This window comes from Pteronotus mesoamericanus, unplaced genomic scaffold, assembly GCF_021234165.1.
Source record: "Pteronotus mesoamericanus isolate MK-2021 breed Mesoamerican mustached bat unplaced genomic scaffold, CSHL_Meso_final contig_221, whole genome shotgun sequence".
NCBI lineage: Eukaryota > Metazoa > Chordata > Mammalia > Chiroptera > Mormoopidae > Pteronotus > Pteronotus mesoamericanus.
In genome coordinates this window covers 9,132,336-9,250,296 of record NW_026555092.1, presented here as the reverse complement: position 1 = coordinate 9,250,296, position 117,961 = coordinate 9,132,336, and the positions used below count along the sequence as shown (strand labels likewise).

Sequence of the window (117,961 nt, the reverse complement as noted above, 5' to 3'; positions counted from 1 at the left end):
GTCTGAACTTCACTAATTTGCTCTGTGACTGGGCCTTTTCTCTCCTAGAGCCGCAATTTCCGTATTCAAAGAGAAGCTTTTAATAACAATAGCAGTTCTCTGAGCGCTGAAGGTGTGCTTTTCCGTTATCTACTAGCTTAACACTCATAATTACTCATTAAGATAAGTACTATTTGTTATTCCCACTTTACTGCTGAGGATGGTGAAGCAACTGTTAAGATAACTTCTCCAAGGTCACATCCCTAGAGTGGTTAGAGCAGTAAGTCCAGAACTCCTGGACAGCCCTGCCTCCCACCCAGAAGGAATAACCTTCACGTCTGAGGAGTCAACGTAAAAACTTGTTAAAAGTAGATTGTATGTTTCCCCCTCTCCATTACCAGGGCGAGTGCCTCTTAGGAAGGGGCTGAGGGGACCCTGCACGTTTAGCCTCAGCAGATTCCTGACCCTTTTCTCTGGTCCACCCTTCACAAAGAATCTCTGTTGCACTGGGGATAAAGGTGAAAAAAGCCAAGTTTTTCTCCAAAAGTGAGATAACAATTCTTTATCCAGTTGCCTATAGATAAATAATAGAATAAAAACCAACAATCCACACACCTGGGATTTAATGCATACATGCTTAACCTCAATTTCCAGCCAATCCTCCCCATCCCCTCTGCAGTAGTTTTGCTCTAACTGTACTTTTGTTGTGCAAATCAGCATCATGTGAGGGCTCTTAAGATGTAAAGTATTATTCCTTGACAACAGTGATTGCAGGGGTGGGTGGGTGGAGGTGGAAGGGGCTTTGGGAGATAAATAGTAATGGGAAAAATACAATTAAATTTTTTTAATAAAAAGTTAAAATGCAACAAAAATAACTTTCTCAATAAAATGAAAGAAAAAAAAAGATTTTAAGTATTTTTTTCCCAGTTACGGACTCCCGGGCAGTGGTCTTTCCCTTTCTTAGGCTGCACAAGTTCAGGTTTACCAGGTAACACTGAGAGGTAACATAGTATAATATAATGGTGAAACTCAAGCCCAGAAGTTTTGGAATCCAGGTCTCTGGAAACCAAGGCCTGATTATTTCCAGAAAAGCATGCTGGAAATATGTTGAGTAATATATAAATCAGGACGATGGATTTCCATAGGAAGGTGTTCTAGGCAGTGAAGAACATTAATAAGCAAGAACCAAGTGAGAGATGGAGTAGTGTAACAAGAAGGATCAACAGTGGCCTACAGGGGCCATCAGGGTAGTGAGTGGCGTAAGCAGGCAAGGAATAAAATTGGCTAAACATGAGTTAAAAAGTTACTTTCTCATTTGCTATCAAAGAAAAGAGCAACAATATTAAAATCTGCCATGAGGGACACCATTGGGAATGGTGGTAATTGTGGTCTAATAGAGCTCTTGCAGATTTTCAAGCAGAAACTCAGGCCTGGTAGCGCCAGGTATTTTTCAAGATAGATACCTTTATTTTATTTTATATTTGATTTTAGAGAGAGGGAGGAAAGGAAAAAGAGGAACATCAATTTGTTGTTCCACTTTTTTATGCATCCACTTGTTTCTAGTATGTGTCCTGATCAGGGATCGAAACTGCAACTTTGACCATGCTCTAATGAGCTCCCCGGCCAGAGCTCTATCTTTATTTTTTAAAATATTGGCAACATATTAAAACTTAACCACACTATTAGGCAACCAAAATTCTCCTTTTGGGTTGAATCAATTTTTTGGCTGCTTGTCCTTAATCCCTGCTTTAAGAATTGATCTAAACCAATAGCAAGTACAGTCAAACCTTGATTCTCAAACATCTTAATTCTTGAACAGTTTGGTTCTTGACCAAGTTGTTCACGGGAAAAACGTCTCGGTTGTCTAGAATGCAGATCAGTGGTTGCTCGGGGTTGAATGAGAAGGATTCCTAAGAGACATGCATACACTTCTAGAGGTGACAGATATGGTTCACTATCTTGACTGAGGTGATGGTTTCACAGGTACATATGTCAAAACCTATCAAATCATACATTTTAAAAATATGTGCCATTTACTGTATGTCAATTATATTTCAATAAAGCTGATTTTTAAAAACATCTTTATAGTAGGAGTAGGCTGTTGCAATTCTTAATTCCATTGTTAGGCCACAAGTCTAAGTACCCTTTCCTCATTCACTTTAAAAAAATCCAGTCTAGGATCGTCCCAAAGAAGACAATTTAGAACTTTGCAACAGGTTTTTATTTTTGCTTTATATCTATTACAGTGTTTGAAACCTAAAGAAATACATTTTCTCTTCAAATTTGGATGTGTATATAAATATCATTTGTCTGGACTCAGCACACTCAATGCCACGGTTTCTTGGCCTCTGTCTGCTCTGAAATCAAGCTTTGTCTGTCTACCCAGGGGTCCTGAGAATATAGAAAATAGCCAGAGTTTGTTTATAGTTCTTTGAAAACTAAAAGCAAATGGATCCAGAAAGAAAAACCAGTGAGAAAAAAAGTTCAATTCACCTTCCTAGGGTCTGTAGCTGGGAACCCAAGCTGCTTTTGAGGGATATCCAGTTTGTCTTGGGTGGTTGGGACCTCATAACCCTTTCACTTCTTTAGTGGTTCAGTCAAAGGCAGTTCCCACAGAAATTGGCTAAAAGAGCCAATATCCAACTACAGGACCTGAGGGTTCTCACAGAGGTGGCCTCTTTAAGGCCATCCTCTGAGCCTGAGGTTCCCAGCCAGTCTCAGGATCCGAGCTTTGATTTCCTTCAGGGTATGGCAAGATTTTCTGTCTTCAAACCCAGGGGCTGAAAATCTGACCTACACAGGGGAAGCAGGGCTAGCATTTAGCAGAGGGGTGCAGGTATGTTCTAACGTGACCTCAGCAGTCAGGATGGCCCAGAAATAGCGAGGTAGGCCCAAACCATATACTACACAAACCTTTCTCCCACGGTGTTCGGGCCCAAAATTTAATGTTGCCTCTTCTCTCATATTCAGTTTTGGTTCTGCAAAGAGCCCAGACCTGAGGCAAAATGCCCTCAGAGGAAAAATAACAGCTTTAATTCAGGCTTGGTTGGTGCTAACCACAAATTCTTCCCTTGCTATGGTCTTAATCTGGGGCTGGGGCTGGGGGCTAGGGGCTAGACAATAGGATGACTGAATCATTTATGAAGGCCTTGGCCAAAGAGCAGCTAGCCTACAACAGGGATCCTCACAGGGCCAAATTCTCAGCTTGTTGGTCTAACAAAAGAACTCAAAAGACAAGACAGAAAAAATACTGGACAAGATTGGTTTAGAATCCTAAAACGACTATGAAAAAAACCTACTCTGAGCAATTTTTGCAGTCTCACGCTTGCTCACTCCTAGGATAGTCCTATCTGGAAGACAATGCTACTGGTTATGAGCATTTTCCTGTAGTTCAGTGTGCTCTCCCCCAGCCAGCCAGGAAGGCAGGTGGTCATACACACTCCTGAGGCCCCCAGCCAGCCTAGTTTCCCTACAGGTCCCCACAGTGCCTGTAGGGACCTGCAGAATCTGGCTGTTTTCAACTGAGAATCTAGAATCTAAGCCCATAAGATGAATCTGCAGAATACCCAAGATGATGGACATCGAACTGCGTGAGTCTCAGAAGGAAGAGATGTGGCCTGAACATAAGAGCTGAGGCATTCAAAGAGGAGGGTATATAGAATGAGGAGGGAAGTATTGCCCAGCATTCATCTTCCTTTCTAGTTTGCTAGAAACAGGAGTAACTATAGGATGTAGGGAAAAGGTGGGCAGGCGCAAGAAAATGGAAATCCATTTCACTCTGTAAACTGTTTTTCCTTTTAAGCTGGTTTGGCTTGAGAGAAATGGGAAGTCTGTGCCTAAGAGCCTTCCTTTGTCTTCCTTGACTCAGTACAGTAGCAGCTATAATCTGTGCAGTTCAGCTCCAAAAAATGTGGGCTCTTGGAAAGTAGCTTCCAGGGCAAAGAGATAAGAAGGAATAGATCTAAGGGTTGCAGGTAAGGGGGAACAAGGCTCTCTGAAAGCTGAAGTCATCGACACCTGTTCCTTGGGTCATTTGTACCCAATGACCCAAATAACCAGGCTGGCCAGCTGAGGGTGGGACCCACATGGTCCTATCAGAAGGTGCAGCCAATGCCAAGGCCAGGTAGTCCCTGGGGATCACTCAGAACTGAAGGCAAGCTTCTAAGACGAGAGATCCTGTTAGTACTAGAAGATGAATTAGAGAAGGAAAACCCAGAGGGGCTGGCAATAAATAGCTGGTATTATTCAAAACAGTATTTGAATACTTTAGCTACAAAAAAGACTCCTTGTCCCCTTAATCCACACCTCCACCGCCACCAGAGATCTTAAAATGGACATATCTGCCATGTGCCAGCACATGAAGATTCCAAAACCATGTCTTACCAGGCTGTTCCCTACAACAGGCTGGCAGCCCTACATCCCTGCCACATCGACTCAAGAGATCTACCAGAAAACCTTGGACCTCACCTAGCCTGGGTCTGGGCGTCCGGTGGGAGCTGCCCATAAAGAGTGGCTGTCAAGCCGGGGTTAAAGAAATACTATTTTGCTTCCCAAGATGGCAAAAGGAGAGGAGGAGACTCAAAAGATGATGTCATTCCCTCTATGAGCTGGAAGAACTTCACCTGTGATGGAAATGGGTTGAAGGAAGATTATAGGAAAACATAGTCTGAGGAAGACACTAATAAAGGAAAGCTCCTAGAGGCCACTCTTATCTGGTAAGAAATCTGTCCTCATATTGTGCCCTGGGAGACTTCAGTCTTTGAAGTCCTTAAAGAAAACTGACTTTAAGCAGCAGCTTGAGGATCAAAAGTCTTCCATCTGGTACAAGGCCCAGATCTGAAGGGAAACTAGATTTTGGAGGAATAGTAGGGAAAAGCAGGATATGTATGTCTTATAGTAAGAATTTGGCCCCAATGTCAGGGACTTAACTATTGCTTGAGATGTACGAAGTAGATCCTACTAAAGTGCTTTCCCCTTTGAACAAGGGTGGGGGTGGGGGTGAGGGTGGAATTTTTCTTTGAACTGTAGAATAATTTTGTAATGGAGTCTGCAGGCCAAGTGAAAAAGGTCCTGCCTCTTGCCTACCTGGGAGACTGGGGGTTGACAGTCATCATTCCCAAGATGAAGAGTAGCATCTGACCCACTGAGGTGGTACAGCACTGGTGTGACTTTTCAGTGAAAAGCTTTAGCCACAAACCACCTTTCTCAGAAAATGGCTGTGGAGTTGGATGTCACACTAGAAGGAGGGTGAATGCAAGACCAATGGCTGACAGTGAGCACCTGAACTTTAGATCTGTAAGCAGAGAGGCATGGATTTCACCTGAGCCAGAGGAGATGTGAAGGAATGGGAACAAGAATGGCACTGTTTCTGGGGGAGGGAAAAAACAGCTTGGAGCAGGGCACCTCTGACTGACCATAGCTGGAATGCAGGGGGCAAGGCAGCCTGTGCCTTCTCACAGTTGGTCTATACTTAGCTGACAACCTTCTCCACCCCCACCCCCAAGAACTGGCCTTTAATCTCATATGTAATCTATCAAAACATAAGCAGGACATTGTGGCACTGCATTAGCTTTACTCAAAGAGAGAAAAAAAAAGATAGTATGATTTTAATTGTCATAAGGAAGGGCAAAACCCAAACCAGGTACAAGGATCCCTAATAGGGAAGATACCAACAGCTCTCACAAAAGTCCTGAGGCTGCCACCTTTCTGTAATAGTAATAGAGGAACCATGTACATTAACTTATGTGAATGAGGGCCTTTGAGACCAAATCTGAGAAGGCAGACTGCTTTCTGGGTTTCCCGATGCAAGCAGGATGCTCAGCAGTAGGGATTAGAGTGGTAGACTTCACCACACACCCTGGGGTCATCCTTGCTTCCTTCAGGTGCTGGGACAATCAGACCAGGCTGACCTGCTACATAAAGGTTCCAGAGCTGAAGGCTGGTCCCAGGTGGGGCCCAGAATCCAAGCAGAGAAGAAAAAGATCAAGCTCAGGCCTCCTGAGTGAGGGAGCTTCTACATTTCCTTTTGGTCTTCCTCACAGTATCCTACTTATAGAAATTATAACAGTTCTTCCTCTCAAAACCAATTAAGATTGACCTACTTAATATATAGAATATAAAAAAATACAGAACTTTTTGACGTTCTCTCCTTTGGAAGTAAAATATACATGATCCAACTATGGAAGAGGAAGAAGAGGAAGAAAGGCCAAAGGCAGGGATCCCTGGCTATCCCAATATATGACACTCTCACTCCAACCTCCTCTGCAACTTATGGGTCACCAGAGCAAGGACTTTCTCCTCAGGAGAAAGGAAGGACTACAGCCCCCTGTCTCATGCTTAGGAGAAAATACAGCTACCTCAGAGATTCATTCAACTCTGAGGGGAATTTTCAAGTAAACAAATGAAGTTGGGTCGCACCATTGGAAGGTGGGTAGGAAACATGGGATCAGTAGCGACACATGGGAAGCCCCGTCTGAAAGGCCTGTGCTCCACTCCTCCACTCCCACTGGTGTACTTGCCCCAGGAGAGCGAGGGGGATCTCCCAAACTAAAGAGGTCTGGAAAAGGGTTAGAGGGGAGGGAGAGAAGGGCCTCTGTGTCATGACGGCACCCCCCCACCCCAGCCTCTAGTCCCAGACAATGCTGGCAGCTGGGATTCCTAAAACCAGGAACTCATGGTTCTTGGAAAGAGCAATCTTAATACAAGAAAAATGTGCAAAAGAAAAAAAAATTAAATAACTCAATCAAAGCATACAAGATTAATATTCTGTCAGAGCAAGAACACTTTGTTTTGGATTTCTCCCCTCCCCTCCCACCCCCACTTCTGGAATATTCCACCTGCTCAAGTACCCAAGATAAGAGTTACACAGATCAGGGCAGAGAACTGGGAAGGATGAAGGAAGATAAAAGGGAACAGAGTCACCACTAAAGAAAAAATAAAAATAAAAAAGGTGCAAAATTGATTACCTCAGTCCTCCTTTGTCTACCCCTGGGCTCCTGGGTTAAAGACATATGTGCAGCCAAAATATAGTGTGAGGAAGAAAAACCCAACACATCCCCTTCTTGTCACAAAACCCAAATGTGAGCCTCAGATGGTTCTGTCTGTCCAGAGGGTGCTCCCTCCAGGGAAGGGGGTGGAGCAGGTCAAGAGCACAGTTTCCAGGGCAGCAGAGGTGTGTGGTGGCTGATGGTGGGGGGCTGGTTTCCCCCCGACCAGAGGGCTGCTCTTCCGCTGGTTGGTGGTGCTTCCCATCCCATCCCCTTCCCGGAGGCAGACATTATAGCTGGAAGCCCTCCATGGGGGCCTCAGGCTGCTGGAAGATGAACTGCTGTTGCGTTTCATCCACTTGGGGAGCCAGGCTGCTATCATCATCTTCTACACCAAAGTAGTGCTCAATGAGGTCGAAGGCCTTCTGGTAGATCTCCTGGTTCTCATGGCTCTGGAGAAACTCAATTTTATCCAAGCCTATGGTGGTAAGAAGGAAGGAGGCAGAGTAAACTTTCACAAGTGCTTTTCTATGGCTCTGTGAAACATTTATCTATTTTTCTTTCCCTGAGATATGTTGCTGTTTATAAACACAAATATGATTGGTTCTCTTTTTGCTGTGGAAGAGGAAAGTCAACATTTTCCCTCCTAACTACATAACCTCAAAGGAAAAAGACCAAAATGTCAGTTATAATAAGAGGTTCTAGTCCTGATTCTGTGTTTAACTACCTGTGTGACCTCAGCAAATCATTAGCCTCTCTGAATCTCTCAAGAGATGAGTTATGAGTCTATTCTGCACTTAATTGGAACTTGCTAGAAACTCAGCTAAAAACATGGCTCCAGTGCTTGACTCTGTTATCAGTTCTGGAGCTTTCTTTTTGTATCTCTATCATACCTACTTACTGGGTAGAGTCCATCAGAAAGAGAACAGATCTATTGCTCCTCAGAGGGAAAAGGAACTGGTGGGATAGAACCTTGCTTTCAGGCCCTGGCCAGGTAGCCTAGGTGGTTAGAGCGCTGTCCTGATATGCCAAGGTTGTGGGTTTGATCTCTGGTCAGGGCACATACAAGAAGCAACCAACGAATGTGTAAATAAATGGAACAACAAATCTCTCAAATCAATTAAGAAAAAAAAAAGAACCTTGCATTCAATGATGACTCTAATGAACATACACCCCCACATATGTATGTAATTTTGGAGGCTTACAGTCCCAAGGCCCTGACCCTAGAACCTCTCTACTTAAGGCAGAGATGACGATGGGGAGAAGGCACATACCGTAGGCTTCTTCGATGAGGCCACAGTAGGGATTAACCCCTGAACCGCTGCGCTTGCCCTCTTGCTCTCCGAGCCGAAGGATGTTCTCTAGTCCATTGAGAGCCACCTGCACAATCTTTGAATCCATCACAGTCAGCAAGTCACACAGGGGTTTGATGCAGCCCAGTGAGACGAGGTACCTAGGGACCAGACACCAGGAAAGTTCTAAATTAATGCTGGGCAAGGGAGGTAATGTGATGCATGTGGGTCTCCCTCATACATGTCAACACACTGAGCAATCCAACCTTACTGAGCCTTCCTAACCACCCATCCTGTATGTGAATCTCTCCACCTTCCCAGTGCTAATGGTCTTGTTCAGCAATTTTCAACTTTTTTCATCTCATGGAACACATAAACTAATTACTAAAATTCCACTGTGGGTGATGTGACTCAGTGGACTGAGCGCCAGACTGCAAAGCAAAGGGCTGCTGGTTTGATTTCTGTTTTAAAAAAAAAAAAAGATTGCCTTTATTTTTAGAGAGAGGGGAAGGTAGGGAGAAAGAGTGGGAGGCGGGGGGGGGGGGGGGGTGGAGATCAATGTATGGTTGCCTCTCATGCATCCCCTACAAGGGACCTGGCCTGCAACCCAGGCATGTGCCCTGACTAGGAATTGAACCAGTAACCCTTGCTTCACAGTCTGGCACTCAATCCACTGAGCCACACCAGCCAGGGCTAAATACATACAATCTTTAAAAAAATTACTAAAATTCTGTGGCACACCAAAAATATATATATGTTTGCTGATCTGATAAAATAAAAATTTTTTTTTTGATTCATGCACACCAGCTGGCTATTGTTGTATTGGCTGTTGTCATTTTTTTAATTTGGCAATCTAAGGGAAAAGAGGTCAGTGCCCCTGACTAAATAGGCAGGTATTGCATGTTTAAAAATTCTTGCAGCACACTGGTTGAAAATTGCTGGTTTTGTTCATGTCCATGTGAGAAGTCTGCCAGAGATTCCTCCTCCTCATCTCTAATGTCTCTTTGCTGCAATATTACCATTCTGAACACATCATTTCCCTGCTTAAAAGTTTTCACAGTCCAGGCTCTATAGGAATGACAATACAGATCCTTTACAATCTGGCTCCTACCCTCCTCTTCCAGCTTCACTTCTCATCATTTCCTTCTGAGGACACTATATTCCAGTCAAACAAGTAAAGGTCTCCTGGTGTCTGGCTCTTGTACCTTTACTTATGCCTTTTCCAATCCAAAAGGCCACCCTGTCTGGTGTGCCTCAGTGGCTAAAGGCCTTTTACAACCCTGTATTTATCCTTCAAAGATTAACTTAATGACGATACCTTTTCACCTAAAGCTGTAAACATACAGTCATGTGTCACATAACAAAATTTTAGTCAACAAGGGGCTTCGTATATGACAATGGTCCTATAACATTATAATGGAACTGAACAATTCCTAACATCTAGTGACATCCTCGCCATCATAATGTCACAGTGCAATGCATTACTCATTTGTTTGTGGTGATGCTGGTGTACACAAATCTGCACTGCCAGTTATATAAAATTAAAGCAGACATAATACTTGATGAAGACAATAAACAACCATGTTGCTGCTTTATGTATTTACTATATTGTACTTTTTATCATCATTTTAAAGTGTATTCTTTCTACTTATAAAAATGTTTGCTGTTGGTATGCTGTGTTATGCTGACAGCAGTGTCATACATCTCGTGCTTACTGCGCCTCTTGATCACACCATTTTCTCTTGTGCTTGATTTCATCTCATGTTGTTTTGTGCAGTAACATGTTGTATAGGCCTGCAGTCTAGAAAAGGAGGCTACACCATACAGCCTAGGTGTGTCCTAGGCGAGACCATCTTGGTTTGTGTAGGTGCACTCTGTGACGTTTGCACAATGACAAAATCGCCAACTCTCAGAATGTATTTCTGTCATTAAGTGGTATATGATTGTACTGAATATACTTCCCTTGCTGAGGGCAAGACACTTGCCCAGTTTCCAACACACACCCCCCCCCACACCGCGCCCCCCCTTTCTATTTGCTTCTCCCATGTATCATTCCCAAAGAACGAACAAACACACACAGCTTTCTATTTGCTTCTCCCATGTATCCCATGTATCACTCCCAAAGAACCTGTGCTGAATGAACCACAGCATGGTTCTCCTTCATTTGTATGAACAATTGACAATTACATATATTCTCTGGCAGGTAGGAAGAGGTACAGGAGAGAGAGGTGTACATGTCATACGTTTCTATTCTCCAGAAGGAAAAGAGGTACATGGTCTACAGGTATCTGTTCCAGACCCCAGTGCTACTCTAGCAGTTTATCAGTTAAAACCTATTGTAGCTGGACAGGACAGACTATCCCAGAAAAAAGCAGTTTGGAGGTCACATGTAATCCATGAGCCAAGAGGGAGAGTACATATATCACTCAAGACAATGGATAAAAAAGGTGATACCTGATCTGCTCAGGAGTTCCTCCAGATGTGGCATTGGTGATGGCCCAGGCTGCCTCTTTCCTTGTACGGAACTCTGCTTTCTGAAGGATTTCAATCAACACAGGGAAGATATTTGTATCTATGACAGCCTGAGAGAGATTGGGGTGGGGTGAGAAGGAATAAGTAAGTTCATTTCAAGAACAGAAATCAAATCTAGCCCAAAAATTAGCTAAGATTTAGACATCATCCTTTCCTGGAAGCCTTCCTTTGTTCTTGTTATATAGCTGAGAGGCTACAGGGGAACGTGGCTTCTGCTACACAAAATCTTTGACCAATACACACACAGACCCCAATTTCTAAAGGGAAACAAATATTCTCATGTCCCCATGCCTTCTCACCTGACATCCCTGTTCCCTGACTTCCCTCCTGTTTGTTCTACCTGTATTTGAGCCCTGTTGCCAGCAGTAATATTTGAAATGGTCCAGCAGGCCTCTTTCCGGATTGACTCCTTGGGGCTGCTCAGCAAGTGGAGGAGGCAAGGGAGCGCTGAACAGTTGAGAATGACCTAGAACACCAAAAGCACAGGTAACAAAACAAAAACTAGATAAATGAACTTAATCAAAATTGAAAACTTTTGTGCATCAGAAGACCCATTAACAGAGTGCACAGGCAAACCACAGAATGAGAGATACCATAGGCAAATCATATACCTGATAAGGATTAATATCCAGAATATACGAAGAATTTCTACACCTCAACAGTAAAAAACCAAAAACCCAACTTAAAAAATGGGCAAAGGATTTGAATGGACATTTCTCCAAAGAAGATCTACAGATGGCTAAAAAAACAAATGAAAAGATGCCAAACATCACTAATCATTAGGGAATTACAAACAAAACCACAACGAGATACCACTTTACACTTACTAAGATGACTACTATCAAAAAACCCAGAAAATACAAGTGTTGATAAGGATGTGGAAAAAACTGGAACCTGGTACTTTGAGGGTGGGAATGTAAATTGGTACAGACATTATGCAAAACCCTATGCGTGTTTCTTAAAATATTAAACACAAAATGATCATATTATCCAGTAATTTCACTTCTGGTACATATCCAAAAGAACTGAAGGCAGATATTCAAACAAATAACTTGAACGCCAATGTTCAATGCAGTAGTAGTCACAGTAGTCAAAGGTGAAAACGACCTAAGTGTCTATCAACAGATGAATGGATCAACAAAACGGAGCATATGCACACAATGGAATATTTAGACATAAAAAAGAATGAAGGTCCAACACATGCTACAATATGAATGAAACTCAAAGACATGGTAAATGAAATAAACTGACACAAAAGGACAAATATATATGGTTCTACTTAGAAGAAGTATTTCCCCCTCTCTCCCCAGGGGCTAGGGGAGAGGGGGAAATAAGGAATTATTATTTAATGGATACAGATTTTCAGTATGAAATGAAGAAATTGTGGAAACGGATGGAGGTGACGGTTGAATAACAATGTAAATGCACTTAATGCCACTGAACTGCATACTTGAAAATCATTAAAAAAGTAAATTTTATGTTATGAATATTTATTCATGCATGCACATGTAAGAATGACCTGGAAAATGAGAGTGTGGGTTTGAGTTAGATTTCTCACCTGTAAGAAAATGTCAAGAATCCCCCCAAATTATGCCAACTACTCAAGACCCAAAGAATATCCAGATCTCCAGCCTCTGAATAGAAGAGCTGTTTACTGTGCCCTCCCTGGAGGCATTATTAATACAAGATTAACATGAGGTAAGGTCCATGGGATCCTAAAGGTCTAGAAGTAAGAGTAAGGTTCCACAACTTTTAGTATCTTGAAGGAACCAGGACTCAAGGACTGTTAACAATTACCTTACGATGTTCCAGGTACTAAGTCAGGTTAATTTAGTGTTCTTCAAAGGCACAGAATGGATGATGATCTGCTTCCAATTTAAAGAAAAAATGAAAGCAACTAAGTTGCTGATGATTTTATAGTTAAGTGGCAGAACTGGAATTTTTCACTCAAGCCCATGTTTTCTTTCCTAGACCACACTGCCTCTCATCGTCCTTGGTAGGGAAGGGCATTGTCTGCAGTAGCTCTCCTCTTCCTTACCTGGGTTTGGATGTCATCCCCAGTGACGATGTTACCCACAGCTCTCAGGGCAGGAGACGCCACTTTGTAATCATTATGCCTGCAGAGGAGGGAGATCTGGTGAGTAGAGGGTCAGCACACAGTACTCAGCCCTGCTGACCACCAAGCTAACAGCACTCTCATTGCTCCAAACCTTTGCATAGGGCAGCAGTTCTTTAGTTTGAGCTTGGAGATTAGGGAATCTGTGACCTTTCTGAGACTACTCACATTAGAAGCTCTACCAATCTCCTGCAGACTCCAGAGTCTATGACTGCCTGGATCTTCTCATTGGGGCCATCGGACAAATAAGAAAGGGCCCAGCAAGCATCTGCCAGCAAGTCTGAGTCGCTGCTGAAGAGAAGGCGAGACAGCACAGGCAAACAAGGGGACACCTGTGGGAAACAGAGTGAGAGGGACTCATAGTTACATCATCTCTACTATTACTACTAACACTGCTGTCCCCTCCTTTACAAGTAATTCTAAGCCCTGGAGATCCCTACTACATTAAACCAGCAGGCCTAACTTTTCACTTTGTCATCCATGCACGAGATCACCTACTTCACTGACAATCGCCTCTTTCTGTTTCCCATGGATTAAGAAACTCTAAGGGGTTCTCCAAAGACTTGAAGACTCCTATACAAAAATTCGTTCATATGAAGAAACCTGCTACCCCCACCTCAGGAACTGGTAAGAAGCTCTCTCACCTTTGCAAACTCTGGAGGTGGGTTCTTCCCTCGGCAGAGGTTTGACAGGGCCCAGACTGCATTCCGTGTCATTGTCAGTCGTGTGGACTTTGTAAGGAGTCTGGAAGAAAAAGCAAAACCAGATCCTGAGCAATCATGTCCTTGGCATAGAGTTGTTGGCAATGAATCCCAGGAGCAAATTTAACCAGACCCCTAAGACTCTAGCAGCCTTAGTTTCTTCTACCTATTGAACCAAGTTAAGTAAGCCTGTTTGGCCCAGAGCATTAGGACCAGCTATGGTTAGTTAAGACCATAGTTAATAAGGCAAACAGAGGGCTGGATCTTAAGTAAACCTACAAAGTTTTAAAGATAGGATATACTGTGCTACCTACAGCCACAAGTTCTAAACACGAAGTACTTGTTCTCTTTGGAAATAAAAGCTGAATGTGCACTTTCTGTGAAGGGCCCAAGAAAGTTATAGCAGCAGCCTATGAGATTGTGATCTTTGAAGAACAATTTGTCCCTCTATTTTGTTTAGATGTAATGTAGTTCTACTTTAAGGGTATGGGAGGGAGGGATGGGAGAAGGATCTAGATGACCTTTCAAGGGGTCTTTGACCTGAGGTTTGAAACAGGCTCTCCAATGTTCCTATGCATAAACTCATAAGCAAATCAATGTATACTGTAGAGAAGGTTGGATTTTTCAAGATGGGCTAATCCTGCCTTTCTCCCTGGCTCAAAAACAAGGCAGGTATGACCAACATGAAATTCCACAGTGCCATGAAGTAAGGAAGCACAAAGTCTGCCTTGGCACAGACCAGCAGCATAATATTCCTGCTTTTAAAAGATAGCTGTCTTTTACTTTGGCAATCAAAGTGTACTTTTAGCATTTTTGTATCATCATAAGGTAAGCTTCCCCCAAAATACCTGCCACACGGCTGCCCTACAGATGTCCCAGGTACAGATGACCATTAACTACTCACGTTAACAACGGATTAAGGATGGAACAGTTCAAGACGTAATCCCGGCAAACGGAGCTGTCTCCAGCTATGTTTCCCAGTGCCCAGACTGCCTGAAAACGGGATGATGAAACTGTCACTCATGGAGCCTAGTGACTTCTTCGGGTACTTTATACGTACAACTACAGAGTGAGAACACCCCAGTAATCAAGATGAAAACAATATCAAGGTCTGAGACACACTAATTAGCTAAGATACCATCCCTGCTGACATCTTTTTTGAGCAATTGCTCTATGAGGGCCTTTCTTCTGGGAACTCCTGGATCAGTGGCAAAGAAAGACTGATCTTTGGATTGCAGCCAGAGAAATCAAACCAAGACCTCTCTATCCCCACTCCCCAGAAAAGGAGAAAGTGATTAAAAGGTTTCATTCTTGTAGCCTCAAGGGACCGACCTTACTGTAATGGAGAAAAAAAAAACATTCCAGGACCACTCTCCACTTCTATCCAAACAGCAAAAGTCCAGTGGAAGAAATGGAGGTTGTGTCTTTATCTCTACGATCTGTAGGTACTGAGAAATGGGTACTGTGGTGTCTGTTTTCCACTACCACTTCTGATGCCAAACGTGCGGCGTTTTTTCCACCAACAACTAATTATCTGACACCAACTGCCAAATAATTCAATTAAATTCTAACTTTTTGAGTTAGAACAGATCCCACAGAGTTCAGTTCCATAAGACTGCCCCCACTTTAGACACTAGCTGCAATTCCCAGGTGCCATTTGTACTTCTAACCCACTGGCTACAAATTCAGGAGTTCCCACAAAGCCCTCCTCAGGTTCAGTAATTCACTAGAGGTTCACAGAACTCAGGAAAACAACAGGTACCAGTTATTTATAATGGCTACAGCTCACAAAGAGCTAAATGAAAGTGGGAGGTTGGGGTGGAGGGGCAGGGAAGCATGGAAGGGTTGGGGCTGAAGAATTTCAACCACTTAATCCTATGTTTGGTCTTCCTGATGACCGACCGGTCACCCCACCCCCAATTCTGAGATTATCTGGGAGCCCCGCCCTGAATCATCGAGTCAACATGGACTCAGGTGTGTTCCAAAGGGGCTTGTTATAAGTAACAAAAGACACTACTATCACTCAGAAAATTCTAAGGTTTTTAAAAGCTCTTTCCCAGGACGGGAGGCAAAGACCAAATAGGTATTTTATATACCACAGGTCCCATCGAGAATTTAGCCAAATTTGAGCTCTGGCTGGTGTGGCTCAGTGGACTGAGCACCAGCCTGCTAACCGAAAGGTCACCAGTTCAGTTCCCAGTCAAGGCACAGGCCTGGGTTATGGGCCCTATTCCCAGTTAGGGGCATGGAAGAGGCAACCTATCGATGTTTCTCTCCCTCTTTTTCTTCCTCCCCTGCCCTCTCTCTAAAATTAATAAGTGAATAAATAAACAAATAAATAAAATCTTAAAAGAATTAGGCCAAATTTGAGCATTACCTGTTCCTGTACATCCTCAAAGTCCGAGTTAAGCAGTTCTATAAAAATGGGGACAGCCCCTGCTTCAATGACAATTTTGGTCTGCTGAGAGGTTCCAGAGGCAATGTTCGTCAGAGCCCAGGCAGCTTCAAACTGAAAGTGAGATTAAGCCATGATTGAAGTCATTCCAAACAGGGCAGCCCTGCCTACCAGCTGGCTCACAGCAGTAAGTCTCATGCTCTTGATTACAAAAATCAAAACACAAGTCTTTTCCTCTCCCCCTTTAAATGGTAGGAAGAGGTATCCATAGTGATATAACAAAATGGGAAACTAGAATTGGGTTTCAATGGTCCAGGACTATTCCTGCATTGCTGTTGCACCCCTGAGTCCTTTAACAAATCACTTTTTTTATTTCCCAAGCTTCACTTTTCATTTCTGAAACCAGGATTAGAGTGGGATGGAGCTCTCAAAGTCTTTCAGCTGAGTTTCTAGTAACTACTAAAAGATTGACTCATCAACCATTTCTGAGAAGAGAAACCCAGAGAGGGTAAATGATTTGCCTCAGGTCACACAGGTAATGTGGAAGCGGACTAGAACCTCTGATTTACAACTGAACGGTCAATCTGTAATATTCTTTTATCTTTCCTTTGAGATTATTTCAGGGAAGAGATCTGGGCTCTCTTGTTTGAGGCCAAGACTCCTGAAGCAACAAACTGATAGCAATAGAGTCTCTTAATGTTTCCTCATATTACTTGTCTATTTCCTGAGAGATATGTCTATAGAAGCATCCCACTGCAACTTCTTGGAAGGAGGGCTTTCATCTAGTACCCCTCTACCCCAGGTCTCACTTGTAATGTACAATTCTCATTCCTCTTCAGAAACTCCACAAACCGATCCACCACTCCTGGAGTGTTGATAACTTCATCTATTGGAGGGCTAGGCTCTGGAAGAGGGAGAAAGGAAGGAGAGGAAAAGTCAGGATAGGCTTTAGCGGGTGCGTTCACCGGAGTCCACCCACCATCCTTCCAATACACTTCTGACCACCCTTATAAACATTCTCAAACTCCCTTCGGGTGAGGTGGTTTTAACAACAGTTGGTCATTGTTGAACTGTGTGGTACAGCTGGCATGCTAAAGAAAAAAGCCCATCCTAATTTAATTATGCTCACCTTTGGATTACTGAACCTAAGCAAGTAAGTAACCTTACTTACCACAGCAAGTAAGGAAGTAAGGGAGAGAAGAAAGCCTAAGGGATGAGCAATGCTAGTCTAAACATTTTCCTTCTAAGACCAGCATTCTTTTCTTGGGAGGACTGCTTAATATACAGAGGCAAGAAGTACTTTTACTACCAATTTTTTACTGAGCATGTACAATGTGCCAGGCACAATTCCAGGTACTAAGAATATAGTACTGAACAAAACCAAAAGTCTCTGTCCTCAAAGTGCCTACATCCTAGTAAGGACAGACATTCTATTATGATAACAGGTAATAAATATAAGGAGGAAGAAAAAGAACAGGTAAAGCAGGGTAAAAAGCTTAAAAATGCCGAGGGTGGTGGAATGGCCTGTAATTATAAATAGGGTGTCAGGGCAGACTTCACTGAGAAGGTAGGATCTGATGACAGAACTGAGGGAGTTGTCACACAGATATGTCAAGTAGAGGCTATCAGGTAGAAGGAGTAGCCAGTGCAAAGGTAAAAATGTGCCTGGCTTACCTAAACACCAAAGCCAGTAGGACTAGAGCAGAATGAGTCAATGGGAGTAGGCTGAAACAAGACACTAAATCATGTAAGGAGTCTCTTTGGGGAGGACCAGGCTTTGTACCTTTGGAGAGCAGTTTCCGGAATTTCTGTGTGGTTGCTAACTGCAGGTCAGAGTCATCAGAAAAGAGCATCTCTACCATCTCTCTTGTGATCACACTCTCCTAGAACATAAAAGAGGTTCAAGGCTTTGCAAATCAACACTAGAGCCAGATATGAGCACATAATCTTGTGTGGCATCCTGCTCTGTAAAGAGTTGAGGGCAAGAGGACAGCGTAATAGATAGGCTCAGGAGGCGTTTGTTGAGTCCATGGCTGCTTCAAGTTGGGACATTTGAAAATGATTCCTAACTTCTGAGGCAACTGATGGCTTTCCTTAAATGTTTCCCCAGGTGTCTCAGAGATGAAATCTTATTGACTCTTAAAGCTGACTAGCTACAAAAGGGCCCATGGAAGAAAGGGCTTAGTATGGTTGTCAGCAAAACTACTGGATGATGTGAACTGCTCAATTTGTTCTGCAGAAACAGGCACTTCCCAGGCCTGCCTGAAGCAAGGGCCTTACCCCACTGGTAGAGCTCACATAGGAGTCCATGAGGAGACTATCGAACATGGCAGCTTCTTCATTAATCATTTCCACATTTCTCCGTTTAAAAAGCTGCAAGTAAACAGAAGAGATGGTAGTAAGATTACTCACTGAAAACAAAAACAAAAACAAAGAATGACCCAATGTTAAATTATGGCATAACTGTCACGGAAACGCTAGTATAGTTGAAAAAATGCCAAGTTTAAGATATTGACATGGAAAGATATTCAAGGGCCTTACTTTCTATTATATCTAATTGATTGTATTTTTTAAGGGATCATTTTCATTTTTATTTATTGATTTTAGAGAGAGAGAAGAAGGGAGAGAGAGAGAAAAACATCAATTTGTTGTTCCACTTATTTATGCAATCACTGGTTGATTCTCATGTGTGCCCTGACTGGGGATTTATCCCCCAACCTTGGTGTATCAGGACAATGCTCTAACCAGCTGAGCTACCCTGCTAGGGCTAACAGATCATTTTTTAAATATTTTTTTAACTTTAAAGAAAAAAATAATTTTATTTATTGATTTTAGGGAGGGTAAGAGAGGGAGGGGGAGGGAAAGAGAAAGAGAGAGAGAGACACACACACACACACACATCAATTTGTTGTTCTACTTATTTATGCATTTATTGGTTGATTCTCGTATGTTGTCTCGTATAACTGGGGATTGAACCGGCAACGTTGGTATATCAGGACAATGCTCTAACCAGCTTGTTACCTGGTCATGCAAAGGGGTCATTTTTATAAACAAAAATATCTTTAAAGATCCTAATGCCCTTTGTGTAAAAAGTGAGGAGTATAAAAGGCTTTGAAGGAAAGGAATAATGGTAAAAAAGGAGGGTAGGCAAAAGCAGGTTAAGTGACTGCATGTAGGTCTGGGCAAGGCACCAACTTGGTGGGTGTGTGGCAGAGCATAAATTATGAGCCATTAATATATTCTCAGGCCTAGGGTAACTTACAAAGAATGGACCCAAGAAACAGAAGCAAGGCAGCCCAGAATGGCTGATGAACCTCTTAAAAGGCCAGGCTTGGAGCTGAGATTCGAAGACTAGGCTTACACTGACTACGGGGTAAGGAAGAGAGAACGCAACAAGGGCTAGAACTAGAATGTTATATTGAAGATACAAATGATGTCTAAATTGTTCTAAATTATGGAAAAATAAGGCATTGATGTTCTCCTTCTCAAGGCTTCCAACATTTCTTTACAACAAAGGAAACTATCGAACATGGCAGCTTAGCTACTTTCTTAAAGGGAGGTTGAGAGTGCAAGGTGGAGGCCAATTGTGGCAGCTGGATCCTTTCCCTAAATGGTACAGTTAAGAATACTCGGTTAACCCACTTGCTGCTCCCGCTTCTGCTTCCGAAGCTGAATACCCTCTTCCTCTCTTCTTCGCCTCATTTCCTCAGGGTTTAGGGCATTGTTCTTATAGCTCTTCATTCGATAATTGTCTTTCCCTGGGCTTGCCATGGTTTCTAGAAAAAGAGAGGATACAAACACATTTGTAAAGGCTCTTATTAAGACAGCATTTTTTCTCCACACCAGGCTTCTGTCCCTACCCACCCTCCTCCTCTACTCAGGGAGACCACAGATTCTCAAGGAGGCCTAATAATCTCAATAATAGCACCCGACACCTCTAATACTACCAACACACAGTTACCTTTAGTCATAGTAAGCTGGTTAATTATTGTAAGTGTAATTATAGCAATTGATACTAAACATAGTAGTTAGAGGTACAGGCCCTGGAGCCAGATTGTGTGGGTTCAAGTTCTGGTTCTTCTACTTCTTAATTGTGCATACCTTCAATAAGTTGCTTTAATCCCTATGCCTCAGGATCTCATCTTTAAAACAGGGACATAATAGTTGCTACTTCACAGAGTTGTTAGAAAAATTAAATATGTTAATACACATGAAGTACTTCTTAGAACAGTGCTTGGCATACGGTAAATGCTCAAGTGCTACGATCACCTCCATGACAAGAGGGAAAACAGTTATATAACTTTCCTAATAAACCCAAATATATTTAACCTAGCCAGGTGAAATAATTATAGTATATCCAATTCAGCAGAATGTGATATACCTTTTTACAATGATCCATATGCCCACCATCCATTTCTTTAATTAAAAAATTTAAATTAATCTTTAATATTTGATATATACAAAAAGAAACAATTTTGTTACCAAGCAAAATAATACAATGAGAATCTGTAAACCCACAACCAAATCTAAGAACATTATCAATATGCCTGAATTTAGTTGTGGGCTCTTCCTTTATGCCTTCATCTCCACTCCAACTCAAGCCAAAAGAAAACTGCTGTCCTGAATTGTCATCTTTGTATTTGTTTTTAATCACATAAGCATATCCCTAAACATTGTATTATGATACAATATTTAGTCTTTTTTTGAATACTGTATTTAGTCTTTTGAGAATTGCCTCCAACTCCACTCGGTTTCTAAGATTCACCCATATTTTTCACAGAGCTGTATTTCATTTTTCCTATTATATTATTTTACTGTATAAATATATAATAATTTAACCCTTTTTTATGTTGGTCTCCCCCCGTTTTATTCTATTACAAACCTACTGGAAAATTGTTGAGCATTAAGTGGTATATACAAGTTTTCTGAAATTCTATTTTCATTTGAAAGCTAAAACTTTATCATTGGCAACAAATACTGACTGACTTCATGCATTTTAAGAACATGTCTGGCCAATACCTAAGACTGAATAATGAGTTTTTCTGTCAGTCATTCTTTCAAGTAAAAACTGTGTCAATTTAAAAACATGTCTCGTTTAGCTAGTTACTTAAGCCCACAAGGTGATTTTCCTTCAGACACATTTTCAAGGGTTGAATTTATACTATTACATCAAGGACATTCTTAAGTGAAACTAGCATATTTCCCCCCCCCCAACAGTGAGTGAGTGGTGCTGAAGAATACATGGACTACCGGAACGGTTTGGTGCCACTGTCTTGATTTGTACTAAGGTACCAACAGTTTTACCCACCATTGCTTTCAAAACATCGGTACGAATGTCAACGCAGTGAAAATGGCAAGCAACATCTTAAAATTTTTTCCTGGCTTTATTGAGATATAATTCACATATAACAGCGTGTAAGTTTAAAAAGTACAAAATGATGATCTGATATACTTCTATATTGAAAGATGATTACCACAATAAGGTTGGTTAATATATCCATCACCTCACATGGTTATCTTTTTGTTATTTTGTGGTAAAATGTTTTAAGATCTACTCTCAGCAACTTTAAAGCACATAATACAGTATAACTATAGTTACCGCGCCGTACGTCAGATCCCCGGGACTTACAACAGGCAGTTTGTACCCTTTGACCACCTTTGTCCATTTCTCCCACTGCGCCCCTGGCAACCACCAGTCTACTGCTCTCTTCTTCTAGGAGTTCTGTTTTTTAGATTCCACATAAAAATGTGCAGTTGACCCTTCAACAACATGGGTTTGAACTGTGTAGGCCCATTAATAGTGATTAAAAAAATGAATCTGCATATATTTTAAAACTCCTGTTAGTGGACCTAAATAGTTCAAACCCATGTTGTTCAAGGGTCAACTATATTTGATTTGTCTTTCACTGTCTGACTTATTTCACTTAGCATCATGGCCTCAAAATTCATCCATGTTGTGATTTTATTTCAGTGATTTCACTCCAGAGAAGTGGGACTGCTGGATATTATGGTAGTTTTTATTTATTTATTTATTTATTTATTTAAATCCTCATCCAAGAATATGTTTTTATTGATTTGAGAGAGAGAGAGATATTTGTTGCTCCACCTATTTATGCATTTACTGGTTGATTCTTGTATATGCTCTGACCACAGACAGAACTCGCAACCTTGGAGTTATCAGGATGATACTGACTGAGCTTATAGGGCCAGGGCCTAAACAACAGACTCTTTTTTCTTAAAGACTCTATTTAGTTTTAGAGAGAGGGGAAGGGAGAGAGAAAGAGAGGGAGAGAAACATCAATGTGTGAGAGATACATTGATTGGCTGCCTCTTGCATGTCCCCCACCAGTGACCTGGCCCACAACCCAGGCATGTACCCCCACCAGGAATTGAACTGGCGACCTCTTGGTCTGCAAGAAAACGCCCAATCCACTGAGCCACACCAGTCAGGACAACAATAGATTCTTTTTTAAATATTTTTAAAATTTTTATTCTCACCTGAGGACATTTTTTCATTGCTTTCAGAGAGAGAGGAAAGGAGAGGGGAAGGGAGAGAGAAAAACACCAATGTGAGAGAGATACATCAATGGGTTGCCTCTGGTATGTGCCCAGACTGGGGATCAAACCTGCAACCTTTTGGCTATGAGATGATGCTCCATCCAACTGAGCCACACTGGCCAGAGCTAAACAACAGATTCTTAAAAAAGTTGGAGAACTCACATGTTCTAATTCCATAACTTAACTTAAAAGCTACAGTAATCAAAACAGTGTGGTACTGGAATGATAAGCACATAGATCAATGGAATAGAATCAAGAGACCAGAAATAAATTCACACATCTACTGCCAACCAACTGGTTTTTAACAAGAGTCTCAGGTTCATTCAAATGGGGTATGAATAGTCTCTTCAACAAATAGTGCTGAGCCAACTAGATTTCTAGATCCAAAAGAATAAAGTTGGATCCTGTAATATAAAAAAATTAACTCAGCCTTGGCTGGTGTGGCTCAGTGGACTGAGTGCTGGCCAGGTCCCCAGTACCAGGTGCGGAAGAGGCAACCATAAATGGATATTTTTTTCCCTCTCTTTCTCCTTCCCTTCTCCCTAAAAATAAATAAATAAAATCTTTTAAAAAATTAACTCAAGGATCAAAAACCTAAATATACAAGCTAAGACCATAAAACTCTGAGAATAAAAAACAGAAGTAAATTTCTGTGATCTTGGATTTGGCGATGGATTCTTAGCTATGACATCAAAAGCATAAGCACCGAAAGACATTAACAAGTGAAAAGACCACTTAGAGAATGGGAGAAATTATTTCCAAATCATTTATCTGATAAGGGTTTAATATCCAAAATATATAAGGAATTTCTACAACTCAAAAACAAAAGACAAACAACCACCCACTTATAAAATGTACAAGGAATTTGAATAGACAGTTGGCCAATATGCACATGAAAAGATGCTAAACATAATTAGTCTTAGGGAAATGCAGATCAAATCCACAATGAGATACTGCTTCACACCTACCAGAATGGCTATAACGAAAACAAAGTAACAGTGTGACAAGGATGCGGAGAAACTAGAACCTGGAGCACTGCTCGGGAATGTAAAATAGTATAGCCTCTGAAGAAAACAGTATGGCAGTTCCTCAAAAAAAATGAAACAATTATCATGTGACTTAGCAATTCTATTCTTTGGTATATCGAAAAGAATTGGAAACAGGGACCTCAGTCAAGATACTATATGCCAATGTTCAATGCAGTGCTATTCATAATAGCCAAAAGATAAGAACAACCCTTGACAAACATTTATCAACCCCCCCCCCCAAAACTACGTGTCCCATCAAAAGATGAATGGAAAAACAAAATATGGCATATACATACAATGGAACATTATTCGGCCATAAAAAGCAATGAAGGTCTGACACATGCTACAATATGGATGAACCTTGAAGATAATGAAATAAACTAGACACAAAAAGACGAATATATTATTTCCACTTATATGAGGTACCTAGTGTAGTCAAAGTCATAAAGACAAAAAGTAGATTAGATAGAAAGTACATAGAAAGAGTTTCTGTTTGGGGTAATGAAAAGTTTGGAGAGAGTGGTGATGGTGGCACAACACTGTAGATTTAATTAATGCTACTTAATGGTACACTGCAAAATGGTTAAAATAGTAAATTCTGCTATAGTTTACCACACACACAATTTTTAATTGCAGCATAACTCATCGAATTAAATTTGACAAAGAATCCCTGTTCTAACTATGTTTTCTTAAGATTCTGTGTTCATCTATTTGCATTCATCATCACAGGACCAATTATTTTAACTGTATTTTCTTATTTTCTAAATTCTCGATGTTCTGGTATTTGGGAGCCTTACAAACCCAGGGAGAGACTGCTCCTTTCAGGCCTACTAATTCCTAAAGATAACTTTCCTAAGAGCATTCCTTTGATATGCAAACTAACCAGTCAGAGCCACAGACCCCAGGAGGCCTCTGCTTTAATCACGCCCACGCTGTGGCCAGGTAGCAGGCAACCAGAGACTACTCCTATAGCCTAAATCCACTGGAATTACTGGAACTAGCTTAATCCTAAACTGTTTATTCTGCCCTGCCTTCACTTGCTTTCAGAAATCCTACACTTGTCTCTTCCCGTGGCTGCAGTGACTTTATCATACCTTACCCAAAATTTATATTTTTAAAACAATCTCTGTATTTCAAAAACTGATAAAAGTGAAGCTGATTGCATTAAGTCTGAGTAGTGGAGGCTTTAGTTCTCCCTTTATAAGAATTTCTTTTACTCTAAATTTCTAATCTGAAAGTTACTTAAAGTATTGCAAAAGGAATAAAAATGAGTTTTAGTGCTCACTTCGCCAGCACATATACTAAAATTGGAATGACAGAGAAGATTAGCATGGCCCCTGAGCAAGGATGACACGTAAATTCCTGAAGCGTTCCATATTTAAAAAAAAAATAATAATAAGTTATATGCACACAGAAAGGAAAAACTCTACTGTCCTTTTCTGGAGTGGTTGGGGTGACTGTGATGAGAGTTTGAAAAACAAACCCTGGCCTCACCAGGTGGTTCAGTTGGCTGGAGTGTTCTCTGGTACCAAAATGGTTCTGGGCTCGATCTCCAGCCAGGGCATTACCTAGGCTGTGGGCGCTATCCCCCGTTGGGGCGCGAACTGAGGCAACCATTCAGTGTTTCTCTCTCACAATGATGCTCCTCCCTCTCCCTCATTCTAAAATCAATAAAGAAACATATACTCAGGCGAGGAATAGAAAGAAAAGAAATTTCCTGGCACACACCCTCTTTGGGGCACTTGAATCTCCTTTTCCGGTGAATTTTATCCTAAACTCTAAGTGACCCCACAGACTTGAAAGCAGGACATTAACGAGCAGCAGCAGCTCATGCTGGGCTAACCCCCAAAGCCTGTCTCTAGGGCCCCATTTTCTCTGACTTTCCAGTGAGCTGACAGCAGCCTGGCCTGGGCTCACTTCTTTTCCCTAAAGGTTCTAGAGCCAAAGCAGCCCTACTTAGGCTCTCTCCTGTTGCTTCTTCTACCTTAGGCCCTTTACCGTGTATAATGTGTACTTTTTTTGCTCAAATTCTTGAGGGAAGAGTAAGGGTGTGCATTATACACGGATATGATGATTACATACCATGGGTATTAAAATAGATATAATCCCATGTATAACGCACACAAAAACATGGGCATGCATTATACACAGCAAAATACAGTACTCTCAAAAATAAACAAATCTGCCCATATAAAATGTATAATTACTATGCTGTACACCTGAAAGCAATATAATGACTGTCAACCATAATTGAAAAATTTTTTTTTGCCCTGACTAGTGTGGCTCTGTTGGCTGGGCCCGCAAAGTGAAAGGTTGCCAGTTTGATTCCTGGTCAGGGCACATGCCTGAGTTGCAGGTTCGGTCCCCAGTCAGGGCACTTAAAAGAGATAACTGACTGATGTTTCTCTCCTTCTCTTTCTCCCTCCCTTCACCTCTCTCTAAAAATAATATAAATCTTTAAAAAAATTTTTTAATTAAAATTAAAAAAAAAAAGACATCTCCCAAGGATAAGACTTGGGATGGGCTCTTCAAGTAGGAGATGAACCTTGTGGGTAGAAATGAAATAAATGTGAGGCGGGGAGAAAGCAGTCTACTAAGAAAATCTGAGTAAAAGAGAAATAAAAATGAAGTTGAGGAGAGAGGTGAACTCTGGAGCTAGACACTGAGGGAATGAAACTTCAGAGATGGTGCCTCTGGTCATTCTAGAAAGTAGGTTGGCAAACCAATAGCAGCAGCTGGGTCTGAGAATGTGCAAGTCCCCATACCCACTTGGCAAAGCCCAAGTGGATTTACTGTTAAACAAACAAAACAAAAAAGTTCTAGAGGACTTGCAGTAGCCTCCCTTTGGGGTCCCTAATTGCTTCTGTGCCTAGAGAATAACAGGCACAGGACAGATTCCTAAAGTCGACACTGTTGACTGTTGTTCAACATTACCTGACAGGTGGTTTTTCATGAATTGGGTCTGGGCTCTCCCAGAGGGCTGTCCTCTCCTTCCAGCAGAGCTAACAGTGAAGCTGAAAGGAGAACTAGTTTGTGCTTCTTTAGTCACCATGGTGACAAGAAACTATCACAAATATTTGCTTATGACTTCACTGGAGAAGCCAGGCAGGGAAGGTTAGATTGGAAGGAGGAACATCTGCAGAAGCACAGCTGGAATCAGCAACCAAAGGAAGGCTGGACTCTTGTTTGGGGACCAGCAAGCAAGGGGGCTTTTTTCATCATGCACTCCCTTGGTTACTGGCACTAGGCCAAGAAATCCACAATACAAACATACCTTTTCTAGCACCTGCCTGTCTTGGGTTATCTTAGTCAAGGAACCCTCTCAAAGTAAATAGATCCCTGAAGTTATACCTTCCATTTCTAGAAAATAAATGTCTAATATTGACATGCATTTTCTAAGCTTCAGAACCAAGTGGCTAGCAATAATAATACAAAATAGGTACAGACTCTGTTACAGGCTGAATTATGCTCCCCCTTCATATATTGAAATCCTAACCCCTAGTACCTCAAGATGTGACTGTGTTTGGAGATAGTAGGGTCTTAATAATGGGGTAAGGCCCTAATCCAACATGAGGATTAAGATACAGCTGCACACAGAGGAAGTACATTATGTGAACACAAAGACAGCCATCTATAAGGCAAGGAGAGAGGTCTCAGAAGAAGCCAACCCTGTTGACACTTTGATTTCAGACCTCTACCCTCCAGAAATCACAATATAAATTTCTGTTATTTAAGCCACATGGCCTGTGATACTTTGTTATGGTAGCCTTAGCAAATTAATACAGGCCCTAATTGACAGGTGAAGACTTTGAGTCTCAGGTCACACACTAGGTGAGTAGCAAAATTATGGTAGTACTCCATTTAATCATTGGTATGTTTAAAATTTTGAGATTCATCAAATTTTAAAATCATGCACGTTTTCTCAGAAAAAGGCATACATGATATAGCTAGCTGTTCTGTGTATGGGATGGGAATCATAGTATCACATCTTCAAGCTCACATTCTAGACATCTGCTGGCTATAAGACTTTCCAAATAAAAGTCTTCTGTTCATGGCCTGTACTTCAAAAGTTACCAAGCAATCACTTGAAGGCATCTGCGTAAAGAACCTAAAAGAGCCATATTTCGGAGATAAGGGAAGTAGCCTTAGCCTTATTTTCTAGGTAATGACATGACGATCTTCAAGGAAATGGGCCCTTCAACACTATGAAGTAGTCAGTCTTTTCAAATTACTTACCTTGTCCTGGTGCTAAACTGAGTGGGTGCTCCTCTTTGAGGAAGGGGGGCTTTCTAATAAAATGTTATTGTAGCTGCTCAGGCAAAGAGAATGAGCTAAGGCTTTAAATAAGGCAGACTGACTACTGGGAATATGCTATATACAGTTAAGAAAGTTTCACAATTTATCGGGATGCACTGAAAGTTACTTAATGACACTGGGAAGAGAAAAGAGATATACTGTTATTTCCCAGTTTAAGACCTCTTCCTTCAACAATGTTGGAAACCTAATTCTTCCCAGACTAGACTTGACGTTTTTTCAGGGGCCTCTCTTGCTTTTCACTAGGAGCTCACGACCACATGCTAGTTAACTTAAAAAGAAAGAAGTTAGATAGAGTGTAAGTCCATAGCCTTAGCAAGCTAGTATTGTTTGATAATGTGTCAAATTTTTTGTGGATATAATATCTAATCTTCACAACACTCCTGAGAATACACTTTACAGATGAGAAAAATGAGACTCAGAGGGTAAGTAATGGCCATGATACTAAAAAGTCAACCCCAAATTGTTTGGTCCCCAAACTCCATGTTCTTTTTATTTCCTAAAAAGAGAAGTGATTGGTAACAGCAAGTCCATCCGTATTGTGGATTTGGGACTGCTCCGTCACCAAATAAGAAACAAATCTGCTCACATCCCAGAACTTCAGTTAACCACAAACTCAAATACCTTAAAAGGTAAAGAGGTTAATGATTTTTTAACAGGGCAGTTACAATAATACAGCAGGGATTGCTCTCATTCTCAGTTTTTACATAGTGCCAGCCAAACAAAATTTGACAGGGGCTTTGTTAAGTAGTTAAATAAACCCCAGCATCATGCTTGTTTCAAAAAAATGTCTTCATACACAGGATTTAGTGGACCCATATGACAACCAATCAGAAAGATCAGTCAATTAGTAGCACATCCAGTTAACTGCTAAGGAACCAGGTTCAGAGGTGCTGTGACTTGCACAAATTGTGACAGTGGACTCCAATCTAGACCCTGTAATTCCAAACGCCTCTTTTCATCCAGCTTCTGAAAACTTTCCATCCTCACGAGACACATAAAATTCTATTCAGTTTGGCCCCTGCCCTTAGACTAGATTGTGTCTACCTTGATCTATTTAATCAGTCATTTTAACCTGAGAATCCTGGCAATTAAATCTCTAATGAGTGCATATGAACAGGGAGCAATGGAAAAACTGTTATGGAAGATGTTTGCATGAGAGTGTCCTCTATCTCTTTCATCTAATCTACTGCCAAATCCTGTCCTAGTTTTACCTCCAAAATAACACTCTCTCAACTCCTGACCTCACCCCATCCAAGTCACTACCATCTCTTGCCTCCCCTTCCACCTCTAATCCATCAACAAACAATAAAACCAGAGCTCACTACTGTTCCCATGTAGAATAAATCTTCACAATTCATGGTCCTGCTTATATCTTCATCTCATTCAGTTTTTTTTTTTAAATTGATTCTTCTGAGAGAAAGAGAGAAGGGGGAATGACACCAACTTGTTCCACTCATTTATGTGTTCATTGGCTGATTTTTGTATGTGCCCTGACCAGGGATCGAACCCACAACCATGGTGTATTGGGATGATGCGCTAACCAACTGAGCTACCTGGCAGGGCTCATTCACCGCTTTACCCTCATTCGTCAAATGCTCCTGTCGCAGTGGCCCTCTCAGTATCTGGAACCCATCAAGCTGTTTCCTGCTGAAGTCTTCACACTTGTTGTTTTCTTCCTATTGCTCTTAGAATTGCTTGATCCTTCCCTCCTAACACCAAGAAAGCTACTTTATTTTCTGTCAGAACACCTGTTTTATTTCCTCCATTACACAATGCACAATGTGTCTGTTCTCCATAGGTTGTATGCCCAGCATCTATAATATCATAGGCTCACAAGTACTTGTTGAATGAATCACTGTTCAAATATTTATTCAATACTTAATGAACATCTGTGTTGTCCCAGGCACTAGGCCTACCTGTAACAGTTGCTTATTAAATGTTTGCAGGTAAGTGAAAAACTATACAGCAAAAAACAAACAAAAAAACCCCCCAAAAAACAACAACAAACAACAACCTTCTTTGTGACTGGAGTGTAGCTGAACTTCCAAAGGAAGATTTAAGGGTTTCTTATTAGAAAGCCAGAAACCATGGGTTTCCCCCAGAATTGATTATGAAAACTGAATTAAAAACTCTGTTGTAAGACTACAGGACACAGATGCCTCAGAAAAAGACATTTTAGACTGCTAAATCCAGTGACATTGTCAGTACTCACTCTATTTGACTTTCTAATTTATCACTGACGATCACTTTTACCTTCCTGAAACTCTACCCATGATTCTGGACAGTACCACGCTCTCCCAGTTCTCTTACCTTCTCAGCCACTTCTCCTCGGGTTTCATTACCGTGCTCTTCTTCCAAAGCCAATCTTACAATGTCAGTGTGTATCAAAATTCTACTTTTTGTCCTCTTCGCAGGAGCAACCCTCTCCCCAAGCAATCTCCCTTAGCTTCAACCTCCACTTTCAGATCAAGTACCAAATCCCTACAGTCACAATCTCCTACCTAAAAGTACATTTGCAAATGACTACTTGCTACCTCTACCTCACTTTCTCCTTAAACCAGTTTCTTCTCCTCTCTTCCTAGTTCAGAATTAATGCCATTATTACCATTCACATGGTCCTCAAGTCAGCCTAAACTTTCACCTCTCCCAAAGACAACAGGTTTGTAAACTGACTTTTACCTATGCCAGAGATTCTCTCCTTTACCAAATTCTATCCGGTCTCCTCTGAACCCTTTCTCAATAAGGCTTCAACTTTGGCCTATAAAAACTTGAACAAGTCCTGACTAGTATGGCTTATTCGGTTGGGCATTGTCCTGTAAAACTAAAGGTCCCTGGGTCTGATTCCCAGTCACATGCCTGGGTTGTGGGTTCAGTTCCCTGTCAGGGCATGTAAGAGAGGCAATGAATCGATGTTTCTCTTCTCTTCCTCCCTTCTTTCCCCTCTCTCTAAAACATAAGTAAATAAAATCTAAAAAAACCCCGCCTTGGCTGGTGTGACTGTGGATTGAGTGCCAGACTGTGAACCGAAAGATCACCAGTTCTATTCCCAGTCAGCACACATGCCTGGGTTGTGGGCCAGGTCCCCAGATGGGGGTGTATGAGAGGCAACCAATCAATGTATTTCTCCCACATAGATGTTTCTCTCCCTCTCTTTCTCCCACCCCTCCCCTCTCTCTAGAAGTAAATACAAATTTTTTAAAAGATAGACTTGAACAAAAACACTAACATAGTTTCTAACAGCTCAAGGTCACATCACTAGAATGACCCTAGCTCTTCCTTACAGTGCCTGCCTGAGAAAACTGCAAAGCTGCCAGAAGAATTTCCTTTGTTCCAGCTAACACCTGAAAATAGTGTGCCTGTCTCCCAGGCTCTGTGGGAGGACAAGGGACAAGCACCAGTTAGCAAATCCTGGTGAGTTTCATGTGGATCAACCCCCTTCCTCAAATTTTGTAATTTTCCATTTCTCTGAGCCCCCTCTTACCCTCCCACCTCTATTTCCAATCTTCCCTTTAAAACACTCTGGTAACTGTACAAATCAAAGTTGAATTCAGTTCATACTTATCCCTATTGCAATAAAATCTATCCTTACCACCTAATGTCTGGCTTTGTTTATTGTTGATACTTCTTACCCCAAAGGGGTCCCTACTGATAATTTCCAATGATATTGTTTTAGTTCACAACTGAATTTAGTTCACTCATCACCTCTCTCTTCCAGACCACTAAATCTTTGAGCAAGAATCTCTGAGTCTACAATACAATGCACAGCACACATATGCTCCCAAATGTTCCATTCAACATGTTAAAAAAATTTTTTTTCATTTACTGATTTGGAGAGAAGGGGAGAGAGAGAGAAACATCTATTTATTGTTCCACTTATTTATGCATTCATTGGTTGATCCTTGTATGGGCCCTGACTGGGGATCGAACTCACAACCATGGTGCATCAGGATGATGGCTGACCAACTGGGTTACCTGGCTAGGGTTCCAGTGAACATTCTAAACTTCAATTTGCTAAAGGATGTGAAGTGGCTTATACTAAATTCAACAAAATAAAAATCTGAAATAGGAATATACAAATTTGTATAGAAAACAGGAAAAGATGAATGCAGACAAGTAGGACCCAAAGAATCATTTAATTATTAAAACTGAGTTGCATTTTTTCTTCCCTTTTTTCCCCTCTTTTAAAATAGAGTTGCATTTTGACATGTCTACCTGACAGCCAAAATAAAGCAACACGAGCGAGCACTTACATAACTCTCATTATCGGTGATGGTGGTCTTTGAAGCACAAGAGTTTTATATTTTGACTAAGCCCAATTTACCCTTTTTATTTTTAAGGTTGCTTGTGCTTTTCCTATCATATTTGTTATTTTAATCTAAGATCATTAAGATTTACTCCTATGTTTTATTAAAAGAGTTTTATAGTTTTAGATCTTTACATTTAAGTCTTTGATACACTGAGGTAATTTTTGCATATGGTGTGAGGCTGGGGTCCAAGTTCATTGTTTTCCATATGGATACCCATTCTTTTTAGGCATTCTATATAGCAATTAGAACATTAAGATAATAAAATAAACCAATCATCCACATTAAGTCCTTCCTTGAATTTATCTTTAATTGAGATGCCTTCAAAGTTAATTATTTTTATGATTAAAGCAATCTATCAAACCAAATAAGCTATTGCAGTAGATACAAGTTCCTTTGTTACTTATTGTGTTGGCCAAAAAGTTCATTTGGTTTTTTGCTAAGATGGCTCTAGTAGTACTTAGTTGTCTTTAACTTCATTCGAAACAATTTTGTTAGATTGTATTGTGACAGCTGTCATATCAGCATGTAATAAAAAAACCCAAACAAACATCAAAATTGTTGAATTTTTGTGTAGCCATTTGAATATGGAAGATGGAAAAAATATACATTTTCAGCATATTATGCTTTATTATTTCAAGAAAGGTAAAAATGCAACTGAAATTCAAAAAAAAGGTTTGTGCAGCGTATGGAGAAGATGTTGTGACTGGATCGAACATGTCAAAAGAGGTTTGTGAAGTTTCGTGCTGGAGATTTCTCACTGGACAATGCTCCACGGTCAGGGAGACCAGCTGAACTTGATAGTGATCAAATCGTGACACTGAGAACAATCAAAGTTCTACCACGCAGGAGATGGCCAACATACTAAAAATATCCAAATCAATAAAGCTATTGGTAAAAATGAAAAATGTGTATTTTATGGGGAAAAAAAAATGGATCTTTTGGCCAACCCAGTATTTCCACGTCCTATTAGGAGGCTTGCACCAGCTACCAAGGTTTAAAAGGATCATGGTACTCCTGCCAAGAAAATTACACATCTATGTCCTTCCTGCTAGATGGAAAGCGTCTTCTCAAGTTCAGTCCAGAATGCTTTCCAAAGTATCTGGACATGGTGAGAAGGTATTACAAGTCATAAGTCACATAACAACTTTTTGGTCAATGACAAGCTGTATTATTATTAATACAATGGTGGTCCCATAAGATTATAATAGAGCTGAAAAATTCCTATCACCTAGTGATGTCATAGCCTTCACAATGTCATAGCACAAGCATCACTCATGCGTTGTGGTGATGCTAGTGTAAAGAAACCCACTGTTCTGCCAGTCGTACAAGAGTACAGCACATACAACTACAGCAGTAGGCTATGCACCTAGGTTTGTGCGGTACGCTCTATGATGTTCCCATAATGATGAAACTGCCTAAGGACGCACTTCTCGGAACATTTCCTTGTTAAGCAGCACACAACTGCATCTAGTAAATCCAGACTAAGAACAAAGATACCCCTCTGAAAGATCTTTCAAATATCCGAAAGGCAGTCTCTGACTTCTATGGAGGGGATGTTCCCAGGGAAAATTAAAAGATTAATGATCTGCTTAGCTTTTAAGTCTAAGCTCATATAGAACCCCTATTTTAGAGGTGGAGAAACTTCAGCATAATTTGCAGAAGGACCCAGCTAGTAAGTGGGAGATTCTAATCATGCCTTTTTAAAGCCAATGCTCTCTCCATAATACTTAACAGCACAGCCACAGGGGAACCCACTGGAAGGTGTGTCAATGTTTCACTGCTTGACTCAGTACCTCAAATAAGGTGTGATCGAGTTCTTGCCAAGAATAGGGAATACAAATATCATATAATACCAACACTGATATGAACAGAAGCAGAAAACTGTAGGGACCGGCAGGTGGTCAGATAGTTATTTGAAGTTTGTCTGCCACTTCAAAGACAAAAAACATTTGAGTTAAATTTTCCTGTTCTTGTTTTTGTGGCAACCACTCTGCAGAGCGCGTGCATGTGTGTAGGGAGCAACTGGTGATGGCAGCAGCTGCATTAAAGTAAATACAAAGCTGAGGGAAAAAGGATGAGCTGAGATAAATGCCATTTAAGTCTGGTGAAGGGTTTGAAAATCTTTTTAAACCTCAGCATTATGTGGATGGATGGAATATTTTCAAGGGTTTGTATTAGAAATCTCTAGCCCGAGGGAAGGCAGCTGTGCTGGAAGGACAATGAACAGGCACACTGGGAAAAGTGGGGTATCACGGAAAGGACCTACAAAGCCAGGCAATGAGATTTCTGACCTTGCTACTTAATAAATGTACCCCTTTGCATGTCACTTATCTGTATCTCAATTTTCCTACCCTTACCCTGTCTACCTCAGAGTTACAGTGAAGATCAAACGAGAAAATACATGAAAGTACTCTGAAAATGGTTAAATGCTGTGCTGATAAGGTAGAATTAAGTTTGGTAACAGCTTTTCAAACTTCTGGAATTTCTCTCAGAAATTCATGACATGGAACTACTGCAAACAAGAAAAGAACATGAAACAGGTCTGGCTACATGAGGTGCTCAGGGTGTCACCTGCAAGCCTGTCAGAACTGCCAGTTACCAAGACAATAAGAGAGACTCCTCTATGGACAACTGGGTCAGTTCCAATGGGGCCATAACAAGGCTGCTCATATTCTAGCAGATCCTCATAGGTCTGGGTTAAACAGGGATCACTCTGGAAAACAAATCTGAATCTATAAAGTAGGTGATTTGCCTAAAAGACCATGTAGGAAAAACTATCATCTGCTCATACACCTATATATTCAAAGCTTGGGGTCTAAACTTTGTATGGCACAATGAGGTATAAATCAACCAGACAACTGATAGCCCCAGTGCTTTAGTTCTCTAGTCCTAATTCCCTCCTAGGATTTATTCGTCCTTTTAGCCCTTGAATCTGTATGTAAACACAATGCTCAGACCTAGGGATGGGAGGTAAGGGGTGGCAAAAGACATAGGAGAGGACTAAGGATAGCTACAGCCCAAGAGTTACTATTTCTAGTAACTATAAAATGAGAATAAACTTCATAGCCCTAGAGGACTGGTGAGGTAATGTGAAAGTGTCTAGGGCCTAAATGCTAAATCAACAGACAGGCAATAGCATGGTCGTTACCAGAGGAAAGGGGGCAAAGCAACGGGTAAAGGGGACCAAATATATGGTGACAGAAGATGATCTGACTTTGGGTGGCAGGAACACAATGTAGTATACAGATCATGTATCACAGAAATGTATACCTGAAACCTACAGGACCCTATGAACCACTGTAACCCCAATAAATTTAATAAAAATAAACAAATTAAAATACATGCTAAATCAATGGTTATTTCCCTTTTCTTCTCAGCTCCTACTCTGAAAGGCCTCAATTGCCCATAGGGCAATTTTAGGAAGGTGGGTCAAAGATGACAGCTATATTTTCTTGCTCTCTATTAAGGTAGTTTTTTTTCTTCTTCCTAATACTAGCTCTTTTGGTTTAGTCTTTATCTTTCTATTCCATCTTCACTCCCTATAAAGCTATTCTGTAAGAACCAATAAGCCAGAATTTTTTTTTAAAATCCACTTTCAACCATTCACCTTACCCCAAGATGAGCAATTCCAATCATGTCTCACTAGACAATTATTGTCTCGTTGGACTTCTGAATCTATACCTGCAGTCCATCCCTGATACCCAAGAGGTTCTCTCAACTCATGTCCCATAAGCACCTCATATGCTTTTTAAAAAAAATTTTTAAAGTTGTCATCTCCATAAACCTCCTCCTTATACATTTTTAATTCTTTAAAACTTTTTTTCTTTTATTGATTCCAAGGAGACAGGGAGGAAGAGAGAAAAAGAGGAAGAGAAACATCGATTGGCTGCCTCCTGCACATGCTCTGACAGAGAATCAACCCCAGGACCCTTTGGTTTATGGGACAACACCCAACCAACTAAGCTGCACATGCCAGGGCCATTTTTCTTAATTCTTAATTCATGGTCCACAGTTCTTTATTTGGAATTCTGAAATCAAAAGAGTTCTGAGTCCTGGCTTGTGTGACTCAGTGGACTGAGTGCTGGTCTGCAAAGCAAAGGGTCACAGGTTCAATTCCCAGTCAGGGCACATGCCTGGGTTGTGGGCCAGGTCCCCAGTTGAGTGTGTATGAGAGGCAACTACACACTGATGTTTCTCTCTCTCTCTCTTTCTCCCTCCTTTCCTCTCTCTCTAAAAATAAAGAAATCTTAAAAAAAAAAAAAAAAAAAAAAAAAGAGGATAGAATTTCTTGGGGGGAAAAAAAGAGTTCTGAAAACAAGTTTGTTTTTCTTTTAGTAAATAGAGCTTCATAAAGTTGTTTATTTTTAAAAAGATTTATTTATTTATTTTTAGAGAAGGGAAGGAAGAGAGAAACATCAATGTGTGGTTGCATCTCGCACGCCCCCTGCTGGGGACCTGGCCTGCAACCCAGGCAATTTTGGTCAGATGGCCAAGTTTTCCTAAAGAAAGTCTGAGAGTTATACCAAACAGGTGAGGATACTGGTTCATTCACATTTAACTTACTGCAACATACTGTAGTTTGTGTGCCTAGTTATAAGAGGATTTATAATTTATCTAATTTTAACTAAATTAACATTCACAAAATGGATAAATGCTTTTGAGTCCTATCAAAAAAATGAATGGAAGACAATTTAATAATGTAATCACAAAAGGAACAACAACAACAAAAAAGCAGAGTTGATGTCTTTGGATGTATGAGTTCCTAAGTACCAAAATTTCACTTGTTATATCACAGTAAGACAAAACGAAGTAATATAACAACCAACTAATCAAAACTGAGTCAGCCAAAAAGTTTAAATTATCTAGGAGACTATTTAAAATATGGACTTACCATCTCTTATTTATCTTACTCCAACATATATTATGCTTAAAAAAAAAAACCCAACCTACTGAATAAAAAAAGCTATCATAATCAGCAAGATGTTTAAAAATACTGGTCTTCATCATTTTAATATGTATTTTTAAATACATAGAATTTGGTTAAAATACAGACTATGTAAGAAATATTTTAGCCATGTGCGGGTAGCTCAGTTGGTTAGGACATTGTCTCAATAAGCCAAGGCTGAGGGTTCAATCCTGTCAGGGCATATACAAGAGTCAACCCATGAATGCATAATTAAGTGAAATGACAAATCAATGTTTCTCTCTCTCTCCCCCTTCCTCTCTCTCTAAAATCAATTTAAAAATAAATATTTTATAAAACATGGAATACTAATTCAGGCAAGATTTATAAATAAGACAGGCCATTCTTGGGCTATTTTTCACTTCAAATATCCTTATCTTTGGTTGGCTTAATGTTTTTAGATATTAAAGTTAACCTGTAACATTTACAAATGTTTAATCCACCAACATCACATGAAAATTCAGATTTCCAACTTCAACAGGGAGAGGGATAATGGAAAGGGATGGGAAATTAAGACATAAGGCACCACTAGACCTACATTCTCCCATGGCAACAACTGGAGAGAGAACGGTAGGTTTCATGGGGCTCTCTAGTTGGCTGCCAGTCTCCACTTCATTGATTTCACTAAATTACCTACTATAATTTAAACTCTGGGGATTTCAACAAAAAGATAAGATTTTTGTCTATTTTGTTTACCATTGTACTTCCAGGGCCTTAGAACAGTCCCTGGCACATAGGCATTCAATGAACATTTGCTGAAATTAATAAATGTTGCCTGCCTGGCCCATAAAACTATGAGTTTCTGACAAATATTCATGATGTTTCTGCCTTCTGCTCAAAGATAAAATGATTAATCTTTATATTTAGTATAAGGCCTGACACATAGTAAGCACTTTATTTGTTGACTAAGTGACAAACAGCAATTAGTTATTACTTATTAAGTACTTACTACATTAAATACCAAAATGCTTTATATGCATTAGCTCACTTAATCACCATACACTCCAATGAGGTATTTACTATTATCCTTATTTTAGAGATGAGGAATATGAGGCTCTGGAGATGAAGTAACAGGATAAGAACTATCTCTATTATAGAATGAAATAACTGTCACACAAGAATGAGTATGAAAAGGGGTACATGAAAGGCAAAAACAAAGTACTACAGAATTCGGGCAAGTTCACTTCCAGTTTGGAAGGCATAAAGTATTTGGGAAAGGCTCATAAAAGTGGTAGCATTTAAACTAGATCTTGAAAAACAGGCAATATTTCCATAGGAAAAGAACAAAGGTAGTAGTCTGATCAGAATGCAGGATATGCAGATAAATGTTAAATGGAATAAGATAAAAATCAAGAAGAAGGCCTTGAATATCATACCTTACGGGTTATGATTACCCTGTAGACCAGTGGTCCCTAAACATTTTGGCACCAGGGACTGGTTTCGTGGAAGACAATTTTTCCATGGATCAGGGTTGGGAGGGAATGGCTTCAGGACTGATTCAAGCACTTTATAGTCTAGCTCACCTCCTGCTGTGCAGCCCTGTCCCTAACAGGCCCGGACTGCTACAGGTCCGGGCCCAGGAGGCTGGGGACCCCTGCTGTAGACAATAAGGAATCAACAAAGGTTCCTAAAGTAGGGAGGAGAGTAACAAGATGGGGCAGGTATTTTAGCAATGTTCCTGCAGCAGAACTGGTAGTGGTAGGGAGGCTACAGAATAGATCTGGAGGGCTTCTTGCATTGTAACCCCTTTATAAGTTACAATACTTTTGACATCTAGTAATTCACTGAATCTTCACTAACAACATTAATAAATAGTATTACCCATATTTTCACTTTAAGGAGCCTGAGACTCAGAAAGGTTGAAGACCACGGAATTAATACTCTTTGTGGGACTCTCGTGAGAAAAACCCACACAAAGCAATTTAGGGAGGTCTCAGTAACAGGATCACGCATCATCCAACAACTGCCAATACAGAAAGGAAAGAAAACAGTGAGAAACTAAAGATAGTTATGATTTCTGCTTACACCCTACTGTCTGGTCCAATGGCACAACCATTAACAAAAATGCAGGAAAAGCAGGCCAAGAAGTTCGATGCTTGTGAGATACTTAGGTGGTGACTGACGGTTTAGTGCCTTCTCTGCAAGTAGCTGTTATGAACTGTGGGGTGGGTGGGCAAGGCTGGAGGGAAACGAAAAGAAATGGACTAAATTAGTTTCTGACCTAGAAGGATAATCAGTTATAAAGGTTACTTGCACCCAAAAGCAAACTAGCATGGTCTTTAGTATACTATTTAAGGCCAAAGACAGGACAGTTACAGAAGTGGCTAATTCAGTGGCTCAAAAATATAATGAAGAGATCAAAATCTTTCCATCTTCTCTACCCTCACACTTAGAACTGCCTGCTCTTATAAATTCTGCCTCATGATCCCAGAATTGTTAATGGCACTTTCAGGGTCAGAAAGGGCGCTTTCCTTTCCAGAGGCAAACCACTGCCCTTCAAATAGCCCATATTTTGGTTAGAACCATCTACCTGAGTAAATGGTTCCTCTATCTGCTATCTCTGACCTTCACAAGTTACTGAACCTCTCTGTGCTTCATTTTCATCAACTAGAACATGAGAGTCTGAGAATTAAATGAGTCAATATTACGGTACTTAGACATTAGACTTCAAAAAAAATATTACATTACTTAGTACCTAGCACATATGAAGTTCTATATTTTTTGGCTATTATTATAACTTTAAAAAAATCTTTTTTTTTTTTTGAGGTTCTCATACTTCGGTGATACCTGCATTAAAACATAAGCTGGGCCCTGGCCAGGTGTCTCAGTTGGTTGGAGCATCATCCTGTACACTAAAACGTTGTGCATTTGATTCCCAGTCAGGGCATGTATGGGAAACAACTGATCGATGTTTCTCTCTCACACTGATTCTCTCTCTATCCCTCTCTCTAAAATCAATAAACATATCCTTAGGTGAGGGTTACACACACATATAAGCAAAAATTAATAAAATAAAACCTGGAAAATTTCTTTTAAATAAGGAAGGCCCTGGCTGGTGTGGCTCAGTGGTCTGAGCACCAGTCTGTGAACTGAGGGTTCCCCAGTCAGGGCACATGCCTGGGTTTACAGGTCAGGTCCCCAGTTGGGGGCGTGTGAGAGGCAGCTGATCTATGTTTTTCTCCCTCTCTTAAAAGTAAAAAAAAAATTTAAATAAAATCTTTAAAAAATAACTAAAATAGAAATAAATAAGTTAGAAAGTCTTTTCCCAAAGTTACCCACACTTCTCTTTACATCTGATTAGCCAGAACTGCATCACTTGCCCATGCCTAAATCACTGCCCAGAGAGCTGGAATTACAATGACTGGTTTTGAATTTATATTAATCAAGACCTATCTGTAGGACTGGGGAGGGGCTGCCAGATTCCTGGTTAACAAGATGTAAGGAATGGTGATAAAACCACCAGGGTCAAAAACAGTAACAACAAGAACAGTAGCAAAAAACACCACCAGTGTCTACCAAGACAGTCTTGAGAGGCTGTGGTCTCTGCTACGAAGGGATAGAATATGTAACTTCCAGGACTGCAATCCCAGGAACCACTTCCAGGGCTCCTATGGCAGTGAAATTACTACAAAGGTCTGTTAGGGCTAGTGAAGCCTGGCACAGGAGAAAGAGCATAGGATATAGGCCAGAGCTCAAGAAGAGTACGAGAGGTGTAAAATACAGCAAGTTCCCGATCCATGTTGGTGTGGTGCAGGCCACCAGTCCTGGACTAGTCACTTAATCTCAAAGCCTCAGTCTACTCATTTACAAATGAGGAAAACCAAAACTACCTCAGATTCAATGTTAGAATTAAATGTATCCTTACACTATCTTCACTCCCATGGTATAAGGATCAGCCAAAACCAAAAAACAAAACAAAAAACCTACAGTATTGAGATGGTCAGAAAGACAGGGTGGAATGGGGAGAGGTACCTGAAATGAAGTTGGAAAGAAAAGGGAGGCAGTCTGACACCAGACCAAATCTCTCTTTCAGGACCTTGGTCAGGTTTTGTTGCCCCACTGAAGAACTTTCAAAGTCTACCAGAAAAGGACTACCTTACTTCACACCTTATGTCTTCTAAGAGGTTTATGTTACCCATTATATGCAGCAAAATGGGTAAGAATCTCATTTCTGGCATTGCTGCTTACTGTGTTTATCTGCTCTGAGGTAGTTTCCCAATCGTGTAAAAACTAAGTAAATCACCACCAATTTTATTTCACTGAACTTAGTAAACTAAATATCACCTCATTCCCTTTGAGGCACCAGTGCTCCTGAAATTGCAGCCCAATACAAAATCTGTAGTATTAAAGCACCTAAAATTTATCATTGACGTCTAAAGCTGCTGTTACAAAGACAGGCCTATCAGTCTTAACGGAGGACTCTAGAAACCAGAGTACTTAAGAGAAAGGAACTAACATTATCGAAGGTGGAAAAGGATCTGTTCCAACATTTCTAGACCTCTTACTAGGCTTCCAAGACTGTGTTGTAGTTTTTGTTCTCAAACACCTTGAGAACATTGCCCCTTCTCCTCTTCCTAGAGATGAGGAAATGAAGACTCAAAAAGAAAAATAACATTTATTGAGGCTACACTAGATGCTTTCCATATGTATCACTGCATTTGACATCAATGTGACTTCTCTGGATGAGAGCTAGGAAGCAGCAGGCAAGATTATACCAGATTTGACTCTACAGTCATTGCCTTGCAGCTCAAGGGAATAATTTGTTTCCTCAGGATCAGGAACCTCACAAAACTCAACCCCCGAGTCTCATTTAGCTGCGCCCCCCGCCCCCAGCCCAACACACACACAAACAGTATTTGGGGTTAGCAACTCAATTTGCACATTTTCAGTTTCCTTCCGACTAAGGATTTCTAAGTAGGCCCACTAGCCAAAAAAACCCACCCACCCAACCAACTAAACAAACAAACAAACAAAAAACAGCAACAAGAAAACCCAAAAAACAAACAAATACAAAAAACCCCACCTTTACAACTTTGCCTAGGGTTAAAAGCTTTCCCCTTTTTCCAGCCCAGACACTAGGGGGCCGGCCTATAAACTATGGCTCTGGAGTAATCTCCCTGTTTTAGGCATTGTGTGTCCTTGGGTAAGTTACTTTATCTTTCTTGCCTCAGTTTCCTTATCCGTAAAGTAGGGATAACAGCAGTATCAATTTCATTAGGTTGTGTATATTAAGTAAAACCTGACATGTAAAGCACTCAGAACACCTACATGTAGGAAGCGCTTAGCAAATTGATTTATTTTTGCCAGACAGTATATACCACTGATGTTTCTGTCCCTGGGTCCAAAAGCTTTGCCATCGTAGTCTCCCTGAGCACAAGCCCTGTCAGCCAGAGTCCCTTCAGAAAGAGCAACAGGTCGCTCCTTTTCTAACCAGGGCCAGGCCCAGAAACCTGAAGACCCCGATCTACATACGGCCACAGGTCTTACTTGGCCTTTGGTTTTCTACCACTACGAAGGCTGTCACTCTGAGCCCAGCCGAACCACCGCATTTCCGCCTCGGCTCGGGAAGTTCTCCCGGCCTTCAACCGCCGGGGCTGTCTGTGGCATGGCTGCCCTTGGTGCCGGGCCTGGAGCCTGCTCGCCTGGCGTTCCCTCACGGGAAGACTCTACCCGCGACGTAGGTACGATTTCCTTGACTTCAGGGGAACCATGAATACAATCAAGATGCGCGTCGGTCAGTCTCACGCCTGGGGGAGGCTCCCTTAGCGCCGCCCGGGCCTGCGGCGAGGAGCCCGTCCCCCCGCCCTAGTCTCCGCGGCGCAGGCCGGAGGGTCGGCCCCTCTCTAGCCCCCGGGAAGGCTTGGGCGCCAGCCCAGGGCCACCACGTGGGGGGCTCCAGGCGTGGCAACGTTGAACCAGCCCCCGAAGACTGCTCCCCGCATGGGCCCTGGCCGGCCCCAAACTGGCCTGAGCGGCACTCCCGGTCTGGCTTCTCCCCAAAACCTATTTAGAGGGGCCGAAGACACCCTTTGCAGACTGGAGACATGGTGTCGCCAGACCCCAGGCCCTGAGACTGCCTCGGCTCGAGTCCCCAGTTGCCTGGTATCCTTACTCACCCATCGCGGCTCCGCTCGCTCCTACTTGGCGGCGGCAGCAGCGGCAGCTTCAGCGGCAGCTTCAGCAGACAATATGGCGGGTCTGCGGGACGGCAGCCCGAGACGGACAAACAACTTAACATTCAACCCCAGGAAGAAATGCGCTCTCAGCCTTCCTGCCTAGTTTACACAGAAAAGCGCACTTAAAGAGACCGCAGCTGTGAAAGGCGCGGAGTAGGGACGGAATATGAAAGGGACGGGTGGAGATTGGGAGAGATCCCTACTAAAGAAAGCGCGCCTAGGCGTTCTCAGGTTTTTCTGTCTCTATTTCCTCTTTATAGTGCAGTCTCCTCCAATACAAACTTTTTCTCCCAGAAAGTAATCCTTGCTTTCATAGTTGAGCCAATCGTAGACCCTGAACTGGATATGACTAAGGACTCACTTGGAGAGGGGAGTTGACTTGCTCAAGGATATAGAGATAAGGAAATGAAGAAGTCAAAAGTAAACACGATTACAATCTTATTGGGAGATAAAAGTAGAACAATTAGACCAATGCAGTGCTTTATAGTTGACAGCTATTTCACCTATTCTCACAGCAAGCTCTCTGAGGGCAGAGGTCAGTTCTGTATTTTTTCATCACTCTACCTAAAACAGGATCTGGTACATGGTATATGCTCCATAAATAATTGTTGAATGAATAAACAAATGAACAGGTCTGTGAGTTACACAAAGCATGGGAAATGATCTCTCTTTTTAGGGATGAGAAAATTGAAACTGCGTGTTCTTATGCCTTTTGAATCATGGAACTTATGGCTGGTATACATTTGGCCTTTCTTTTTGCATAATGATAGGCCATGCCTTCTATTCCTCACCTCAACACACAGAGGAAAGCTATGACTTTAAGTCATTGGTTCCAGGAGGGAACTATTTTTTGGAAGCAGAATGAGGACCTGGGCTTCCAGATCCTGTCATAACAAATTGCCAACTCCAGTTGTGTGCCTTCTCTGTTAAGGGAAACAACTCAATAAGCCACCTTTTAAAACTCAGGGTCAGGAAAGGGAGTCCTAACCTTCCCTTTCTACTGCCCCTGCTCGAGGTTGGACCTCTTCATTATCTCCTGGTCTATTTTGCCTACCTTTACCTGGCCTCAGGCTCTCCCCCTTGTACCTACTATCTCCTTAAAACAGATACCTTATCACGTGATACCTCTGCTTAGAAACTTCCTACTGTCTGTTCTGAGGCAATGCCCCAAAATTTGAATCTGACACACAGTCTGGTCCTTGCTGGCTTCTTGGGCTACTCCGGGTTCCATATTTAGGAGACCACTTTTCCCCAGATATGCTATTGATGTGAGATTTAAAGGTTGGAAAATTTTAGTTTAGGTAATAGCTAATAAGCTTAGTAATCAATGCCTGTAAAAACTATTGTTCTAGGACTGAAGGTATGACGCACCTTGACTCCAGGAGACTGTAAGCAGTTCCAGCTTTGTGCCTCAGGAGGACTGCAAGCAATTCAAGATGGTATCTGAGCCATACTCCAGGTTGAGACCTCCACCTCCTCCCAGGACACAGGTGAAAGAATGCTGCACCTTTTATCTGATTAACTTTTTCCCTGAATTGCAAACCCCTTACCTACACTTTTCTTCTCTTTATAAAAAGAGTTGGCTTAACATGGAATTTAAGATGGTGTGTTAGGGTACATAAACCCCTGTCTTCTCAAATGTCTGGCCATCTGAATAAAGCGCCCATAAAGATTCAATCCCTGTCTCTGCTTATTGGTTCTGGTAGTAACAGGCAGCATGAATGCAGGCTCTTCTGGTTTCATATTCTGGCTACTGCTCCAGAACAGACTTTGGGGCTCTCCAGTAAGCTTGAGTATTTGGTGGAGTTTCATTGGCTGCTTGGAGTGGGAAGCCCCGGGGGGGGCGGGGGGGGGCGCTGGATTTGGAGACTCCCTAGCAGCTGCCAAGTGATTTCACTTGGGGACTTTTCTCCTCCAACTCTCGCTACCTCCCGTGGTCTTCACTTTTGATTGAATTATTGCTTTCTGGTTCAGGTTACAATCCCAGGTCATAACTTAGACCATCAGGAATTAAGGTGCCTTCTGGTTTACAGAGCTATGTCTCATAAAATGGTGTCTTCTGCTTTAATTAAGGTGCCTTCTGGTTTTTGTGATATTACAGAGTTCTTTCTGGTAGAGTGAGGGGAAAAACCTCCATTTCAGAAAACTGCCCTTTGCGGAAAGTTTTGGCTGATTGGTCCACCTGTTTAAAAACCTGTAACTAAAAATAAAGTGATTTTTATTGTAATACTGTTTGGCTTATGTACTGTATAATCTAGACTCAGAAGAGCATTGGCTGCTGAAATTACTGTATTATACTGCAATTAGAGTTGTTTTGTCAAAGACCAGGGAAGTCGGACAAAATGCCTTACCTAGAAACTTTCATGAGTTTACATAATAAGGATGCAGGATTAAAAGGTGATAGATTAACAGTCCAGAGAAAAAAGAACTTGCCTGTGAAAGACAGCAGAAGCTCAGAGGGGAGGGCTTAGGAAGATCCAGATATTATGGCTGCTGTGAGCATGGCTACGGCCCCTCCAGACCTAGGGGATCTTCCTCCTTACTTGGCTGAGGGAACTGGGGAAAGTGAGCCTGAACTTTTTTCGCCATCTCAAACCCATCAGGGAACAAATTTGATGGAGGACAATCCCTACCAGGGCAGGGTGATACCCTTTGTGAAGACTTCCAGTGGGAGCAGAGACAGAGGACCAGCCCACTAGATATTATTAGGCACATACTCTGTTTTCTATGTCAGATCTGTTAAGCTGGAAAAACTCTGAAAGGGCCAGAATATATCCCTTCAGAATGGACAAAGGAGTGTACTCAGGCTTTTGAGTCCCTGAAGGTGCACCTGGCTTCTTGTACTGGCCTTGGGGCTTCCAAACTTACTAAAGCCCGCTCAATTATACTTTCATGAAAGGCAAGCATTTGGGTCCTCACCCAAATGCTTAGTGACATTCTGCAACCTATTGCATACTTAAAATAAATCACACTGTCCAGGGGTGGCCAACCTGCTTGAGAGCTATAGCAGCCACCTGCGAGCTCTTACAGGAAGCTGAAAAATTTTCTTTGGGACAGTCTATCACCATTTATACACCCCACCAAGTGCTGAGCCTGTTGGAGCAGAAGGGAAATCTGTGGCTCACTGCTGGGAGAATGAGCAGAACCAAGCCGTTCTTCTCGACAATCCCAATTTCTCCCTCAAAACTGACCATCTTCTAGAAGAAGCAGGCTGGACTGTATATATAGATGGAAGAAGTTATATGGACCAAGGAAACAGAAAGGCTGGTTATGCAGTTGTGACTCTGGAAGAAATAATGGAGGCCAAGGCCTTGCTGCCAGGAACCTTTGCTCAGGAAGCTGAGTTGTTTGTATTGATGAGGGCACTGGAATTGTTACACAAAAAGAGAGTGAATATATATGTCAACTCTAGGTAAGCTTTCCTAATTTTGCAATCACATGGTTCCACCTGGAAGGAAAAAGAACTGTTAACCTCCAATAAAAAGGAAATTAATCATGCAGCAGAAATTTTAAAATTATTAGAGGCTGTCCAGGTACTGTTACAGATGGCAGTTATGCACTGCCCTGGTCATCAGAAAGAGGACACAGAAGTGGCTAGAGGAAGTAATCCGGCTGATCGCAGCAAAAGAGGCTGCTAAAGGAATGTTGATAATGCTTTTGGTACCTGTTCTAGACTTGTCACAATTTGACCCTGATTATTTTACTACAGACTTAGAGAAAGCTGACAGCTGGAGTTTTGATGAAAAAGGTGCTGATAGTGGATGGAGAAAGAATAAGAAAGGAGTTATACTGCTTCCTGAACATTTAGTAGAGCCAGTCATGAGGTATTTGCATAAGGCCACTCACTATGTAAGGGACTTATTCACTACATGTATTAAACTGTGGCTCACAGGTCCTGGAATTTCTAAAGCCATATGAAAAGTAATTGCTAGATATGTTGCGTGCTGGAAGAACAACCCCAAGACAGATCCCCACCAAAAGAAAGAAGGAAAACAATACCAAGGACAGAGCCCATTTGAGGACTGGCAAATAGACTTTACCCAGATTCCAAAGGTCTGATGGTGGAAATATTTGCTAGTTTTTGTTGACACCTTTTCAAGAGAGGTAGAAGTCTATCCCACTAGAAAAGAGAAATCCTGAGAGGTGGTGAAAGACTTACTGAAGGAAATTATTCCTCGCTTTAGCCTACCCAGTAGCATCCAGAGTGATAATGGACCTGCTTTTGTTTCAGAAATAACACAGAAGGTTAGTAAATTTTTAGGAAATCAAGTGGAGACTCCACACGGCATGGAGACCTCAGGCTTCTGGGACGGTAGAGAAGATGAATCACAGCTTGAAGGAAGATATGGCCAAACTGTGTCAAGAAACTCATCTCTGTTGGGATCAAGCTTTTCCTATTGCCCTGTTCAGGATAAGGGTGGTTCCTCAAAATGGGATTCAACTGAGTCCTTATGAAATTATGTACAGGTGATCATTTCAGGCTCTGATTTAGGTGACAGATATGTATATGGATCAAGAAGTAAAGGTAAAGAAGTATGTACAACATTTAAGTCAGACCTTAGCTGTAATGAATGACCTTGCTTGTATTAGAGACCTCTCTCCCACATGTTCTTTACATTCCTTTGAGCCTGGAGACGAAGTGCTACTCAAGACTTGGAAGACAGGATCTCCAGAGAGCCAACTAGAAGAAAAGTGGACTGAAGCTTGGGACGTACTCCTCACCACCCCCACTGCGGTGAAGTTGGCAGAAATAAAACCTTGGATTCATCACACAAGAGTAAAGAAAGCACTAGGGAACAATGGCCCACTAGACCTCAAGAAGACCTGAAAGTCACCTTTGGAAAACAGCGACACATATTCTTTTCATTATTTTTTTTGTTTAACCCTATGTTATGGAGAACTAGTTCCTTTCAAATGAGATGAAAATATTTGGGTATATTTAGCAAAAATGTTCTAAACGTCTCTGAATTTTGTCTTGCAGGAGGAACTTAGGTTGAACAAACTTTCACTTCATGTTTTATAGGTGTTTGTACCCCACTGGAAAGCCTTCAAAATTGTACTTTAAGCATATCAATAAGAAAATAACCTACTTCGATATTTATAATTGGGGAGCTGTGGTAACCCTAAAGGATGCAGAAATGTTTTCCTTAAAAGCCACTAATATAGCTCCAGCTGGAGAGTCTGCAACTTTTGTCACCTGTGCTAAAAACTGTTTTGTGCTTTATCATAGCGTGTTGTTACATACAATGTGCCCCCTTATGTGGAGCTGCAATTAAATGTATTCCTGAGCCTCCTACCAGACAATTTAAGATACGTGCTCAACAACAGAATGAATACTTCTATATGAAACATCTCACAGAAATAAGATAGTTTAAACTAACAGTGGAGGAACGATGGGGGACACAAGAGCTGGAAAATTTTAATTTAGGTAACAGTTAATAAGTTTAGTAATCAATGCCTGTAAAAGCTATTGTTTCAGGAACTGAAGGTATGGCCCACTTGACTCCAGGAGACCGTAAGCAGTTCCACCTTTGTGACTCAAGAGGGCTGCAAGCGATTCAAGATGGTACCTGAGCCATTGTTCTCCATTGCCCAGGACACAGATGAAAGAATGCTGCATCTTTTATCTGATTGACTTTTTTCCTGAATTTTAAACCAATTACCTACACTTTTCTTTTCCTTATATAGTTGGTTTAAAATGGAATTTAAAACAGTCTGTTAGCCCTGGCTGGTGTGGCTCAGTGGATTGATCTTCGGCCTACTAACTGAACGGCCGCTGGTTCGATTTCCAGTCAGGGCACATGCTTGGGCTGTAGGCCAGGTCCCCAGTTGGGGGCATGTGAAAGGCAACCTTCTCTTTCTCCCTCCCTCCCATCTGCTTAAATGTAAATAAATAAAATCTTGTAAGATGGTCTGTTAGGGTACATAACCCGCTATCTTAGATCATTGGCCATCTGAATAAAGTGCCCATAAAGATTCAATACCTGTCTCTGCTTATTGGTTCGCATAGTGACAGGCAGCATGAACGCTGGCATTTCTGGTTTCACTATCTTCTTTTGTGCCTTTGAATATGCTGTGTCCTCTGCTTGGAATGTAATGCCTTTCCTTCCCTCTTGACCATGGGGTGAAATACTCATTTTCAAGACCCAATTCAATGCTCACCTTGAAAAAGCCTGTCTTTCTTCAGAGTGAGGGATATCTATCCTCTCTGCTCCCCAGTGCCTTGGACACGTTTTCTTCAGCACTTAGCACCCTCATTTGCTCACAAGCTTTGCCTCTTTCTCAAAGTTGTCTATGGAAGGGCCAGTATCGTGGACCAAAAGGGACACTGTAATAAATCTAAACAAAAATAACCTCACAGGGAGATCTGATTATAAATTTCTAACTGGACAGGCAGGTCATGGTGGGTAGTCATGCTCCATACAATTTTTTTAGTAAAAGGCTTATTTTTGCCTTAAGCAAGCCATTTATTGTCTATTATTCTTATGCATCTAGGTTTGACATGCCAGAGTAGTCTTCTTTTTCAGACCTCTGGAGGGGTAACCACTCTCAAGGGATTACATGATTTTAATTATCCTGTACTTTTGCTTTCTCCTACCTTCATGTAATCTTTACATTCCTTTTTTAATTACAAATGTATAATAGAAACTGCAGAACTACCATTCTTGAGAGCATTTGAGATCTTGTTTCCCAGTATTGTCATTAGTTTTGGATGAAATAAAGTCTTATAAAAATTCTCTACCTGCCCTGGCTGGTGTGGCTCAGTGGATTAAAAGCTGGCCTGTGAACCAAAAGGTCACAGGTTCTATTACCAGTCAGTGCAAAGGCCTGGGTTGCGGGCCAGGTCCCGGGTTGGGCGTATGTGAGAAGCAACTGATCTATGCGTCTCTCTCACATATTGATGCTTCTCTAGCTTTTCTCTCCCTTTTCTTCTAAAAATAAAATCTTTAAAAAATTCTCAACCTTTACATAAATGAGATAAAGCAAATGCTGCATATCTGTAAGGGTTTATATGAGTCAAACTGACAACATATGTTGAGAAGCAGAATTTCAAATGCTCCCAAAAATCCTATATATGTAAAAAATTCTCTATAGGTTTGGACATTCTTATGTTGTATCTTCCTCATCTTGTATCTGTTCCAGTGCCTTAGAACAATGCTTGCCTCAACAGAGGCAACAAGAAACACTGGTTGCAGCGTCTGTCTCCCATACATCTCTGTGGACTCATCTGCACATCCTGTGGCCAAAAAGGGCCCAGGGAACACAGGCAGACTAGATGAGCAGCTGTGATTGTCCCTGCTCCTCCCAGCCCCTAAACTATGCCCCATAGGAACCATAGGAACCAGGAGGCTCTCCAAGCAGCTGCCTTTTCACTCTATCACTTGGCCTTGCTCACAAACCCTCTAGTCTAGGGCCATTAATCCTCCCTGACCTAGGCCCTGCATACCCTCCCAGCTCCCCTCCACCTCTACCCCACTTTCCTTATCCTTCTAGCTCTAGGAATCACACCCTGTTTACCCTCCCCAAATACACCAGGATGTTCCAAATTTATGTGCTATCGTACATGCCCTATTCTCTGCTTGAAGTGCCTTTCCTCTCTTATCCATCTAGGAAGTGGCCAATACATCTCATGCTACCTCCCTGTCCCAAGAAGTCCACAGAACATTAAACATTCTTTCCCCTGTGCTACTGTGTGCCTTGTGACTACTATACCCATCCCACTGTAGTATGACTTGTTTGTGTCTTGGCATCCTCACCATCTGCCACACCTGGGACAGAGCACGGTTGCAGTGACTCCATGCTGAATCAGGACATCACATTCTGCTAGGAGAGTAGTGTCATCATCTTTTGGAGATGTTCTGGCCCAGCTCTATCCTAGCTGTGTTACCTTGGGCAAGTCACTATAGCTCTCTGAGCTTGTTTTCCTCTACTGACTAGGAGTGACAGTACCCACCTCCTAGCGTTGTCATAAAAGTTGGATTAAGTCAAGGCCTGTAATACACATAAAGCAGCATCTGGTAAACTGAGCATTCAGCTAGCAGTTTTCACTGTTAACCATACCTTCTGGTGCCTCATCTCCTCTCCACTGGAGAAGGCAGAGCTCACAGGCCCCAGAAGACACATGTGAGACTTCCTGGCCAGAGTCCCCATAACTCTTACTCTGCCTGACAGGCAAGAAGGGAAGGACAGACAGGACACAGGCTTATTAGGAGTATAAAAATAGGACTTTTTTTCCTCATAATCATATCAATTATCAAAGAAAGAAACAGTATGTAACAAAAATACAAAGCTCTGGTGGACTTTTTGTGTGTGTGTCAGTTTTTGTCCCCCCCCCACCTCACCCATCCCTCCCCACAGCCCTTTCCCAGGTATCCCCTGGCTGAAGCCTGGGTCGCCTTGGGGCTCAGGAGAACCGGTGGTCCAGGTCCCTCTGGGGGCTGGCCGAGTAGGAGTAGGCCTTGCCCAGTACTAGGCGGTCCCGCAGCAGCTTGAAGAAGGCGTAGTAGTTGCTGAAGAGGATGAGGGCCAGTGAGATGGTCTGGTGCCACTTTTCAGAAGACATTAAGGAGTACAGCTGATAGACAATGACAGCACCCTCTAGCAGCAGAAGGATGTTGAGGATCCGCAGGGGTTTGCTGAAAAAGAACTGACCAGGAAATGGTAGGCATGGACTGGAAGGTATGCTCCAGAAACCTGACTCTTTGTTGGGCTTGGGGGGCCAATGAAGGGCACAAGCTCCTGGGGCCCCATGCAGACTGGGGTGTGGAGAAGGACTTCGGAGGGCTGGGCACAGACTTTGCCACCTCTCTGCCTTGCTTGTGGTATTCCTTCAGTCAAGACTACTACTTCCCACATAAGTTGTTTAAGATCCTGTTCAGCTTCTGCCTCCCCCAGGAACCTTTTCTTGAGAGGTCTTGCTTGCTCTATCAAGCTTTTTCTGGTCTAAAATCAACACCTTTTTATATATGATCCTCCTGGGTACTGTAAGACCTGAACAAATTAGAATCTCAAGAAGTAGGCATGGAAAGCTATTAGAGATTCTACAGTCGGCATTACCCACTACTTCATGTGTAGCCTTGCCAGCTAAGCCAGAAGCTTCCAAGGGGATATGGCGACACCTCACTTTTAGCTGGTGTTTACAGGGCAAGGTAAAGTATAGGGGCTCAAGAAAAATGTTCTGATCAGTTCAAAAGTTAGTGATCAATGTCTAGGGATCTAGATTCTACATCTCAAGAGCTGCTTACAGGATGGGAGAAATAGGATGATATGAGAATCTAAGACACTAGCATGCCAGGCTCAGCTCTGCAACTGACAGACTCCAGGACCTTGGGCAAGACACTTCCCTGTCTGGGCTTTACGTTTCTCTACTGTGAAATGACGAGATCACCCCGATCAATTTCTCAAACTGTGTTTCTTAGAGCACCAGATTCTGAGGAGGTTATTCTAGGGACTGCAGCAGTGGTGAGTGGGAAGTGAAAGGGGGTCCAACCCTTTCAGATAGAGCAGTGCCATGAGGTCCCATACATTGGACGTTAGTCTATGACTGTATTGGACAAAGGATTTTCTTTTCTAATTCTCTCAAACTTTCTTTTTTTTCTTTTTTAAAACTTAATCCGTATTTGTATTTTTTCCCCACAGGCAAAGGATCTGATAGCAAAATGAAGAAATAAAATGGAGACCACTAGCCTAGATGATTTTAAACAGACTTTTTTCCCATAGTGTCACGGCCATCAGTTTCCAAGTTTCCCAGGCAAGCACCCTTGAACAAGTTCAGCTCTCTAAGCTGACTTTAGTATCTGACAATGGGGAGAGCCCTGGCATGTCCCCTGTACACAAGGTTCCAGGAAAGATTGATGGAAGGAGTGCTTCCACCAGTGTTTCCAGTGATCTGCAGTTATGAACTGGTTGTTGGTATGGCTGTCCTTGTTCTGCATGTGTACACTGTCTTCCTTTCGATTTGGGTAATGCTAAAAATAGCTCTTTTGTAATAACATCAGCTTCCTGCCCCTCTGAACCTCCTGCCCTCTAGATCAGGACCCACCCCTCCTTCCCATGGGAGGAGACTCACGTGGAACCGGAAGTGGGAGACATCAGAGGGAATGGCTACATTGTAGTGACCCACTGCTTTGTAGACGTTCTTGCTGTGCTTCACCAGCACGCCCTGTGGCCACATGCATTCTTCAGTCCACCTGGAGGCACAGCCCAACAATGCCCTTTACTCCCAGCTCACCCACAAAAGCAGGTACCAGAAGACTGGGCATGAGAAGAGCCTACCGGGGCTCTACCCCCATTTCTATTCCTAGACTTTCCTTTGCTGGGTGTCAGATGCCTACTCTTTAGAATGGGGTAAGAATCAGGAGAAATTCACTGTGCTGGGAGTCACAAGGTCCAGGGCTGATATTAATGTCTGAGGGATGGTTATGAAAATCCTTTTCCCTTTCTAGGGGCATTGTTTTCATCTGGTCTCACCTATAGCCTCTAATCGGTCCATGGCACAGCTGCCTAAGAGGTCTTTGTAAAATACCAAACTGAGCCTGACTATTTTCTGCTCAAAACTCCCCGAAGGTTCTTGGGTGGGGTCAGGTCCCCAGTTTGGCATGGCCTTCTGTGATTCCCACCATATAGCTCATGCTCAAGCCATTCCAAATTGTTTCTAGTTTCTCCAGCGTACCTTATTGCTTCATGTCTTTGTATAACTTGCTCCCTCCAACTGGGCTGCCCTTCCTGATGCCTTGTCCTTTCGGCATGCTCTTTGTTATCTTTTCAAACCTAGAATCCTTCAGAAAGCCTTCCTCTAACTCCTCACAGAGTTCAGTATCCTTTAACCCCTCCTGAATCACATTTATCTCCCTGTATCCTCATTATGTTGGGAGCGCTTAGGGGAAGGGATGGTGTCCAGTTCATCTCTGTGTTCTTGAAACACGCCACAAAGCCTGGCACACAGATGCCCCAGTGAGCATGTGAATGAAGTGGTGGAACCAGTGAGCTTTCTTCCTATGTCCTGCAAGACCTTTTCAGGAACTGTGAGGGTGCTGGGTTAGAGGACTGAGAACCACTGTCTGCCAGAAGCTTAACCTCACGCTCCTGCCCTGTTGATTAATTCATTTAAAACACAGTTATGCTGCTATATGCAATAACACGTATGAACCTCACAGACAGTATGCTGAACTAAAGAAGCTGGACCCAAGATTTCATTGATATGAAGTGGCAAAACAGACAACTAACTATGGTGAAAGAAAGTGGAATGGGACTTGGGGTGGTCACTGGGAAGGGCCATGAGGATTTTCTGAGGGGCTAGAAAATGTTCTGTATCTTGATAGAAGGTGCTTACGTGGGTGTATATACCTTCATCAAAACTCAAAGAATTATACACTTTAAGATTTATACATTTCATTGTACACAAATTTTACCTTATAAAAAGACTATACACAAAAAAATATAATAAGATTGCTGGGGACCTAGTTTATAAGCCAGGCGCTCTGCCAGGAATGAGGACGCGGCTGAGTGCTTGACAGGTAAGGAGCCTAATCTCTGGGAGCTTTAGCCCTGGAATGACAGGCAAGTCACTAAGCAAACAGAGCAGAAAGTGTTAGGTGCAATGATCCTGGTGGTACGGGATTGTAGGGGCACAGGGGAAGGGCACCTGGATGGTCAGGGAAGTATTCCTGGAGGAAGTCAAGTGCTAACGAATGAATAGAAATTAATCAGAAAAAGAAAGTTGGAAAGGGCATTGCAGGCAACACATGCATCATGTGCAAAAGCCTAGATACAAAAATGCACACAGAATTTAAGGATCCAAAGAGGTTTGCTTTGGCTAGAGCAGAGTATGAGTTGGGGCATGGTAAGAGAGAAGGTAGAAAGGGCTGGCAGGACCCAGTTCATCGGCTGGGAAGCCATATGAAGGAGCCTGGATCTTATGTGCAGACTGCGGTGAGTTACAGACAGGTTTATCCTCATATTTAGCCATGTTCCATCTTTCTACTCCTCCCTCCCTTCAGAGCCGAAAGCTAAGGTGAGCCCCCTTTTGGCCCATTTGGCAGTACCCATCAGCTTTCCTGGACCACCTAGACAGAGGCTAAGAAGGACCCTGACTGGTACAAAGGACCAATACCAGGAGGCTTGGCCTCTGTGGCCTCCGCTTGCATCTCTGCTTCCAGGTGGGCCTACCTCTACAAACCTGTCCTAGTGGCTGGCCTCTTCCCTGCCAGGCCTTGTGCTGGGCCGAAGATTCAGATGTGATACAGGAGTGGCCCCAGCTTGAGAAGCTTCCAGTGTAATGGGGCAATACAGGCAGGAAAATTAGCATAACCTGGGTGAAAAGCACTGTGGTGAAAGGCTGTAGAAATGCTTGGCACCATGGAGAATGAGCCAGGCTGAGCGGGGGACAGCCTAGTTCCTCAGGGCTGGGCCACTTGTGCCTCTGCTCTGGGTCCAGTACCATGCTTCAGCCGGGCCTCTTTTGTACCACTCATCCTAACTATTCGTGGACGTAGCTATCACCCCCCTCCCCCACCAGACTGTGAACTCAAGAATCTTGTCTCAGTCATTTCCTCCCTGTGTCTTTTCTTCCCTGGTCAGTGTTCACCATCAGCTAACACAATGCCATGTCTTGTTGCCAGACTGATGTTCCTTAGACACACCTTGGAACTGGTCCCTCCACCACTCAAAACCTCCCATAGCTCTCCTCTGCCTATAGGTCAAAGCCAAACTTCTTTGTCCAATACAAAGCACCAGGTATGGTATGGATTATGTAGAAATAAATGTCTGCTGAGAGAGCAGATGATCTAATGATTGAATGGGGGAGTAAGCAGTTGACAGTGGGAGTGAAGCAATAAATAAATGCATGAGCAAATCAGTCAATGAGTGAGTAAGAGTTAATAAATGAGAAAGTCAACGAGTGTATGAATTTACCGCTTGCGCCCCTCTCATCTCTAGTACTCTACAAGTTCCCTAAGGACAGGGAGCATGTGAGTCTTGAGCCCTGCCATACCACATTGTGGTCACAAGGTGCGGGATACAAGATATGCTCCTAACTGTGTGTTGACTGAATGAAAGAGTTGATGAACGAGGAGGTGAGCGACTCCAGACACTGACCAGGAGGGTTGGGATTGGGTGGAGAAGGGTAGGGCAACTCACGGGTGCTGCAGCACATTGGAGCACAGCGCTGGGTCCACCTTCTGCCAGCAGCCCAGGTGGGCGGCGGCCTTGTGCAGTAGGTCACAGTAGCTGGCAGGAAGCAGGTGCTGCATGAGGATCACTGAGGTGCTGATGGATACCAGAAGGAAGAGCTCACAGGACCAGCGCTTGTCATAGTAATGTGTGTTCTGGAGGCAGGAAAAGGTGGATAAGGCCTGGAATGCCCATAATGGCCTAACTCCATCCCCCTTCCATGATTCTATCTGCCTCGAAGATCAGGACAACGCTGGAGAGAGCTCAGGGTGACCTGAAACCAAGGATTTAACACCTAACAAAAAGGCTTAATCATGGGCTGAGACCGTGTGTCTACGACTTAGTTTTCTATGAAGAAAAACTGCTCCTACTGCCCACCACTCTGAGCCAGAGCACAGGCTCTAGGGTACAGGCACGAACTCTGGAGTCCAACACACGTGAGTTCAAATATTGGCTCTGCCACTTATTAACTATGTAACTGTGGGCAAGTCGTTTCACTGCTCTATGCTCTGGTTTCCTCATCTGTTAAATGAGGATCAGAGTAACCACCAACCACCTCTGAGAGGCATTTGGAGGATTACGATACTCATGAAAGCTCTAGTACATTGTAGGTGCTCAAAAGACTTTAAGTCTTTCTGATCTCAAATTATTCAGTGTGGTCCATCCTACAGTCAGCTGGGCAGAGAGACACCTTCCCAGGAGGCCACACAAGCCAGAGAGAGAGCACAGGCCTTCACAGTCGCTCACAGGTGGATGAATCCTGCCTTTTCAACTTAAGGACATTGTGGCATGGCTGTGCCAAAACAACCAAATTGAAATACAAGTCACTGCTCTTTGTTATTAATTATTATGAACAATAATGCCATGTCCTTCTCATTGGCTGGGGATCCTGTGCAGGTCACTTCTCTTCCTTTCAATGTGCTCCCTACTCTAGAACAGAGGCGGCAGTCACTGTAGCCCTCAAAAGGACAAACAGAGTCTCATCAGAAACAGCTGAGTTATTTATGCAGGCAGGTCTCCTGGGGAGCAGGGAGGAGGTAAGACCCTCGGCAGGCCCCTTCCCATCTTAGGATGAGCTACGCACCTTCACAAACCAGACAGGCACAAAGGCCACATAATAGGCACTCAGCATGGAGCTGACCAGCACCTCCTTCATGCGCCAGTTGAAGTCCATCTTGAGGAACTCCACCTCGCTGCGGATGAGGCTGGGCGACAGGCAGCAGGCATGGGTGGGCATGGCCTCTGGGCCATACAGCTGCCTTGTGTGCTGCTTCCATGTCTCCCTCAGAGTCAGCAGGTAGTCCCGGCTCCGTGCCAGGCCACTGACAGCCTCCCGGGGACCCATGGAAGCTATGTGGCTGAAGAGATTTGTCTTGCGGATGTCACAGTTCAGCTGTAGGAACGGAATGTACATCCCAAACCTGCTGGGGAATACAGTGGTGAGGGCAGCTGTGCCCCAAGGCCGGGATCCCAACCCTCAGCCACTGAGGAAATCCTTTTTTCTTCCACGGGCCTTAACTCTCCCGGCTGTTCTGAGGGGAGCATTTACCCATCCTTCTATCCATTTATCCTCCCACCCAACAGTCAGTCACTCAACACATGTGTTAGCACTGCGTGTGCTGAGCTTCAGAGATACAGCAGGAAGCAGGAGACAAGTCCCTGCCCTTACGGTCTATTGCTGACCAACAGCAATCTTAACAGCCCACAGTAATTGAGCACAATCTATGTTCTAGACACCGTACTAAGTCCTTTATGTGCATTCTTTTTTTTCCCCTTCTAAGAATACTGTGCATTAGGTACTATTATTTTGTGCCCTTTTCAGCTGAAGAAGTTGTGGCTCAGAGAGGTGAAGTAGAGTCCCAAAGGTTACACAATTAGTAAGGAAGTAATAGAGCTCAGATTCAAACTTAGAGCAGTCTGATACCAAAGATCAGGACAGATATTCAACGAATACTATGAGTAATTAATTTAGAATGTATAAGGCACCACAAAGGAGAGGTATAAGTTGCTATGAATACTTATGTTAGAGGCAGCTCTTAGTGGTATCCACACACTGAAATGGGTAACACCTTTGAACAGTACAAATCCTTTCCTCTGAGTGGTACCCTTAGGTTAGGGCTGGAGCTAATTAGTCCAGGGATGTTTTGAGTGTCTGGCTGGCATTGTTTGAGAAGAAAACTAAACAAACCCATAGCCCAGAAGGGTAGATAATTATAAAAAGTGAGGAAGTGCCAAGCACAGCACATGGAATGTCACAGTAGGTGCTCTTTACAAGCACTCCTTCATTTAGCTTGGGGTCTCTCAATTTCCCCACATCCGCTGACACAGACCCAGAAGGATCCCTGGACTGCCCCCTAGAAGTTAGGGTCAATGAGAACGCTACATTTTCTTATCAACAGTAATTTCCTCTTTTCCTGTTTCTGAGGTTGCAAGAAGATAAATATGAGTGTCCTTGGGCAATTTGCCTCTTTGGGTTTTTCCTTTCTGTTCTATAAAATGGGGATGCTATCATTCTCCCTGGGGTAAGGTCAAGTAAGATAATTGAGAGAATTTGGTTGAGAGAATAAACTTTGGGGTCAAATAGGCCAGGATTAAAATCTCAGCTCTGCCACTTACTAATTGCTGTGATTTAGGGCAAGTTACTTAACCTCTAAGAGCCTCAGTTTCCTTAACTTGCCTTAAGTTACATAGTTTGTATTAATTCTCTGTGCTCAGCCAGGCATTATGCAAGTGTTTTCACAAATATTCTCTTAATCTTTGCAACAACCGCCAGCATGGTGCCTGGCTCAGAGTATATCAATACAATTTCTTTTTAACATTTTTATTTATTTATTTTTAGAGCGAGGGGAAGGGAAGGACAAAGAGGGAGGGAAACACTGGTAAGCAAGAGATACATCAATTGGTTGCCTTTTGCATGCCCCCAAATAGGGACCGGGCCCTCAACCCAGGCATGTACCCTGACTGGGAATCAAACCAGCGACCTTTTGGTTCACAGGCTGGCGCTCAATCCACTGAGCCACACTAGCCACAGCTCAATACAATTTTGTTTAGAAAAGAAATACGCCAGTGATTCTAAGGGACAAAAATGAAGAGTGAAATGGGGTTCCCAAAACACTCTGAAGGATAACCTGTGAGAGTGAGGGGGTGGGGCACCTACATGAACACACAAGGGATTCAGAGTCAAACTTAAGGGCAAGGACTTAAAATCTCCCTAGCTTTGCCTCTAAGAACAGCAGATTCAATTAAATTACGTAGTAACAGCGAGTGACTGCTCTGATAGGTCATAAGTTGGAAGCAGCTTCACATGCACGATGGTGGATTCCCTCCTGTCCTCTCCACCCAAGATGTGACAGTAGGAAATAAATCCCTATCAGCAAAAAGAATGGGTGGGATTACCAATACACAAGTGATTTTTACAAATATAGAAAGCAGACAGAAACATGTTGACAGATGAGGAAGGAAGCCATCGTCTAGAGCAGTGCTGTCTAATAGAAATATGAGAGTTACATAAGTAATTTAAAATTTTCTAATAGCCACATTAAAAATAGATACAATTAATTTAAAAATATTCTATTTTACTTAACTCAGTATGTGTAAAATAATATCACTGCAACATATAATCATTGTTTAAGAATAATATGTTGTACTTACTTTTTTTTTGTACTAAGTCTTTAGAACCTGGTGTATATTTTACACTTATAGCACCTCTCAATTCAAATTGGCCTATTTCAAATGTTCAATAACAAGGTGGCTAGACACTACTAAGCTGGGTGGCATAGGTCTAGAATATGCCACGAGAGCGCTGTACCGGGGGTAGGAGCTTATCTGCCAAGAGTGACCCAAGAGAGACCAGCTTGAAGCAGGCACATGTGATCGATGGCTGAAGTGAGAAGAAGGGCTGAACAAGTGGGATTAAACAAAGATCTGGGTTTGCACGTATGAATCGGTTCCTTTATTCTCTTACATACCTCATACAATGCACCCTGAAGGATTTTTCTCTAAAGAAATTGAACGAAGTGTCCGAGAACTGAGGTCTCCAATCTGGACATCCTAGAGTAACACTCACCCCCCTTTTTCTGGCCTGTGGGGGCCCGTAGCCTGACTACTTGTACCTTACTCAATTATCCCAAAGCAAAGTTTGCTAGTCAGTGTGCCCTGCCCACATACTCAGGACTCCCAGTCAACTCTCCTATTTTTGTGTACAATGGCAGAGGGAGAGAAAATGCACACTAGCCTACTAGGTCCTTCATTCTTGAATATAAATAGACAACCAAAGAAACTAACTATATGTAGAAAACTACCAATGTGAAATAGAAAAACTGACTCAGGTGGAGAGACAAAATTGAGGGAACATAAGTGATTTTAAAAACAAGAACAGAATCCTATTGGAAAAAGAGTAGCCAGAAAATAAGAAAGAGGCCTTAGAGATGAAAAATATGATTGCTGGAAAAAAGTCTCAATAAAAAAGCTGGAAGATAAAGTTGAGGAAATCTCCCTAAGGCAAAGTAAAAAGAGAGATAGAGAAAGAAAGACTGAAAGCAGTGAGAGGGAGAAAGGGAGAGTGATGGGAAAAACATGAGAGAAAATATAAGAGGAGCAGATGACCAGTCTATGAGGCCTATCAAAGAAATAACAGAAGAAAATTTCCTTGAGGCAAGTAATCTCTTTTTTTAAAAAAAGACTATTAAAATTTATTTTTCAAGAGAGGGAAAGGGAGAAAGAGGGAGAGAAACATCATTGTGCGAGGGAAACATCAATCGGCTGCCTCCTGCACACCCCCAACTAGGGGACTGGCCTGCAACCCAGGCATGTGCCTGACTGGGAATGGAACCCGCAACCTTTCGGTTCGCAGGCCAGCACTCAACCCGTTGTGCCATACCAGCCAGCGAGAATACTTAAATCTCCTGGTTAAAAAAGTCCTAGAGTACTGATAAGATGAATGTGAAAAGTTCCACACCAGACATATTTTGAAATTTCAAATAATCAAAAAGATAAATAGACTATCCCTAAAAGCCTTCAGGAAGAAAAAACGTCATCTACAAAGTAATTGGAATCACACTGGCATGAGTCTTTGGAAACATGGGATGCTAGAGACAATGGACCAGTACCTTCAAAGTTGTGAGAATATGAATTTGAATTTAGAAATCATTCAGCTGAATCATCAGTCAAGCATGAGAGTAGAATAAGACATTTTTATACCTGCAAGGACTCAGAATGTACATGACTCCCACATACCCACGGTTAAGAAAATTACCTGGTAATGCACTCCAGCAAAATAAAGGAGAAAACCAAGAAAGAGGAAGACATGGGATCCAGGAAACAGTGGATCCAGCCCAGGAGGGCAGCGCAGGGAAGTCCCAGGCTGAGAGCTGCACAGCAGACCTAAAGAGCACCCACTCGACACTGGAGCAGGAGGATGGAGGGCTACAGGAGGGATGGCTTTGGGGGTGGGGGGAATGAGCTCCAGGCAACTGGTAGCATGATTGTGAAGCTGGATAAACTTGAGGATATGTTGAAGGCCCATCATTCTTTTGTCAACAAGAAAAAAGAAGGCAATTAGAAACGTCAAGATAAATAAAAAGCTGTGTAAGAAAGCTACAATCTAAATATGAAGCAAACTAAAACATGACATGATTTTAGGCAATTGATGGAATGTAATAAAAGAGAAACCATTTCACCTTGACACTAGCACATTCTTTTTTCAAGAGGCCCAAGATTATAACTCAGTAACTACAGAGAAAGAATGTCATTTATGCATACTACTTGGCCCTACACTGTACGGCCAAGTAGTATGTATTTTCATAGTTATAACACAAGGCGGCATTTGCTTTTAATTTTTAGAATTAGCCTTTGACAAAGAATGAAGAACTTAAATGTGCTTAGTGTGAATGTCAAGCTTGACAATAAGAGTTTAGCTGCCAGGAAGAGAGGAGGAAGAGGGGAGAAAAAGTGGATGGGCAGGGTTCCTAATTTCTCCTCTAACATAAAAGGGATTAAGATACTGGCTGTTATTGATAGAATAGAAAATACAGGCACATACATATTACTGTAAAAAGATAACCAATAGGAAACTAAAAATAATAAGTTATCAAACACTGAAAACAGTGGGGATGGAAAAATGAAATAAACCTTTTATGTTGCATGTGCACCTGTATGCATGTGCGTGTATGAGTGCGTGGTATGCTTGTATATGCAAAGAACATTTATTTCCAGGATATATAAGAAACCAGAAACATTGGTGGCTACCTCTTGGAAGGAAAACTGGGTGGCTGGGAAACAGGAGTCATGGGGAGACTTTTTCATTCATATTCTTTTATATCTGTTGACTTTTAACTACATAAGCCTATTATCCCAACAATAAAATCAATACTTTTTTTTAAAAGATTTTATTTATTTATTTTTAGAGAGGGAAAAGGAGGGAGAAAGAGATAGGTAGAGAAACATCAATGTGTGGCTGCCTCTCATGCACCCCCCTACTGGGGACCAGGCCTGCAACCCACGCATGTGCCCTGACAGGGAATCAAACCAGTGACCCTTTGGTTTGCAGGCCAGCACTCAATCCAGTGAGCCACACTAGCCAAGGCTAAAATCAACAGATTTTTAAAAGGAATAAATAAAAGTATAAGGACACTAGAATTATGGAGGTAACCCAAAAAACACTTAAAACCAGAAACAGTGACAGAGGTTGCTTTTGAGAAGTGGGGCTAAGACTCTGGTTGGTTGGGTGGGAGCCAATTTTTCATTTCAAGCTTTTAGCCTGCTGGATTTGATTATTTATGTATTAAAATTGTAAATGTAAAATGTAAAAAAAATTTTTTTTTTTAAGATTTTATTTATATTTTAGAGAGAGGGGAAGGGAGGGAGAAAGACAGGGGGAGAAACATCAATGTGAAAGAGAAGGCTGCCTCTTACAAGATCCCAAAGGGGGACCTGGCCTACAACCTAGGCACATGCCCTGACTGGGAATCAAACTGCTGACATTTAGGTTAGCAGGCAGGTGTTCAATACACTGAGCTACACCAGCTAGGGCTGGATTTGATATTTTAATGAGGTACATGTATTAGGTTCATAAAAATTTAAAAATTAAAAAATAAAGCAAAATATGAACACTGAATGATGTCCGTATCCAAGGAGAATGGTCTTACCAGAGAGTAACCAGAAAGGGTCAAATAAAGGCGACTGTTGACAATTTTAATCAGTACAACCATTTTGGAGGGCCATTTGCTAATATCTGTCAAAAATGTACATAGAACTCTAGCTTGTGTGGCTCAGTGGATTGAGCAACAGCTTGTGAACTGGTTTGATTCTCAGTCAGGGCACGTGCCCTGGTTGTGGGCCAGGTACCTAGTTGGGGGTATGTGAGGGGCAACAGATAGATGTATGTTTTGCACATCCATGTTTCTCTCCTCTTTCTCCCTCCTTCCTTCTCTCTAAAAATAAATAAAAATCTTTTTAAAAAATGAAAATTGACTTAACTTTTGGTGCCGAAGTTCTACTTCTAGGAATCTGCTGTATAAAAACATTGGACAAATGTGTAACAGTATATGCAAAAGAATGTTCCCTGCCTCATTGTTTTAAATAGAGAGAAGCTAGGAATAACTCAAAAATCTAAAAATAGAAGACAAAACAAATTGTGAAAAATCTGTACAATGGAATACTATGAGGCCATTAAAAAAAGTGAGGCAGACCCACATGTATTGCCATGGAAAAATATCCAAGTTATCTGATTATGTAAAAAATGTAATAAATTGTATCATATCATACATAGTATAATCCCATTTTTGTTTTTAAAGATGTGTATGTGTGTGTTCTTGCACAAAAAAATACATGACACGGCCCTGGCCTGTGTGGCTCAGCTGGAGCATCATCCTGTAAACCAGAGGGCTGCAGGTTTGATTTCTGGTCAGGACACATGCCTGGGTCGTGGGTTTGGTTCCCTGGTCAGGGCGCGTACAAGAGGCAACCAATCGATGTTTCTATCCCTCTCTCTCTCCCTCCCTTCACCTCTCTCTAAAATCAATAAGCATGTCCTCCAGTGAGGATTGAAAAAAGAAAAGAAATTGTTCCATTAAAAAAGAAAATATGGAAGGATATGCTGTAAATTATGGTTTTCTGGGGGACTGAGATTATGTAGACTTTTATTTTCTATGTTAAAAGCATCTATAAAGTTTAATGTTTTTATATGGTATGTGTTATTCTTCTAATTAAAAACTAGATATAACTGAAGCAACAGTGATGGTGCTCCTCCCATGACAGTGCTCTTTTGGTCAAGCAGGGTAGGGAGGGAGGAGTGTCCGGCTCTGAAGCTTCCCAGGCAACAGGACTGGCCCAACCTAGGGAAGCTCATAGACCAGAAAGCTCAGTGGTTGGGAAATAACTGTTAATGCCCGGGCAGCCAGGAGGCTGCCTCAGGAACAGCCACAGCAAACACCTTGCCAAAGTCTTCCCCACTTCTAGGTCAGAAAGGGGTAGTGCTGGGCTCCTCTCAGACGCTACCTCTCCATCCTCAACCGTCTGGGTTCAACAGGATAGAAAGAGTAACCAACAAAAACAGACACAAAGACAGACATATACACATGCAAGCGCAGCTACACACATGTGCTTCATGCATAGACACCCACAGAAAACATGCGTGTGCACAGACCTATGGGAGGCACCAAGAGCTTGTATAAACACTGACATACACAGAGAGACAGAAGAGACGAGAGAGGGAGACAAAGCACGTGCACTCTCCCTCAGGGACCTTCTTTTGGGTAATAAACTCAGATCTGAGCCCCATTCTGACCTCCCTTGTGGTGGCACCTTGGGTAAATTATGCCATCTCAGTTTCTGCTCCTGCAAAAGGCAGCTAACCTCTCTGATCTCAGGGGGTACTGTGAGACAACGTGAGGGGGTCCTGCTGTTGCCTTGCCCGTGAGTCTTCCAGGTGTGGGGGCCTGGTAACTCAGCTACACCCAGGACAAAGGTCAGGAGTCAGGTGCTAGGCAGTGAAGGGTAAAGTAAGGGGTACTCACGGATAGCAGAGGAACAGGAGGTTCAGGAAGGAGTAGGTCCTGAAGAGGTGGATGAGGGAGCGGCACAGACTCCAGCCTGTTGCCGTGAGAACGGTGAAGCGGGTGAGGAACAGCAGGATGGAACGAAAGAGGGAGACCTTCCCCCTCTGAGAAGCCTGGGTCAGGGCGAGACAGGATGGGATGGGGCCTTGGATGAAGGCCACAGGGGCTGTGCCCAAACCCCTCCCAGCATGGCCTGTGAACCCACCCAGGGAAAAATGGGGCAGCAGCTAGGCAGAACCTGGCAAGGTGAGTCCTCGACACCCAGTAAACTCCAACAGCTGAAGGGATGAGTAGTGTTCTTTAACCAAGTCCAAAGGGAGCCCCAAGGAAATGCCTCAGGGTTGAAGGGCTCCACGTGTCTCCTTGGCGACCCCAGGGGAAAGGGAGTCCCAAAGTCCCCAGCCTCTAGGACCAATCACCTCCTTCACGATGGACCCAATGAAGCGGCGGCCCAGAACGATGGTGGTCACCATCAGCAAGTTGAAGTCGATCAGGTGGAAATTCTGTCGGGGGCAGAGGCTGGGGGTCATGTGGGCCCCCTGCCCATAGACAAGCTATTTTCATACCCACCTCCCCTTGCCCAGTCCTTTCCATAGGGACTGTCCCCACTCTCTGACCTTCATAGGCCTCCAGCTGAGTCGGGACAGGACATTACCTAGAGGAGTGGAACAGGACACAGAGGAGGGAAGTGGGAACGTCCCTGGAGATAAGACAGTGGTGTGTGAGTCCTCTTGCTCTGATCACCCATGCCTCTGTCCCTGAATCCCTTTCTGCATGGAGATCTTTCCACTTCTTGAAACACTCATGTATGCCTGTGGTTCATCTCACCCACAGGACTTAAGAATGTATTCCTTTAGGCAAAATCTATCAGATTCATCTTTTCTGCTCTTATGCTGCCTAGTGTGCTAAGCACATTAGCGGTGAGTATTCAGAAGTCACCAGTTTCCTGTTCTTTCTACATCTCCCTTGACCCACATAAAGCCAAGTGTACAAGATGCTAGGTAAGCTATACTAAGCTGAAACCAAACATCTCTCTCTCTCTCTCTCTCTCTCTCTCTCTCTCTCTCTCACACACACACACACACACACACACACACACACACACACAGCTGGTCCTAGCTGGGCACCTACCAGGGAGGTGTGGGAGGGCGGGTGGGACGGTGGGTACCACCACACTGTCTTGTAGATATTGATGTAGTGAACGAAGAGGGCTACGAGCTGGCAGAAGAAGAGCTGCAACTCAAACAGAATGCTGGCTTGGACTGGCAGCTCGGGGATCTTGCAGTGCTGCAGGGGCACAACCGTCTGGGTGGCCAGTGGGGGGCTGGAGAGACCCGGCCCAGAACTGCTCCTGGGGGTAGAAAGGGGAAACATCGGGAGCTGGTCTGAAAATCCTACTATGGAGGGCTCTGGGGCGCAGGATTCTGGAGTAGGATTGTAAAAGCAGTTCATGGCAAGATCGGAGTCCCTAACCTGCCTGTCAGACAAAGGAGTCGACAGAGCCTTTTCCTATGCCTAATCTTATTCAGGGTTCCCAACAATTCCCAGGAAGGAAAAAATTATTAGGTCCATTTTACAGATGAGGAAAAGGAGGTCCAAAGAGGGGAGACAACTTATCCAAGGCACCAGCAAATCAGCAGCAAAACTGTAACTAGAATCCAGGCCTTTGGGCTTATCACATTATGTCTCACTGAAGCTGCCCAAATGACCACCCTCTGGGTCTTTCCTGCTGCTCACTGCCTTCTGAGCCCCCATCTGGAATGGGGGTCTCACATCCTAGAGCCCAGTCAGGGACAGCTTTGTCCATACTGCCCCTGTGAGCCCACAATGAGAGGCTAGAGACAGAGGTGGTTTACCTGGTACGGGAACGGACACTAGTGACTGAAGTGCTGGAAGTGTGGCCCCCACCAGCGCCTCCGGAGGATCCTGGCTCACAGAGTGGATTACGACAGTAAGATGTCCTGTTGGGACCTCTTCGTCCTCCTGTGGGGCTCAACATAAGGTAGATGCTCAAGTGAGAGGGCATATATCAAGGATAACACCAATGATACCGACACTACCTGGTGTCTCACTTGAACTGTTTAATCACAGAGACCTATGGCCTGTTTCCTGCCTAGCTCTTCAACCTCATATACTATTTTCTGCCTCGCCCCCATGCTTCAGCCATGCTGGCCTTTCTCTCCTTAAGTAAACCAAGCTTGTTGTTACTTCTTGTACTTGCTGTATCATCTGTCTGGAGGGCCCTTCCCTGATTGCCATTTTTGAAGAATCTGCTTCCATTATTCTTTTTTTTCTTCCCAAACAATTCGCCCTTAGAATTTATCTTATTTATTGTTAACATATTTATTGTCTGTCTTATTCACTAGTACGGAAGGTCAGTGAGGTCACTACACCTACGTTTTTTTTCTGTTGTATCACCTCCCCTTCCCACAGCACCCAGCATTAAGTGAAAGCCCAATAAGCGTATGTTGATGAGTGAATAAAACCAGCAGGGTAGGTGTTCCACAGATTAGGAAACTGAGTATATATTGTGTCACAGGTAGTTTGGGGGTCTGGGTCCTGTGCTCTTAGGTCTGGTGTATGCTGCCCCATTCAGATACCACACAGTTTCTGTAGGCTTATAATTCTGGGCACTCTCGAAGCTTTTTCCTTGAGGACTGGAGATCCAGTTCAAGGGGCATCCTGGTGTCTTACGGGCAGGACTCCGGGCCTGAGCACAGGGTAAAGGATGTGGGCTTTGGGAGAACTGTGTGGTTGTGGACCAAAACTTGGACCCACAATCTGTTTCTCCAGCTTTGGCAGTCTAGCCCAAGCTCCCAGGCACCATCCTGCTTATAAGTCCTACCCCAGTTCCGGTTAAGGTTATAGCCTTGTTCATACCCCTTCAGGGCAATACAGCAGCCTACACAACACACACCCTTTGCCCTAGTTCCTCAGTTTGGAAGCTTTTTGCACCAGTTTCCACAAAGCACTTGTCCACCAACTCTGCCCCCACACAGCCCCCAGCCCAGAAGCTCTGTTCACATACTATTATACCTGGCTTAGAAAATCCCACACAAGCACCCTCAGTCCAAAAGCTCTGCCCACATTTGCTCTCCTCTCTTTAGAAGCTCTGCACCCACACAAGCACCCTCAGCCCAGAAGTCCCGCCTACACACGATTGTCAGTCCAGAAAACCCGCCCACAAGCCAATAAAAGCTGTGTCTATCCAGAAGCCCCGCTCCAGAATGCGCTCCTATAGTCTAGAAGGTCTCCTTCCCGCCCCACCATCGCCGGTAAAATGCCCCTACACCTCAGAAAGATCGCCCTGGGCCCTGTACCCACAGCCCGAGGGCTCCGCCCCTAGCACTAAGGACTGGCCCCCCCAAGCCTAGCCCCATCCTTACCAAAGCCCAGTCCCCCACAAGCCCCCTTCATTTTAGAAGTCCCGCCCCCCACCCAAGTGTCCCGCCCCCACGACAGAGGCTCCACCCCGCAACGAGGGGAGGGGGCGGGGTCCTTCCGCGCTCGAATCCCCTCCCCCTCCCCTCCCCGGGGTCCTGTCCGCGTGAGGGAGCAATTAGCAGCTTGGCCCTCCCAATCCCCGCGCCCACCCGTCCCCGGACCTGGACCCGCTTCGCTCACCCATCTCCTCCCCCCGGCGCTCTCCGCTTCGCCGCCGCAGCTCCTGCGGGCAATATGTCGGAGGCGACGGCGGCCGGGAGAGGACTAACCGCCCCAACCCAGTCCCCGTGTATCTGCTGCGCGCTCCCGACCTGCCGCTAAATTTGCATACAAGGCGGGCTAGAGCATGGGGGCGCGCTTCTTAAAGGGGCCGTCTGGACAAAGGCGGGGCCCGCGCGGTCTTTGTCTCACAGTCCCCCACGCCCTTCCTGCAGCTCCTCCTGAAGAAACCCGAGTCAGGGAAACCGACGTCCTGCTCTTCCGTGCGTGCCTTCTCCCAGCATCTCCTCAGGCCCGAGGGAGAGAGGTCTGGAAGCCGCCTCTCAACTCAGTTCCTGCCCGAGATGGTCTGTATCCTTGAGTGGCTCACAGGCTCCTCAAACTCAACACCTCCCAAACTGGGCTGTCACCTTTCTCTTCTGCCTTATTGCACTTTGGTCCACCCCAGTCAAAACCTGGGAGTTATTTCCCCATTACCCTCGACCCCCATCTAATCTTTTACCTAGTCTTACCAACCCTAGGATCTAAATATTTCTCACATCTGACCCTACTCTTCCACCACCTGTTCAAATTCTACCTCTGCCACTTTCCAGCCTTGAAATACTGTTTCTTGCCCTTTATAATGAGGCTGGTAATATTCACGTTATGTCTTGGTGAGGATTAAATGAGATAATGCATGTAGAACAGAGTCTATTTTATACACGGTAGCCACCATTATGATGATTATGTATGGCAAGCATTAACACGAAGGTACCTCAATAAATGAGGTACTACTACTAATTGTTATGGTTTCTTCCCTCGTAAGACTTATAAGCTGTATTAATCATCTTAAATTAGTAAATTCTGTAGTATGTTAGAAGGGAATGATTGCTGTGGAGGAAATAGGAAAGGGGGTTTGGGTGGCTGGTAGCCGTTATGTACAGAGAAGTCAGAGTAGACTTCACTGAGGTGACTTTTGAGCAAACACTTGAGGGAAATGAGTGAGTCAGTTATGCAGATATTTGGAGAAAGGGGGGATTCCAGGCAGAAGAAATCAGTGGAAAGGCCCTCAGGCACAAGCAGGCGTGCCAGATGTTTAGAAACACCAAGGAGCCCTGTCTGGTGTGGCTCAGTGGACTCAGTGGACTGAGTGTGACCTGCAAACCTAAAGGTCACCAGATTGATTCCTGGTCAGGACACACGCCTAGGTTGCAGGCCAGGGCTCCCAGTGCGGGGCGCACAAGAGGCAACCATCTCTCACACATTGATGTTTCCCTCCCTTTCCTTCTCTCTTATTAAAAAATAAATCATCTAAAATACATTTTTAAAAAGAGGTAATTTAAAAAAATAGAATCTAAAAAATAAAAATAAAAAAGATGTAATTTAATTAAACAAAGAAATCCCCAGTCTAGCATACCTTCATGTCTTAAAAAAATAGAAACAGCAAGGAGGCCAGTGTCGCTGGGATAGAATAGAAAAGAGGGTAGGACATGAGAAAGGATGGGCCATATAGGATTGTGTGGCTTTATTCTGAGTAAGATGGGGAGCGGTTGGAGGGTTTAAACTTCTATTTTTAAAGACTCACTCTGGCTTGCTCTGTGAGAATAGAATGTAGGGGCACAAGGGTGGAAGCAAGATCAGATCTGACCCTATGGCAATGACCTTAGCAAGAGATGTTAAGGGTTGGTACCAGATTGAGTGAGGTGATAAGACATGACTGGATTTTGGATTTGAAGTGAAAGTCAACAGGATTTGTTGACAGATGGATGTGTGGAAGAGAAGATCAAGAATTACTCCAAGGTTTTTAGCTTCGGCAAATGGAAATATAGAGTTTAATTCCGCACATAAACATCTGTTACTGATTTTACACCAAGTCAGGGCTTCCCTTCTGGGGAAAAAAAAAAACACAAAAACAAACCCTGGAAGTGGTAGGGACTGGGGGAGGGAGAAGAATAACCAGATAACAAAGCAGAGTAGAAACCAGGGCAAGAGATTTTTTTTTCCCCTCTCAAGCTAAAGAAATTCTGGTAGAAGAGTTGGTTCTAGCTCCTTTAGAGTAATGTTTGAAATGTATCTCATTAGTTTCTGAATTAATTTCTGAATCCTCAATGCATACTACTACCTGGCATATGATAGACATTCAAAGTAAGTTTTAATTCGGTTGAATTGAGATAATGGCAAACTGACTCTTGAAAGGAAGGCCAATTGGGAAGGGAAGCTAAATGGTTTTAGGAATATTCTGTAGAAGCCTGAGGACAAGCCATAGCTGGGAACTCATTTTAACTCAGGTCAAAAAACTTTTTCAAGCATCCAATATATCATGGGCACTAGAGATACAGAGATGCCCCTTATTACTGGGGGAGACAGAGAGAAGCGAAGAATCAATGATTTTTTTTTATGGTACAGTGTGATATTTTCAGTATGTATCAAGTTCAGGGGTGGATGGAATGCGAATAACTCTTGACAGCGCTGGAAGGCAAGAGAAGGCTTTGTGGGAGATAAAATCAGAGCTGGTTTCTGAGAGCTGAATAGGAGTGTGCCCATTACACTCCTATGGGAGGAAGCAATAGCTTGTGTCTGCTAATTGTCTTACTGGAGATGGTGTCAGAGGAATGTCTTGTTATGCATTTATTATGTGGAAGGTGCTGAACATTGTACGTGGTGAATACTCAGGAAATATTTTCCAAATTGATTTTAGGGCATTTATACAACCCAGGGTAAGAGTTCACTCAAATGAGTGACCCACTACCTGTGGCTGTTGCCCACCTTGTACAGGGTGACTATTGATTTTCCCTACCCAGCATCTATTCATTCCTTCTTCTTCTGGTAAGAACACTGTTATTTTCCCGTGGGGAACTACTCTTTCTTCCACTCAGTTCATGTGGTTTTGTGTGGGTGCTTTACACTGCAGTTCCAGTGTGGGTAGATGAGCCTGGCCTGGTGAATCCAAGCATTCCATGCCTGCCACCCCAGTGACAGTGACTGGTTGTGGGAAGAGGGGAGGGCATGCCAGTGATCCACTGCTGGCCAAATGGGATGCAACCCTAGGATCTTTGCTAGAAGTACTGGGAAATAATTTTAACTTCTGGAATGGCTAAGCAAATAGGATATAGGTGTAGAACTCTTGGTGGTATCTTGCTATTTTTAGGGACTGAACTGCCAATGAAGGAAAGACAGCCATATCGGAAGCCTTTATGGACTTTTCTATTACAAAAAGCCAGTTTGTGTTTGATGTCTAACAACTGCATCTGCAACAATCCAGAATATACGCTTCTATCACAGTTTCTGGCAGAAATATCTAGCGTCTAGTCTTTTCATATCTGCCTCCTACAGGCTCTCTGGGGAAAATAATTGTAAGATGGCAGGATGTTGGTTAGGTTCTGTTCTCCAGATCTGTGGCCACACATCTCAGCTGTTTTGTGACCTTAAAGCCCTCACTTCCCTTTTCTGTGTCATTTCTGGGTTAACTTGCTCTCTATTGGCTCTTTCAGGAGACAGAGTTTTTGAGGAAATGCCACTGGCTCTAGGCCAGTTCTGTGTCATTGGGTGTCAGGAATTAGAATCTCTTCCTTGGTCATGTTATTTGGGGGCCAAGGCTGGCATGCTTGTCCTCTAGATTACTAGTTTTCAACCTGGAATACACAGACCTTTGGTGGTACACAGTGGGGGTGCTGAAACCACAGGACAAAAGACAATACTGCTTTCTGGAGTGTCAGTTTAATTCATGGAAATGAAAGACAGTATTTTCAATATTAAAGCATAGTTATTCAGAGCACCTCCTGAGCCAGACTTGGATGAATTAAAATCCTGGCTTCACCACGTACTAGCTGCATGGCCTTAGGATTACTTCACCTCTCTGTGGCTCAGTTTCCTCAAACTATGAGGGTAGTATCAGTACCTATCTTATAAGATTATGGTAAAAATTAAGTTAGTCTGTGCAAAGTACTTAGTACAGTGCCTGGTGCATAAGTACTATTTAAGTATTAGCTATTTCTGTTAAAACATGGATATATTATGAAGTGCAGAGAAAACTAGTTTAAGATCCAAGACTTTGAAGAAATGTCACCTGCAGCTCTGACCCAGCTTCCCAGAGATTTGCTCTCACTTTCTTCTGCCAGCAAGAATACTTACATCTGTGGAGAAAAGGGAACCCCTGTGCCCTTCTGGTGGGAATGTAAATTAGAGCAACCACTATGGAAAACAGTTTGGAGTCTCTTCAAAAAATTAAAAATAGTACCACCATACGATCCTGCAAATCAGCCTCTGTGTGTTTGTCCAAAAATGAAAACATTCATTCAAAAAAATATATGCACCCTTATGTTCACTGCAGCATTGTTTACAATAGCCAAGATATGGAAGCAATCTAAGTGTCTAATGATAGATGAATGGATAAAGATGATGTGATATACAGTAGCATATTACTCAGCCATTAAAGAGAATGAAATGTTGCCATATGCAACATGGATGGACCTAGCGGGTAATGTACTAAGTGAAGTCAGACAGAGAAAAAGACAAATATTGTATGATTTCATTTATAAGTGGAATCTACACAGCAAAAGAAATGAACAAAATAGAAACGGAGCCATAGAGAACAAATGATGGTTGCCAGAGGGGAGTGGGGATGGGTGAAACAGGTGAAGGGGAATGAGGCACAGACTTCCGATTATAAAATAATTAAGTATCAGGGATGTGATGTACAGCGTAAGGACTATAGTCAATAATATTGTAATAACTTTGTATGGTGATAGATGGTTACTAAACTTAATGTAATCATTTTGTAAGGTATTTAAATGTTGACTCACTATACTGTACACCTGAAACTAATATTGTATATCAACTATATTCTTTTTTTAATCCTCACCTGAGGATATGCTTATTGATTTTAGAGAGGAAGGGAGAGAAACATCGATGCTACGAAGAAACATCAATTGGCTGCCTCCAGTTCACGTGCTTTGACCAGCCATCATACCTGCAAACTTTGATGCACAACACGATGCTCCCATCAACTGAGCCACCTGGCCAGGGATATCAACTATATTCTTTAAAAAAGAATACTTATGCCCTAGCTGGTATGGCTTACTGGACTGAGCGCCAGCCTGCAAACCAGAGGGTCGCAGGTTCAATTCCCAGTCAGGGCACATGCCTGGGTTGCAGGCCAGGTCCCCAGTAAGGGGTGTGCAGGAGGCAACCACACATTGGTGTTTTTCTCCCTCTTTCTCCCTCCCTTCCCCTTTGTCTAAAAATAAATAAAATAATAATTATTAAAAAAATACTTACATCAGATTTTTACTATAAGAGCCTACAAGAGACAATCCAGGTAAATTCATGTTTTTCTAATTTCGAGGACCATTCTCACTTCATGTGTATGTTAGTCTCCCCTTCCACATCTTAGGGCCACCCACCCACTCTCATCCAGACATTTGCCTTCCATGCCTTGTACTTGATTATTACAAAGAAAATATATGCAAGCTTTAAAAAATAACAATTCCTTCAGTTTTTCAAATATAGGGTTTTGTTAGGTAATGTACTTGGTGGGGGGTAGGCAATGAAGATAGAAGGAGCAGCATGAGTAAAGGTTCAGAGGTTGTGTTCCAAAAAGAGCAAGTCCATTTTCGCTTAAGAGTAATTGAAGATGTAGCTGGAAAAATAGGTTAAGTTTATATCACTTGAGGATCTTGAATGTTACATACATTGAAGAGTTTGAAGTTGATTTCAACTCTTTAAGCTTGTTTCATCTGTAAAATGAGGATAATTTATATCTCATTATTGTGAGGATTAATGACAGAGAGAAGCAAAGAGATGGATGGAATAGCTTATATCAGAAATGGAATGGCCCTGACTGGCGTGGCTTGGTGGGTTGGGCATTATCCCATAAACCGAGAGGTCATCCGTTCAATTCCTGGTCAGGGCACATGCCTGAGTTTGTGGGCCAGACCCCTGGCTGGGGCATGTGAAAGGCAAATGAACAATATTTCTTTCTCTTTCTTTTTCTCCCTTCCCCTCTCTAAAAAGAAACAAATAAAAAATCTTAAAAACAAATAAATAAATGGAATGACTTTTATGAATTGGAGATAAAAATCCTTCCTTGGTATAGAACAAACCATTCCAACCTGTCTCCCTTTTGAAATCTTATGTTCCTGCAAGATACCTATCAGCCACCACCAGAGGGAGCTCAATACAAAGAAATCAGAGCTCCCAGCTCAACAGGAAAATTGTGGTGGGCAAGTCTGGGTGGGGATGTGGAATCCTGGAGCTCCTCAATAGTAAGGGTGGGGCCTGGGTATAGGTGCCCCCTCTTTGGCCCCCTTTTCTTTCTTAGACCCATCCTAAGTACAGGGGTAGGGCATACTGCTACAACCTAGAGGTTAGCAGCTAGCCAGGTGTAAGATCTCCAGGATGGGGGGCTAGAGGATGAGGGCCAGATCTAATTTGGGGGCCTCAATTTCTGTATCTCAGGTAAAAGGGGCTTTCACCAACTCTGCTTGTAAACCACTGAATCCAGCTCCTTAAAATATTTGATGCCAGGTCAGGTAGTCTAGCTAGATTTGGGAACCTTAGAAAAGGAGCAGGGCTGCAGTGTGAGGAAGGGGGAAGGAGAAAGGGAGGCAGTGCCATCTCTGACATTGCCCCGGGACTCCAGCCTGTAGGACTACAAGAAAAGGTTATGGGGTCTAGCTTCTCCAATCATGACTACTTACTAACCCAGCGTTTCATGATTTTTACAAAACCTCCTTTGTCTTCTCCACTTCCTCACACTGGGTTAAGCAGGGGGTTTTTTGTGCTGCAGATGTTAAAATGAAAACCTAGATACATTTAGCAATTTACCCAAGATCAAATTGCACTCAAGGGCAGAGTTGGGCCTGGAAGCAGGCAGGAGTGGCTCTGAGGGGCCCAGGAAAGGGAGGGCAGGCCAACAAAGCAATAGCCTTCAGAGCTGCCGCAGCAAGCACGGGCTCTATGCCAGGCTTCATACCGCCCCTCCAGGACCAGCTCTGCTGCTAGGCTTCGGGCTGCCAGCCCAGCCCCCACACTCCCACCCCAGTCCCCTGAGAGCCCATCAACCTGGCAACAGCCAGAGAAAAGCCCAGCTAAAATATTTATGGCTCAAAACAGTCCAGAGGCTTCCAGTGGGGGAAGGGAAAGTTCGATTTCATTCCTTCTCTGCTTGCAGGGGAGGTGACTGACACGCAAGGCAACTGGGTGTGTGGGCAATAGGTCAGGGGTCTCCAAGAAAGCTCCTTAAGGCTGCAAGTGTTAATCAGCAGGGAGGAGTCTGTATGTGATAGATGTGACAGGTGACAGGACTGGGTAAGAAAACACAAGTCAGAAAAAAGGAGGAAGGAAACAAGTGTTGAGCAGTATTAAGCATAGACCCTGTGCTAGGCATTTTACACAGATTCCATTTACTTCTCAGATCCTATTCAGTAGTAGGGATCATTATCCTACTTTTACAAAGTAGACAGACCCAGAAAAATACACAGTCAGTGATGACAAGGATATGAATCCAGATCTGTGTTTTCTGAAAAACTCCTTGGCTCCCAAGTAGATACCCTGCATTTGGAGGTTGAGCATGTGGCTGCCTAGGAACGTTAGTGCTCGCTCCTCCAACAGTGACCCCAAGCTCTGTGGCTCCATTTATTTGTGACCAGGATGTCACCTCAGTCCAAACTCCTTGCCAGCCTTCTAAACTGAAGCAGGTCTTCAAATGCTAAGTAAAGGAACTCTGGTCACAAGGGAAGGCCTAGGAGACCAAGAAACCAAGGTAACTGCAGCCTCAGTGGTCAATCCTGGACTCAGTCTCAGTGCAAACATAGATTTGCACTGAGTACAAACATGTATTAATTTGCCTGGAGCTTTCCTGGTTTTAGCACCGCAAGTTCTACATCCCAGGAAACCTCTCAGTTCTGGGTAAACCCGATAGTGTGCCATCCTTAACAAATCTCGTACACAAAACAATGCTTTTTTACTACTTCAGAATAGTTGTAGCTAGAAGAGGCACGAACAGGTCAAAAGCAGGGACTATGAAAATCTGATAGCCCCCCTTCTTAACCTTAGGTTATTTATCTTCCTGAACCTGTTTCCTCATGGATAAAAAAGTATAGTAGATTGGAGGATTAAGTAAAACAGTGAATGTAAATGCTTGACATAGTAGCTGGTACATACTGAAAGCACTCAATAAATTATTAGCTATTATAGTAATCAATAGTGAAGATAAAATTGTGCTCAGAGGTTAAATAACTTGCCCAAAGTAAACCAACTGATTTCAATATCCCTTTCCTGCTAAGAATAAATCTAAGCTTATTAGAATGTGCCAGGCTCAGTTAAAAGGCAGACAGGCTCACCTTGGCCAGGTAGCTCAGTTGGTTAGAGTGCTGTTCCCATGTACACCAAGGTTGTGGGTTCAATCCCCAGTCAGGGCATACACAAGAATCAACCAGTGAATGCATAAATAAGTGGAACAACAGAGCGATGTTTCTCTCTCCCGCTCTAAAATCAATCATTAATAAAAACAATAACAACAGCAACAAAAAAAAACAAACAGGTTTCCCCCCAAACTCAGCCCTTCCCCTGGATCCTTTGTTAGGATAAACAGCCAAAGGCATTACGGGAAGAGTGCAATAAGAGAGGTCCCTAAACCTCTCAGGAAGCTCAGTGTAAAACCAGCCTAGGACATTAGGTCATAAGAAACCAGAAGTCTTTAATAAAAGCTGACCTTCCAATCCTTCAAGAGAAAACATTAGGGTAAATAGCTAGCCTAACGTAACTGGAAGAAAGTAGGAACTACACTAGGGTGGCTTTGGCTCTCTCCCAAAGTTGATAGAAGCTACCAGAGTGGGACCATTCATCACTTGACCAAACCTTTATTGAGCCCCTCAGTGCCAGGTGTTTGCTGGGGAAGTGATACAGAGGTAAAGCCCTACCTTAAAGAGCTTTTTGAACAAGTTCAGGAATCAACAATAAAGAGAAAAACAGGTGCAGAGTTTAAATAACTTGCCCAAATAAATGAACTGTCTCACTTGATTTTCCTCAGCCTGTTAGAGGTGGGGCCCAGTTTCTCTCCAGGAGCCTCTGGAAGTGCCCAAGGGCTCCGAGGCTGGCACCCACAACGCAGGCAAGGCAGGGAGGGAAATAGGTGGTGAGGTACGGGCGTGTTGGTAGGGTGTTCCAGACAGCTCTGCTGGAGGCTAAGGGGAAGCAGGCAAACTGGGAATGACACAGTGGGAGTTGCCAGTTTATTCAGATTTAGGAGGCCATGCTGAGAATACCGTTAGTCCCCCTCAACTCTTTAAAGTTCTGGGCATGTTTAATTGTGAGCATCACAGTCTCCTGCAGCCCTGAGCACTCCATTCTGGGCCTAGAAACTCTGAGGGGATCCTGGCTGGCTTTCTGTGGGTAATCAGACAGATCAAAGAGGTGGGTGAGAAAAGACTGTTGATCTCCCTCGGGTTTCTCTGTGCTCAGCAAATGCCCTCAGGCCAGCCTTGACACAGCAGGCAGCTCTCCCGGTTTCCACAGTCCTCTGATAGCTGCAAAGACACAGGCAGAAAATTAAGAAACATGAAGCTGCCACATCAGAGGCCTTCCCAGCCTCCCATATGGCCATGCTGCCTCCTTTATAATCTCCCCACCCCATGGCATAACTGCAGTTGTTTCATTCAGTACAAGGTTTCTTGGTACACAGATGAGTAGAAAAGAGAAGTCCACTGCCTATGAGCTCTCTTTTCATGTCAGTCAGGCAAATGGACCCTCACACCTCGTATCTCCCAGGCTTGACCATGCCTGTGCTGAGTGATCAAGGACAGAATCAACTAAACCTTTGGGGCTTTTAGTTATACAAGCTTTGGAACTTTCAGCTATACAAAGGGGAAAATGCTGTCTGCTCTCAGAGATGTGAAAAAAATAGATGAACAAAGAGCTTTTAAAAGCTTTTGGAGGAAAGGGAATGGGAAATAGACATCTTTTAGTACTCAGTCCTAGATTTAGGGGATCCATCTCTTCTGGCCTTATGAAGGGTTCATCCCAGTCCCAAATAACCAGGGTTAGCCACAGAAGAGATATATTCTAAGCTTGTGGCTCAGGGCAGGGTCCTGATGGCATGCCAAAGCCTGTCACAGTGCTCTCCATCTTTTACAAAATGGCACTGGCATTCTCCCAGTTGTTCAAACCAGTAACCTGCGAGCCCTCTTCTCCCACATCTAATCAATCACCAAATGATTTTCATCCTATCTCCTAAAAGTTCTTGAATCCATTTATTTTTCCACATTTTCACACCCTACTAGAGGTCTTTTTCATTTTTTGCCTGGACTATAATCCATTCTCTACTCAGAAGCAAATGAAATTTAAAAAGCAGAGATCTGATTAGATGTCATTCCCCATCCCTCAATACTGGATTCAGTGGTCTTCAGCGATGACCACAGAATAAGGTTCAGATTCTTCCCTCACCTTCAACCTGCCTCAGTCCTACATACCCTCTACCTAGAATGTACTCCATACCCTTTCCCCAAACCATTTCCCAAGTGCCCTCTACCTGGCTAACTCTTCCTTTTAGATGTCAGCTTAAACATCACTTCCTCAAGGAAATCCCCAAAGTTAGGTTAGTTCCGTTTTGTGCCCCCATAACACCCTGTTCGTTTTCTTTCATAGCACTGATGACCACAGCTAATAGTTGAGAGTACTATCTGTTTAATGTCTGTCTCCCCAAAGATACTGTAACCTCCATGAGGCCAGGGACCAATTTGATCTTGTTCATTTGCCACTGACTCTCCAGTGTCTATGGAGCATATAGTAGGTGTTCTGGTTTATGAGTGAATGTATTAAGGAAAATGAATAAAAGGGACCATGTACACCGATACCAGGAGAGGTGCTTATGAAGAATCCTATCAGAGCAAAGACATTTCTCTTTCTCAGGGCAAATGCAATTTGTTTCCTACACTTTTACCCTGGAAAGCCTGAGAGATGGGTAGGAACCATTCTCTACCTAAAGCTGGGCCATGAATAGGAAGCATGAGCCTGCAGGAGTCAGAAGACCCTAGAAAAGTATTACCCCTGTATCTGAACCCAAATGTTTTTTCTCTCAAGTTCTCATGCACGGTGCCTGGGGAGGGCTGGGGAGTGAGGTGGTGGGGAAGAGACTGGCTATCCTGCAGTGGGCCAAGGTGGGCTCTAGAAGTTGACAAGGGAACAACTTATTTATCTGAACACAGTATGAACAGAAACAGTGTCTAAATTTCTGTCGTGTTCTGCTTAGCTGATTAATCTGGGGCAATAGCCTGGCCATGGCTTACGTCCTGGCTAGAAACATCTCAAACAGGCTGTCTTTTTTCAGGAGTCCCCGTGACATGCCCAAATTTGCCCTGGAAGTGGCAAGACCTCCTTGCGGCAAAAAGCTCCCTAGGTCTAGGCAAGGGAAGTATAAGGATAGCTTTCGTACCTGTCTGAGGCCCCCTGGCCTAATGCCTGCCTGAGATGCAGCCAAAGACAATCACCACAGCTTAGGCCAGGGAAGAGTAGGACACTTACTGCTTAGAAGCTACTGCATTTGTAGTCATGGAATGTCAAGAGGCTATACCCCAGCAGCAGCACAGTTACAAAATTCAGGTCCCTTCCCGATACAAGTCTCCCTCCTTTTAGAAAAAAAGAGCTCCAGTTGGCAGAACTGGGTGAGAACATATTATCTGTCCCACAGCCAGAACCGGCCAGAGTAGACGGCTTTTGGCCCAGGAGTTGGAAAACTGATTCTAGATGTCAGGGAACATAATCTGCTCCCCGTTACCAAAATTAAAAAAAGGGGTTTGGTCTGCTACTTGAAGGTAACATGCTTGGGAGCCCAGGGCAGTAATCAGGCCACAATAGGACTAGGGGGCAGTGCCCACCATAGGCCTTTGCTCTGAAAGGGCTAGGCCAGGGAACAAAAGAAGTAGTTAGGCAGCACAGCACACTTCCTCCCCTCCCCCCAACAGCTGCTGTCTCAAGACAGCTGTATCCAGCCTGTCTGATCAAGGCTATTAAATATTCATCAGATGCTGGCTAACTTTAAACATGCAACGACTATTAATCTGGAGAGCAAGAGGTAGATAAGGATCTGGAAGGGGTTGTGGGGGTAGTGAGAGAGAGAGAGAATATGAATATGCGCTTAGAAGGATCAACTCTTTTAAGTCCAGGAATACGGAAACCAAGTCAGGAGTACACTGTACACCAAAGCTGGGAACTACTTTCAGTGTAAATTGATCTTCTTGTTGCCACTCTATACAGAGACGAGGCAGCTCAGTGGGAGCAGAAAGACTTGGGTCTAAGATCTAGCTTTTGGGCCCTGTGGTCATCCTGACCTTTACTTATCAGTTTTCAGCTTCCCAGGATAATCCTTGTTTCACTGGATTGTTTGTGACAATTAAATGGGATGCTGTATATGAAACTCCCAGCACAGAGTACAGAATTAAGAGCCTGGCAGAGTCTTCATTCATTTAGAACAGAGTGGTGAGAGCAAAGTTTCTATCAGTGGAGACTCAGAGTTTTGGTCTCCAATCCACAAGGTGGGTGAAAGGGACAGGATGTGGGAAGACTATCAAAATATGGTGAAGGCTTAACATCCCACCCTCATGTAGCCCAAATACTATGAGAGGAGAGATGATTTTCCTTTCTGAAGAACCAAAAGTCTTTCAGACAAGAGGAAGATAGGAAGAAATGCAAGGTGAGGGGAGACTATCCCCTTCACTCTCCCACGAAGGAGCGGTGCCACTTAGAGATGGCTTTTTGTTCTGGTTCCCTTACTTCCCTACCTCACCAGAACAATGGCAAACACAGGTGGGTTCTTGTTCTTAAGCCTCCAATAGCTCCCTAAACTTTAAGAATAAAGTTCAAACTCCTTGCTTAACATTTACCTTTTCAAAACTGGCACGAACCTACTCTTCCAGTCTCTATTTATGGCTAAATGTATTGGGTGCTTACTACATGTCATGTTGAATGTTTTCCACGTATTAGTTCATTCAATTATTACAGCAATGTTGTAAAATGAATATTATCCCATTTTACAGATGATGAAATTAAGACTTGGAGGGGATAATTCATCTAAGATTCCAAACCTAATAGCTTTGGAGGATGCAGAATTTGAAATTAAGTCTGTTTAAAGCCATAGTAAAGTGCTATGCTAAATGTCGTCTCTGGTAAATTCTTATACTTTAAGACTCAAATTTTGTCACTCCCCTTCTCTAGCACTCCCTATGCCTTTCTCAGCAGTTCCTGCAGGCCCCGATACTCAGTTCAGCAACAGAAACGATCACATACTACCTTAACGTATGTAAGACTGACTCTCTCCCATTAGACTGAGTTTTTTGAAGGCTGAGACTATGAGCTGCTGTAGACTGAACACAACCAGCACAAGAACCTAAATGACCTCAAAAAATGTTCACTGCATTAGTAATAATATTTTTGCAGAATAAACCTCCTTCCAGGATACAGAATGACTGTACATGCTCCTTGGGATTATTCTGGCTGATGGGTAAAACTTCTCAATTCCAATATAATCTAGTAGTTAAGACTAATCATAGACTTTAAAATCAGACTGCCTGAGCTTGAATCTCACAGCTCTGCTACTTAACAGCTGCATGACCTTGGATAAGTGATTTAATTTTTCTGGGCCTCAGCTTCATCACTGCATAAAAATGGGATAGTAATAACTATTCTACATGTGGAGAAGACAGCGCATGGCACACAGTGAAGAATGTTAGAATTGACAAAATGCCATAGTAGCTAAGACATACTTTTTCTCATATTTTAACATGTCTTAAAATCAGGATGCATCTTACATTCAATATAAAAAGAAACCATTGTGTTAGTTTAATTGGTAGTCTTTTTTCTTTCTTTTCAGTACTTAATAATACATCTTATAATAAATGGCCTCAGCGTCAATGCAGTATTTTAGAGAAGCAGCATACTTTCAGCATAGAAAATGATTTTGGTGTACAAAAATGTCTGCATACTTTAAATGGGTGAATAGTGTAGTATATGAATATCTCAATAATCCTAACATGTCCTTAATTTATATTAATAGAAGCTAATCAGAAGCTGCAAATGGGTAGGCAACAAGGAGCATTTGGCTTGTAGTGGATGTTTAACAGGGTCTGATACAAATCTGAACAAATATTAAACAACTGGTATATAAAATCCAAGTTTTAGTTTTTCTTTAAATCAGATCTAGCAAATCTAATAAAAAACTCTGGAGCTGGGAAAGAAACATGAATGAAAATGATCTTCGAATGCTAAAAAGGATATTCAGGAGTTCAAAGAAGAACCAGTATAGTTTCTGGAGTGACTTGTTTAACATAAGGGAAAACTTCCAATACTTGGAACTGTACGAAATGAAATGTGCTGTTTTTGGAAGTAATGTTTCCTATCACGAGTGTGAAGTACTGACACATTCTATAACATGGATCAACCTTGAAGACATTATGCAAAGTCAAAGAAGCCAACCACAAAAGGCATATGTTATACAATTCTATTTATTTTTAAACATTTTATTTTTGGAGAGAGGGGAAGCAGGGAACAAAGAGAAGGAGATGAAACATTGATGTGTGAGAGAAACATCGATCGGTTTCCTCTTGCACGCCCCCAACTGGGGACATGGCTTGCAACCCAGGCACATGCCTTGACTGGGAATTGAACCTGTGGCCTTCCGTTTGCAGGCTGGTGCTTAATCTTCTGAGCGATACCAACAGGGGCTACAATTTTATTTATATGAAATGTTCAAAATGGGCAAATCCATAGAAATAGAAAAGATAGATTAATGGTTGTCCAGGAGTAGGGAAGGGAGAGGAATTAGGAGTGACTACTAACAGGTATGGGAGTTTTTTGGGGGTAATAGACGTTTTCTGGCATTAAGTAGCAATGATGGTTGAACTGCATTGTGAATATTCTAAAACCACTGGATTGAACACTCAAAAGTGGTTAAGGTGGTATATGTTATGTGAATTTTATCTGAATTAAAAAAGAAAAAGGTAGAAAGGATCAAATGAGATAATCTTTATTAACTGCTTAGGATATTATGATGCACATAGTGATAAAGGTTAGCTATTATTATCAACTTCATTTGATGATAAATGAGAGGGGTTAAGGGTATTCTTTTTGTCAAAGACAAATGCTATGATGAGGCAGAGCCAGGACATGTCCCAGTCTTGCCTGGCTCTAAATTAGCATATAGAACTGTAGTAAGTTCACGGGTAGTGACAGAAAATTACAGAAATCACTGGGATCAACTGACTAAACTACACACCCAGAGTAGGCAGACCACAAAACAGGCCTTGGTCTGCCAACAATGGAACCTGCTTTTCCAAGCACAAACTACAGGCCAAATGACGAAAGATGTTTCCCCAAAATTCTGTTCTTAAGACTACCCTAGGTAGAGTTGAGACTAACTTCTCTGCATTCACGGACTTTCCCTTAAATTTTCCTACAATTCATGTGACCAGAATCATATTCAGGACTTTCTAGGTGCCCTTAAACCATGCTCAAGACAAATGGCCCTCCTTAAAGTCTCCAAATCTCAGAGGCTCCTAGCTAAGAGGGAGGCTTGGAAGATGTGGTGTCTAAGAACACAAATTTCTCTGTCAAAGGCTTTAAGTGCCTTTGCCTTACCTAGGTAGATCTTGTCTCCTTACTGCATTCACAACCCTAACAAGTCATTCAGGAGCAGAGGGAAAAACCATCCAGTTAGTTCCCTGATGGCTTCAAGCAACAGGTAGGCTTATTCAAGCAACAGTATGAGCCCAACTACCCAAACAAGGGGGTTAAACTTTCTTAGGGAAAAGAGCAGTAATATTTACTATGTATAACGCATGTAATTGCTTGGCGCATATATATAAAAGCTTTCAGTTTGCCAGCCACCGAGAGGTGTACATTATTACTATCTTCCTTCCCAGATGTGGAAATAGGTAAGTGATTCATTTTAGATCACTAAGCAAAACATACCTAACAGATTCAACTCTGGGTTTTTGTCATAGCAGAAAGGTCTATGTCCTTTCTTCTATAAAATAATATCCCTGCTAGGGATTTTTCAGTGTGAGAAATACTGCTTTCCTTAGATTATAAGCAGTACAGTATTGTGTAAGTCAAGATGTTAGGTTCTGACAAGACACAAACCTGGGCTTGATTAACGATACGTGACAACTGACAGAATTTCATATGGGACCCTGGGAAGTTACTTCATCTAATTTTCAGTTACTTCTATAAAATACAGATATTACTGAACAATTGTTTTTTGGCTTCCCAGAACCCATTTCCCCTTCCTAATAACACCCTGACTTCCTTTTGTGGAATGACCTTTTTCTTATTGCATAGTGCTAAAGTACAGGCATGTTGACTCAAGCTAATCCAGCCTGATGTTCCCTTCCTAGAACTGAAATCTTGAGGGAGAAAGAAACCAAACATGGCTAGAGTTTACTTATTCCAGCAATAGTGCCTAAGCAGCTACTGCTGCTCCAGGACCACTCCTGCCTCAGTTCTCTGCAGCCACTATGGATCCTAAGCCAGATTTTTCTAATCTTTACACAATCTGTAAGTCTCTAACATCCTTCTAATAAATTCCCTTTTCTTTGTATTAGCCTGTCATTTTGTTGCTTATAGCCGATGAACTACAAAAGAAACACTGCATTAGGTTACTGAGAAGAAAAGAATGGGCCATTCTAGTCATTACAAGTAAATTTCATATGTACTATAAACAAACATATAAACAGTCATGTTTTAATGATACAAATGACGTACAAGAAAAATTCATCCATTGGTCACCTCCCAGTCCACCTCTTGGCCGAACTGTTTGATAGTTAGGATAAAAGTCCCACATCCTTAATAGAAAGCCACTTAACATACCTGACATGGGTCTTCACTACCCATTCTACTCCAGGAAGTATCTTGAATTTTCGATGACCTGCAAATGGAGAATTAAGAGATCAGTCTTTTGAAGAGGCAGTTTTAAAGACATACAAAATAAAAGATAGAGATCCTGCATGCAGTTACACATTACAGGAGAGAAACATGCAACTTTTAAGGAAATTTTAAGCAACATTTCATTGTGAATATCAATATGGGAACCTATAGGGGCTCATCCTTGTACATTTTAAAATAGCTGAGCAGAAAGCTTTACTTTGGGGAGCAGATCTAATCTACAGTCATTGAAATTTTACATTGTGTCATTTAAAATGTCAGACTTTGTGCCCAGGTTACATTACAGTTCACTTGTGATGGGCAGGATTATTAAGAGTTATGGCTAATTTATGCGGCAGCATATGGTTTTTCTTTTTACAGCTATTTTTATTAAACAAGTTTTGCAAAGTTTTAACATTAAAATTAACAGCTAAAGAATTGTTTATGCAAGTTGCTGTCACAGTTTATGTAAAAGAGAAATATGTGCTATTAAAATCAGACATTTAGGTTACCTTTGGTTTTTTGCGATGCATGTTAGCTTTACACATCCTGATTCTCTTGCGATAATTTTCCTTTAAAAAGGGGGGTATAGAGTGATCTCTTTTCATCAAAACAAGACATAATGCCCTGAAAGCTGACTTCAAACCATGGTTGAAAATTCAGTTATTTACACTTTATCACAATCTACAAATACATTTTTTTGTTGGTGTGTTTTAAAAAGAAAAAAAAAGTCCATCATGCACTGCTGCAGGCAGCTTGGCACTTCATACAAGAGGATTTTTCACCCCCGAGCAGTTTTAGGTGGCTCACTTAGAGAAGGCATTTGAACCCTGAAAATCGACGTAAGAGTGGAAACAGGGCCAACCAATTTCATCATTTCCTCCTGATCTCAGAAGGGAGTACAGAGCCAGCCTATCACACCAGATCCTGCCCCAGCCCAGCTGATTTATTAAGTGTTTCTGGGATTAGAAGGGAAACCCTTAAGGGCACCCAGAGTTTGCTGAATTGTCATCTCCACAAGCAGGTGCTATCCCTTTCCAAACTCAGAGATTATTTGGTGTCACTTTTAGGACCACCTAGGGGCTCTACAGGAGGTGCAAACAAGGGCAGCTGGCACTTTAAATATTGACTGACACCTCTGTATGGAAACCAACCCAAGTTTTGGTTTAGTTGGGTTTTTCTCTTCAGAAATTAGATCTTGTGATAGGATTAGATAAAACTGTTTTCAACAACTTCCAGGGGGTGAAAAAGCTTTGGTTATTTTTAAACTAAAACTTAACAACTCGATAAACTTTTTTTTGGTAAACTTAAAATAAAATCCCCACCACCACTTTTAAGAATGTCTCCAACTTTTAACAAGCCCATTAACTTTAGAATTAATTTAAGTTTATTTGAAAGAGAAAACTATTTTATTGTCCACCCACAAAAATGACAATTCATCACATTTACTTTGATTAAAAAAGGACTAAACTTTATTGACAAACTGCTGCAGACATTTTGACATAGGTTTAAGCTACCTATTTAGGCAGACTTACACATGTAGCATTTAATCTTCCAAGAACAAAATGGGAGGATGGTACAAATCCAATTAGGACTTTAACTTATGTACAAAGTGGATTTTGATTCCTTTTTCATTCAGCTGCAGTGTCCCTTTTTATATCATGCTAGTGTTGAGACATACTCGACTATCTTGGGAACAGTTCAGTATTGACAACAGTCAACTTAAGAAAATCATCAGCTTTTGGCCCCAGTGTCCACGTGAGCTTTTCATGGAGTGCAGGATCTCAGATGGACAAAATACTATGTCTTTTTAAATACTGAAATTTTAATTAGTAGTACTGTTGTTGAAAGACAGTTTGTGGCTAAAAAGCTCTGCATCAAATTCAATTTAAGTGGCCAGCCCCTCTCCCCCAATCAACCTCTTTGAAATCTACTCTTGAATAAGTATCTCTCAACACTGTATGCCTGGGGCTAGATTTCAAAACCCACATAATGAAAAAGTCATTTTTACAAACCTAATCTTGTTGTTGTTTTTAAGTCAATTAATGTTAAAAATTGCATCAACTATTTAATTCATGAGGATCTTTCGTATTAAAATTTAACCTTAAGATTCAACCGCCACGTGCTTTTAAAGGAAACATTTTTAGAGACGTCTGAGCTCACTTTTACATGGTGGCACCTACTGCCGTTAACGTTTGTGATTTTAAATCTTAAACAGCCCTGAATTTTGAAATGTAGCCTAGTTTGGGATTCTGCAACTACAACTATACGGGATGCCTCAAATCAAAACTAAGATAAAGTTAACAAGCCTTAACTTCAGAACCTTTAAGCAAGCAATGTCACTTTTGAAACTAACATGTTTGTGGCTTTTTTTTTTTACTCAACTTCTTTTTTTTTATTATAAAAGGTACATTTCTGTTTATATTTAAACAACAAAGAAAAAAAGCATCTACACACTTAAAAAAATTAATTCGATATTCCTAAATCTATTTTAACTCATTTTAAAATACTACATACAGAAGCCAGAATGCAGAGTTAAGAATGGAGTAAGGTGGGGAGAAGAAGGGGACCACGAAGAAAAACACTTAGACAATTACTTGTCTGTTGTGGGTAAAGCAACAGGAATCCTGGGAGATACAAGAAATCAGTAACAACTTTGCTCATAACTGATATTTTCCCCTCATGTTTGTTTTTAATAACGTCCATATGGGTGCTCTCTGTATGCTCCCTTCACCGGCCTAGCTGGAGGGGCCTTCAGTGATGGCCTGGTCCCATTCCAGTCGTCTTGGCCTATAGGGAAAGCAAGAACAGTTTATAAATCAAATGCTAATGGCATTTGGGGATAAGCAGGGTTAAGTCATCTGGTAAAGAAACACTGCTTTGGGCCCTGGCTGGTGTGGGTCAGTAGACTGAGCATCAGCCTGCAAACCAAAGGTCATTGATTCAGTTCCCAATCAGGGCACATGCTTAGGTTGCAGGCCAGGTCCCCCAGGGCCAGGTTCCACAATTTGTACATTGATGGTTCTCTCCTTCTCTTTCTCCCCCTTCCCTTCTCTCTACAAAGTAAATAGCCCTGGCTGGCATGGCTCAGTGGATTGAGTGCCCACCTGCAAACTGGAAAGTCAATGGTTCAATTCCCTGTCAGGGCACATGCCTAGGTTGCGGGCTGGGTCCCCAGTAGGGGCGTGCGAGAGGCAACCAACTGATGTTTCTCTTGCACACTTATGTTTCTCTCCCTCTTTTTCTCCACCCTGCTCCCCTCTCTCTGAAATAAATAATCTAAAAAAAAGTTTTTGAAGTGAATAAATAAAACCTTTAAAAAGAAAAAAACACACTGCTTTGCCTCTAATGCCTTGCTACCTCCCCAGTGGTCCATGCTTTTCCCTCGACTTTGCTCTCCTGAGCAGCGGAGACAATTTCCTAACTGGAGTGCAGTTTTGAGTCAAAAGACAGAAGGAAACAGCTCAGAAAGGGCCTGGTGTCATCTCTAGCAAAGAGGCTCTCTACAGGCAACATGATCTACACTCCAGCCCCCAAACTTTGATAAACCCAACACTTGCTGATACAGTGAGGAAATCAACTTCAGTGGGGCTGCAATGCCCTTTCCTATTCCCAAAGCAATCAGACAGCCTCAGGTAAGGTGAACTTATGAAGTCTTTCAGACTGGAAGCAGCTAGCTCCCTTTCCATGCACAATAGCAAGTAAGCTTTCCCAATGGAGATGTGTCCTCTGGCCCTCTGGGAAAAACAAGCAAGGACCATTTCTCATGAGACTCTCCAACAGCAGAGCTGAGGTCCCCTGCTCTGACAAAGGGAAGTACAATCAAATGTGTTCAGAGCACTGATTAGATTTCATTATTCCCTTTCTTATGCCAAAAGTCCAGAGAAACCAGACAACATGGGTGACATCCTCAAATGGTTTTCCTTCTTGATAGGGAAAAAACTGAGGAAGAGAATCACTCACTTCTAGAGCTGACCTCACATAAAAATGAGTTGTGTTTATAAGCTTATTCTTCCCACTCACTGCTATCTATACTTGACTTATGCCAGTTCATTCCTTAAGTGTTTCCCCAGCTGCATGCATTCACAAACATCTGCCTCTATAACTGTAAGTTTAAATCCCCTATATGGACGTAAAGTCACACAGAACCCTATCTAAGCCTATTTCTATGCACTGTGTAATAGATATGTCCAACACTTTCTAAGTTGTTTCTGGAAACCAACAATACAGTTTATTTTTCTAATTCTGTTTATAAAGGCAGAAATCAGAATAGATTAACCATGGCAACATCATACCAGGAACAGTCTGCCTCTTTCAGTCCAGTCTTTTATCCAGTAAAACAGAAATGCAATTTAGACAACACATACAGAGGCCCCATTGTGCTGCCTCACTGATGGAGGGAAATACTCCTTCTAAGCAGTGGCATATGAGTAGAGCAGTGCAGTGTTACTGACAGCAACTGATCAGTGCCATTTAGCTAGAACTAGTAAAAACTGTTTCCCTGGACAAGTAGCTGACTGGCAACTGTGCTGAGGAGTTGAGCTCAGCTTGTCCATCTGTGGGAGGCTCTAACAAGGTTCCCCCTTTTCAGCTAGGAGTAGGGGGAGACTGTCAACTAGTATCTTAAGAACTGTCAATTGCTGAATCCCTTGCCAAGGATTCTGAAATTCCTTCAGGTATGTTTAAAATACATCACATTTAAAAGGCTGTTCTCTCTCTGCATCCACTGCCACATGGTACTCCCTCTGGGGCTCATTAACATGAGGCCATCAATTGGCTCTTGACGACACTCTTGAGTAATGTGTTTTTAACCAAACCTCAGGGAAGGTAGTTTGGTCATACAGCCACTCCAGCCCCTATAGCTCTCCTGGATCAAGGACTGAGTTGAGGTGTCTTTAAGACAGTGAGGATCTTGGTGCCAGTACTGCTCTGAATTGGCTCCAGCCTCTACAGCCTCTAACTCAAGTCTAGTATGTGTTATTCTTGCCTTGACCTGCTCTGGCTAGGTACTTGCAATCTAAGTCCCTTTCAGCTATTATTTCCTCACACTGGAATTCTTTTTGATGAGATCCACAGTTGTTTTTGAAAGTCAGGTAGAACCCTGGTTGGTGTCATGCTGGCCAGTGTATTGAGCGCCGGCCTGTGAACCAAAGGGTTGCAGGTTGATTTCCAGGCAGGGCACATGCCTGGATTGCGGGCCAGATCCCCAGTTGGGGGTGTGCGAGAGGCAACCAACTGTTGTTTCTCTCACACACCTACGTTTTTCATCCTCTCTTTCTCCCTCCCTTCCCCTCTCTCTAAAAATAAATAAAATCTTTTTAAAAAAATCATTAAAAAAATGAGGTAGAGTTGGGTATAATTAAATTCTTATTATCCACCAAGGTGGCCTAGGTATCAGCAACAAAGGCCCAGCCCAGCAACATAACCTAGGTCTAGCCATCTCTTGGCTTAAAGTAGGGGGGAAATCAATCAATCAACCAATCAATCAATCAATCAACATCAGCCTAAATATCTGCTGTTCCAACCAGGCCAAGCTGGATCTGAGGCCTAGTTTAGGACACCTGCTTAACCTTCCAAGAGTAACAGTACTCCTGTCTCTACTGCACACCACAAAATTTAAGTAAGAGTAGGATTCCTATTATTACATCTACCAACATCTTTGCCTTTAAAGGGTTCTTCTCAGGTATGTGACTGATCCTCAATAATCCAGCATTCTCGCACTTACTTACACATTTTGCCCCACCACAGAAATAAAGACATACCATATGCTTCATAAGAATCTTGAACCTCCCCATGTCCATAGTCATAATATTCTGAGTCCCTAAAAGCCAAAGACACAGTGTTAGAGAGCCATACAGTAACTATGTTTCAGTTTCACCTTTCTCCCAAATACTTTCATATTTCAATCACTTTACTGTGTGTATAATTCAGGAAGATGTTAGTTTCTATCTTCAAACTGTATGTATAACTATGTACTTATTTAAAAAAAGGTTAAAAACTATAGCAAAGAAAAATGGATACATACAATTTAAAGTGAAAAAGCACAACCCCAAATTGACTGTAATGTACACACATGTGTATACATAGGGCTCACTGGAAGAGAATAAACAGACATGAAAAGACTTGTTCTGTCTCCCACTGTAGAATTTAATGAGATGCCTTTTCAGTCAACCAGACAAGATACATATACATAAAAATGTTTTTAAAGTGCAGGAAAAAAGCTAAGTTATTGCAGTGGGATTATAGTTTTCAACTTTTACACAACTCTAATGTGACTTATATTTTTAAATAATAAATCAAATTAATTTAAAGGCATTTTTCCTTTATTTCTGTGTAGTGACAGCTCAGGAAATTTTCATCTGCTATTCTCAGATTCTACAATATAATTTAAAATTCATGATTATCCAATTTGTAGATTCAAGTATTCACCTTACAGATGTCCAAAACTAGGAGATACCCTCAAAAACTAAGCCATACTGCTCCTTAGATTTGTGCTGCCTAAATCTCTCAGTCCCTCCATCCATCCCTAGGACAAGAAACTATTGCCTGACTCACCCTTGGCTCTGGCTGTAATAGCCTTCGTAGCCTTCATAACTCTGTTCTGCGTATGTATCATCATATCCCTAGAACAAATAAAATGAAATAGAAAGTGAGAATCACAGAGGATAGGGGAGACAATTGTAACCCATGGGAGGATGGCAGGTTTTTACATTAACAGAACATGAAATTTCCCCTCAAAATGTTAATATGCATTGTAGAATAGTCAAGAGAGAAAGGGTTGTTTTTTTTTTAAGTGAAACCAAATAAAGAAAAAAATCCCTCAAAAAACAGAAAACCATGTGTGGGTAGGAAATAAGGTACAAAGCTGAACTTTAGTAACAGTGGTAGTGGGAGACCCCTTAGTAAAACACTGTACATCAAGGCACAGCTTATTTCCTGTTTAATTTACATACATAAAGCAGTAAACCATACTTAAAATGGAGAAATCTTCCCATAGGTTAACATTCACTGCAAGAGAAAAGGGCAGAATCTAAATCTTACAGGCAGTCCCTGACACCCACATCAAGGGCCAAAGCCCTGTCATTCAACTTCCTTTGGCAACCTTCTAGGTAGGGGGAAATGGCACATTGTTCAAACTTCTTACATAGTCTTCGTATGTTTCTGGTGCAGGGGGTGGAGGCAAAGGTATTCTCTGGATGCCTGCTGTCCGCGCTCTTGGCGCTGGAGCACCCCTCACAGTAGGTGGGGGTGGCACTCCTCGAGTCACAGTGGCACCTCTGGTGATGGCTCCTCTCACTGGTGTACCGCGCACCAAAGCTCCCCGAGGTGGTACAACACCACGGCCCCTGAAAAAAGAAAGTTTTCCCCTCTTTCTTATTGAATTTATTGGGGTGACACTGGTTAACAAAATTATACAGTTTCAGGTGCATAATTCCACAACACATCATCTAAAAAGATTTATTTTAAATAGAACTTTTAATAAACAGCCTATGTTCATGGTCAGATTTGTTTACAAACTCTGGAGTTAGCTAGATTTTATGATGCCTTAAAAAGACCATTATTAAAACAGAGGAATGTATGGGTAGATAAAAGACCCATAATGGGAGATTCACCAGGTCCCACAGCGGAATGCCTTAAGAGTCTTACACTCCATAAAGAAACAGTGACAAAAGGTAAGATTCTAAAGTCAGAGATCATTTAAAAAATACTGGCACTGCTCAAAATTAAAAGACCAAAAGTTTCAGCAGGACTTCTGCATTTGACTATGGCCAAAGTGCCCAAGAGCTAGAATTCCACTCGATGCAGGATACACATTCAGAGTCTCCTTTTAAGCTAGAGATAAGAGCACAACTAAGAGAGATGGAACTAGCAGTCAAATTTACACCCTCTTTCTGGCAGTCTACTTTATTTTTACCTGGGAACAGGTGGAGGAGGAGGGGCAGCTCCCCGGCCTCTCACTGGCACCCCACGTCCTCGAGAGGGCTCTGGTACTCCATTCAAGTAGGAGAGCTCTAGAAATTGCTCCTGGCAGATATCATCCATCATGTCCTGCAAATGAAAGATAATGAGAAGGAGTGTTGCACAACATCTTCACCTTTTGCTGGGAAGTCATCTAGCCCACATAAGCCTTGAATACTAAGAAAAGGTTTGAAAGCCCAGATGAAGTCTCAAAAGTCATTCATTCTCTGAAGTCAAATGGCACCCTACCTGTCACCTCTTTGAGGCAAGTACCTCATCTTCATTAAAATGTCATAGCTCTTCATGATGTGGTCCCTGCCTAGCTCTCCAGATCATCACGTCCATCCTCCCTCTAGGTATAACCTCCTTTCAAGCCATGCTGAACAACTTGGAGTTCAGAACCTGGCATAGTCTTACACATTCATTCTTGCAAATAGTTTCCTCTTCCTAGAATAATAAAAACCACTACCATCAATTAAGCTGTATGCACTGGGCATTATATAAAAAGCTTTATACAGATTTTTCAGTTTAATCTTCAAAATAACCCTGAAGTAAGTAGGCAGATCCTCCTTTTTTTCTTTTTTTCTTTTTTTTAAACAGTTGGGAAAACAGATTCACAGAGTATAAAGAAACCAGCCTAAGGATATAGTGCTAGTAAATGCCAGACTCTAGATGTGAATTCAAAATCTAGGTTTTGAATAATTAGACTATAATGCCCCTCCGCCCTTCTTTTGGCCATCTGAAGGACTCTCACCCACTCTTATAAGACTTAATCTAAAACATTACCTCTTTTGAAAAACTTCCACTTGATGCCATCCCCAGTCCCACAGCACGTTAATTTTCTCTACCCAAGCACTTACCACATCATTTTAGAATTGTTTGTCTGTCTTTCTCATTAGACTGTGAGTTGCTGGGAGCCATTTTTGTAACTTCAGACCCAAGGCACCTACCAGATACTTAACATATGTTTGAGATGAACAAAGCTCAGAAAAGTGAAATAATAATTTGTTCAAGATGACACAGATAAAGCTCGCAGTCGTGTCCTTCCTACTGTACCAGGAAGTTTCTCTGATTATAGTTAATGGTTCTAAGGGGAAATGAACAACTCTGGTCAAGGATGCAAAAATAAGCTCACTATTATTTCTTTCCAAGAGGGAAGAACTGAAGAATCATTTGCAACCTTTTCACATATTTCCTGATGAGAGCCATTCAGTCTTTCTTTTTTTTAAACTGATTTTTAGAAAGAGGAACCAGGAGAGAAAAAGAGAAAGACATCAACTTGTTGTTCCACTTAGTTACGCTGGTAGCTGATTCATTAGCTGATTTTTTTATGTGCCCTGACTGGGAATTGAACCCACAACCCTTGCCATTTCAGAACGATGCTCTAAGCAACTGAACTATCCAGCTAGGGACAAAAGCCATTCAGTGTTAATACTTGATGCATTTTTACACATTCCAGTTGGATATAGCTAAAAGAATAGAAAATTCTTGTCTCTACAGAGTGCCCCATCATAGCTCTTCACCTCTTCCTCCTACCACCTTACACATTACTGCTGCTTAAGACTCGCACTGGAGAATCAAGTAACCAATGACAGCCAATTTGCTTAGAGTCTCCCAACAACCACATTAACACCAAGGAAACCCAAATCTCCCTGATGGGCATCTTTTTTGAAGATCCACTTACATAGAAGTCTTATAAACTGATTCCTTTTGAGAAAAATGCTAAGATTAACAATAAAGAGAAGATGGGTTTTCCTACGTCATCCTTCAGAAACTGGATGGCTCAAGATGCTTCAAAATAACGCTTCAAAAAGAGTCAAAAGAATTTCCTTAAGGGAAGGTTTACCAGCTCTGGTAAATTTCCTCCAGCATATTTAAAGTTGGCTGTTTCATGTTCAACCTTGTAGTGAAAACAAGGCACTTGGAAGCACAGCAGCTGCTGAGACATTTGAGACAGTGTTGGAATCCTTGGGGCTCAGCATTATAGGTATGCATTGCTTATAAATTTTTGCTCTACTAATTCTCACATCCTCTGATGCCACATTTAGTTCTAACTCACTCATTTTACATATTCAAGAAAACCAAGAACTCTAGCTCATCTCCTCTTAGTTTCAGTGACGAAAATACAATGCTTACTCAGTTCCAGTTGAGTAATATTTCAAGTGCTTTCTAAGGTTCCAGATTCAACCTTGGTTATTAAATAGTCAACAGTAGCATGTTAATTCTAAAAACTACTAAAGCCTTGCTAAAAGGCAAAAATTGCACCATTTTCTATTTATTCAAAGAATGGACCCTCTGACCAGGTAGTAATAAGCAAGACAAGTAACCTTGTCTATCCTAACTCTTCCTGGGCCTCAGTTACATTCTCAAAGTTACATATACCAGCCCTGACTAGGCAGCTGAGTTGGGGTGTCATCCCGATACACCAAGGTTGTGGGTTTGATCCTCAGTCAGGGCACATACAAGAAACAACCAATGAATGCATAACTAAGTGCAACAACAAATCAATGTTTCTCTCCCTCTCTCTAAAATCAGTAAATAAAAATTAAAAAAAAAAAAAAAAGAAAAAAAGAGTTGCACGTCACTCTAATATCATCAACAGTCAAGTCTATAATAATCATGTCTCTTTCAAATAAACTCCTCTAGGCAAAAAAGGCCTGAATACATCCAGGTCAAATTTAATCCATTAAAACTGGATACTAGAAACTTCTGTTATCCTCTAGACTCTCTAGAATGTAAAACCTTGAGTACAACGGGTTTTTGACCATCTTAGTCACTTTTCTATTATAACTTCTTGATTCCACACTAGTACCAAAAAACTTAGCTAAGCAAAGATCCTGTTAAATCTTTGTTAACCAGATATTAGAATGCCAGACACATTGTGGACCTAATATATTGATATATAACCTAAATCATATTAGACAAAGATGGGTAGAGAGGCCTTGGGGCAGGGTGCTTTCAAAACTTGGAACAAGTAACAGACCACCTCAGGAAAATAAATGTTATGTTCAGAATTTGTTATGTAATTTCAGGTTATAAAGAGACCCTGGTTAAGAACCCCTTTCTTAGCAATAGCACAAGATCCAGTTCTCTCTTGCTCAAAAGATACAGGATATGAATTTCCTTACTGGTACTAGAAATTTCTTGACTTCCTCCATAGCATGGGCCATAAGAGCATAAGCCTCACATGGGGGCCCAAAGACTTCAATGAAGACATGCAGATCCATATTCAAATGGGCATATTTGGGGTCTCCACCTTTGCGCAGCTCTTCTTCCTGTGGAAAAATGAAAAAACATATCACACTGGTTAGAGAGTTAATGCCACCTTTACCTGAAGGCCAAAGGGAGAGCAAGAAATAACTGTAACATTTAAGGAACACAGTATAAAGCACAAGAAGAAAATAAAACAAGCTCTGGAGAACAGTAATTTACACAACCTGCTATACCTGCAATTGGTTGCTCCTAAAAGTTAACTGCTGTGTTGAATCCCTGGTGTATTCACTGGCACTCTTATTAGAAGATATAGAAAAGACAAACACAACTCCAGTCTCCATTCAGATAATAGCTGTTTGCCAATCATTTATTTAAAATTTTTTAATAATTTTTAGAGGGAGGAAGGAAGCAAGCAAGGAAGGGAAACATCAATTGGTTGCCTCTCATATGTGCCCCTGACCAGGGACCAAACCCACAGCCTGGGCATGTGCCCTGCCTGAGAATAAACTGGCAGCGATCTTTTGCTTAGCAGGATGACACCCAACCAAGAAACATGGGTCAGGGCTATCTGCCAATCATTGATTCACTGCCAAGCATTTGCTTTTATTTATTTTTATTTTTTCCTTAATTGTTTTCTGTCCCTGACTCCTCTCCTAAAACTACAATTGCACATATGCTAGATTGCATGATAATGTTCCACAGGCAACTAAGACTCTGTTCATTTTCTTTCAGTCTTTTTTATCTTCATACTTTGGCTTCAATAGTCCCGCCTTTAGGTTCTCTGATTTCTACTTCATCCTAGTTTTCTTCTTTCCATCTTATACTATCTTATGCTCATCCAGTGAAATTTGCATGGAAGCTATTATATTTTCATTTTCTGTAATTCCATCTCTCTGTTTTTCCTCTACATCCTTGAACAAATTTATTATATTTGTAGTAACTATTTTAGAAATCTTGTCTGTGAATCCCAAATTTCTATCATTTCCAGGTCTTCTTCTATCAACTGATTTTTTTCCTTGGTCATGGGTCACATTCAACAATTTTCATGTTTAGTAATTTTTTTGACAAATAAAAGTGAAAAGAAAAAGTACAGTAAAATAACTTTTAATTCCCACCCCCTCACCCTTTCCGTTTGGCAACCATCAGCTTCTTCTCTATATGAGTGTTTCTGCTTTGCTCATTCATTTTGTTTTTAGAGTCCACGTATAAATGAGATCACACAGTAGCTTTTTTCTGACTTATTTCACTTAGGGTAATACTGTCTAGGTCCATCCATGCTGTTGAAAAGGGCAGGATTTCATTCTTTATTGTGCAATAATATTTCAGTGTGTGCATGTGCATCCCCCCACCCTTCATCTTTTTTATCCATTTATCTGTTGATAGATATCTAGGGTGCTTCCTTATCTTGGCTTTTACTAGCAAGGCTGCAATGAACACAGGGGTGCATATATCTTTTCAAATTAGTGTTTTTGTTTTCTTCAGATAAATACTCAAAAATTGTTATATTGTATGGCAACTCTATTTTTAATTTTTTGAGGAATCTCTGCACTGTCAATCTCTGAATCATTCATTGTCAGGCATTTGCTTTTAAATCCCAGGGAGAGGTGTTAATAACCAGCCCTTCTTATCTGCTTACGTGGCCTGGAAAGTTCTAGAGGAAAGAAATTAGGATAGAGAGAAGAAAATCTCATGTAAATCTCATTAGCTAGAAAAACATACGTTAGCCCTAACTGTATTCTTCTAGTGAGAAATGTGAGTGGACAAAGAGGTGTGAGAAAACAATGTTCATCAATTAGGCTGCATAAAAGGAGGCCTGAAAGAAAGCTTTAAGACTGCAGCAGGTAAGTCTCATCTAAAACCTGACCCTATAAGGCTAAGACTATAAGGCTATTCTGTTTTGGTAGGAAGTTTCTTGGTACTTACAAAGAGTACAACATGTATGGGGCTATGGCATGAAAATAAAAAAGCATTAGTTTCTGTTGTCAGGATTACTCATGCCTTCTTTTAGCAGGTCTCAGAGTCCAACTGGCTATAAAACAAACCAGACAACTAATCCTCAGACTTACCTGCACTTACAACACTATTGCTCTCACTTTTCCATGTTACTGAAAAGGGAATGTGCTATTCATATTTTAGTGTTTTTAGTCTGGGTAAATTTTAGTACAGTTCCCCTTCCACATTTTCATAGATAAGCTATCTAATGCCATAGCTGCAACTGCTGTTGCCATTACTATGCAGTCGAAAGTCAGAAAGAAAACAATCGCCAGGGTGCATACAAGCTCTTTAAGGGTTACTAAGCAAGTAAACTAACTTGGTCTATAATCTCTTACATCCAGTACAAATTTAAAGGAGTCACATTCTATATATATACAAGTGCTAGCTTCCATAAGGCATCTGTACTGGAACCTGAGCTACAAGAAGGCATTAGGGTGTCTTCTTGATTCACTACGTGAGCTTACCTTGGCTTTGTCTCTCATTGAGCCCTTTCCCAACACAGAGATCTTTGCGCCAGTCTCTTCTTGCAGTCTTTTGATAGTGTTCCCTTGTGGTCCAAGGATCTTCCCCACAAAATTGAACTGACAGAAAAATAAAAACACATTTCTAAATACACAAACTCCTACAAAGCATTTCCACATTTATTGTTTCATTTCTTCTTCAATCCTGTAAAACAGGTAGAGTTCCACTCCCATTTTATTGGAGGATATACTGAGGTTGTCCTGACAAAGAGACTAGCCTAAGGTTATGAAAGTGGTTATTCATAGGCTTTATTTTGGAATTCCTGATGTAGTCTGATGCTCTTTCCATATCACACTACAACTCCTAGTACTTTAACATATGTAAACATTTTTAAGGAAGTCACCTCAGAACAGACATATGGCATCCTTTTTAAGTACTTTTTTTTTTGTAAACTAAATATAACAAATTGCTTCCCTGAAAAAAAAGGAAAAAGGAAAAGAGGCAGAAGAGGAGAAAGCATTTATTTAAAAGTAAAAATTTGAGCCCTGACTGGTGTTGCTCAGGGGGTTGAGTGCCAGACTGGAAACTGAAAGGTCGCCAGTTCGATTACCAGTCAGAGCACATGCCTGGGTTGCGGGCCAAGTCCCTGGTTGGGGACGTGCATCGATGTTTCTCTCGCTCATCAGTTTTTCTCTCCCTCCCCCTCTGTAAAAATAAATGAAATCTTTTTTTTTTAAAGACAGTTTAAAATAAAGGTAAAACTTTGAGTAAGAAATAAAACTAACTCCATCTCATTAAAGATTTATGTTGTAATTTCCTTTATCTGGATTTCATGTCAATCTTTTGACAGAACAGTTCTTTAGGGTTCAATTTTTTTTTTTTTTAACTTTGAGCTGGAAAACACATTGGAGGAAAAAAACTCTTTCTGATAATAAAAACAGGATTACATTTCTTTCTTGGGTACAGCTATACAATTTGTTATGGACTTACTTGTTTCAACTGCCAGAAACAAGTACACAAGGAATGAAGAGAAGCTTCACAGGCTTACATTTTTCATGCATCATGATCTCTGAAGTCATTATTATAGCCTATAACTCACGCTTACAAAGATAGAGAAGTGAGGCACTTTTTGCCTTACCTTGGGATACTGCTTGACAGGTATCAGTACCCGCTCCTTCAGCTTCATGTTCTTATGAGAAAATAAGTCCAAGTAATTCTCCTCATCATCTTTTTTTGAAAGCCCCTTCTGAATCTTCTCAATTTCTGAATAAAAGAAACAGAATTTAACTTAGTTTTGTTCTGGAGAATAAAGGCAAATTTCCAAGTCTGCATAAAGCAACACCATCAAGTACCATGTAATGACACCAAATGGTGCAGATGAATGTGTTAGTTTCAGGCAGTGAATAAAAGCACCAACACTAAATGAAGTTAACTGGGAAACCCAAAGCCTGCTTCTAGTAAGAGCAGTTTGCTCTTTCACCCCCACCTGAATGTCTCTGTATCAGAAACATTCAAATGTTTCTTAAAACAAACAAATTTAACAAAACTAATAGGGAGAGAAAGGGGAAAGGGGATAAATGAACTAAAAAAATAAAAGTAATCTGCATTAAGAAAAAGTGCAAAGTCATACCTTAATGAAGAAATAAGGCAATAATTTACTTATTTTTAAATTTTTATTTATTTTTTAGAGAGAGGACAAGGGAAGGAGAAAGAGAGGGAGAGAAATATCAATTGGTTGCCTCTCACATGCCCCAACCAGGGACCTGGCCCTCAACCCAGGCGTGTACCCTGACTGGGAATCTAACTGGCGACCTTTCAGTTAGCAGTTCAGTGCTCAACTGACTGAGCCACACCACACATGGCGAAACAAATTAGTGATTTAAGTATACAACAGAGCCCTGGCCAGGTGGTTTAACTGGCTGGAGCTCATCCTGTACCCTGAAGGGCTGCAGGCACATACTGGAGGCAACCAATCAATGTTTCTCAAAGCTCCCTTCCGCTATTAAAAAAAAAAATCAGTAAATATCCTCAGGTGATTAAAATAATACCAATTACAATAAGAAGAAGAAGAATATACAATAGAGTCCCATTAAAATTCCACTGTGACAGTAGTACTTTTTAAAATTTTTTTAATGTAGTGATTTGAGTGAGAGAGAGAGAGAGAGAGAGAGAGAAATGACAATTTGTTGCTACACTTATTAATGCATTCACTGGTTGATTCTTGTATGTGTCCTGACTGGGGACTGAACCTGCAAACTTGGCGTGTTGGGATGACGCTCTAACCAACTGAGCTACCCAGACAGGGCAACAGTATACTTTGGACAGTAGCAGTCCTTAAGAGTTTGAAAGACCTGGTTCTTACTCTGCCACTCACTAGTTGTGTGAGCTTTGAAAAGTTATTTAATTGGTCCGATTTTGGTTTCCTCATTTAGAATATAAAATGAAGGCAACAGTATTTACTTCATGAGGTTGCTATAAAAACAGAATAGAATAACATACATACACATGCTAATTAAAGCCCACTTCTTCGGAAGTGTCTACAGTAGCTAGCCCAAATTCAGTCAATGTCTTAAAGGAAAAACATGCACAAAGGTACTTTAATTCGCAGATTAAGATAGTTTCATCAAATAGAGCACCTTATCCAAAAATATTTCTTATCATTAGGGAATTTCATCTATCCATCTGTTGCCAGTGTTTGAGTTCTTCCAAAAAAGAGGCAGATGAAAGAAGAGATGCAGGTATAATCATTAATCACTATGTGAGACATACTGAGGGCCAGAACCTATCCTAAGTATAGGTGACACAACAGAACAAGTCAGATATGGTCCCTATCTTCACTATGTTTACGTACTGCAGTCCCTAGTCAATGAAGTCAGCAATGAGGTACAGTTAACTGCTATGACAGGAATACTAACAGAGATGGGAGCAAAGTGTGTAGGTAATGAACAGCAACTATAAGGTTCTATGGTCCACTGAGAAAAGTTAATAAACTGATATCCCTAAAATCAGTGGAACATTCTAAGTAACACAGTATGTTCTCATATAATATTTTCACAGTGTTTCTATCTCTAATTTTAAGGCAAGGGGGTGGGGGTCTCAAACTTCAGTATGCATCAGGATCACCTGGAGGTCTTATTACACTGGATCACTGGGTTCAAACCCCAGTGTGGTATTTGTGTTAGGGATTTGCATTTCTAACAAGTGACCAGGTGATGTTGATATTGTGGGTCTAGGGACCACACTTTGAAAACCGCTGGTTTAGGATAAAAATATACTACTTCAAAGACATTCTGCAAATCTGTAATTTTAACAGTTTTAAAAAATGTTTAGACTAAGTCCAACTATAAAGTACACAGATGAAGTAAAGTTACTTTGACTTTAACAGACTTGCTAATTAGGAGTTCAGAATTTCAAACAAAAAGTTTCCCCTGTTTATTAAAAAGCCTAATTTCAGATGTTATAGTATACAGTGAGCTAAGTGACCTACTTCTGCCTGAGAGAGTACATACTCCCTTGCTTTATGACAAAACTGCTAATCATATTCTAAGTATTCTTAACTAAACATTTACTTCTATGAGAACTGTAAATGGCAGTGCTTTTCATACACCTATGTTTCATTGCTTGGAATAGAAAACAAATATGACCTTAAAATTAACAGACTAAATGCTTCATTGAACATCTATTTATTTGCCTTTTTACTAGTGGTATATCCTAACCTCCACCCTCTCCCACCTACTGCTAACATTAACTTTTTGTAGTCACTAGTTTTTAGTCTCCCATCTCTGAAATACATCTTTCCTTGAGTTTTTGGGTTGGAAAAATGGCTACCCAATCCTCAAAAGTTCTAATGCCACATTATTGATATAAAAACATCAGTGAGGAGCTTCTAAAAACAGGGAACAAATTACATACTTCATTTTATCTATGTCCCTCAGTGTTTCTTAATTGCTATTATTTAGTTAGGGCCTTCAGCTGTATTTTATACCACTTTCCAGAAACTTTACTTGATTAGTACAAGGAGATTCAAAGTCTATTAATCTGTTGTACTCCTATCAGAAGAGGGACTACAAAAACTGAACCCAGTAGCTTTGTTTATATGCGCTGTAAAATGGCCTGTGAATTTAAGGCTTTTCTACAACATGTATCCTTCTATATTTTGAACTAGTCAGATCTTAATTAGAATCCCTTTGTCCAATTAATCTCACAATTTTAAAAATAATAATAAAGGATTTTTAGAGAATTCAGAAAAGAATGACGATTTAAATAAAACTGAGAAATGAAAAGAAAAGAATCAGAGGAGGTCAGCCTAGAAAGCAAAAGACTAAAGGGCAACTTGAGTCTTCAAGAAGGGTCACCTTCCATGTTTGGAAGAGGAAGGACTGAACACTTACTCAGTGCCTACCATGTATCAAATATTGTACAAATGCTACCTCACTTACCCTAAAAAATAACTCAGTGAAGTAGCTGGTACAATCCCCATTTTCAAATTGAGGAAACTGAAACTCTGAAGTTAAATCGATAAATCACAAAAGCTAGTAAAGTACCAAAAATAAGGATTAAAATTCAGGTTTTTTTAAACCTCAAACATTGCCATGCAGCTAAAGGCAATAAAAGGGTTCTGCATATGCCTCAAATGCTGTTGCCTTATCTTTTTTTCTTTTTCTAATCTGTATTTCTGTCCTCAGCCTCATTTCTCTCAGAGAGCTAGGAGCAGGATGTAACAGGGAAAATAAATTCAAAGAGAAGCTTCCTAAAAATGGCTTCCCCTCAGGCAAAAGTACTTTCTAGACAACGTTTTTGTAACTAACTCCCTTAAATGATCTTTGCCTGGAACTCCGGAGGCCTTAAATGTCCCAAGGGTCAAAAAAAAGCTAAGGTGTAAACAACAGAGAAGTGACCCATTTGTTTCCTTGCCAGACACTTTTAATAATCATATCAAATGCCTTCTTTGTGTCAGGAATTTTGTATTGTTTCATTTTTGTCTTATTAATCAGGATTATCCCTATTTAACAACTGGAGAAACCTGGACTCAGAAAAGTTATGTAACTTGTCCAAAATCACAAAACTAATTAGTGACAGAGCAGGTACTTAAACCCATGTCACTACTTACATCAGTCAGAGCAAATTCAATTAATCTTGTGGCATTTCCTTTATTCTTTTACTATAACTTAATCTTTCCATTTTTGGTAGCTTCTAAGGATGAAAATTTTTTAAATGTATTGTTTCAAAGGAAAGAGCATGAGTTTTGAAGCTAGACATAATTGCATTTGATTTCCACCTCTGCTACAAGCTTTGTATGTGACGTTCTTAGTTTTCCCTTCTTGTTTTTAAAGAGAATTATGGCATACTGCTCATGGCCACCCAAATCTCTTTCTTATGGCACAATTTAGGGGTTAGGGTTATTTTTCTTAAAAAAATTTTCAAAATAATTGTAGATTCATGTACAGTTCTAACATGAGATCTCATATACACTTCACCCAGTTTTCTCTATAACATTTTGCATATCTACAATATAATATCATAATCAGAAAATTAACATTAACACTATCTATTGACTTCATTCAGATTTCACCAGTTTTACCATGCACTGATTTAGGTGTGGCTTTAGTTCTAAGCAATTTAATCAGATTCATGTAATCACCACCACAGTCAAGGTACAGTACAGTTCCATCACAAGGTTTCCCCAAACTATACTTTTATAGCCACAGTCCCCTCCCTCCAGATCTCCCTCACCACTGGCAACCATAATCTGTTCTCCATCTCATCATTTTGTCTTTTCAAAAATGTTAAATTAGTGCAATTAGAGTATGTAACCTTTTGATATTGTTTTTCACTCAGCATAATTCTATTGACATACACACAAATTCTTGCATTCATCAATAGTTCATTTATATCATGGTTTAACTATTCACCTATTGGATATGTGGTTTGTTTTCAGTTTTTGCCTATTGTGAATAAAGCTGCTACGAACATTCATGTACAAGTACTATGTGAGCCTAAATTTTAATTTTTCTGGAATAAATGCCCAAGAGTGCAACTAATGGGTGGTAAACATGTTTAATTTTGTTAAAACTTTACCAGACATATACGGAGACTGTCCAGAATATATCCAGCCATGTACTGTGAATAGATGTTTATTGAAGGAGATACAATAAACTTTGAACCTAGGACAATGACGTTTCAGTTCCCTTCCAAGTAGGCACCTTGGGACCTCACACAGTTCTCCCAGTTGCCATCAGCTGCCCCGTTGTCTTTTCCTGAATCTCATCGACGGTCTGAACTCTCTTCCCTTTCAAAGGTAATTTTAGTTTGGGGAAAAGCCAGAAGTTGCAGGGCACCAAATCTGGACTATAGGGAGGCTGAGTCACCTGCGTGATTTGATGTTTCGCCAAAGAACTCTGCATGAGATGTGATGCATGAACGGGCTGTTGTTGTGATGAAGCTGCCACCTTCTGAATCATCCAAATAGTTTCTGCAGAGGAATGTTCAAGCTTAACACAAAATTTGATGCAGATTCGTTGACCTACTTGGCCATTTGGAATGCGACAGCCACACAGTACACATGCTCACTCAATGGCGTCTACCACCCTCACTGACTAGTACATCACTGTTCACACATGTCCATTCCTGTCCACTCTCCTTGACTGCCAGGTTACATCGATGTCATGCAAACATTCTTGTTTTATTAACAATGGTTGGACTTTCAGCACAGAACTCATATACTAATATTTTGTTTAATCTTACTAATATATATTCTATAAAAATAGTATTGTACTGTATGTATGAAGCCTTATGGCATTTACTTTTTCACCTAATATTAGATTTCTAAGACTTCTGCATATTGTTGCATGTAGCTGTTCTTTTCATTTTCATTGCTATATGACTATTTCATTTTGAAAATCTCATAGTATCCAATCAACAGTGAAATAAATTGTGCGATTTTGTGAAGAAGGCTCACCATTCTGTGAGTGAAGCATTCACGTACAAGTTCCTTTGGGCTTATTCTTAGGAATGATGTTGCTGAATTTTAAGGAATTTGAAAGTTCAACTCTCAAAATGCCAAACTGTTATCCAAAGTGGTTGTACCAATTCACACTTGTACCAGCAACGTTTCAGTTCCTTCTAATTCACATCCTCTCAAGCCCTCAGTCTTGTTTGACTTAGTTTTTGTCAATTTAGCAGGTTTTCATCATTTTCCTGTCTCCAAAATTTTTCTCATTTATCATCATTTACTCTTTAAAGTTACTTTATATTCACCACGTCAAGTTGAAAATATAAATCCAGTTAGAGTTAGTTTGGAAAATGCAAAAAATCAACATGTTAATTAAAAAATTCTGTCATTTTTATAACACCAGTTCCTCTTCCCTTCCTCCACACTCCCTCCTTCAGGACATATTTCTTTTTATTTAGATCTTCCTTTATCTTCAATAAAATTTTAAGTTGACAATGTGATCATAATATTCCTCATCTTTAATAGTAAGATAAAAATTCTCTCTGCCTCACAGAATGGGCAGGAAGATGAAATTATGAGTAGCACACCTCATGGCACAGGTTAAATGCTCCACAAAGGTTAGATATTATTGTTATTGTTTTTTATGATTATTCACATACATTTTGAACTGATTTTTATTGCTTATCCCATGGCATTTGATACTATCCTAAAAATGAGATTTTTCAATTCTAATTGGCTAATGCTGGTAGATCAGAAACCTACTGATCTGTACATTTTTATCTTGTAAATTGGCTATATCACAGACCACTTTTCTAGGTAAACAATCATGATTTGTTCTGAATAGCAGTAATTTCTGCCTTTCCTAATATTTATACTTACACCTGTATTTGATCAATAATTTCTTCACAATTCCACTTTCTGGTTTAAATAGGTCTTTAAGCCATGTATAATGAAATGGGTACACCTAGATATGTTTCTATAAAATATTGTGAATGAAATAAAGGAGTTAATTATTCTGAAGTTCCAACAGACTGAAAATGTTTCCCACTGAATGCTTTTGGAAGATGGATTTCTGAGTATCCTCTCGATCTTCTGGGGATGTTAATCTATTCAAATGTTTACTTATTCCTGAGTTATTTATACTAACTTATAGTTTCCTAATTATAAAAAGTAGAAAAATAGTGATACACTTAAAAGCACTGCATATATATTATGTAAATACTTAACACAAATTATACATTATTTTTGTTTCAAGCATGGGTACACTGAATTCTTGCATCTGCAAATGCATTTACTTGTCATCACAGTTCAATATTAATTTTGCTAATACAGAAGCCTATATTTGAAACATAAATCCCTTAGAATTGTGTTGATATTTTTTCCATCATGCAATGAAGATCATTATTCATTCATCAAATATTTAGTAAGAGGCCACTCTGTGTGACGCTCTTCAAGGAACAGGAGATATACTGGTAAACAAAGCAGACAAAAGATCCCTACCATGGTGGAGCTGACATTCTAGCTGTGAAGAAGGGGTGATCAGCAAATACATAACTACAATATATGATGCATCAGCTGCTGCTAAGTGCAAAATAAAGCCGGGAAAGGGACAGGGAGAACTATATGAACGTTAAAGGAAGAGTGGTCTGGCTCTTGTGGCATCTCTTTGGAAGTGGGCAGATGTGCCTCAGTTCAAGCTCCTAGGCTCTGGTCTGTGGGTTTCCTTTTTCCGTATCTTGGCCTTGTCATCTTCACTGTCCTGTTAGCTAGCACTCTGATACATTCATATGGACTTTGTAATATTTTGTCCAAGAGTACAAAATATTTTTTCAAGTACAATTTGTTAAAGGTAATATAATAGAGGGCTAGAGAGGCTTAGGTGTGTGGATCCAGACTCCGACTGACTTCAAATCCTAGTTAGGTTGTTTACTTTGGCAATTTCATCTCTGTATGTATGACTCCCTCATCTGTAAAAGTGAGGATAATAAGAGAAACTTCCTCATAATGCTGTTCTGAAAATTAAATATTTGATGTTACATGCTCGGACCAGTACCTGTCACAGTGTTAGCTATATTTTTCTTACACGTAATCAGAGCCTAAATACTACTATTCTGTCTTCTCAATCTCATACTTCCTTGCAGCTGGTTACCTTCACTACAATCTTGTTCCCAGATAATTAAAAAATACCTTAAAAGCTGAGTCCAACATATATCAAATTTTATCCTTGCTAAGAAATATACTGGGTTGGCCAAAAAGTCTGTTTAGTTTTTTTCCATAAGATAAAAGACACATTTTTCATTTTCACCAATAACTTTATTGATTTGCATATACTGAGTATGTTGGCTATCTCCTGTATGGTATAATGTTGATTGTTCTCAACTAATGTCTCAACTGGATCACTATCAACTTTAACTGGTCTACCCAACAGTGAGCATCGTCCAGCAAATCTCCAGCATGAACCTTCACAAACTACTTTTGACACGTTCGATCAATCACAGCACATTCTCAACACACTGCACAAACCTTTTTTCTTTCAGTGTTTTTACCTTTCTTGAAATAATAAAGCATATTTTCTCTCATCTTCAATATTAAAAATGGCTACACAAAAATTCATTAATTTTGGTAACTTTTTAAAAAATGCATGCTGATATGACAGCTGTCGCAACAGAATCTAAAAAAAATTGTTTAGAATGAAATTAAAGACAATTAAGTGCTACCAGAGCCATCTTACAGGAAAAAAACAGAACTTTTGTGCCAACCCAAGATTATCTAATGATTACAGGTCAAAGAGAACTGTGCTTGTGCTTTTATACATTATTTAATCCTTGCAACTCACCATCCTACTTTACAGTTGAGGTAACTGAGGTCGAGAATATTTCCCAAGAGTATGTAACTAAGGCTCAGAATTTTGAACTCAAATCAACTGCTTAAAAGTCCTAAAGTTTGTTATTTTAGTCTCATAAATTTTACTTGGACCAATTAAAGATCTGAGGAAATAAAAATAAGACTACCAAGTAAACCTTTAGTACTTATCCTGACATTCGTAAATCTGGATGTACTTACTTTCAAATCCAAACACCTGGTGTTTGCTACATGCAAGACAATGAGAAATACAAAAAGCATTCCTTACTCTCAAAAAGCTTGCCTGAAGAACACAACTAACAGTAACGCTTCAGCAATTCAACTGTGTCACAGACCAGCAGAGCACTGAGTTGAAAATGTAAGCACTTTAAATGCTCTTATCCTTGACCCCTGCGTGCTTTATGCCGTTTAAAGACCCCTTACCAATCAATGATGGGAGATAGAGAACAAAGGAAGAGAAATATTTTTATAACGATCTATCGTTATATCAACCTGCCAGAGTCCAACTACTGAGTCTAGTGTTGAAGACCGAGAATTTTTACTTAATGAAGCTTCGCTGTAGTAAGAAATACTTATTAAAACAATGTTTCAACCAGAAGTGAGGGCAAAACAGAGGGCTTTAGGGAGAAATCAGAGCGATTAGGTAATTGGCTAGTACGGAGCAGGAAAGGAGCACTAGTCTACTGACGAGAGAGAACAAAGACTACTATTTCTAATCTATTTCACTACTGAGGCAAAAAGAAAAAAAAAAGACGAAGCTTTTCAGGTACAAGCATCGTAGAACCTCCATAATTTTTTTTTGTCCACCTCGTTGGGGAGTGTCGTGCAACCGACCACCGTTTACCTCTCTCCGCCCAAGTTCACTATCTCTAGGGTTATCTTCCTCCTTCTTGAATGATGGAGACCTCACTTTGTAAAATAATGGGGTCCAACCTTCCGACTCTGCAACAATTACTATTTTATCTGTCGAAGTCAGGAATCTGATTCGGAACACCTTAAGTGTCGTTTCCCACAGGTTGCTCCTAGCGCGGAGGAACTTAAGCTCCAGTTACCGCTAAGTCCGACTCGGCACCAGCGACCGCGGGGCGCTGGACAGGGCACTCCAGCCTCACCCCACCTCACCTCGGCCCTCCCTCCCGTAGTCCCTCCCCGCTCAGAATGTCTTCACCTCCTACACTCTCAGTTCAGGCGCCTACCGCTACCAGCAATCAAAAGAGCTTTCCCTCTGAGGGAAGGGGGAGATAAAGGTTCATTTCTGGAAGAATCTGAGCCCTCAGAGCGTGGGGCAGCTGCAAAAGGTGGGAGGGGGAAGGGTCGGCAAAGGGGCGGGGAGTTTAGCACTATCCATCAACATCTTTGCGCTAAGAGATCGCCAAGTCCCCCTCGGGCCTCCACTGCAGCCCAGACATCCTCCTTCGCACTCTGGGCCAGGATGGAACTATGAAATCCAAGCTTCCGAAGATGAGTATGAGAAGAGAAGGGGAGTCCACGACTGCCTCTGTCCCCAAGGGGCGGGAAGCGAGAGAAACAAAGCCGCTGCCACCCATGCTCCCGGGTGGCCAGGCGACCCAAAAGGACCCGAGAGGCCCGCTTACCTGCCGTCAGCAACTGCATGGCGTGAGTGAAGGACGGGTCGAGCGAGTCCTTCTCGGCCATGAGTTCGGGCAGGTACTTGTTCTCTGGCTCCATCTTGACAGAGGCAGTGGCTGAGGGGGGCAGCAGCGGGGTCGGCGCCGGACCGCCCACTGTCGCGTCGGGACCCGTGGCCGAGGGCGGCAGCAGCGGTGGCGGTTGCGTGGCGGGCGAGGCCCGGGCTGTCCCCCGGGACCCTCCTCCGCCTCCCCGAGACCGGTGAGGAAGCGGTGGCTGCCGAGACGGCGCCTGACGCACTGAGGGGTGGGCACCTGAGGGGTCCATGGAGCCGCTGCGGCCCGAGGACCGGCTCATGCGCGCGGCGGGGTCGTCCCGGCGCTGCATCGGAGAGGATGTGCGATCTACGAATGGAGAAAGCGACGCGGCCGCGGCAGAGGCCCGAGCGGCGGTTGGCGGGGGTGGAAGAGCGGGAGCGACGGCGACCGAAGCCGACCCGAGCGACCCAGCGAAAGAGAGCACCGGAAATGAGGAGGCGCGCGTGCGCAGCCAGTCACCGGCGCCGCCCTTGGGTCTCTCCGCGGAGAACAAAGTCCCCAGTCGGACCACGGCGCCTGCGCACCGTCGCGGAGGCCGTAGAAGTCGCCTCTCCGCTCCCCTCTTCCCTCCGAGCACAACAGGCTAGAGATTTGTGCGCGTGCGCGGATGGCCGCGGGCTTCGTTCGTTTTCTTTTCCACGTGACTCAGTGCTAGCGGGACACGTGTCTCCTCCCACAGTGAGCGGAGGGGGCGGGGGCTGTGGAATGTCTTTGTCTGTGAGCAGGCCCGCGGAGTATGGGGCGGGAGACCTGTTACTTGAGGGGCCACGCCCCCTCCAACAGCTAAGCCACAGAGTGGGGCTTAGCTCAATTTGGGGGTGGCGGGGGTTGTCACTGAGATAATGGAAATACTAGCAGATTGGCGTGGGGGACGCGGAGGTGGAAGGTGCGGGGGTGGTGGTGGTAAGAAGAAAGAAGTGAGGTTGTCTGGGCTGGGAAATAGGAGGGACAGAGACTGCCTTAGTCGGGAGAGGGTAAGAGACAGGACACTGGGGAGGGGTGCAGAAAGGACCGCTAAGGGAGAGGCTGACGCAGGGATGAAGGGTGCAAATGGAGAAGGGAAGCTTTGAGAAAGAACTTGAGGAAGGACACGACAGTAGGAAGACTGAAGGCTATTGGATGATTTGAACTAAGATTCTTCCGCCAAAAAAGTGGGGTAGAGGCAGGTCCTTAATCCATGATGGCTGCATCGTTAGGGTGACGCCTATTTATGTGAGTGCTAATCTCCCTGTCTCTGTTGGGCTCTTCATATTCCAGACTTGCTCAAAGAGACCCTTACCGCTGTTCTCGAGGCCAAGGTATATAATGGACAGACTTCCAGTTTCCTCATTCTGGGGTGCTATATGCACGAATTTAGAAACGTGGTGCCTTCTCTAACCTTTCCTTCTTTCCACGGATTTTTGCTTCCCCCAGTCAAAGCACTACCATCCCTTTTCCTTCCGAATCAGTTTCCCAAACATGCCCACGCTTTTCAAAGCATTTCTGAAAATTGTTGTTTGAGTGCCTGGAAAGTTGATTTTTGGACATGAAATTTAGCCGCCTTCAATTAGAAGATATTAAGGTCTGGCCACCTTCCTGGGGGAGGGGGAAATCACCCACAGAAATTAGAACAAAATACAAATAACTCCATAATTTATCTCATATAAAGTATACAGCTATATTTCCAGTGTCTGATGCAGTACTTTGAGGTCACAAAAGTAGTTTACAGTGAAGTAGGAGAATAAAAGTTTTAAATAATTGTAATGAAAGAGTATAATGTGATAAGTGCCAAAAGATAAGCGAATATTAAGTGAGATTGGAGTTCAAAGTACAAGATAGATTTCGGAGAGGGGAGAATGAGTTCCAGGCAAAGGGAAGTGTGAATAAATGAGCAGAGGTTAAGACTGTCAGAAATCCGTTTAAGAATGAGAATAATCTAGTTGCAACTGTGAAGAAATAGGTGGGTTGGGACAGCAAGTGCATGCAGGAGGGGAAAGAGGGCAAGGAGATTTATAGCTCTCTTTCAGCTCATTTCTGCTGCTGGCCTTGAAAATTCTGCTTGGATGGTGGTGTGACAAATGGCTGAAGTGTCCTTGCTCTGTAATGAGATGCCCAGGTGGAAGTACGATGAGCTGGGCCTAATAAAACTTTGATAAAGAAGTGTCCCAGAAGGAGATGGGTAGTGAGATCTGTGGGTTTCTGGACTAGAATCCACAGTCTTACAGGATGGCTGCCAAATCTTTATTACTTTCACTGAAGGTTGTTGGGTTGAGGGGAGGATTGAACCCTTTTTCTGGTAAGACACGCAAATGGTAGGCAATCCTTGAATCGATGGTTGTGCAGGAGCCTTCCACTGTGGAGGAAGGTTGGAGTGGGTGGGGATGGGGAACCCTTCCCTGGAGGTAGGGAAGAGTAATTAATTCCTGTCCTGAAAGCCTAGAGGTCTGGAGTTCAGTTCAAGGTATGCTATCTCAAGCTCTCCTGAAGGTATTAATGATACAACCTTGTGAAAAAACTAACTCTGGAGTGAGGCAGACAAATTTCAATCCACCAATGCCTTGTCCTTGCTGTGTGTCATTGGGAAGACCACAACCTGTCTGAGCCTTAGTTTCCTCCTCTGTAAAGTGGAGGTAACGATGTCTACCTTGCACTGTTGTTGTGTACATTAACAAATACCGGTGTAAACCTGACAGTGAGGCTTGTAAGCAGAAATAACAATATTATGCCATTTAGAGCCAAATGGAGAGTATTGAGTGCTAATGTTTGTGAATCTGAAAGACCTTCCTCTCTAATCTCTATTGCTTTCACTGACTATAGCTAGACTTTGTTTTGGAGCAGCCAGGTTCCATAAAGACTTAAGTTTCTTGTACCCTATTTCCTTCCATAACTCAGTTACTGTGGCAAAGGGTGCAGGAGTTAGGGCGAAAGCTTGCGTGCTCAGCCTCTCCTTCCTCCTCTAGATAAAACAGGACTCATAACAATAGCTACCTCAGGGCTGATAGCGTTAAAAGAGAAAGCATCTGTGAAGCATTCAGCACAGGCGCTAGCAATTTGTAGGTGCTTGATAAGCGATAGAGGCCATTGTTATTATGATTATACACATGTATTGAGTACCTTATTTCACACTTTCACTTTCAAGTGAGTCCCTAACGTGCAGGCTGGAAGGGGTGAAAGTTTGCCTAACCTGTGTGATCACCACAGATCTGCCTCTCCTGCTTCACAGCCACTTCCCAGGAGACGGGCTCCGGGCCTGGCTGGGCAGGAGAGTTTCTCTTTCAAGAATGTAGTTTGCCTGTCCAACCTTAGACACCTACTTGGTGCCAAATATGTGGACGGTGGAGAAGTACACAGGGAGACCAAGATTCAACATTCAAGTGTTTTCCTAAGATTTTTAATTACAAAAATACATACTTTTAGCCTTAAGAAAAATCCAATGATGATAAAGGCATAAAATGAAAAGTAAAATTTCCCCCCAAACCTTGCCCCTTCACTTGACTGCCATTCTTTAAAGATACTATTCAGTAGTTGCTTGTGTAGCCTTCCAGCCATTTTAAACACATCTATATGCAAGCCTATCCTTTTTGTTTTAAACACAAACTAGCATTCTATACAAACAGTTTTTGACTTATTTTTAAGTGAAATATTCTGGCCACCTTTCCTCGTCAGTGTATACGAATATAAATCTACTCCATTTTTTTTAATGATCATGTAGTATTACATTGTACTCTTTTAACCAGTTCACTCCCCCCTTTAAAAAAAAAGATCTGAAGTGATTTTACTTTTATTTCCTTCACTTGACTCCAATCATGAAATTTCACGGTGATTCTGATGTGAGGGGAGAAGGAAGGTGATGGTAAGAACCCTCCCGGCTGGTGTGGCTCAGTGGATTGAGCGCAGGCCTGCAAAGCAGAAAGGTCACCGGTTTGATTTCCCTTCCATGCATGGGTTGCTGGGCCAGTTCCCTGGTTTGGGGCATGTGAGAGGCAACCAGTCAATGTATCTCTCACAGATGGATGTCTCTCTCCCTCTCCCTCTCTCCCTCCCTTCCTGTCTCTCTAAAAGTAAATAAAATCTTAACAAAAAAAAAAAAAAAAAAAAAGAATCCTCAGGGCTGTGGCCTACATGGCCTGAGGAGGTGCAGGTGGGACAGGCCTCACTGGGGTAGTTGGAGGAGACCCGATGGCCCGGCCAGCAGGTAGGTGATGTTCCGAGAGTGTGAGAGCTGGTATGCGATGTCCTCTATGGCTTCCAGCTTATGCAGCTCAATCAAGCCATCACCGACAGTAGCAAGCAAGTTGGCAATCGGCTACTTCCACTCTGACCTCCACATGAATTCCCCAGCCACACATACTTAACTTCACTTCTGATAGAAATATAGTTTGATGTTAGCTTTTCAGTGTTGCAAACCATACTGCAATGGGCATCACCATACAGAACATCTTTGTGCATAATGTAAAATATAAGGATGACTCCTAGAAATGACATAAAAAGGCTGTGCCAAGCAGGAAGACGGGCAGCATCCTCTTCTCCCACCTCATCAGTCAATTCTGGGCATTATTTTCCCATCTTTTTTACTTTTATTTTTAATTGTTGTTCAAGTACAGTTGTCTCCATTTTCCCACCACCACTTTCCCCTGCCCTACCCACCCTCACCTCCCACCCTCAATCCTTCCCCACTTTGGCTTTGTCCATGGGTCCTTTGTGCATGTACCTTGACTTGACCCTTCCCCTTCTTTTCCCCATTATCCGCCTCCCTCGTCCCCTCTGGTTACTGTCAGTTTGTTTTTTATTTCAATGTTGCTGGTCATATTTTGCTTGCTTGCTTGTTTTGTTGATTAGGTTCCACTTATGGGTGAGATCACATGGTATTTGCCATTCACCACCTGGCTTATTTTGCTTAGCATCATGTTCTCCAGTTCCACCCATGCTGTCACAAAGAGTAGTAGCTCCTTTTCTCTGCTGCATAGTATCCCATTGTGTAAATGTACCATAGTTTTTTGATCCACTCATTTATTGTTGGGCAATGAGGTTGCTTCTGATACTTGGCTATTGTAAATTGTGCTGCTATGAACATTGGGATGTGTAAGTTCTTTTGAATATTTTCCCATCTTTTTAGTCTTCATCAATGTGGTAGCTGAAATGGCATGAAATTCAACATGGAGTAAGAGAGTTCATGCCCTCAAGGAGCTTACTATTTAGTGAAGGAGACAAATATGTAAACCAAGAGTAACCATGTAGTAGTGTGAGAAGTGTTAGAGCGTTGTATAAATTGTGAGAATGCACAGGAAGAAGTGACTGACCAATTGCTGATGTGAATTAGGGAAGTTGGATTATTGAGAAGTTGCCAGGTGGAATGGAGGGGTGGGGAGGACATTTAAACGTTGGGAGTTGAGCAGAGCTTGGTCCTGTGCCTATACTCCTTCTTCCAGGTCAGGGCTCTGGAATTTACTTTTTTTTTTTCCTTTAAGATTTTAGTTATTTTCAGAGAGAGGAAAAGGGAGGGAGAAAGGGAGAGAAACATCGATGCATGAGGGAAACATTGTTTGGGTGCTTGTTGCTCACCCCTAACTGGGCACCTGGCTGGTAACCCAGGCATGTGCCCTGACGGGGAATTGAACCAGCAGCCTCTCAGTTCACAGGCCGGTGCTCAATCCACTGAGCCACACCAGTTGGGGCAGTGCTCTGGAATTCAGATCTCTAGCCCAAACATCCTAGTTTCAAATCCAGATAGCCCAGTGTATCCCTGGTATCCCCATTTGGATGTCTCAGAGGCCCTTCAAACTCAACATGTCCTAATAGAACTCAAATTGCAGACGCTAGCAGTGGGCCTTCAGGGCCCAGATGACTTAATATAGCTCAGGGCTTGGGAGAAGCTTCTTTTTCAGGACCCATGCCTGTTTCAGCATCTTCAGGGCACCCAGAGCAGAAAAACTTAAGGAGGCATGCACTTACAGGGCCATTCTCCTTGCTTATCTCAGTCTAGTCATGAGCTGCTCTTAGCAATCCCACAGAAGGCACCTTTGGTGGTAGTGGAGGGAGGGATGGAGGGAGTTGGAGCAGAGCTGGTGCGCCCCACTGCTTTGTCTTATAGCCTCATGGGAAAACTCCCCTGTAGTGTCCCAAAAATCCTGGAAAGGGACTTTGCAGGGGCAATAACAAGAACTCAGGATGATTACTGTTCATGTGGGGTTTTTGGCTCCCCAGGTTGGCAGTCCTGTGTGATATTTGGATTATAATAATCTCTTTTTCTGTCTGTCCTCCCAACCAGAAGGTGAATGGCCATAGGAAGGAAACATTTCTGTCTTTGTATATATAGAGACTGGACAAGAGCAGGCATTGTAAATATTAGCAAAATAATTATACCCTCATTCTCCCTGTTGCTTTTACCTCTGATGTGCTCCTCATTCAGTGTCCCCCACCTTAGGAACAGTATCCCCAATTCATCACATAGTTGGAAATCTGGGACTCAACCTTCTCTCCACTGCCTCACTTCTGTATCCCTGCCATATACAATCCATGGCTAAATCATGCTGTTGTTCACTTCATAAATACTGCAAATTCCATCCATATTTCTCTATTTCTACTACTTCTGAGTCCCATCTGAGTTGCCATAATGCCTCACCTGAACTTCCGAACTTCTGTGACCTCTGAACTTGTCCCCTGCTTCTATTCCCGCTTCAACACCCTTTCTCTATTTTCTATGCAGAAACCAGCATAATATT

The 117,961-nt window shown here is 42.1% G+C and overlaps 3 protein-coding genes and 1 non-coding gene across 5 annotated transcripts; 1 reads left to right on the top strand and 3 right to left on the bottom strand.

Annotated features, from left to right (window-relative positions):
• Positions 1–6,804: 6,804 nt before the first annotated feature.
• On the bottom strand, positions 6,805–43,397 carry KPNA6 (karyopherin subunit alpha 6). 2 transcript variants are annotated; one of them, XM_054571891.1, is made up of 14 exons: positions 43,291–43,397; positions 19,644–19,777; positions 18,282–18,374; positions 17,785–17,884; positions 16,811–16,905; positions 15,984–16,115; positions 14,511–14,599; positions 13,550–13,649; positions 13,074–13,237; positions 12,828–12,906; positions 11,130–11,255; positions 10,712–10,839; positions 8,240–8,418; positions 6,805–7,443 (listed from the first exon to the last, which is right to left on the bottom strand). In XM_054571891.1, exons 1-14 carry the CDS (start codon positions 43,292–43,294, stop codon positions 7,256–7,258), a joined length of 1,611 nt encoding a protein of 536 aa, XP_054427866.1. In that variant the 5' UTR covers positions 43,295–43,397; the 3' UTR covers positions 6,805–7,255. The 2 variants fall into 2 exon arrangements, with proteins under 2 accessions (XP_054427866.1, XP_054427867.1); XM_054571892.1 differs by lacking the exon at positions 43,291–43,397 and adding an exon at positions 39,200–39,404.
• On the top strand, positions 24,865–24,969 carry LOC129069518 (U6 spliceosomal RNA). Its single transcript, XR_008529014.1, has one exon. It is a non-coding gene; the product is annotated as a U6 spliceosomal RNA (small nuclear RNA).
• Positions 43,398–51,553: 8,156 nt separating the features above from the next.
• Positions 51,554–86,111, bottom strand: TMEM39B (transmembrane protein 39B). The gene is made up of 9 exons (XM_054571889.1): positions 86,076–86,111; positions 67,433–67,559; positions 66,708–66,927; positions 65,996–66,079; positions 65,535–65,689; positions 57,605–57,941; positions 56,488–56,675; positions 53,420–53,540; positions 51,554–51,997 (listed from the first exon to the last, which is right to left on the bottom strand). Exons 1-9 carry the CDS (start codon positions 86,080–86,082, stop codon positions 51,755–51,757), a joined length of 1,482 nt encoding a protein of 493 aa, XP_054427864.1. The 5' UTR covers positions 86,083–86,111; the 3' UTR covers positions 51,554–51,754.
• A 1,462-nt stretch (positions 86,112–87,573) lies between these two features.
• KHDRBS1 (KH RNA binding domain containing, signal transduction associated 1) lies at positions 87,574–111,702 on the bottom strand. Its single transcript, XM_054571890.1, has 9 exons — positions 111,168–111,702; positions 100,897–101,021; positions 99,761–99,877; positions 97,217–97,363; positions 94,045–94,178; positions 93,274–93,475; positions 92,685–92,752; positions 91,892–91,950; positions 87,574–88,919 (listed from the first exon to the last, which is right to left on the bottom strand). The coding sequence occupies exons 1-9, from the start codon at positions 111,547–111,549 to the stop codon at positions 88,822–88,824; spliced, it is 1,332 nt and encodes a 443-aa protein (XP_054427865.1). The 5' UTR covers positions 111,550–111,702; the 3' UTR covers positions 87,574–88,821.
• Positions 111,703–117,961: the final 6,259 nt, after the last annotated feature.

Bases quoted from the DNA above. Each gene is read 5' to 3' on its own strand.
- KPNA6 (XM_054571891.1), bottom strand. The intron at 16,116-16,810 runs GTGAGACCTGGG...TCTCACTTTCAG, and splicing joins ATGAGAATTGTACATTACAA to TTTGAAGCTGCCTGGGCTCT. The intron at 11,256-12,827 runs GTAAGGAAGAGG...TTGGTGTTCTAG, and splicing joins GGGATGACATCCAAACCCAG to GTCATTCTCAACTGTTCAGC.
- TMEM39B (XM_054571889.1), bottom strand. The intron at 65,690-65,995 runs GTGATTGGTCCT...GCCCTGACCCAG, and splicing joins TTGGGTCCATCGTGAAGGAG to GCTTCTCAGAGGGGGAAGGT. The intron at 51,998-53,419 runs GTGAGTCTCCTC...TTTCCTGGTCAG, and splicing joins TCTCCCACTTCCGGTTCCAC to TTCTTTTTCAGCAAACCCCT.
- KHDRBS1 (XM_054571890.1), bottom strand. From the start codon at position 111,549: ATGCAGCGCCGGGACGACCCCGCCGCGCGCATGAGCCGGTCCTCGGGC. The intron at 92,753-93,273 runs GTAAGAAGTTTG...TATTTGTTCTAG, and splicing joins CAGAAACATACGAAGACTAT to GGATATGATGATACATACGC. The intron at 88,920-91,891 runs GTATGTCTTTAT...CTTTCCCTATAG, and splicing joins AGATTCTTATGAAGCATATG to GCCAAGACGACTGGAATGGG.